This window comes from Pipistrellus hanaki (assembly GCF_964339955.1).
Source record: "Pipistrellus hanaki genome assembly, chromosome: 2".
Classification (NCBI taxonomy): domain Eukaryota; kingdom Metazoa; phylum Chordata; class Mammalia; order Chiroptera; family Vespertilionidae; genus Pipistrellus; species Pipistrellus hanaki.
Window position 1 is genome coordinate 9,638,472 of NC_140504.1, and position 144,179 is coordinate 9,782,650.

Consider the following 144,179-nt stretch of genomic DNA (forward strand, 5'->3'; position numbering starts at 1 on the left):
TGGCAAATGATTCAGAGAAAAACTGGCTGACGAACTTCCTGGTTCACAAGTGTTAAGTTGATTACAGTCAAGCTTGAGGAATAATTGTGGCCTGGAGTCTCCTGGAGTGTTGGTCTCCCCTGTGGAAATATTTCAGGATTTAACACACTTTAAATGGCTTCAATCAAGCCATCTGCCAAGGAAAGAGCTATCCAGTACAGGGCAGTGAACAAAGGAAGGGACTCAGATACTACTTCCCAGGAATACCACAGGAAAGCTCAGACCACAGAGAGAAAAGGACTGATTGACCATATGACCAGCTAGTCTAGACAGGCAAGACCACCTGCTTGGGCATTCTCAGACTGTGGGTGTATCTAGGGCCAAGTCCTGAGTTTGTGGTCTTTTCCATTTTTCTATCTTAAAGATTGCCTCCTCTTTAATACAAATTGTGCTAAGGGAATGACTTTGGTGTTCATAAGAAATGCTTAGAGGAGCCGAGACCGGTTTGGCTCAATGGATAGAGCATTGGCTTGGGGACTGAAGGGTCCCGGGTTTGATTCCAGTCAAGGGCCTGTACCTTGGTTGAGGGCATATCCCCAGTAGGGGGTGTGCAAGAGGCAGCTGATTGATGACTCTCTCTCTCATCGATGTTTCTAACTCTCTCTCTCCCTTCCTCTCTGTACAAAATCAATAAAATATATTTTTTTTTTTAAAAAAGAAATGCTTAGAGGAGAACTAGACCAACAATCTTTTTAAAAAAAACATTCCATATCTTCTCTTATAAAGCATTTCTTGATCCTGCCAGCATCCCTTCCTCTCATTTCCCTTTGCACTGCATGCTCACCGCCAATTGACACTATGATTAATCTGTGGTCCATGTTCTGTATGTGCCCTTCCTATGTGTGGGCTCATTATGGACAAGGTCCATTGTCGATTTCCTGTTTTATCCCCACACTGTGTGTGGCGCCTAACTGGCACTTCTCAGCTCTTGTTTCCTGGGGAGTTGGTTAGTGAGGTTTTCATTTGCTAGGGAGTGAATTCTTTCAGAGCTGCTATTAATATCTATGAACAGATCTTTTGGGAAGCCTGCCAAACAGGTACCATTCCAGAACCATCTCTGCCATAGAAAAAGTAGAGTGAAAAATTACATGTATCAGATATGTTATTCGTCTGATCTGAGACTTGTGATACAACTTGTGGGAACTGAACCCAAAATTAAGTACTTAGGGAAGGAAGTCATTATCATTAGGGAGATGAGAATTCCAGAATCTTAATCTCTTAAGGGGAAGAGTCAGCAGAGTTTCCTTGGACATGAGCTTGGCAAGAACTTGGTCAAAGGTCTTGAGTTCTCGCCAAACCTTAACCTGGGCCTGGTTAGAGGGGAAGGCAGTGCACAGACCATTGCAAGGCTAAGTGCATCCGTTTAGTCTAAAGGTATATTGCCAGGAGAAGCTGAAAGAGATCTCTTTTGGGAATTGCCAGTAGTAAAGGTTTGTGGGTTGGGCCCAGTGGTTTGAACTTATTTATTCCTTTGTGTATTTATTGAAGATTTATGGCATTTAGCGTTGTTGTTGAGTAACTAGTCAGGCGTCTGACTTCTGTTTGTGGCCTATTTGGCACAGAAATGGCATGTGGATGTGGTTTGGTCTCAGTGGCACCTTGGTCCAATAGTGTATCTTGGCCCAATGTGAGGTATTTTGGACAATTTGGTTAATCCCTTTAATATGTTGTTCCAGAGGCAAGAGTTCATGGTGTCTTAGCAGTACTAGAACCTAGTAACAGTTTGTCCTTCAAAATTTAGTCTTGATGGAGTTTTTGCTGGTTAGTCAGGGCAAGGTGAAAGCATATAAAAATCTACCTGGCCTTATTTTAATATTCCACATATAAACTATTGATTTGGGCCAATAGATAGGGATTGGAGATAATTCTAAAAAATTATTTATTTGGGAGGCAACATTAGTATACTAGTCAGTGTTGACTGCTTGTAGCCTCAGTTCTATGGCCCATACTTTATGAGGGCTCATCTTGGTAATTAGATAATAGTGGAATGGTGAATTTCAGTCTACAAGGAAATGGATAAAGCCTGTGGAGTCAATTCTTAGAGACTTCTTAGAGTCTACTACTGTATGCACATGTGAACTTGAATTTGAAATGTGGGAAGAGATACCAAAACCCTCACCACCTTTAGAGCTGCAGTTCTATCACAGACTGTAATAATGTGTGGATTGCCATGGTGACTCCATTATTCTCTTATCATTACTGGTGTCTGATGGTAGAGCAATGTGGGTGCTGCACTTGGGGCCTGGTAATTGTTTCCCAATAATTACATAGCCATGTTGCTGTGTGGGATGGAATAATGGTAGACCTGATAGCCCTGGCCACATGAATCACCTTGGCGCTGTAATTATACATTTTCATGGTAAAAACAGAGTATTGGCCCTATTTTATATAGTGGATAATTTTTAGGAGGAATCTGATCATAGGTAACTGATGTTTTCCTAGGATAATATTTCCCTGGGAGCCTGAATTCCAAGTGCTATTACATGACATGTATCCTTAGGCCTCAACCAATTACCTATCCTTTTCAAAATTCATATTCCTATTACATAATGAAATATATCCACTCCCAAAATATTTGAATCATAAGTTTTGGGTGCCCTCTTGAGACACCTCTTACTGAGCCACTGTATTCTGCTGCTGACAGTTTATAGCATCACCCTTCTCCAGAAGATAAGCATTGGAAAATGGGAACTGACTCACCCGAGCATAAATGGAAGGTAAACCTCCCATGGGATTGCTTCATAGAGAGTGACTAATGAAATGGGGTCTAAGATTTCACCCCCTTTGCCTCTAGCAGAAAATCCCCTGTGACATAATTTATACTTCAGAGTTTCCTGTGGATCAATCCAGACTTTTCCTGAGCAATATGCTTGCCTAGGTTCTCCTCTGGTCCATTCTAGTTCCCTCATTCTTTTAAAAATCCTTTCTGAGACCACTCTGTCAATAAGTCACTATCATAGGAATCCTAATTTCAGTTTTCTTTCTAAAGAAATATTATTAGATGACTTAGGAAAGTAGTATATATTGAAGGGAAATTAAGAGAAAAAGAAAAGGACAATTAAGTAGCAATGACAACAAAAACCTAAAAGGCTATTCATAGAGAAGGATGTTAACCACTGAAATATAAAGATTGAACACAAAAATCTCTAATTTTTTTCCCCTTTATAGCCAATGCCTGTAACAGCACTTGGCTTATAATAATTATTGAATGAATAAAGTAATAATTTAGTGAACCAGACATCCACCCTCTTTATTGAGAAACTAATTGCCTGAAAAAAATGAATCGAGAAACTGTATCACAAATGAGGAAACAAGTGAAAAAAAAAACAGATTAGAAGTTAGACGGCCCTGAGACAGAAATTAGAAAATAAAGACTTTATTTTGGAAGAAAATAATGCAATTATGGTCACCAAGGCTCAGCCAGCCAGCTCATGCTATTTATTTATTTATTTATTTATTTTTGCCTATTAGACATGTTCTCTGTAGACATAGACCTACAAGATCTATAATTAGCAAAAGTTGTATTTTTTAGCAAGTTTTACAGAACACAATTTAAAATGTTTAGTAAATTAGACCTCACCCATACAGTTACTAGAATTATTAATCAGATAATAGTAGTATTTATTGATATGCATTTGTTTGGCAAGTTAAAATTTATGGCAGAGTCAATCAATAAGAAAATAAAACTGTGTTGAGTAACAAATAATTTAAGTGTGAGTTAATCCTGCATCTGTTTCCATTTTATATGAACCTTGATATTTTATTTCTCTATAGTGTTTTGAGAAACTACGTACACACAGTTTTCGAGACAATATGAGACACACATCACCAGTTTTTAAAGTGCCTTACTTTGTAAATCTCAGGACACTCTAAACCAACTCAAATTCATGAAAAATTTCATAGTGACACATTTCTGATTCAAAGGTCTTATATTGGCCTGGTGTATCTATAACGAATGCTTGCAATCACTATCAAATTGTCACATTGAGAGGCTATGAGATTAATATGTGAAATTAAGCTGTGATCCAATTACCCACTGAATAGATGCTCGTGATTTTCTCTCTGATTATAAATATCAAAATAGTAGTTTTCCATATTATTTTATTTTAGCCCATATGCATTAGACTGATTTATTTTAAAAAATGGTGCAAAACGAAACCATCTTAAACAATAATAAATTTATTAGATATTTAGGTATATATAAAGGTGAAATCTGAAGCAAAATTCATAGATAGGTAAATTAAAGCCAATAGCACTTTTGATTGGGGGGCTTGAATCATTTAAAAATATATTTAATAAAATTAAATCAAACACTGATAGAAAATCAGAAGCAGTTTTGTTGAAACCTAGAGCTTTAAAGAACACAATTTGAAAATCATTATGTAGGGGAAAGAGTATAATCTGACCTTTAAATCTGCCCAGTGCTCTTTGCCGCCCCCCCCCCCCACACACACACACACACATTATATCTTTAGTTCATAGCTCTAACAAAAACTCATGAAGGTGATTGAGTGCATGTAATATTTAGAAACAGAGATGCAGAAACTAAGGGGCAGAGAGAAGTAGGTGTTGTGTAGCCCAGAAGCAATCATTTTAACTTGATAGAACTGTGTCTCAACTGCCCCCACCACACATCAACATCATTTATGGAACTTTCAAACACATAGCACCAGAAATCATCCCGTACCTACTAAGTCAGATTGTTTTTAATTGGAACCCAATCTACTAGCATATTGTTTTTTGTTGTTGTTTTTGTTTTGTTTTAACTGCATGGATGGTTAGAATGAGCAAGGATCGAGAAGCCATGGACAATTGGCTTAGTTTTCAAATAATGTTTACCTCTAACATATTTTAGTTTCAAAAGTAAAAATAAAAAAATATATGAACTTTGAATGATTTTAAAAAAATAAAAGAATGGATGACAATGTAACACTTAAAGCATTCATGAAGCTTAAGAAAGGTTAAATGGCTTTTCTGAGAACCAACCCAAAATTTGCACTTGAGAAGTCAACTCCTTAGCCTATGCTCTTTCACCAGAGGTTCTCTCGGTGGGTCTGTATGAACAGGGGATGGGTGATGCCTGTAATAACTGGATCTGAGGAGTGTGATCCAAAGAGATTTGGACAATAACTGAATCTACTTTCCGAAGGCTGGGTTCTCCAGCAGGATAGTCTTTCTCAGGCTGATACACCTAGCATTCTGTTCCCTACTCTCCATCAGGGGCATGAGATTACCCTGATGTTACAAAATCTCTGTTGTCCTCATGCAACAGGAAATATCAACCAGCAAGATCTGAGAGATGTATTTCGAAGTAAGTGAACTACCTAAGGGCTGAAGTCACCTAGAACCATGCAGCCCAGTAAGTTTGGGTCAGCACTGTGTCCCCTTCGTACCTTTGTTAAGCAGGAGTCTTTGATGGCCCTTTCCATATGTCCCATATAATCTTCTGTCAAAAAAGAGGAAGAGAAGAGGAAAGTAAATTTAAAATATTTACCTCTGAGGCCTTCTTGTAGGGTTGCCTGAAGCTCCTCTTCTTTAGGTGACATTCTATAGACTCTCTCCTTCCCAGACCATGGAAATTGATCCCACTTCTCTTCTTGCCACGCATGCCCAGCTCTTACCATGCCAATTACCCCAAGTTACCATGCCCTATCCCTTGATTCCTCCACCTTGCCTACTCATTTGCAAATAGTCTCTTTACTACAGCTTTCCTGCATCATCATCATCAAATGTGTTACTTCCTGCTGGCTGACTGATTCACGAACAATACCATGCTCACTTTCTATGGGCTCTTAAAAAGTAACTAAGGTTGATCCCTGAGCTCAGCTTCTAGGATTATATTTGTGCATTGTCACAGTTAAATGGGTTTGAGTTTGTTCATTAGAAATTAGAACATATTGCTGAGACCGGTTTGGCTCCATGGATAGAGCGTCGGCTTGGGGACTGAAAGGTCCTGGGTTCGATTCTGGTCAAGGGCATGTACCTTGGTTGCGGGCATATCCCCAGTAAGGGGTGTGCAAGAGGCAGCTGGTCGATGACTCTCTCTCTCTCATCGATGTTTCTAGCTCTCTATCTCTCTCCCTTTCTCTCTGTACAAAATCAATAAAATATTTTTTTAAAAAAAGAAAGAAATTAGAACATATGTAAAAGCTAAAATGGAGCTGTGACCACTGGATACCAATTAGTTTTAATCTTTTGAAGATGTAAGTCTCTATCTGTTTTGGGGGTAAAGACAAGTTAACTGGGGCTCATGAAGCACACAACACAATTCTTGGATCTCTCTGGTAGCAGTGTGGAGGCTGGATGGAGGCAGAGAGAGATGGATACAAAGAGTCCTGTTAAAAGAGACATAAGGTGATGGTTGAAGTGTGACCACAGTATGATGATGGTGGTAGAGGCACACTCAAGGAAACACACCTTGTACAAAAGTTAAATCGAATGATGATTATATTAATTAAGTTGAAAGAGAGAACACCATCAAAACTTAGAGTTGCCCTGACCAGTCTGGCTCTGTGAATAGAGCATCAGCCTGTGGACTCAAGGGTCCCAGGTTCAATTCTGGTCAGGGGTGTGTGTACCTTGGTGTCAGGCACAACCCCAGCAGGGAGTGTGCAGGAGGCAGTTGATTAATGTTACTCTCTCATTGATGTTTCTAACTCTATCCCTCTCTCTTCCTCTCTGTAAAAAATCAATTAAAAAATTTAAAGCAAGCACTAGTAACTTCAGACATCAAGATTTAACTTCAAGAATCCATTTCAAAATTTCATGTCTTTATATTTATGAAATACTTGAGACTCAGTATCAGCCCCTTTCTTCTCAGAATTTTTAATGTATGTGAAAAAAAATAAAAAGAATCCCAATGAATTATACTTGAGGATTAGCATTGTGTTTATTTCTGGAAAAAGTCTCTCTCGAGGAGTGGAAAAGAAGGCAAATTCCAAAATAAGTGGGTCTAGCAATTAGGAACACAATATAAAGAACTTGTTCCTGATTGATTTTTAACCGACTATTACATGTGTTACTTGTTAGTTGTTTGAATGGACCTAACTTTTTGCTGAAATAGGCAAAAGAGCGACATTCATTTCTATTAAGGGTAAATAGAAAAATGAAAAATACATTTTGCCAACCTTTCAATTTTCTGGCCCATCTGTGTTTCAAATTTGATTCAAAATGTTTTAGCTGAGTTAAAATACAAAAGGGGAAACATTTCTGGGTTGACCAAAGCACAGGTTGAACAATAGCAATCAGATACTGTGAATCTAAAATAATTATTAGAAACTATTTTTATGAGTTATATATAAGTAAATAAGAAACATATGGACTGCATTTCCCTGGAAATACCTTCGGATTTTAAAATTAAAAAGAAAAAATAACCATCTTGGCAAAAAGCTCACCAGAGTTTGCCAAACCCCAACAGTTGGAAAAATAGCTTTGAAACATTTGAGGAACCCAAACACGGATGGGTTTGCCCTAGTTAGAAGGCCTTTTACGGTCAGATGAATATGGGTAACAGTGGAGGAGGTAGAGTGGAAAAACAAATCATGAACAACACATGGTTGGTTTGGCATTATTCCAGTCAATTTAACGGAAACTCAGATTAAAATATTCCACAGAATGTGCTTTACTCAAATTTTCACACCAAACAAAATCAAGAATTCCCTGAGTAGTTGACCCAATTTGAAATTGTAAGTTTTAGTACCTTAGAATATCCATATTGCCTGGTATCTTATCCTTTCAAGCATTTATTCTAGATTTAATGACCAGAATTTCAAACAATTCAAAAAAAAGAGTATAAGAATGACCATATGAAAAGGAACTCTGGAAGGGAGGAAATGTTAAGAGAGCAGATGACATAAAAAAAAAAAGTGAAATTGTAAGTAATTAAAAATTAAGTTCATGGAGGAAAAAAAGCTGATGTGCTTAAGGCAATTTATAAATCTGAGCTAAATGCTTTTAGGTGCATGAATATTTGCCAAAAGGCAACATAAAAGAGATAAGCAGTGGTTTCTAGGGAAAGTTACAAATTGAAAAGTTGTTGAAGAAAGTGAGTGGGAAATGGAGGCTTTTGAGAAATGTTGAGAACAACAAAACTTGTTTATTTAACAACTATTTTTACTTTGAGTAAGATTCAAACAGATGACATAATAATCAATTTGTATAAGACTGGAAGCTGAGGTTCAAAGAGTAGAATGAACAACTCATCTAATATATTAGTTTTTTTTTCTCTATCAAAGACGATAAATTTCAAAGTTCAATAATTCATTTAGTTAAAATTGAAACCTGAATTAAGAGAAAAAAAAATAGGGAAGGACATTAACTTTTCAGTGTATTACAGTGTCTAGTTCTGATGAATTGTAGGGACTCAAATGAAATGTCAGAGGGTAAGCCAAGTCCCCATAAGTAATCTTTGATAATTCATGGCAAACAGGAAAACTAAAAGAGATAATATATATTATTTTTATTTTCAATGTGGTTGACAATAAAGATTTCAAAGTTGATTGAGTGGTAAAGGTATGTGGGGTACATGCAATATATTAAAATATTAATGTAAGATTAGTTCATATATTGAATAATTTGAGGACTTAACTTCAATTTGACTTATTGGAAGTTTTTTTTAAGAGAACCTGGAAAACTGTACATAGGTAGTTATCACTGGATAACTTCTCAGACTCATGATTCTCAGAGGGAGTTAAAAAAAAAAAAAAAGAACAAATGTGGAAAAGATGTTAAATATCAATGTATAGGGGGAATAAACTAAGATGGGATAATTCAAGTAAATAAATGTCTAATGAGCAAAAATAGAAGAATCCATTTCAAAAGTTGGTGTCTTTATATTTATAAAAAATTGAGACTCAGTATCAGCCCCTTCCTTCTCTTAATCATGCTTTTTTATATGGATGCTCAAGGCATCATAGCTGTAAATCAAGATTAGGAAAGGGAAAATGTTGCAGTGGTGCTGATCTAAGACTGGAAAATGGCATGCTTGGTCATAGAGGCTGAAATATGTTAATGATGACATTAGGTAAGAAACAAACCATACAATTTAAGGTTCACAGAGAGTCGAGTACTGCAGAAGGCTCATCAACTGAGACATCGTCATTTGTTTATTCAGCATAATTGAAATGAGAGTCCAGTGTGTGTTAGAACCTATCATAACTACTAGAGCACTATGAGTATCTGTTTTGTATATCAACTTGTCTAGGCTATAAACCCCAGTCATTTAACTCAATAGCGATGTAGATGACATTCCTGAAAAATAAATTCTGCCTGTGGACTAGTTTCAGATTGTACCTGAAAGTTCCAACCTGCACTTCCTGAAACCCTGCCTTATGGATTTTTAATTGGCAAAGCCAATCCCCACAATTGCATCAATTAGTTCCTTGTAATAAATGCCTTAAATATATGTATATTCTAATTATTCTGTTTCTCTGGTGAAAATTTAACCATTACAGATTTTGTTACCAGAAAGTGGGGTACTGCTGTAACAAATAAGTAAACACGTGGAAGTGACTTTGAAATTGGATAATGAGTAAAAGGTGGAAGAATTTTGAGTCACTTGAGAGGAAAAGTCTAAATTGTCTTAAACAAACTGCTGGTAGATATATAGATGTGAAAGGCAGTTCTGCTAAGTTCAGAAGGAAGTGAGACACATGTTATTGGAAACTAGAGAAAAGGCAATTTTTGTTATATCAATATAATGGCAGTACATTTAGATGAATTATGCCTATAGTTGTGTGGAAAGCGGAACTTATAAGCTATTAACTTGGAGTTTTAGCTGAGGAGATTTCCAGCAACGTGTTGAGATGCAACTTGTGTGGGGGTTTTTGTTTGTTTGTTTTGTTTTTGCCTTTATTTATAATAAAATCTGAGTTAATTGAGAAAAGAACTATTGAAAGAAAGAAAGAAAGAAAGAAAGAAAGAAAGAAAGAAAGAAAGAAAGAAAGAAAGAAAGAAAGAAAGAAAGAAAGAAACAAAGAAAGCAGTACTTGATAATGGAGACTTTCTCAGCCTATCCAGACGGGGGTGGGTGGGGGGGGGCGAGCTAAAATTTAGAGATTCACCATTAGAAAAGTATGTTCTGGAGAAAAAGGTCAAATGGACAATGTTTTGCTCGTGCTGAAGAGAACAGGCAGTGACTAGTAGGCCTCCTCGGCTATCTCAGCAGAAGGCAAGACTAGACATGGAATCACACAGGAAAGATCTTCTGAGGCCACCTTTGTCTAATGGAGTGAATCCCCATAACATACACTGGAGAGCTATGACATTTCTTAAAGAAAGTTCAGCCAGCTTGCATTGAATGTGAAAGAAGCAGGAGAAATGAAAGAAGGTTGTCAGAGTCCCAAAATTCTAGAAGCAAGAAAGAGATTGATAAAACTGCTCAGCTGCAATCACGTGCTACCATTCAAGGAAAACGAAGTGTAACTCCAAAAGCAGGGACTTTGTCCTGAAGGCCAGAGCCATGGGTGCAGTGACTAAGACAGTCAACACAGGGGCTGGCACCATAGGCTCAGAGGATGGAGCCACAAAGGCCAGAGCCTATAACCCCCAGAGGGTTATTCCCAGGCCCTGAAACCAGTGGAATTTGTCCAGAGGATTTTGAATTTGCAAGAGACCAGTGACCTCTGTCTCCCCTCCATATTCTCCTTTGGGGATAGGAATTGCTATAACTATCATACTATGTCTGCTCCATCATTATATTTTATGAAGAGGTAAATAGTTTTCTAGTTTCATTCGTCCACAGATGGAAAGGAATTTTTGCTTCAGGGTGGCTCACAGCTGGAGTCTCATTTCTTTTTTAGATAATTTAGGTGATGAGATCTGGAACTTTTAACCTAGTAATATTTAAATGATATTTTGGACTTGAGGCTATAATGTGTTGAGACTTTGGGAAATAATGGGATGGTGTGAGTGTATATTGTGTGTGGTGTGGACATGAAACTTTGAGGGCCAACATGGACTGTCCTGAATTAAATAGTGGTCCCCAAAGATATCATATCCTATCCTAAACCCTAGAAACTGTAAATGTTACCTTATTTAGGGGGGAAAAGTCTATGCAGATGTGATTAAATTAAAGATTATCCCATCATACTTACCCTTACAAGGGGGAGATGGAGAGAGATTTGACACAATCAGAAGAGAAGGCAAGGTAAGTAAGAAGGCAAGAGATGGGTGATGCAGCCACAAAACAAGAAATGCTGACAGCCACCAGGAGCTGGAGGAGACAATGACACATTACCTCTTCATGTCCCTGGGGCAAACACAGCCACACTGACACTTGGATTTTGGCCTAGTTATACTAATTTTGGACTTTCCTCCTTTAGAACTGGGAGGAAACAAGTTCATTTGTTTTAAGCTATCAAGTTTGTGATTATTTCTTAAAGAAACCACAGGAAACTAGTAAAATGAGGATTCGTCCAGAGAGTTTATCACAGTCTCAGGGGGCCAGAGACCTGTCAAGCATAATTATAAGCCTTTGCAACGACAGTTTATCTGAATAAGAGACGTCCAACCCTGTAGTTTATTTGAACGAAAATGATGACGTATGTCAGGGGACAAGATCTCAAATGCTCTGGATACTAACCATTTGCAGTTTCTTTTAGGCATTTAAAATGAAGGAGTCAATGTAAGAAAGTTTATGAGAAGGTAGAAAAAGGTAAGGCGGGGATTGGGTTACAGGATGGTTAAGATTATGTGCTCCCATGAGGGTGGTCACTCTTTCAAAGGAAACCTCTGAAAAGGGCATTTCAAAGGTGCGTTAACTTAGATGCACAAGGATAATGGGTAGGGCTGGCTTACAAACTATCCACTGTGGCCTGCCCAGTGAGGAATGTACGATTTATTAAAGCACCTTTTCATTGTCCGCAGTGGGTAGGTACACAATGGAAGAAAGGTCAGTTTCTCCTTGAGTTAAGGTACACATCACAAAGGGTTTGCTATAATTACAGGTTACATGTGTATTGTCCAACTAAATTAGAGAAAGGGGGTCGTTGAACTAGCAGGGATAAGAAATAAAGGGTGTTGGGGAACAGACAATAGTGTGGTGAAGGCCTGGGAGAGGCGGGTGCAGGGTGGAGGGGGTCAATGTGGAAATAAAAGGAGGGGCAGGGGAGGGACATTTGTAATGCTTTCAACAATAAAGATAAAATTATTAAAAAAAAGAATGGAAGGAAATTCCATCTGACCAGGCATCTGGAATGAATGAAAGAAAGGCTAGGAATGAAGGAGAAAGGAGTGATCTGGGACCTTGTTGTGTGGCTTAAAGATTATCGATTTATTCCTATAAGAAATGGGGAGCTCTCCGTACTTAATGCAGTAAATAATCAAGGGTTCATGGGACACGTATTTGTTTGTTTTTGTTTTTGTTTTTTTACTGTATATGTATGTATTTTCATCTGTCCACCCTAGAAGCTCTGGAGAAAACTAGGGTGGGGTGAGACAGAAAAGAGATCAGTGAAAAAAAACAATGGCAACACCCTGATGAGATAACATGACAGAAGTGAACAGGAAGGAGAAGGATTTAGAATTATTTTTTTAGGTCCCATTGCCAGGACTTGCTGACCAAATAAATGTCAGGAATGAGGAAGAATCCACATGGTTTTTTTCTCTGCAACAGATGCGTGAATGCCAATGCCATTAGCTGAAAACAAATGATAGGGGGGAGACTCGTGGGCTGTTGACACAATTCATTCATTCACCTAATAAATATTTACTTCTCCACCTACTTTGTCCAGGCTCTTGGCTAGTGACGTTCAGCTTGGGGCAATTCCAGGACCTTAAGAAGGTCAGGAAATACAAGGAGGGTGAGGAGGGAAGTCAGTCACACAGAGAGAGTTTAATTCTGTGTTTATTTTATTTTGTTTCATGTTTTTTTCGGGGGTTGGCAGAGTGGCAAAGGGAGATAGGCGAAGAGGTGTGGTTTGGGAGGGTGGGACGTGTGCAAGTGAGGAATGTGAAGAGTCATTAAAACCAGGAGTGAATCAGCTGTCAATAACACTGTTCTTTCTCCTTGGATACAAAGGAAAACTGGAAACTTTTCAATGATTGATTGACTTTGGCATGTCTTGGCTTTCCATATAAGTGATATGCCATATGCATCTCCCCCTCCTGCTATATATGCATTTTTTTTTAACTTTATCGATATCTAAAAATGTACAGTGGTTTATTGACATGTACATTTCATTATATTTACAGCTATAAGATAACCACTCAGTACTGCACTTCATTTAAGTGTCATGCTCAAACTTAACCTAAAAGTTAAAAAACACACGCACACACACACACACACACACACACACAAAAAAACACACACAAAAAAAAACCCTGCATTTTTAATTCAGTGATTCTTATACTGGACAAGCATTGCTATCTTTGTGTACTGTGAGATACTTATTACATTTATATGTCACCCAAACTCAATGTAAAAAAAAAAAATAAATAACGGCCAAGGAAATAAACCAGAATAGTCTTTTCATTCCTACCTATGCTGCAATTGTATGAAAGGGCAGGATACAATGAACAATGATTATTTTTCTTTTTTGTTTGAAAGCCAGCATCATTCTTAGTTCATAGGTATGGTGATTCCTTTATAGCCATTCTAGGCACACAGTGCATGAATTTGTGCACCTTAAAAGGAACTTTGGGCCTCGAGGCTGCAGTGGGCAAGGGGCGGGTCTCAGCCTATCCTCCATGCCCCCTCCGGGCCCCTACTGCCAGGGCTCCTGGTCCCCCTGTCTGCTGGCAGCCCTGCTCCCACTGCCACTGCTCCCACATGCTGATGCCAGCCCCATTCGCACCATCTGATGACACAGGAAGAGTGGAGAAGCCCTCAGTGGCGATTGGAGCCACAGCTTGAACCCGCTGCTAGCACCGAGCAATCGGGACCAATGCCAGGCACTGGAAGTGGGTGTGAGTGGCAGCTCCAGGGCCAGCTATGGGTAAAGTGGGGCTGGCACCCACAGCAGGTGCAAGCACCAGGCAGGACTGCAGTGCATGGGAGCAAAGAATTTTCAGTAACCACCAGAGGCTCGCCCCAATGACAGCGACCCATCTTGATCTGGTGCCCCCTGCTTACCTGCTCCACCATCCTGTGGCCGACACCCACCATGTTCCACGCTCTGCTACCTGCTGCCAATGCCCACCATGTTCCACAAACACACACACACCCTGGTGGTCAGTGCACATCATAGTGACCAGTTATTTGGTTGTTCCACTTTTGGTCTATTTGCATATTGAGGTTTTTATAATATATAGAAGATTAATGAACACCCAATGCTTAATAGGCCAATAAAGGTAATGACCACATGCGAACACCTTACAAACTTAATACCTTAGTTTAAAAGAAGATAAACCAAAACAATGGGAAACTTTCTGTAGCAAGAATTACATGGTATTTGGCCTCCTTCAGGCACGGGGGATGCTTCATTTCATGGGTGTAAGATGTTCCTATCCTTAACCTGAGCAAAGTTTAAACTTCACTATAACCTCTTGGAGAAGACTCTGCAGCATGGCCAATCTGTAATTCTGCAGCAAAGCTATTTCTAATAATTAAAACCTCCAAAGTACCTGGTACTCTATAAAAAAGATTTCTACTCCACCCCACATTGCCGAAACGGCAGTGTTATTGTAATAGATGTGGAAACTGGTCATTTTCTCACTTTAATAGATGAGGAAAATATTATTTGGGATATTTTATTGGATGAGGAAATTTACCTGGCAGAGTTGAGACTCAAACTACACACGTGATTCTTCAACCCAAAAGCTGTGCTATTTCTAGCACAGTCAGCTACCTCATAAAAACACTACTTAAGGTCCCTAAATATTCAAAATATTTATTTTGAGGAGGTGGATTTGAGCCAAATTTAGCTCTTTGGAGAAAACATAATTTTTCTATTCTAAGTCAGCTTTAGCATACATATGGGTACTGTTTTCAGTTGGCTAGGAGGAGGTAAGTAGAGAACATGCTTACTTTAACTAGAGATGCCCCCACATCTTTGGAATTTAACATATATTTATTTATTTTAAATCAAGGTATACAATTTTCCCTCATATTTACGCTAACTGAAAGCTCACTGCATAGTCATATGCATTTTTTAAATAATAGACTCTAGCCTCTTAAAAATTCATTCTCCTAATTGTCTAGATTGCTCTCTTATATTCTTCTCTCCTCTAACTTCCAACCTCGTCTTCTCTTTCTTTACTCTCAGCCAACAAACTTGCTTCCTATATATTGGGGAAATAAAACCTTCACAAGCTACTGATTTTATCTAAAATTTTTGTTTAATCCTATTGGGTACATATAGGGGGGGGAAATGGGTAAGAGGGCTATATAAAAGACCAACCTTTATCTATTGGGTGGTGATTAAAATTGGTAAGTAAAAAAGTAGCATTGTCCTGGCCAGGTTGCTCAGCTGATTAGAGTGTCGTCCCATACACCAAAAGGTTGTGGGTTCAATTCCTGATACCAGGATTTAATTCCCACATACCAGTCAGGGCACATACCTAGATTGCAGATTTGGTTGGGTGGGGTACAGGAGGCAACTGATCATTGTTTCTCCCTCACATCAATGTTTCTCTCTCTCTTTCTCTCTGTTTCTTCCTTGACCTCTATAAAATCAATAAACATATAATCAGGTAAGGATTGAAAATATAATAACATTAACATACAACCTAGCAATATGGAAGTAAATATCAAAAGCAACAGCTACACATTTTGAAAGAGTTGCTTCTGAGGACAATAACTAGTGGGTCTGAAATCATAGGCATACTATTTCTAACTCTAAGCCTTTTTGCATTTAAAAAAAATCTTTGATTAAAAAAAATAATTGATAAAATTATGAAATTAAAGACTGGAATAATATTCACAAAAATTATATTGACTGTTAAGATGGTTTTAGGGTGATAATTTCATAGTGTTTTTCTCAACATTTTTAAATGTTGCATAATTCAAATAATTTACCATTACATCTTTATGAAGAAGAATTTGTGGGTTTTTTTTTTTAATATGTTCTTATTGATTTTAGAGAGGAAGGAAGAGGAAGAGAGGGATAGAAACATCAATGATGAGAGTCATCAATCAGCTGCCTTCTGCATGCCCTATATTGGGGATCAAACCCTCAACCAAGACTTAGACTCTGACTGGGGGCCTAAGACATCAGTTGGACATCCCCCAAAAGCCCTTGGGCTGCCAGAGGGATGTTTGACTGCCAGCTTAGGCCCAATACTCCAGGAAGCAGGCCTAAACCGGTAGATGGACATCCTCTGAAGGTTGCTGGACTGTGAGAAGGTGCAGGCCAGGCTGAGGCGCCCTCGCCTCAAAGTGTACAAATTTTCATGCACCGTGCCTTTAGTATTTTATGAGTAAGAATGAGATACGAATCAAAAACCTTAAATTAGTGCCAGCTCTGCCACATACCAGTTCTTTGGCTTTGCCTAAGTTACACAGTATTTTCAAAACTTTAATGTATGTATAAGCAAACTACAACTTATATACAATTTATAATATCCTTGACATAAGATTGTTATTTTATTAAATACAGTCATCTATCCAAAGTGATTACTCTAGTGACTGTCATATAGTAAGTGCTCAGTAGATATTTGATTATTGGCACCAACTGGTACAAGATAAAAGAATATATGAAGAAGAGGGAATAATAAGGACTTAAGTATGTATTCTACATTATTATTTGTATTATTATTATTATTATTTTTAATTTTTGACAGGGAATATTTGAGACCAATAGCCAAAGAGAACCCCAGGCAGAGAGAGCTTTACAGGCTGCCAGAAAGCCATCTGAGGTCAAGGACCCAGGTGATAGGGTCCCAAGTATGCATGCATCTCCGAAAGTAGACAGGGCCAATGTGTGGCCTCCTGCCAGCACGCTGAGTAATTGGCAGAGCATTGAGCAAGTGAATCATTATAAGTCAAATTGCTGTAAGCGAGGAAACCACCTGTAGTTAAAACAAGTGCCCCATTGAATTTTTTTTTGAGCATAAGAAAACTCAGGGAAAGAGTAATGTCTTTGATACAAAATATGTAGGCCTCAACTCTTACTTGCAGTACTTTCTAGGAATTCCCTCTTGACACAACTATATCTGTCAAAGGATCTGAGGTCCCCATATCATATATATATATATATATATATATATATATATATATATATATATATATATATATATATATAGAAAGAGAGAGAGAGAGAGAGAGAGAGAGAGAGAGATTTTAAAAGGGAGTTATTTCCTTTCAGCATCATGTATGAACCTTTCTAGAAAGCCCCGTATTAGTTACTTTGAGTTCTGGTCCACATAAACACACACAAATTTTAATTCAGTTTCCTAAACCAAAAACATCATCACCATTCACAAAATCTGTTTATTTTCTCTTTCCCTCCAGCTTTGCCAGAGCAATTTTCCCTTTTTAACATTAAAGTTAAGTCCTACCTGGATATTGCCACACATTACCTAATTTTCTGTCTCTTCTCTCTTCACTATTAAAGCTTCAGAATCTCACTAGCCCTCTTCATCCCTCTAATTGGGCCTGAATCAACCTTCATTTTCTCTCATTCTTTTTCTATACTTACATTTCTGTTTCACTACTAGGCTTTCTGGGCTCCTTAGAACTCTCCTTTCTTTCCTCTCCTCTCTATGCTCTTATCAACGTTAGTCCCCCATTTTCCAAATGTGTTTTTCTAAATGTGGTTCACTGAGGATGTAGGTGTTTGGAAGGAAGACTGGAGATGAAAGATTTAACATCATTCTCATCACATCACATCAAGGGTTTCTGTTACCAACATTACTTATCATCGGCCTTGCTAACCTCAATCATCTGGCAGGGTAGTGTTTGTAGGATTTCTCCACTATTAGGGTATTTCCCCTTCTCTATTCATTGGATTCAAGTCACAAAGAGCAACCCATACTCAAGGGATACAGAGCTACACTTGATCTCCTCAAGGGAGAAAGTATTGACCCATTATGTGAAATTCTATGTGGAAATTTGCTCCATTGTATTTATTTATACAATAATATAATAATATTATTGTAGTTTATACTCTTAACATAATTATTATATGCTTTGGGTTATAATCCAATAATACTTTATTTATTTTGTTGCTCAAATTATTCCATCTTTGGCCACTGAGCACTCTTTCAGGTTGGCTTCTATATTAAAGTTATAGTCATCTGCCACATTTTGTTATTTTAGATAAATGCTTTAGCAAAAAGCATGCAAAATGTTATTTTTCATTTATGTTGAAATTCAAAAGATTGATCAATATATCATATCAGTCTTGCATTCATCGTTTTATCTTATATCCTATGCCTTTCCTCTGTGTTGACCTTCCATCTTGTTGATTTTCATCTTTTAACAGTTTTTATGTAAGGGCCTGTTGGTTGATGGTAAAATTTCTTAGCCTTGGAAATTTTGTTTAAATACCTATTTTGCCCTCATTCTTGGAAAATAATACAGCTGGGAATAAAATTCTAGCTTTACAATGATTTTTCCCTCAGTCCTTTAAAAATATTAATCCAATATTTTCTGTTAATTTTTTTTTTCCTGACAAAAAGTTTACTAAATCTGGGTTTGCCCTACTCTGGTTATCATTAAGATAAACTAATATCCTTCATGTTAGAAAGGTTCAGCCTGATTAGTCTAAATAGAAATTATTTAGAGTAAACTTTTGATCTGATGAAGTCTGAAAACATATCAAATAATTTATCTTCATAGAATTCTTTACCTTTTTTTCTATTCCCTAATCTGTTAGACCCTCCCTGACTAAAGCCCACAACTCTTACCAGCTCTTTTATTTTGTCTCTCTGTGATGCTGCTATGGTCTGCATGAATGTGTCCTCCCCAAATTCATATGTTGAAGTCCTAATGCCCTACATGATGATATTAGGAGATGGGGGTCTTTGGGAAGTGATTAGATCATGAGGATGGAGCCCTAATAAATGGGATGTGCTCTAGTAGAAGATACCCCACAGAGGACCCTAACCCCTTCCAGCATATGAGGACACAATAAAACGTCAGTGACTCAGAAGAGGGCCCTTATTCAGCCATGCTGGCACGCTGATCTTGGGTCAGCAGAACTGTGAGAAATAAGTATTTGGTGTTTATAAGCCACCCAATTTATGGTATCTATACTAATAAAAGTCTAGGTGGTCCTCAAGCCCTGGTGCAATCCCCTCTCATTATCACAAGATGGCTTCCACAAGATGGCAGGCAGAGGAGGAAAGTTGGGGGCAAACAGGCCAGCAGGAGAGGGCAGTTGAGGTCAACCAGGCCTGCAGGGAAGGGCAGTTGTGAGTGACCAGGCTGGCAGGGGAAGGCAGTTAGGGACAACCAGGCCTGAATGGAAGGGCAGTTGTGGTGATCAAGTCAGCAGTGAAGAGCAGTTGGGGGCAATCAGCTGGCAGGGGAGGGCAGTTGGGGGTGACCAGGCCGTCAGGGGAGCAGTTAGGAGTCAATCAGGCTGGCAGGGGAGCAGTTAGGGGGTGATCAGGCTCGCAGGCAGAAGCAGTTAGGAGCCAGAGGTCTCAGTTTGTGAGAGGGATGTCGAACATCACATGAGGAATCTCAGATTGGAGAGGGTACAGTCCAGGCTGAGGGACTCTCCCCCTCCCCCTCCCCCCATGCATGAATTTCATGCACTGGGCCTCTAGTTCTGTTATAATGGCCCAAATGAACTAAGACAGATGCTCTCTAGATAAATTCTTCAATGCTTTCTTCCAAATTACTATCTCCAACTATGTGCAGTTTATTGGATGTATTGCCTATACTTTACTGTATATTATGATGTTTTGACATCTTAAAAAAACCTTTCTGGTTGGGGAAAAACTGCTCCTTCCAGGACTAGCCAATTCTTAGAGCTATAAAGGGATTCAGCTGGGGAACATGCCTTTGACATGCAAACATGCAACCCAAAGCCATACCGCCTCTGTCGGGCCTGTGCACCACAGATGACAATATTCCTCTTCCTTTCTCATTCCAGGGCCACGTGTGAGGCAACCAGGAACCACATCTACATCCCTAAGTCCACCAAAATTATTCAAATTAGACAATCCTAAACTATTTACCCTCTCCCCACCTCCCCTTGCCCCCCTCCACTGCCTAGCCTCTTTCCTGTAAATAGCCCAATAAAAGCCAGGGCCTACACACTCCCTAGCTTGTGCCGCTGCTTCCTGACTGGAACCTAAGTTCATCCTGTGGACCGATGATGTCATTTCTAGGGGACCTGTGAGTGAATCAAACATTTTTGTTCAATGGCAGTGACCTTTTTGTGACATCACTTGATCCCCTTTTTAATTAAGACCACAGAACAATACAATTAATTAAAATAGTTATATATTTAAAAAATACAGCTTTATTTTTATGATTTCTAATTTTTCAGTAATATATTGCTTATACTAGCATGTAAAAGATTATTATTACCAAATAAATAAATATTTATATTTGAGTTCTATTTTCTATTAGGGTAGCTATCAATATTTATGGTCATATATTGAGGACCCCACATAAACCAGAGGTTTTTTTTTGCCATCCTTACAAATTTTTAAAGGGATAAATGGGCCGCAACATATTTGTCTAGAGGACGAAAGTTTATTTTTACTGTTGCAGCAGAAACATGAAGAAAAAGTATAAAGTGTTCTACCCTCTATAGATGTCAAGAAAACATTGACAACCCACATGTTTTAAAATATCATCCGAGCACAAAGTATTTGTGAACATTTTTTAAAGAAAAAATAAAGGAATTGGCCATGCCTCATATTCTTTTTAATGGAATGTCAATAAACATTAAAGGAGTTCTTATTCAAGTTCCTTAATGTTCGGAAATGACAGAACAGAAAAACAAGTGAGTCTTAATCCCAAAATGTGCTACATTGCCACAAAAGTGGATGAGTCAGTTTATCCTTGGCCTCCTTAAGCCCTCATGTTTGCTTACCCATCTCATGGATGAATGAATATTTTGGAAGGCATTTTCATTTATTGCGCATGTTATTTCCCCTCCAATGAACTTCATTTCTTCAAGAGAACTCTTCTGGAGCACTGAGCCAACTAACGTATTTGTTGACTTCCCTTGTGTCAAAAAATAACATGCTTCTGGATGTCCCAAACCAACATTTGCTCCAGGCATGCTCAGTCCATCTGCCTCTTCTTGGCTTCACCGCCTATGGCTTTGTAGAAATGTTTGCACTCTTGACTTTCTCGTCAACCTCATGTCCATGGGAATTCACAGTTGGTGCTTTTTGTGTGTAACGGCACATTTCATCATCTTGCAACGTTTCCAAATGTGTATCTCTTTGGTGAGCAAGCTCTGCATTGCATGAACCGCTTGGAGTCGCCATCCCTTTTACCTCCTTTTCTCATACCTCGGGGCAGCATAAGGAAAATGGTCCACATGGTAGATCTGAGCCATTACTGAGTTCCCTTTTGAAATATATCCAATTTCTTTTCTGCCTTAAAAAACACAAGTGTCATACACTTTCATGTCTACACCAACAAACTACTTACCTCCTCTGAAGAAATGTCCCTTTTAAAGAAGGAAAAAAAAGACTTTAGTTTTATGGGGTTTTATTTATGGCTCAAAACCACAGAAATTTATTCTCTCATATGTTGGAGTCCTTAAGCTCAAAAGCAACCTGTCACTAAGGTTGCATTCCCACCAAAGGCACCAGGGAAGAATCCTTTCTTGTCTCTTCCAGCGTCTGGTGCAGCCAGAAGTCCTTGGTCTTCCTTGGTTTATAGCTGCTGCATCGCTCAGATCTCCATCCTCACGTGCCCATCGTCTATGTGTGTATGCGTGTTTGCATGTGTGTGTGTGTGTGTGTGTGTGTGTATGTGTGTCTGTCTGTCTTGTAAGGACACCAGTTATTGAATTTAGGGCCCACCCTTATCCTGAATGACCTCATCTTAACTAAACACATCTGCAACAACCTTATTTCCAAATAAGGTCATAGTCTGTTGTTTGGGATTGTCTCTTTTACAGAAACAAAGAATTGTGATTTTAGGTTTTGCTTATTCTCTTTACCTTAGCTGTTTGTTATGTGACAATGGGTATTCAAAACAAAACAAAACAAACAAAACTAAGAACCAGAAGTTCCAGGTAACTGCACAGGGAGACACATTTCAAATTACACATTGCTGTGTCCTATGTATCTAAGTTCTTCGGGAGCCACCCAGCAACTGGAAATGGGAATTGGACCATATCCGCTAATCCTAAGGGTTGAATATCTTACATCACGAGGTTGGAAAGATAAGAGTTACTGAGTCTTCAAGTGCCAACAACCAATATCTTATCATCACCACCTGAATTCTCTTCTTGACATGGGCCCCTAGAATACAAAAGTTTCTACCAAGCAGTTACAGATAGTCATGATTACTGTCATAAGCCAGAATTCTTTATCAGTTTCTTCAATTCAGATCAAGATCATAAAATATAAACAGAAATTGAATAGTTTTTGTTTTGTCTCTCCTCACCCAAAACTTCTGAGATTAGGGGAAATTGATTTAATTGGAATTAATTAAGTAAAGTCTTGTTTCGAGGCAGTGCCCTCGGCAGTCCCAGATCTCTCTCCTGCTTCAACAGTGTTTGGACGGAAGAGACCCAGGAATGCCCTTCTCCCAGCCTCCAGCCACCCTCCTGAGTCTCATTCAGTCATCACCTTCAGAACCACCTTCAGAACCAGCCAACACACTGGATTCTTTTCTACATTAGCTCCTTATTACTGAACAACCGTGAGCTCCCAAATTTGTCAGAATTATTCCACAGAGGTGGAGGCTGTCCCCCTTGCCTCTGCAGGCCTCCCACACCTACCTCTCTTGAGGCTTTTATTGTGACCTTGATGATGTGGCTCTCCAGGGTGTGGGCCACTTCTTCCTTGAGTTGGCAGAGAAGAAGCAGAGGGCGCTGAGCATCTCTTAAAGTTGCAAAACCAGTGTGGTGGCTGCATTCCCTTCCAGGACATGCTGATGCCTCCCAGGTGAGTGGGCAAAACTCAGGGCCCATGGAAGCCCCCTGGCCTTGGAGGGGAATCAGACCCAGGCCCTCTTGGAGCTGAGGCCCAGGGTTCTACCCGTGCAGGACCTCAGCTCTGGGGCTTCCTGGAGAACCACTTCCCTGGGGTGAAGAGGTGAAAGTCATTAAGAAGATGGCTGACACCTGACTCACCTCCACAGGCTACTGGCCCTACACTGAGCTGGGCAAAGATCTCTTCCAAAGGCTCAGCCTCAACCATGACTAGGAGCCTTTGGAGCCCAGAGGCCTTTGAAGGGCCCCTCTCCATCCCCTGGTGTCTGGCTTTTACCTGAGCCTCTCCCCCAAACTACTAGCCATTCTTTTAACCACCCTGAAGCCCTCTCCCATGCATTGGGCCAAATGAAACAATAAGGTTTTTTGCAGGAAAAAGAAAATTATTGTTGTTGCAAAACCTAAGGTCTGATGTGCTAGATCTGGAGGCCTGTGCCGAAGCAGGTAGCAGTCCTCACACTCAGCCATAGCAGGAGGGAGGAAAAGATAAGCACATAGATGACTTTACTTCTACCCAGGAGTATAAGCACCAGAGGACATGACTGGGACAAATACAATGGTTTTTAACATTTCTCTTTACCATTCACATAGACGTCAGAGGTTATGACCATGAGAAGGTGCATCTCTCTAAACCCTTTTGAAGTTTCTACTTTGCATCAAGCCTTTCTCCAACTTTAGCATCTGGGATGTCTCAAATATCTTTATTCTTCACAGCCAAAGTAATTCTCTTTCTAAACCTCCTATCAGAACAAAATCCGAGATACACTTTTTAAGCCAAAATATAAATGGACATGAAAGAGTTAAAACAAAGTCCTCAGCTGCTAACATGGAATTATCAATCATCATCATCATCATTATCATGGACGTCATCATCATCATCATCGACGTCATCATCATCATCATCATTGTAATAACACATTTGTTATTTTTCTGCTAATTACCAAGCACTTCATACATATTTAAACTCTTAATCTTAATAAAAACCCTATTGGGTATGAGAGGCCAACCCTACTAACCTGACCAGTAAGGTAGGTGTTACAATTGTCATACTTTTGCAGATGAGGAAACAGGTAAACAGAGGTCTACATAACTTCCCCAGGATCACAGACAGTACTAGGTCGGTATATAAACTTGGGCATTTTGACTTGTTGCCATGACTGTTCTTGGATGGGTGTGCCCTACCATATAGGAAGTCAGCACAATGGACATCTTTTGCTCCTCCCATGCCTTCCTATTTGGTGGGGGGTTTTTGTTATGATGTTCAGCTCTGGCTGTCTGGTTTAGCTACTAAGAGCTATGTGATTAGTATCTTTGTGCCCCACTGGGCTAGGCACAGAGAGGAGGAAGGTGAGCCACTTTTCTCTTCAGAGCACCCTGGATATGAATACCCACATCCTGCATGGTTCAGGTTTTGGGATCTGGAGAAAGGTCCACATGCAAATGAAAGAGACAAGAAATAATAATTTGGAAACTGGGGAGCCAGGTGGGAGTCCATCCTAAGAGGAAGGACTCCACTTGAGCTCAGGCCTTGGCATCCTTTTATTCAATTTGGGATACACCTATAGCCCTTAGGCAGGCAATTTCCAATAACAGACAATCTTATCAGTAAGGATTTATATGACTGTCTGGTGAGGAAGTTGCTTCAGCTACCATTGTCTCCACTAAACAGTGGGTGCATATCTCTGACCTTTGCCAGAGCTCAAGGGTCACCAGCATTCTGGATTCCTTGGCCACACCTCTCTGCTAGTGAAGACAACAAGTGGTTTCCCACACCTGGAAATCTGTTATGTTGCAGAATTTCACATATTTGCAGTATTTAATAAGACTAAACAAACTCAGAATAACAGATACAATGGAAATCTCAGTTTTAACTAATCATATATATAAATATTCTGTAATTGGTATATCAACCCAGATAAAACGTGTTGGCAATTTTGATATAAACCAACATGAGATATACACAGGTGAGGCACACAGAACAAAATAACAGAATATGCAATAATATAATTTTTGGTGTGCATTTATTAATTACTTGAGAAGATAATTTTTAGGAACAATGTATGATATAAGCTTACTAGCTAATATCAGACCAACATATTAATAATGAGTATTTATTTTTATAATTTTTGATTTAAAAAAATTATTTATCCTGGTTAGGGTGGCTCAGTTGGTTGAGCATTGTCCCATGCCTCAGGAAGTTGCTGGTTCAATTCTGGGTCAGGACACACGCCCTGGTTGTGGGCTCTATCCCTAGTGGGGAGCGTGTAGGTGGCAGCCCACTCATGTGTAGGTGGCAGCCCTCTCCCTCAAATATGTTTCTCTCTGTGTCCGTTCCTCTTTCTGAAATAAAAAATATTTTTAAAAAATTATTTAGACTACCATATGCAAAGCATTGAGCTTGAGACTAGACATAATATGGCAAGCACAACAGGAATGTGCCCATCCAAACCCTATCCATTTTTGCTAACAAAACTCCTAATTAAACCAGCATAAACAAGAATCCTCATTGGTTTATTGGCATTGCTGACTCAAGGGTTTTAATGATGTTCTCTCTCTTTATTTGTTCTTTTTTTCTTTCCCCCCTATTTCTTACTTTCTCCCTCTTTTTCTCTTTCTCACCACTTCTTGGCTTTACTCATAGTCTTTATTCTACTTGGTGACATCACTAAGGTAAATAAATGGTAATTAGCAGAGATAATGAGGTGTTTTGTTTTTTTTTATCCCCCTTTCTTCTTGAGCTAACATCTGTTCTGTATTCCCCAGATGCCTACCTACACCTTGCATCTTGGTGGGGCCATTTAGCTGGTTTAGCCAATGGACTGCAAACAGAAATGAAGTATGCCACTTGTAAAATGAGGCAAGTAAGAGAAGGTGACTTGTCTACTTTCCCTTTCTAAGTCTGCCTTAGAGGAAACAGGTAGAGGATGGAGTAGGATCACAGAAGGAAACAAGCTTGAATTCCTGAATGATTGTATCGAGTGCTATCACCCCACAAAGAACTGTAATATGAACAAAGAATAAAATTTGATTATGTAAAACCACTGAGAATTTCATGGTGTTTATTTACAGCAATTAACAAAACTTCCAGGGTATGAGATCTTTGAGGATTTATGGGTGTTTATTATAGCAGTTAGGTTTCTGTTTTAATACATGGTCTTATATCTGCTGAAAGAGTACACGTGGCTATTGACTTGGGGAAATGTCTCAAGTGGGACTCCAGTGGGCAGAGCTTTTCCTGGAAACAACAGTCATGGCCAAATCTATGGGACCTTCAGGGTTGCCAGGTTTGGTATCAAGTACCCAGACTTATGGGAAGGGAACAGGAATAGAATCAGCTTTATTCAAGTCCATGGATTGGATTTCCCTGAAGATAAAGAGTGGTTAAGAGTGACAACTATCAACAAACTTTTAAAAAATTATTAACCTAAATGTTTTACCTTCTATAATATTTGCCAATTACTGAGCTGGAAACTGGAGCTACAATGGTGACAAAGACAAGCGTTGATGCTGATCTGGGGCATGCATTCTGGTGGGAAGAACAGATTTAAAAGAGAGAGGGAGGAAACTAAAAAAAAAAAAATATGGAAAGAAGGAAGAGAGGGAGGCCAAGGATAATTCTGAAATATTATTTTGAGCATGCAAAAAGTTTACCTGTGTAGGAGGAACCCAACCATTAGACGCGTCAATGACCAAAACAAAAACAAGGTTTATGATGAAGAGAGAAGAAAAAAACAAAACAAACTCCTCATAATCCCAAGACATTGCTTTGCATTTGGGGGATGGTAAATTGGTTGGCTGGAAGCTAGTAAAGAGTCCAGTTGGTATAGTCTTCCCTTTCATCCTTTCACTACCAATATTTTTTAAAAAGTTATTTTCGGATTCTCTGAAAGTTCTGTAGAGTTAGCTATGTGATCCCCTTCAGACTATCCCTGATAGTTTCCCTCTGTTAATGCCTCTAATCTTCTTTAGTGTCAATCTGCACCTCATTTGATTTTTCTAAAAGAAAGGCATCTCATCAGCAAATAGATGAACAAAATAATGACCTGTTTTGTTAACACTTTGGCAGAAATGAGTTGGGAACTGAGATGCTTAAAAACAGACTAAAGATGATATAGCTAATAATGGTTAATAATTCAAAACTAACTATTGGCAATTCATTCTAAAGTCAGGAGTTAAAAGAATTATTCCAAATCTCATTCAATATTCACCTAAAACATTTGGGCCCTAACTGACATGGGCCAGCAAGGGTCTGATTGTAGAGGGCTGCCTGAGAAGGCACATGGACATTCTTCAAATTGTCAGCTGAGCCGGAGGCACTGGCAGAGTACCTTTGTCCTGGTGTCAGCAGGGGCGGGTCTAAATATGTAAATCCAGTAATGCTAGGGCCTAGTTAAGTATGCAAATAAGCTCCTTTGACCCTATAAAATAAACCTGTTGCGTTGCTTGGGGCTTGCTGCCTCTCCATCAGAGAGATGGCATCCACCTAGCGCTCAGCTTGATGAATCTATTTCTGCCTCCTGGTCTCTTTCTTAATCCCCAGCTCCTCCACTCAGGAACTTGTCGTTTTCCATGATGGACATGGAAAACAGAGAAAGAGCCCCCCGCATCTGATCACCTCTGTGGGCAGATGCAGTGAGGGAGGACTTCTTCTGTGATAGAACTACATCCTCATGCTTTCCTACCCGCCTCTGTTCTTGAAAGAATGTGTAGCCCCCTAGCCCATGCCTGAAGGGCAAGGGGAAATCTTGTTTCATCACTAACATAGACTGGAAAGGGTGTCGCTGAGTTGGAAGAGTTTCCCAAAATGAGAAAGAGAGGTGCAACATTGACAGTCTGGCTTCGGGGCAGGATAGAGGAAACTGTGGACCAAGATTAGTTCCTTGAACTGTCCATCGGTCAAGTCCCACTTCCTACTGGCTTCCTGCTGCCTCATGCTCATCTTCCCCTATCTTCAGGGGTCAGAGGTGGCAAGCTTGTTGGGACGCTGGGGCACTTCAGCTAGTCGGGAAAGGGGCGTTCATGATGATTGCCTTGTAAGGGGTTCCTTTCTGGGACTTGGAATCAAATCTTCATTCATTCCATTTATAAAGGTGGCCTTGTCCCTTCCTGTTTCCCACATGATTCAGGGGTTGGGAAGAGGATTGTAAGAGTGACACCTCCTACATAAAAGAAAGAAACAGTGCAATGCCTTTCCCTGAACCTCCTCCTCATGTAGGAACATAGCCTGGATGACTGCTTTCCCACCTGCAGTACCTGATTAGGGAGGTGTGTATTAGAGAGATATAATAGTCACTGGGCAGTCTTGGAAAAAGAATACTGTGTGTCTTTTTCTTGAACCGTGTAAGCAACTTGCAGTGACCCCATGTCATGGGTGGGAGGTAACCTTATTGATTAGGTTGATACTGTTTTCATTTTCTCACCCTCAGGGGTAAATGAGGTAGTCCCCAATGAGGTTGCTTCACCGATCAGAATAAGGGAAATGCAGTTCATAGGGAAAGATTGGGTAGTTTCAAGGAAGACTATTATACTCTGGAGTTAAGAACCTAATTTTAGGGCTGCGAACCAAGAGTTCTTACCTGCTACAATTATAACTATGGCTACTACTCATTCAGTAATCTGAAATCTTTGCCTTCATGTAGGAAAAAATAAAAACCTCAAATGTTTCGAATTACTCTAGGCTGGAAATTCCTGATTTTCCATGTGTTTCCAGTAAGGTTTGATTTTGAGATGATTTCCGGAAAATAAAGGAAAAAAAGCAGAACTGGGGTAACTCATAAAAGCAAGTAATATGCACATAATTGCGTGAGAAAAGCTAAAACAACATTTCACAGCTGGTCAGCATAAAACTGACTAGTCGGTTTTGCTTTACCAAGAGCACCTGTATGTCTTAAATAATACACATGTACATTATTCATTCAAAGACTTTTAGACAGTATGAAATGCCTGTGTATAAGAAAAATGAAAATGTAGCTTTTCCAAAATTTTCTTTTCTTTTATTAGGTAAAACTGGTTCCGAAGCATATGTTATCCATCACCACAGATTGACTGCTCCTGAACAGACACCAGGTAAAATGTTCTGAGTTTTATCAGGAATGCAGGAATGGTCCCTGGAAAAATAAAATCTCCACACTACAGGTCCCAAGAAAGCGTTGTTTGCAAGGGGCAAGGTAGATTTGGTAAAATCCTTTTTCCTATTATCTCAGTTTTGATCAGAACTTTCTACCTATCAGTCAGTGCAGCCTCGAGGGCAAACTGAGTTTGGATGAGTGTGTGTGTGAGCACATCCATACTGACATGCCTGGTGTGTCTAATGTGTGGGAGATTGTGCACGTGTACCAGAGTGTCAAGATCAAGATGCATGTTAAGCCCAGCCAGTGTGGCTCAGTGGTTGAGCAATGATCTATGAATCAGGGGGTGATGGTTTGATTCCCAGTCAGGGAATATGCCCAGGTTGTGGGCTCAATCCCCAGTGTGGAGCATGCAGAAGGCAGCCAATTAATGATTCTCTCTCATCATTGATGTTTCTATCTCCTCCTCTCTCTCCCTTCCTCTCTGAAATATATATATCAATGACGCATGTTAGACCACTGAGGAACAAAAGAGGAGACACGGATGGAGGTAAAAGGCTGGAAAAGAGGAGAAGGGCTGTTCAGATATAGTTTCACTCTTTAAAACATCAGGATTCATATGAAAGCTAGCATAGTTCATCGATTTCCTTTTCTTATTCCCAAAGTGCTACGCTTGGTTTGGTTTGGTTTTATAGTAAGAACCAAACACAAAATCTACCCTTAGTAGTGTTTGAAGTGTAAAATATAGTGCTGTTAACTGCAGGCGCGATGTTGTACAGATCTCGACAACTTATTCTTCTGGCAAAACTCAAAATTTATACTCATTGAATAACAACTCCTCCCTTTCCCTGGCCGTAGCCACTGGCAACCATCATTCTGCTCTCTGCCTCTGTGAGTTTGATTATTTTGTGTGTGATGACATGGTGAACCTGCAAGATGTGATAAGTGAAAAATAAGCCAGTCACAGAACAAATACTGCTTGATTGCATTTCTATGAGGCCCCTAAAATAACCTGTGGTTTTGAGGAAAGTCTTATGTAAACTAGAATTTGCTAAGCTAAGTGACACTGGAGGAAACGGCTGGCCCAAGGTCTCTCGGGTGGCTTGCATGGATGGCCTCAAGTAGTGGTGGAGTGCTTGATTCCCAGATTCTACCATCCTCCCACTGAGGAAGATGATGTTAATGGAGCTGAAAATACTGCAAGGTCCAGGGTAGAGAGGAAAAAGCAAACAAAACACAAGGTAGGGATCTTGAGAGACTACAATTCTCCTACATGGGAGGTAAGGGGCAGGTGTTGTTCAGAGGGGAATGTTTTATTGTCTGTTACTTCCTCACTCTTTCCATTAAAATCACAGATGCCGGAGAGGAAGGAAGTGATACTTTGGCAAATGGAAATTTGAGAAAATACAACATACAAATCCTATGGCGTGAAGCTGTACTGGAAACACACGTCTTGGAGAACCTGCAGGAGCCATTTTCTTGCTTCCTTCCCTCTCTACGTGTAGCTTCCGGCTCATATTCCAAGTATCTCTTGGTATAATTAGCTCCATTTCTGGCACTGTGAGCTGCTGAGAACATGAATCATGGCTTATTCGTCTTTATACGCCTTCAGAGACCCTCACGGAGCACTTTGCAGCAGTCCCTCCATGGATATTTGTGGAACTGGGTAGATTTTAAGAGGTGTTGTAGACTGAGCACCAATCAAGGGAGTAAGGGACTTAGGTTTCGAAGGAGCTGGTCACTCATGGGCCTTATAACCACTTCGGTCTCTACGCTCAGTTTCTCAGTGGTATGTGGAGGGAGTTGCCTTACATAACCTCCAAGATAACTTCCCACTGAAACAGTCTGCAGTGGGAAGTCTCTCTCTTCCTTTCGGGAAATGTAAAATTATGGATCAGGCTTGATCAGACACTCTGTCAACCCAGTGGGACTTCCTCATTAATTATGCACAAGTAAAACTGCTGCCCCGAATAATGAAATAATAGCCTAGCAATTGGTCCACTTGAACATGATTGCTAATGTATTTTGTCATTCTACTGTAAAAAATAAATAAATAACTGCAAGCTACTTTCATTCTGTGCAAATTACTTCCTTGGACTGAGAGGAATGAATTCTTTCTGGAACAGAGCAGTTCATCCTAACCCACGAGGGTTATATTTTAAAAGTATCATCACCAAACGTACTTCGTAAAGTATCCAAATGAACAAAAAAATGAAGTTAAATCCAAGCAGAAGTTATCTGAATATGTAAGAATTTCTCATTATATTTCTAAACTGGAAGAATACCTTTCCTTATGGATATATAGTTCTATAAATATTTAGTTCTTGATGTTCACCTTTGGAGTTTTATCTGCTTCTATCATTTTCTTCGATGTATTTCTAAACAGTTAAATAATCTGCATGAGTACGAATGTCATTATTAAATTAAATGTAGAGCTAGGCATAAAATTCAGAGGCATGATTCATGTGAGAAATATAGTGTTTTGGAAACAACGGGAAAACGTCCACTAAGAAGAAAATTCAGTTAGGATTTCTTTACATGCTAAATAATCGCTTATCTGCGAATGCAAATGATTGTCATTAATATATGTCATCTAAACTGCCAATCAAAATGATCCTTTGAGCAACAATGCTGAAATTGTTACCATGACTGAAATTGTTTTAGAGATGGCGCTAGTGCCAGATATCGGACCGCTTTCCACTGGAATTGGCAGGCGAGACATGGCTTTCTCTAGGCAAACCCACAACACGTGAAGGCTATTGGCGCCACAGAGAAGCCTGCTGAAACCTGGGTTTTCCTTCCAATACTTATCCTGAATGTCTGATTCCTCAAAATATTCAACCGGCAGTATTGGCCATGGGCACGTCACTGAGGGAGGAGCCACCAAGGGGTGAGGGGACTAAAAGACAATGTCCTTCAGCAATAGCCACTTCCTCCCAGTTCTGGAAGTATTTCAGAATCCACTAGGGGTTGTTGGGTAAACCCCAACCCCAGCGATGACTTCCATTATAAACGTGAACTGTCTCAGGGCATGTTTCACTTCCCTGCCACCCAGATGCTCCAGAGGGTGCACCAGGCACAGGCCAGGAACCACAGCTGGGCACTTCCAGGATTCCATCCTGGGGCTCATTCCCCACTGAGGGCCTCCATCAGCCCAGGACCTCCTGGATCCTCTCTGTGAAAACTGATCAGATCGCTTACCAAGGATCCAGGAATACCACCAGCAGCTTGGGGTCCACAGAGGTCTCCACATCCTAGAGTGGACAACCAGAAGAGACCAAGAAGGGACAACCGAGGCACAGTGACAATACCATTGACCCGCATCACCCTACCGCCCATCCCAGGTCTTCTTTCTCTGCCGAAAGGAATTTCTGAGAAGGACAGCAAGTCAGGGCCTAGGGCGATCACTGGTTGCTGTAGGAGAGATAAATACAAACAGCAGTATGGATCACTTTATTATTATTACTCCTTAGGCTGCCAGAAGAGAAGTGTGGGTAGCACTATGTTAAAGATGAGCGCAATTCCCTTCAAGAGTTAACTCCTTCTGGCCAAAACCGGTTTGGCTCAGTGGATAGAGCATTGACCTGCAGACTGAAAGGTCCCAGGTTCAATTCCGGTCAAGGGCATGTATCTTGGTTGCGGGCACATCCCCAGTGGGGGGGTCGGGGGGGTGTGCAAGAGGCAGCTGCTCGATGTTTCTCTCTCATCGATGTTTCTAACTATCCCTCCCTCTCAATTCCTCTCTGTGTAAAATCAAATATATATATATATATATATATATATATATATATATATATATATATATATATTTAAGAGTTAACTCCTTCTGGCTCAGCCTTCTTAGGGCAAAGCAAAGCAAAAGACATCGGGGATTAGGTGGCAGATTGTGGGCACCGATGCAAAGCACGCTGGAGAAAGAGGGGAGCCCTCGGCTCACACAAAGGCCTGGAGTTCCCAGACCCAGGGCGGCCCAGCTGGGGGCACAGCAGAGCTCCGGGCGCAGCAGACGCGCCAGGAAGCGCCTGCGGCACCGGCTGCCCGGCCCCTCTGCTGGTGGCTGGGAGAAGTTAGTCACCCGGAGCCCTCACCCGGGGACTGGCCTGGGAATGGGGCTGGGGGGGTGGGAGCAGGGGGAGAAATTCGGGATCGGGACTGCTGGGAGGAGGCGAGTGGCAGCGCGGGACCAGGGGGCGCAGGGGAAGCCTTTTGCTGGTGGATTTGGAGTTGCACCGTTTAAGAGCCCGGCGTGCAAACGGGGGGAAAAACTTTCCGGCAGGAACTTCCCACCCAAGGCAAGAAAAGCTGCAGAGAAGGAGGCAGGGAGAGACTCGAAACGTCCCAGTAACTTTAAACACACACACACCCCAAACACCCCTTCAGGAGAGGAGGTAAGCCGAGGTTAGCCAACCCCAGCGCGTTGTGAAATAGCAGGCAAATCCGGAGCTGCTGTGGCTTTAAAGGAGGCCAAGGAGATCTTCTGTTTTCCTTACCCAAATACTTGCTCTCCCCCCCACCCCCCACCCCGTCCTCGCTCCCTCCTTCCACCTCGCCCCGTTCCTTCCTCCTTCCCGGTCTCCCTTTCCTCGATCACCCTCCCCCCGCTGCCCGCCCTCCCCCGTCTGATCGGGCGCGGGCCGGGGAGGGTGGGAGGGAGGGAGGGAGGGTGGGGGAAGCTCTCTCTCCCTTTAAGAGGCAGCTCGCAGTGACGAATTGTTGAAATTGCCATTGCAGGATGGCATGCCGCTATAAATGCATTGTTCCGCCGCCTCGCATCTTCACAGCGCGCGCCGCCCTCCGCGCCCGCAGCGGCCGACCGGGGATGACCGCGGCCCGGAGGACGCCGCGCCCGCCCGAGGGGACCCGGACGCGCTTCGCCGGCTCGCTGCAGGCGTTTTCCTTTTAATTTTTTTTCATGGCCTTTTCCTCTTGCTTTCCTCCTTTCCTCTCGGTGCCACTCGAGTCGAAGAGAGCCACCCAATAAGCAAGAAAAGTGGGCTCCGGAGCGTGGAGCCCCCGCTTGCCCGCGGGTCGGTCCGGGGCAGCTGCCCGGGGGGGCGGGCCGCCCGCCCGGTGCACCGCCTGACTTTTCCTGGGCTGCAATTTGGGGAGGATTGGGGTCTCCCCTCCGCCCCCCTTTTCTCATAGTTGCTGAATCTCCACCATCCGACTGCTTTTCTCCTTTTTTTTTTTAATTTTAATTTTTTATTATTATTATTTTTTCTCTCCCCTTCTTTCCGGAGCACGAATCCCAACATTTGCCAAAGCAACAAAGAAAAGTTCGCACGCTGGCAAGGCGGCAGCCCAGACGGACGGGCGGACGGGCTGGCGCTACTGGGTCCCCCTCCTCCCAGGACACTTGACTCAACTTGCAAGCGTGCAGGCGTGCAAGCGAGTGTGTGTGTGTGTGTGTGTGTGTGTGTGTGCAAGCCCCCACCTCCCGCCCCGGCACCTTGCAGAGCGAATAACAGACACCCGTCGGGTCCCGCGCGCAGCCCCTCCCCGCGGGCCGCGCACTATGCTGCTCGGGTGGGCGTCCCTGCTGCTGTGCGCGCTCCGCCTGCCCCCGCCCGCCGCCGGCGCCGCCGCCGCACCTGCCCGGGTGCCCGCCGCCCGACCCCGGCCCCGGGCAGCAGCAGCCGCCGCCGCCGCGATCGCCCAGCCCCGCCGGCCGCGGCCGCGGGGGGAGGAGGAGGCGCCGCAGCGGGCAGAGCCTCCGGGCCCCCCGGAACCCCCGCCGCCGCCGCCTGGCAGCAGCCGCGGGCTGGTGCACAACATCGACCAGATCTACTCGGGCGGCGGCAAGGTGGGCTACCTGGTGTACGCGGGCGGCCGCAGGTTCCTGCTGGACCTGGAGCGGGATGCATCGCTGGGCGCCCCTGGCTCGGCGCCCCCGGGAGGCGCCACCACCGCGCGACACCGGGGCCGCTGCTTGTACCGGGGCACGGTGGACGGCAGCCCCCGCTCCCTGGCCGTCTTCGACCTGTGCGGCGGCCTGGACGGCTTCTTCGCCGTCAAGCACGCGCGCTACACCCTGAAGCCGCTGTGGCGCGGGCCCCAGGCCGAGGAGGAGGAGGAAGAGGCCGGGCGCGCGTACGGAGATGGGTCCACGCGGGTCCCGCACGTCTACACCCGCGACGGCTTCAGCTTCGAGGCCCTGCGGCCGCGCGCGAGCTGCGAGACCCCCGCGGCCCCGGCGGGACCCCGCGAGCGCCCCTCGCGGCGCAGCGGCGGCAGCGCAGACGGACGCTGGACGCTGGCCCCGCGGCTCCTGGATGACAGGTCGGCCCCGCCGCCCCCGCCGCAGCCGCCGTCGGATGGGGACCAGGGACCGCAGACCTGGTGGCGGCGGCGGCGCCGCTCCATCTCGCGGGCCCGCCAGGTGGAGCTGCTGCTGGTGGCCGACGCGTCCATGGCGCGGCTGTACGGCCGGGGCCTGCAGCACTACCTGTTGACCTTGGCCTCCATCGCCAACCGGCTGTACAGCCACGCCAGCATCGAGAACCACGTCCGCCTGGCCGTGGTGAAGGTGGTGGTGCTGGGCGACCGGGACAAGAGCCTGGAGGTGAGCAAGAATGCGGCCACCACGCTCAAGAACTTTTGCAAGTGGCAGCACCAGCACAACCAGCTGGGAGACGACCACGAGGAGCACTACGATGCCGCCATCCTCTTCACGCGCCAGGTAGGTCCAGCCGGGTAGAGGATAGACGGAGCTGGGACAGCCATCCTATACTGGTTGCTGGCATCTTCCGAAAACCACAGGCCACTCTGGATATATTTACCTGCTTCTTGCAGGATACCCACTCTGCCTCTGTATTCAGGGTAACCCCACCAGCAACCCCCAGAGCTGCTTAGACAATCAATCAATCAATCAATCAATCAGGTAGGATGTCTCTAGTCCAAGATATAGTGTCATCGATGCATACATAGAGTAAGAAGGGACTAGAATGCTTGGGGAAATGAAGTTAGCTAAGTTGGAAAGAGGAGAAGCAAGTTTGCCTTGGAAATCAGGGAAAATAGAACGTTGTGCAACTTAATGGAAGGGGCTTGATGGCCCATCCATGGTAGTGCTTTTTATCCATCACCTTCCTTGGTGGTGTTCCTACATTCGTCCTTAAGCCTCTTCCATCTCCAGCGGAGGGAAGAGTTTCCGAAGGAAGGACACTGTATTCAGTCTGGTTTCCGGCGGAGCTTCTTGCATGTCCACCCCGTTAGAATCTCATTCCTGGGAAGGGAGGAATGCAGGAGGGTGAGGAGGATGCAGAAACCCAATCTTGTGAGGTTCCTTGGCAACGCCTTTGGCTTGGATGCAGCGCTGCCTGCTCAGTGAAAGTTCACGTCCAGCTTACATTTTTGGGTTTTGGGATGAATGTTTCTGAAGCCCCTAGTGTGGAAAGATCTGGGCCAAGAGTTAAGACACGGGGAAGAATGTTTTCTCAGGACTTCCTCTTTTAAGGAAAACGGTTACAGAATAGGAAAGACATTGATCTTTATAGGCCAGAGGTTCTGGGGAGAACACAATCTCTATCTGCACCATCATGAGACACCATGTGAGTGTGACATTCAGACACAAACGTCCGGGCTGGTTGTGGGGCTGGCTTGCTCATCTCCGAGCCTCAATTTTCACAACTCTTCTCCAACTGGTCGTTTTAAGTTGTGCCTCTCAGATGTCTGGTAAGAAGCAACTTTTAAAGCTCCTTTAAATGTTTGAGATCCACCTGGTGTCGATGAGGATTAGCAACTTTGAAAGAGTATTCAAAATCTTGGGTGGAAATGGAGCAGCCAGAGCTAGAATAGGAAATGCAATGGTGGCTTGCAGGAGGTTTTAGAATCATGGAGCTCCACTACCAAGCCTCCCCCCCCCCCTTTTTTTTTTTTTTTACTAAGGTGCCTCTGGCATGAAGAAAATGTGTTGATACATTTGGAGTGGAGGAACCCTTGTGGCTTATAGGGTAGACTTACATGTAAACCACAAGTAAACAAAGACGGCAGAGGGCAGCAGCTTAGGGAGAACGCGGCAGGACTCAGTGCTATGCCCCATGGAAAATCTGTCTCCTCATGAACTGATCTCCTGGACACATCCTTTCATTTCTCCACACAACATTCACCTTTGAAACGGAAGAACATTCGTTTTGCAGCCTTCCGTGTGAAGTTCTCCTGTAAAACTATTTCTTTCTTCTTTGGTTTCCAAGTTCTTTTTTTTTTTTTTTTTTTTAGCAACTTTCCATGTCTGGATTTCTTGCTTTGCTACATCACCAGAGGCTGCCAAGTAGGAGGCTCCAGAAAGTTTATGGAAGGAAGTTCTGTAAAGACAAAGGGAAAAATACTTGTGTAGGCAAACTGCTCCAAAGAGTAGGTCGTTTGAATGCTTCACTTTCCTTTGGAAATGCAAACGCACATTCCATAATTTTTAAAAATAAATAAAAATGAATAGGAGACCACTCCTTCCTACCTCCTGCCCTGCAGTTTTCCTAATTGCTTCCCTGGAAAAGGGAAAACTGGTCAGTGATTCTAAAGGATGTCTGCTGCTTTTTCTGGATTTGTTTTTGGTTTGGGTAGCTAGCATTTTCCTATTTTCCCAAGCTCTGAAACCTACCGGTGTATTTTAAATAAATGAACAGTCTATCTTATTGTGAATGAGTATCTTAATAACATTTCTTTCTTATTTGGTCCACGCATGGAAAGTATTTTGCATGGGCCCTCGCCGGCCTCCTCACCAAGCAGAATCACACTTTTAGTAAAGCAGTTGCCACTTACTTTGGCGCTGGCCTTCTGGTATATGCATCAAACTGGATGAGAACCAAGTATCTGTAAAGCATGTGTGTTATGCATACATGCACCTCATTTGAAAGAGTGCTCTTCATTAAAGAGCTGAGAAAAATACTCGGAGACCCTTATGCAGCATGCACTTGAGACTACTTCAGAAATGCAAAATTAATCTCCACCTAATACTTCAGAATGTGGAAAACACACTCTGGGCTAGAGGAGAAATGATCTGAGCTCTCCTCTATCCCGGGGAAATCAGATCTCTTCAGACCTAGCAAAAAAAGTGCTCGCAGCTCTTTCTTTTCAATGGGAACTACCCAGAGCTGGCACCAGGATCCTACTTTTACAACTCTGTTTTGATGTCATAAACCCGTTGCTTAGCAGCCAGACGCCAAGCCATGAAATCCATGTTTTGATGGGCTCAGAGCTCCGTTCAAATTTTGCGTCCAGCTGTCTTCTGCTAAATGACTTGTTTTTCAGGCATGAAGCAACTGTGTGAGGATGTGTTTTCCACCGCTGTTTACTAGCCGGGGCCACCTTGAGCGTTGTGTCCGGGAGTCAGCAGAATAGTGCTAGTCACTCATTTATCACACAGACACGCTTCGTTGTCAGGACTGTCCCCCAGCACTCAGTACTGTACTAATTAGAGAAACTTTAGCACCAGTCAGCTTTCTGGCACGGGTCCTTTTTCATTCTGGAATGGCACTTCTGCTGGAATTCACACCACTGGTGCCATCAGTCGAAACCCAATCTCCCCAGGATTTAATTGTACTTTCCAGAGTTCTTTCCTTCTTCTTAGCTTCTTCCTTTATTGTAGTTTATTTAAAGATAAGCTCTTAAGCCCATTTTGGAGACCATGCACACTTCTTGAGAAGCAAAACCCCTGCCCACTTGATAAGAAAATTGGCAGTGCTTAACCTCCCCTGACAGGGACAACACCAATGACAGCGTCACTCATCTGTGGATGGAAAGCATGGGATTGTAACCTAACCAGCTAGGAGGCTATGCAATAGAAAAGGTTCATCTGCTTTCACTATGACTTATCAGTGTGGCAGTTCATAGGCAATTGTCTCTCAGCTAACACCTCTCTGTATGTTGTGTTTTATAATGCTGAGGTAGGGACTCCACTGATAGCTTATCTTCTTTCCCATCTGGCTTCTTACAAGGAGACCAGATGCTCCGGGAGACAGAAGGATGTGCTTTTTCTTATGTGCTTGCTGACTGGACTGGCACAATCAATCTCATATTTGAGTTCAAGTCTCATTTAAAGCTGAAATGAACCCTTAGCAAGGATTTATAGCCTATAGGTGAACCCCAATTAATACAAGGCAAAATAACTCAAAAATGGGAAGACTGGAGCAGATTGAGCAGCTCTAGTTGACATTTGAAAAATGATTGATGAATTGAAAGTTGCCAAGAGAATAGATCTTAACATTTTCATCACAAGAAAGAAATAACTGTCATCATATGGAAATGGATGTTAAGTAGACTTACTGTGGTAAAAATTTCATGATATGTGCATATATCGAATCATTATGTTGTACACTTGAAACTAATATAATATTATAAAGCAATGGCACCAGAAAATAGAGAAACAGAGATCAAATCAAGAAATGTTAAAGTAAGGTGGATGTGAGTTAATTCATCCTTTTTGGCAGAAGGAATGTTGAGGCTAAGATTTGGGGCCAAAATTGATGAGATATTCAAGAAATACTGGACAAGATGGATAATGAAGGTGCAGTTGAGGCTGACAGGAAGCTTAAGTTGCATTGTGCATGGATGAATGGAGGCTAAGGTTGTATCTTTTAAATTTTGGAGGAATCTTATAAGATCCGGGGTCTATTGTATACATATACCACAAACTTTTTATACACTCATCTACTGATGGACACTTGGATTGGCTATTGTAAATAGTGCTGTAATAAACATAGGGGTTCATATATTCTTTTGAGTTAGTGTTTTGGAAATATCAGAGAACACTTTGTAAAGTACTTGATTGTCTAACCACTATAGTGTGTGTACATATGAAACTAGTACAAAAGAATATTGAATGTAAATTGTAATTGAAAAATAAAATACATTTTAAAAAAGATCTGGAGTCTAAGCATATAGGTAGGGAGGTTACAGGAGGCAATGGGACCAGCCTTGGATGATAGTCTAGTCAGGAAGGAATAATAGAATGAATGGAAAGAGAGGACAGTTACAGGAGACTTTCGGTTGATGGAGTCTGTGACTTACCTATCAGATACGGCAGGCGAGAGAGAGAGAGGCAAGTTGATGGTGTCACAGCTTTCTTATCCTGCACTTCTATATTCTTTCCTGGAACAACTTTGTGCACTTTGTATATTTAATGTGCCTCTAAATTATTGAGTTATACCAAACACAAGATAGAGATAAAGACTATGCTGTATTATCTATTGCAAAAAAAAAAAAAAAAAAAAGGAATTTGCTTGACCAAGCACAATTTATAAATGTAAAAAAAATAAGAGTTATGTCAAGAATAACATGTATGATGATCTAATAGTGCCATGGCAAAGTAGGTTCAGGAATTGGAGTCTTTAGACATAGGTTGAATGTCAGCTTCACTAGTTTCAACTTCCCACTTTGAACACTTATTACCCCTGAGCTTTAGTTTCTCCATCTATAAATTGAATGTTTTCATAGAATACCAACCATGTATTGCTGGAAAGACACAGAGATCGCCTGGTCCAAATCCCTTATGTTAATGATGAAGGAACTTTGTCTGAAAGCATATAAATGACTTTACATAATGACTCTTACTAATAGAGGTTAGAACTAAAAGCAGTTGACCTTCCATTTGTTATCTCTAATTAGCTTCTATTCTGTTCTCCAAAATGACTCCTCCAAGCATCTACTCCCCTCAATCCCCAACTTGCTCCATTCCTTCTTTCCCTTCTTCTGACTATACATTTATCAGAAAAAAATATCCTGTCTTGGAACTCTGGGTGGGCCTACACTATTTTTCCAGCTTCCCCAAGTCTCCTGAATCTAACAAATCCTGTCTATTCCATCCCCAACAAACTTCCTGCCATTTCCAAAACAGACCCTGCCATTCACCATCTCCTGATGGATTCACCAATCTTTCCTTGTTAGAGTACCCTTATTCTGAGACTGTCAGCCTTCTGTTTGGCCCTCCAGATCCAATTACTTCCTTCCAGACACCCTTATTGATTCCCACAAATCCTCTTCTTCACTCCCTCAACAATCTATTCATGACAGCATGTCACAATCTGTTACTCTCATAGCAATTTTGTTTTTCCACCAGATTCTCATGTTTCTTAAGGGTCAGGATCAGCTCTTATTTTATTGTGTACCACAGTGTCAGCACCTCACAGTATCTGGCTGATTGTGGGCACACCATAATTGTTTGAGGAATACATGCACTTGGGTCTCTTGGCCCCTAATCCATCTGGGGTGTGTGTGTGTGTGTGTGTGTGTGTGTGTGTGTGTGTGTGGTATTGCTTAGTTGTAGCAGAAGCATGGATAGAGATTGTATAAACGTGGGTTATTGTAATGGGTGGACCAATAGACATTATTAACGTAGTCTCTACTGAGTTCCAAATCAAGACCTTTATAATTGGGGTAGCCAGAGAGCCAAATGACAGATGAAGAATTGGATTCACAGGGATTAGGAATTGCGGTATGTAAATGTATGTTCGTGTAATACTACGACTAAAATATGTTCCGCATGAGACTAATCTTCTATCACTAATCCCTCTTCATAGGAATTGGGTAGACAGACAGACAGACAGACATCTGAGGCTAGTTGAACCTCCCCTTGAGTTCTACACCTGCCCTTCCCAGGTGGTGATGTACATAGAAACAGAAGCTTCTCTTCTACAAGGTATTCTTCCTTCATCTTGGCTGCTGTTGCTGCAGTTGTGATGATTTGTGCTCTTAGCGGCATGTGTTTCCTTTTCACTCCTTTTTTTAGCAGCCCAGAGAGACCTAGCTCCTGAGCAAGGCAAGAAATCCTACAACTCCTGTTCCTTGTTTCACTTTGCATGTTCACACACCTTCTTGGTTAATTTTTCTCATCAGTCCTGACTGCCAGGATTCCCCAGGCTGTACTGTCTTCTCGGCCTCAGCTTGTCAAGGTTGTATACTTCGTTGGCTCCCTGTCCCCAGCTCCACCTGCAGGAATAGGTCTGGGGAACCAGGAGCTCCTCTACATTCCACCAGTCACAGGTATTGCCATGTTCATTATGGCCAAACTATTGAACGGTCACCATGCCAATGACCTCCCTGCCAAGCCTTCATTAGTCTTGCTGACCATGTCAGCTCTATTTCTGGGTTAGATACAATGTCCCAGGCTTATCTCCTGGCCAATGCCACACCACAAGCCCACTGGTTAAATCTCTGCATACTCTTGCAACCCTCGTCTTTTAGTTTTTACTAAATCTCCCATTGCATTCCTGTCTGTCTACACCATGGTGAGAAAATATTGATCCTGTATGAAAAGAACTTCTTTAACATAACAGAGATCTAACTTACCTTCATATCCACACTAATGAATCAGAAAAACTCTTGTCAGCACTTTTAATCCATTTATCTCATGGGAATACTGTATGTGACTCACATTTCTTCATTATCCCCTCCCCCAAATCCAGATAGACGGGTAGATAAATACTTTTGCCCCAACAATATTCTTACTTTTACTATGAATAATAATACAGATTCTTATAAATTTCAAAGAAGATTCTCACTTATAAATATTGATATAAATCACCACAAAAAAAAAATAGCCGTGAGTGTAATGTGATGTGCTGTACTCTTACTGATCTGATGCACAAGTTGGGTTTTAATACATTGGAATGAACATTGGATCACAAAGAAACGCGTGCATTTGCTGTGAATTTTGAGGATGAAATCATAAAGAGGCTGCCAGTGTTTGAAACTGTGTGAATTAAGTGGAAAGGCTGCCAGTTTACATAATTCTAGTGACAGAAATATAGAGAGTGTGACTATGTCATCATGGGGTTTAATCAGTGTGTTTAAAAAAAAATAGCTGCTTCTGTTCATAAATTTGTCACATGCACGCATTTCCATGGCAAAGGGCCAAATGCATTTAACACAATTCAAGGAGGACAAGGAGGACTGACGGCCTCTAATGAGCAATTCATTACCAGCAAACATATAGAAATTAAAATCCAGGTTAAACTTTGTCCAGATAGGAAGACCATTTCTGTTTTGCTTCCAAGAAGAGGAAACAATATCAAATTTTAATATTCTACTTGAAGATAAGGAACCCCAAGTTGTGGAGATAAACACAAGGCTTGGTTTAAAAAAGTATATGTGTGCAGAAATAAACTTAGAGTGTCTAGCAATTCGCTTAAACCATGACCTGGATCTTTGGTCTTAAAGCTACTAAAAGGATTGGAGGAGCAGGGGGAAATGGATTTTAAAAATGTGTTGTACTATACTATTAAATATAAGACTTATTATTAGGCAACAGTGTGTTCCAATTTCAATTTTAAAAACTACTAATTTGTTCTCAACAGCTGTAATTTGAGATCCCACAGGATGGCATATAAGGATACACAGGAAACTTTGGTAGGCTACTGTTGGTTTGGTGATTTGATTCAGATTTCCACTGTCTGGAACTACTAGCATAATAAGATGGCAGCCACAGTGTAATTCATCACAGTTGGGATTTCATAATGCATGGAACATAGTAAGAACCTGAAAATGTACTAGAGAGATCATAGGATATATCATTTAATTTTTTTTTTTTTACTGTGGTTGGATTTTTATGCAGCAAAATAGAGAAGAGTTAGCAGAATATGTTGACAATGAGGAGGTGGCATTAGTTATGTAGTAATAACATCTTGTGCTGTCTCCCAGAAGTCCATTGAGGTCTTGCTAGCGTAGCTAGCATACAGCTTGTTAAAGGTGTGTAAGATTTACACTGTGTCTGACTATATGTCACAATTCACCTCAATTAAGCAAATGTTTGTTGAGCTCCTTTTATAAGTCAGACACTGTGGTAGTGGAGATACTAAGATGATAGCTGTGATAGAAACCGTGCATGTCATTTCAACTAGTACATTGTCATCTTTCATAGTAAATAATAATTTTTTAAAATATTTTCATATCTAGTTATCCTTACTAGGATACTATCTTGCTTTTTCAGATATAAATGTGCACACTGTCGATTAATTTTTATTGAAAACCATAGGCAAGCACAAGAAATTCTAATGTATATTAATACTCAAATAGCATTTAAGGAAAGTTTATCATGATATATCTATAATGCAAAAAAACATTGGCTTATATTTTCTCTTTACACGTCTCCATTTTAAATTGTCTGTTGATGTCTCTTTTATCTAAATCTATAACTTGTACCCATTAGTGGGGGCATAATCATGTTCCCCTTTATGATCTCTTAATATACAACTTCTCACCCAAAAAATGCATACACTCACTTATATAAACACAATATATAAAATGTATTTTCTGGTTGAGAAATATTTCATTAAATGCATACATTTCTGAAGACACGACCTGTGAAATTACAACTCCATTTGGAAATTAAGAGATGTTTAAGGAATTATGCTTTAGATTACAATTTAGCTTCCTATCCAAATTACTGATACATTGTAATTCTGCCACAAGTATGTGATTGCAGTTTGCCCCTGTGATGGAAAATAAATGATTAGGCCAAGCTTCTGATAAAGTTAGCATGCATTTAGGCCAGACTATTAAGGCTTCCCTAAGCATGACCATATGTGAAAGTGGTCCATGACATATGTGTCTGCATACATGGGCTACAGCTTGGAGAAGGCTCCAGCTGTTACCATAATGGACAAGCTCCAATCCTCCGATATCTTTTTTTAATGGAATTGAGTCCCCTCATCCTCCGGTGCCTCTGGAGTCCAGAGATGCTTAGATGAGTCGATGCCATTGGTCTGTCTTTGGAACATTTCCAGAGCCAGAACAGGTGACACCATAAACATCCCCCAGTGTTGCCTCTCGCAGCGAGCAAGTGGTTTTCCAAGGTGGACCCTTCTGGATGGTAATTGATTTTAATGATTTCTTTCTCTCTCCTGGGAAGGATTTATGTGGGCATCATTCATGCGACACCCTGGGAATGGCAGACGTTGGGACCATATGTTCTCCGGAGCGCAGCTGTGCTGTGATTGAAGACGACGGCCTCCACGCAGCTTTCACTGTGGCTCACGAAATTGGTATGCAGCGCCCTTTCTCTTCCCTCGCCAAATCAAACACTTGTAACAGCTGCAGCAGGAACTGAAATGCTTGGCAGGGAATTCCAGATTTCTCCCGGTTCACAGGCGGCCTTCGGGATTACATTTGTTTGTATTTGCACTTTCAGGGTTAACGAAGAAGGGAGACGGGAGGCAAAGTCAGGCACGCAGTAGATGCTTCCGGTCTGACACTTGTCACTTAAAAGCATAAGAGAAATCTGCTTTTGCCCCTGTCTTTTAAGCATCCTCAAATGACTCTTCGAGGAGATTTGTCACAGCTGGCGAGGAATGCAGAGATGTTCCTCTTAGGGGTTACTCAAGACTCTATTGACTCATCCAAGGGCTAAGCGGTTTGCACACAAATGTATCATGGTTTCTTTCACTGTGGCTGATAATGATAGTTTGGGCCTGTCAGGGGGAATCAATAGCTTATGGTAAACATGCCTGTCTTGTTTTTAATAGCAAAGCAAAGCTCCGTGGTCAACAGAGTTTGTTTTAAAATGTCACTTCCCTGGTGTACTTGTCATACGAAACGTATCTAAATCCTAACACTAGAAGATTAGGGCTGAGTTAGTTGTTGAAAAATATCCCAGCAGTTAGGATTATGTGTTTTCTAACATTGATATAGGCTACTCAGGGTAGGTGTATGAGAGGTTAGTTCAGTACTTAGGATTAGAAGTTAGAATTAGACACGTCTGGGCTCAATTCTTGCTAAAGTACCTTCTATCTCTGTCACATTGGTCTTACTATTTAAACTCTCTAAGCTTTAGTTTTTGTATATGAAATATAGGAACAGCATTGCCTATTTCATGGAGTGATTTTCGGGACCAAATTGGTTAAATCATAGGTATCAGCTGTTATTGTTACCCACATAATCATCCGTTTTGCTTTTAAGTTGAATAGTTCATTTCCATTTTTAAATGTATGTATCACTCTTCTTAGCATCTAAGCAAAAAAGGCAACAAAGTATTTGTTGCCTAAATAACCACTCAGAGGCACTGCTGATGATAATTCAATACAATATCTCACCCTTAGCTTCAGGAACCTGTGATCTGAGATGAAATCCCAGCTCTGTCTTAGGATTCTGTGTTTTAAGGCAGGTGAGTCATTTAGACACTCTCAGAATCCATGGCTCTCGTCTTGCTGGGCTAGAAGAGCTGGAAGTGTTTTTAAGATCCATATGCCATTTGAGCATCAGGGATGGGATTATGTCTCCACCTGTCTCTCACTCATGCATATTAAAGTAACTAATTAAAACTACAGCCTCATCTTGTCTGGGTGACTTGATTGGTTGGAGTATTGTCCTATGCACCCAAAGTTTGTGGGTTCAAGCCCCAGCAGGTCAGGTACATGAGGCAACCTACCTCTCTCTCTCTCTCTCTCTCTCTCTCTCTCCTTCTCTACCTTTATCCTTCTCTTTGCCTTCCTATCTTTCTAAAATCAATGAAAACATATCCTTGGGTGAGGATTAAAAAAAGAAAAACAAAAGCATAGCTTCATATAGATCCTAACTCAATATTTATTTCGTCTCTGTGTTCATGAGTGAGTAAGTGGCAGAAACATGAAAGCTGCCCAAGAATTGGCAACCTTCCAATTCTGCATCAAGAGAGATTAGTCCAAATACCCAAGAGGATTGTAATTAAATAGAAGATTTAAAAAGCAACACCAGTAATTAATCACCATTATTCAGAGTGAGAGAAGCCCCATGAGATTCTAAATCCCTGGAAGGCAGCGGGTGGTTCTTCTCTGTCTGGGCAGAGGGATGGTGAGGCATAAGGAACAGAGCTGAATTTTGGCATCACCCATCTATAAGATGATGAGCCAGATCCTGATTTTCCCAAGAAGAGATTGCAAATTCCTTGAAGGAAGGGCTAGTACTTCCTTCAATCCTATCCTGATCCCTTTTCACACTTGGACAGCATCTGGGAGACTTCCCTGGAAGAGTGCATCTTCCTTGGGGCTGCGTTGACGCTCAAGCCAAGTGGGCTGGAATGAAGAAGCTTCCAGCATCTCCTTTCCCAGCCCCCCCTGAATCCTAACCCAAGGGTCTTAAGTCACACAGACAGATACAACAGTCTGAAAGGGAAGAAGCCAGATACCAATGAGAACAAGTGTTTTATTAAAACTAAATGTGTGCAATACAGGCTTTTCCTGATAGGACAAGAATATTGAACATCGTCTTACAAGACAACAGTGTAGGAGAAATGTGGGTTTTTATGTGAAAAACCAAACCTGAATTGTTGACATATGACTATACCCTTCAGTCCCCTTTAAATTCTTTTTTTTTTTAAATATATTTTATTGATTTTTTTACAGAGAGGAAGAGAGAGGGATAGAGAGTTAGAAACATCGATGAGAGAGAGTCATCGATCAGTTGCCTCTTGCACACCCCCTACTGGAGATGTGCCCGCAACCAAGGTACATGCCCTTGACTGGAATCGAACCTGGGACCCTTCAGTCCACAGACCGACGCTCTACCACTGAGCCAAATCGGTTTCGGCCCCTTTAAATTCTTGGTTGACTCACCTCTTTGTACTTCTTTAAACCTCTCGATAATTTGTTCTCCAATCAAACTCTGCCTACTTCATTTCTCTTTTTTTGCATGACATATGGCCCACTCTGAGACATTTAAGATCCGGGCCTAGAGGAATATGGATTTAATTCCCACTTCATAAAGGGATCTGGCTTTCATTCATTTTTTTAATTGCTTTATGATTCTTTAATTTCACTTTTTGCCTTAAAAAATTGTAAACATGTGTTCTAAAGTCTGAGCCTTGCGAAACTTCGAGGAGATAACTTTACAAAATGTTTTCTGATCATCTGCGTGTGATTATGGCTTCCCCTCCGCAGCCAGCGTGTTCCGGAGTCTGTTTCCAGTGCTTTATTTTTAGGTTGTTGCATGAGGCCATGGAACGAGCCATTCATGCTCTAGATTCTAATTCTCCTCTATCCTTCTCATGTGATTCCCTCTCTTCCCTTTTGTTAGACACATACTACCCTCCAGATTTGGAGGTTAACGATACGGGCTCTGTCTGGTGATGCACATGACCTTGTGAGAACCCGGTTTTGCTCGAGTGTTTTGAATTTTCCTTGAGCTCATTTCAGAATGCGCCGTTTGCTTCGTGTACACAGACTGTAAATATGTTACTAGCTTAAAACATAAGCTGTGGAGAAACTGTTCAGGCTGCTTCCATTTTTTTTTTTTTAATTTCTTCTATAAGCTCTAAAGGATGTATTTGGTGAAGAATAACACTTTCACGAACCAACTTAAACTTTCTCATGGAATGCCCTCTTTTTATACGTAATAGTTTTAAACACGAAGCCATGGTACTTGAATGAACATTTTCTCTGTTCTTTTCCCTCCTCCATCTGAAAGTTCTTTGCATTGAGTATTAACAGGAAAGATAGAGAGTCTGCCTGAAGTGCCTTGGGCACCTGTTCAATCCGTGGTGTGAAAGTCAGAAAGAAGTGGGTTAGGTGAACAATTGGGAAAGCGACTCTTTGCCTGCCCTGCATGCTAACCCGGAATGCTTTTCTTTCCCTGCTAATTCTTTCTAAGAAAGAGCTAGATGTAGGAGGCACTACTCAACTGGTGCCCAGTCAGGCTTCTGGAAAGTAAAATTTGATGACCTTAGAATCTCCATAGGGAGCAAGTCTTTGCCTTCCTCCTTTCTGTGTTATGTGCGTGTAAACACTGACTGCATTTTGAGAACATTTATGAAAGTCGCTTTAAACCATCAAGGAACCAGTCCCCACCTCTGTTCCTTGAGTGGAGGCAAGAATGTGGGCACAGCCAAAACCGGTTTGGCTCAGTGGTAGAGCGTCGGTCTGTGGACTGAAAGGTCCCAGGTTCGATTCTGGTCAAGGGCATGTACCTTAGTTGTGGGCACATCCCTGGTGGGGGGTGTGCAGGAGGCAGCTGGTTTCTCTCTCGTTGATGTTTCTAGCTCTCTATTCCTCTCCCTTCCTCTCTGTAAAAAAAAATCAATCAAATATATATATTTTTTAAAAGAATGTGGGTACAGCCATTTTACAACCCAAATTGTTGAGAAAGTTTCGAGTCGATGGAAATTTATATTTTGAGCTAATATTTCTAACTTGTCAAAGTTTTTATTATCGGCTCATAATCATAAAGATTTCACCTGCTGCACACATGGTTGCTCAAAATAATAATTGTATTGATGTTGGGCCAGCTTCTAATACAGCAGGAGGGACAATCTGACTTTATTTAGGCTAATGAAACCCATGATTTGCAAACTTGCCGAAGCTCTGCTTCACGGAGGTTAATTATAAAATGTGCTAAGTGACTCTCTTCACCATGAAAGATTCCAAAATGCTTCCTCAGCTGAAAGCAGGCGACGGGGAAAGCTGAAGCCAAATGTTTGGCTGGAGACCTGGGAAGTGGGTGAGACACAACAGCATAGCTGCCCGCGTTTTGCTGTGGTTAGAGTGCGTTCTCTGGTTGTGCTGATCTCCGTGGGACTGTGCTCCCCTAGATGATTAGATTAAACAAGGCCGTGTTTTGAAAGTGGAAACACCATAGACCAAGGCCAAGTGCAAGAATCAGATGTCAGGGCTGGCTGTGAGATGTGAAAGGAAGGGAAGCTAGGATGAAATTTGGTATTTTCCCCCCAAACCATAGCTTTAATCAACACAAACTGAGCATTTTTTTTCCTCTCCAGTTTGGGCCAGTGCCACGCTGTGTCTTTCTTGGCCCCCAGATGAAAGGTGGGAATAGGTCTTTGTTGTATGTCTGGCAGCATTCAGTGTTTAGCATCATTTGATTATAAATCAAATCCCAATTAATATTTCTTTAAGGGAGGCCTATCTTAGTAGATTGTCTGCCATATGTAGAAACCCAACCAGTTGAAGGTGGCCTAAAAAGTAAATATATCACACACTTAATGCATAATTTTTTTTCTCCTTATGATAAGAAATGTCCCTTTCTCTCCCAAATCAAGAGTGTTTAGAAATGTCAAAATTTATCAAAGCAACTGAAGATTGAAATACTTATCAGTAAAAGTGTAAGTCCAGGATGTTAATGAGAACAACAAAGTACTAACAGTTACTGGGCAATAGATATTTTTCAGTCCTGTATTCTGAGTACTTTGCATCTTTTATATCCTTGAATCCTCACAAAACACCATGAAGTAAGCGCTTTCAATGGGTAACGCAAGAGACAGGAAACTGACATACAGAGAAATTTCTAAACTTGTCTAAGGTCAACAACTAGTATACTGGTAAAATTCTAACCCATTTCATCTGGCCGCAGTCCCCAAGATTTTGATACCATCTTCTAATGGCCTGTTGGTGCTCATTTTGAAGGAGATAACCTTGAATTTGATGCAGAAGGATATTGACACAGCTAGTTATAAAGTAAAAAAAGAAAAGAACTAAGTTTTGTTCCTTCCAATTGATGCAATATTTGCCATTTATGTTTACTGTTTTGAAACGGGAGTTCTAGAGTTTTATTATTTTTACATAAAACTGCATTTAAATGCACTGAACTCTCCTGCTATCAGAACTCCCGGATCCCTTCTTTAAATATTCTAGATTCTGATCCCTTGTGGGCCACTGACTCACTTTTCCACCCCTTGGCATGACCTTCTTGCACCTCAATAATCCCAGCTGGAAAATTAGATAAAATAAAAACATGATTTCATTAAGAGACAGATGCTTCATTTGACCAGTGCTTTCTTAAGTAAACACATTACAGAGTTTTGTGACACATTTTTAGGAGCTTGCTGTATCCCCTTGTCCATTGGTCACTCTGGGGTCAAGAGCCTGAAATTCTGTTTAACTTGCAGACCAAAGTTTAGAAAAACAACCCGTTTCCTTTCTGAGGTTAATGTTATAAGTCAGCCCTGGTTGTACAGTAATACCTGAGTTGAATAAGAAGCTGAACTAACATTTTCCTTTCAGTAACATGTCTTCATCCAGGTGAACATTAGCTCAGGTTTTCTAACAGCAGATTCACTTGTGAATTTAGGAAGGCAAGGTGATTTTAAAAATCTATATTTTGAATATTAGAGATTAAATCTATTTAATACAATCACACCCACTTGCCAATTTTAAAAAGACAGCTATCATACTAGAGAAAGTATCATGTAACTAGTTGTTTGCTATCTGAACTAACAATATAATTCAAACTCTTATCCCGTAGTCTTTGCTTTGACATAATCTACCATGAAATGCATTTCCTTAGCCTAATTGAAATAAATTTCTTCTTGATGGGTGATGGACACTTAATGGCATGACTTTTGTCTTTATGATGTGCTTTAGTGTCTGTTAAGAATAGATCAGTATTTCCCCCAAAAGCACTGACAAATTACACCTTGATTTTAAACAGCAAGATTCAGTTCTGGCGGCTGCCTCACTTGGGAAAATAACGATCAGACAGCTATATGATTCTCTAAATTTCAGTCTGACCTATCTTAAACCTTTTCTTCCTTATTTAGTGTATAAATGCAAATGCCATTAACCAGTGCACCCATTCTGCAACTGTATTTGGTCCTTAAGTGCCTCAGGATTTTAGGTGAGAAGTTTGCAATTACATGAATTGATAATTAGAGATTCACTAAGGAAAATAGTAATATAAACAAGATCACTTCACTTAGTTCAAGCACACAAGCTTCTTCAGTCTTTTGCAATCTACTAATTATACATGGTTGCAAATATAAATACTAATTTTCCCAAAAATCAAGACTCTAGGACCTCAACTCGAGACCCTGATAGTGACATGTTGCCTAAATCAATCCACTAGGAGTTTTCACTTCCTGTTTTACTGCAGGAACTTTGTTAAGCTTTCTCTAATATCTTCTCTTACCCTCCAAAATCGCTTTGAGACCTCTTTATCTTTCTTTTCCTATATTTTGACTTGGGAAAGATGTCTCTTTCTCTCTCTTTCCAAGGGAGACTTCCCGCAGGAGCTGGGCAGGAATGAAAATGGAAGAGCCAACAATGGCTCTTCTATGACTCTCTGGAATCCATCCCTCTGTCTCCTCCAAGATCTTACCCCTCAAATAAATTTGCTCTGTGTGTTCTAAAAACTCACCATAAAATACATATTTGATGAAAACAACAATGAATCGCTTTAAGAGTTGTAAACAATTTCTCCAGTATTTTCTTACATTGGCTGTCTTACTCTCTGGGGCACATGTATGAATAGCATCCATGCTAAGCCTGCTGGAGGCAGCTCGTCGGAGGAGAAATGCTTAATCTCCCATCCACATCTGTAATTTTAAAATTCTCTGTGAGTGATTTATGAGCAAACTCTCACTGGAAAGGGCAATGCCCTAGGTAGTCAATGACGTCATGATATATTCTCATTCCCCTTCACAACATATACTTGAAATATATTGTTTTCAGCTGAGACATTGCTTTTTAAATTTCCTAGATTCTGGATTTTTCTCTTTGAGTCAGTTTTTAGTATTCCTGTGTGTTGTCTTTATTCAGAATGTCTTTTTAAAATAGGTTATGCTGCCCTGGCAGGTTTGTTCAATGGTTAGAGCATCAGCCCAAGACTGAAGAGTCTCGGATTCAATTCTAGTAAAGGGCACGTACCTCAGTTGCAGTCTTAATCCTTGTAGGAATGTGTGTAGGAGGCAACCAATCAATGTGTCTCTCTCACATCAATATTTCTCTCTCTGTCTCTCTATCCCCCTCCCTTCTACTCTGTCTGAAAAAAAAAAAAAAATCTATGGCAAAAATACCCTCAGCTGAGGATATGCTTTTATGTGTACCTTGCCATTGCAGGGCTCAAAGATATTGCCGATATCATGCCTGGCATTGGACGACTTAGCGTAATGATTGGAGGATCCCATTTGCAAATCGCCACTTGTCCTGCTCCTGGTCTTTGCTATGTGTGTCACATCTTTCCTGAAGGGGATCCAACATCCCTCACATCGATCTTCCATTTTCATTCCTGTCCAGCTCCTGCGGGGAAGTCACATGGGTTGCTCTCACTGTGCCCTGGCTCCAGCTCTGTGGCATTGGCTGCTTGTTCCTCTGGGCGCTTAAAAGTTCTGCAGATTGCCCAGGACTCTCGCTGCCCTTGACAGAGCATGCCTGTCCCAGCCAGCTGACTGACACACTTTTTCATGGAGAAGGGACCATTCCTCTGCCCTCCGAGGAGCCCGGGTCTCTTCCAATGGAAGCTCAAGCAAGTCCGCTCCTGACCGACTCTCGGGGATCTTACAAAATTCACATCTCCTTTTAGCTCTTGCTGAAGCAGGACTCAGATTCATTCATGCTCAGAATGGCAATATTTCCTGAGGGCCAAATAAGAATTTCTTATCTGTATTTTCAGCAGAAGTGAAGTTGCTGTGCTGAATTAGTAAATGTAGGGAGCATACAAGTCACAGTAGTATGCCGAGTAGCATGCCAAAATCTTCATAAAATTATACCAAAATGATTTTAAAATAAACTGCTTTGCTTATGTAACCTAATTTTTTTAAATGATATGCCTTACCACTATAGGAAAGGAAAAAAGTTCAGGTACTCTCCCAGGCCCCTCGAAGTTCATTTGGTATCTGCCACATGGCCTGCATTTTAAATCAGAAACCTAAAACCTACCCTCCAAATGAAGTGACAATCACTTCATAAAAATGCATATGGCAAGTGCTATTATTTATATAGATTTGTGGGAGAAAATGGCTCTTAGTTCTTTAAATAAATATGATTATTTTATGAAATAGAATGCAAAAAGTACATGCTTTTTTAAATATAAAATAAATATCATATTGCAGAGGTCTCTTTAAGCCATTTCCCCTCTCGTTTATGACAAGGGGAACACTCAAGTGTGAAATTTCCCTACAAATCCCAGAGTTAGCTGATAAACATCACGCCTTGGAAAAACCCAAGCAGCACAGAATGTATTCTCAACCCATGTTTGATGTACTAAGTAACTTTAAGCCATGTTAAATAGGGCATGAATGAAAGAGCTGAGCTGTGGGTTCCCTGAAAAACTCAACATACCACCCCCAAACTGGAAGAACCCCTCCAATCTCCGGTTGCATGTTATTTGGGGTGGACTTTGCAGACTGGGATGCGCTTTCCTGTTACCAAATAAAACGTGACTGCTGGTGGGAAGTTTTCCCTGAGAAAGCTTGCTAGCCTCATAAATGCCATTGAAGTAAACAACCGCTTAAATAGCATGAAAATGTTGAGCCTCGGAAGGTCACCAAGTCCTAGCTACTCCATGTCAGCCACAACAGCAACCAGCTGCTCAGTGGACAGCTTTGTTATGAGGTGTTGGTGATTTAACAAGTTGGCCAAAAGCAGTTGGAATGCGTGAAAGACTTCATCTCTGCTGGGTTTTACTGGTACACACTGGACTTCTTGGGTGGAGTGATCCAAGTTCTTGCCTTTGGCATTCAGAAACCCACAGAAAATGCAGTCATCATTTTTCTATAGGATTTCCTAATTCCTGTGTAGTGGTTTGTGTATGATTCTATAAACTTTTGCAAAAATGCTACTAGGGGTATCTATTTCTTACTTTTCAGAGTTTCTTCACTGCTGCCCCAAATTTATCTTTGCAGAGCATTATAGATTTATTGAACAATGACCCTTTATCCTTAGACTATGTAAAAATTAATCTTATGTGATAAACAATCCCGTTGGACACAAGAACGTGTTTATGAACTCTGTGATAGGATACCTAACTTGTAGAATGGAGATGGCGGTGACTGGGAGCCGGGGAAACATGGCTGAGAGGGATAAGTACAAACATCACCTAGCTGAGTGGTTTTAGACAATCACTTACCTTCCCAGTATTTTCCTTTTCTCTTTAAGCTCTGACACTCCATGATGAGCATCTTGGTATTTAGGGCTTTTCTTAAATGTAAACGAAACTGTGCCATTTATTTGTGAGATTTACATTCATAACTCACTCAATAACAAAAAGAAATGAAAGGGTGAGACAAGCTTACATTTACAAGCAACCAGAAAGTTACTCATTTCACTTCTCTTTTTCCCCCAATCATCTCGTATAGCTACTTGGCTAAGGAACTAGCAGCCATCTACTAAGTGTTTACAACTTGCAGACATTGAGTTAAAAACAGAAAGTTCAACAGTCAATGGTGGGAAATGTTCTCTGATCTCATGGGGATTTTGATTGTCCAGAGAAGGTGGAAAATTAGACAAATAATCACAATAATATGCAGGGAGGGCTATGACATAATCCCACAGTTGTCTTGCAAATTCTTGATTCTAAATAAGGCCTCATTGCTACATATCATTGAGCATGTGTGCTCCAGATGCATTATGGGAACATCTACTCCTTAGTGTCCTTTTTAGATTTCCCCTAGATGTTTACCAAAAGTGACTGCTTCTAACTGTATTCAGCTTTAATGTCCCTGGGGGTTCGGTCTCCGCATGAGAAAGGCAGTTAAAATTAACTCATGTACCATTGTGGGGCGAGAATCAAGTGCTAGTGTAATTGTCACAGAAAAGTAGAATCACAAAATCACTCTGATTCGCACTTCCTGTCATCTCTCCTGTAGGACATCTCCTTGGCCTCTCGCATGACGATTCCAAATTCTGTGAAGAGAACTATGGCTCCACAGAAGATAAGCGCTTAATGTCTTCCATCCTAACCAGCATCGATGCCTCCAAGCCCTGGTCCAAATGTGCTTCAGCCACCATCACCGAGTTCCTGGACGACGGCCACGGTAGGTATTGTTTAAGAACAACGGAGGCTTGAAAACAAAACTTAGGATTATTATGAGTTTTCCTTCATTCTATCCTCATGACATTGACCTTGCCCTCTAAGACAATGGTGGTTTAGACAGTGTGAAAAAAAAAAAAAGCAGCAAGAGAGCTGACTGTTGGTCTACCATGCCAACATCCTTGGTGGCATTAGAGCAATGATATTTTTGCTTTTGAATTGAAAAGTTCAAAAGAGAAGCAATGTGGGAGACCACACAGAAGGCCTCGCTCGTGGCCTGAAAGCCTGGCTTTTATTCCTTCTTTCACCACTGGCTTCCTGTGAGAACGCTGGCAGACGTCTTATATCCCTGCTATTAATACAGCTCGCAGAAGTACTTGTGACATGCCTATTAGAGGGTGTGGTTCAGGTGTAGGTGACAGTTCTGTCAGATTCCCTTTATGGCCACAGAAAGCCAGGAAAGGAAGCACTTTAGATTTGCATTCACTTGACGGATTTGACTTCATCCTCATGGCAGGTTCTCATGAAAGGGGAGTAGAAACTGAAAAACAGAAATAGAAAATCAATCTGAATGGTGGGAAAATACTTCAAGAACTTCAAACGAAAATCTTTGGCTTTCTCATTCTCAGATCCAGTTCAATTTCATGCTTTATGAAATTCTGTAAACTGAGGATCAGTGGATTTTATTAAAACACTAAGGAAGTAACAGTTTTTAGAAATAAGTTCTGACCCATAAGTAATCTTTGAAACAAGGAATTGCAAATTTCCTAGCATTCCTTATTATTTTAAAATACTAGAAACACTGGAGAATAGGCTCATTAGAGTTGAAAGAGAACTTCGGAGACCACTTAGTTCAAGTTTCTCATATTACAGAAAAGAACATATTCTCGTTTCTTGTGGCTTTTTTTTCCCCCCTCTTAAAATTTGTCTCTTTGTAAAAGTCATGATTGAATTGAATATGACAGAAATTGTTAGCATAATGATTGTCCATAAATTTAACTTTATAATAATTGCCTCCAAGTTGGATAAAGAGAATCTGTAATAACTGTTTTTTCCTAGTTCCACAAAGTTAGGGTTTAATATTTTTATAATTTCTTAGTGAGCTCACCATCTTCAACTTTGACTCCATAATGTCAAAACAATTAAAATTTTAATTTTTTTCAGACAAAAATAAATTCTATTCCATAGTTCTTTGGTGGCTTGTAGGCAAAATCTGTTCATTAACTCATTTTTTTTGCTCTGTTAGTGGAAATGTTTTATCCACTCGGGAATTTTAAATTTTCTTATTTCTGAATATAATCCATGCTCAACTTGGCTTAAAATTTTCCTCAATACAAAATATATGTTTTTTGTTCATTGAAAGGACATCTCAATATCTCAAAGAGTTGAGATAATGAGAATCAATGAATTAGGCTTTTCCTTTAGACCACATGTGTCAAACACAAGGCACGCGGGCCAAATCCAGCCCGACAGGCCTTGCAATGTGGCCCACACCGCGCTGTCATCACTGCACTCCGCTGTCAGTGTATGACATTGTCAGTTTATGACTGTTCAGTAAACCATTCGGCCCGCGATTTAGGCTGGATTTTAGATTTTGGTCCCTTCTCTGATTGAGTTCGACACCCCTACTTTAGACTAATAATAAAGTGGTAATTTTCTGTTTAGCTCAGTTACAATGTTGATTAAATACTGATAAATTCCTGAAATTAATGTTTATTTAATTATCTGCAAGTGAATGTCTAGTATAGTCCCTCTGGGTAGAATCGTATTCTCTACCCCTCCCTCCCTCCCTGCCTCCCTCCCTCCCTCCCTCCCTCCCTCCCTTCCTTCCTTCTTTCCTTTCTCTCTCTCTTTCTTTCTTAAAGCAAATGCCTTTTTAAAAATATATTTTTTTCTTGATCTCAGAGAGAAAGAGAGAGATAGAAACATCAATGATGAAAGAGAGTCACTGATTGGCTGCCTCCTGCATGCCCCACACTGGGGTTAGAGCCTGTAACTCAGGCATGTGCCCTGACCGGGCAATAAACTGTGTGACCTCTTGGTCCATAGCTCGACACTCAACCTCTGAGCCATGCCAGCCGGGTCTGTATTCTCTACTCTTACTATTGCTTTTGCTTGGATTTTTTTCCTCAGGCTTTCTGAAAATGAAATCACATTAATATTTTATTTCACCATCACACGTTACACATTCCAACATGTTGAGTTAAACTTTGAATCACTAAATGGGTGGATTTAGTTGCTAAGGCAGCAAATACTTATGGCTAAAATGGGACCAAATTTTTTTCCCTGTGCAAGTATTAGGTCAGTTAATTACAATGCTGTGCAGAATTTTATTTCTTAATACCATAATTTTGGAATGATTCATTTATTTCACATTTGTGGAATCCATGATCTTACTTTCTGTGCAGTAAATATGCTTTTAGTACTTCATTTTCTAATATTACTTCTGTATTTAAAAGAGTCCATGCTCAGGTTTGTTAGGTTTTTGCAACTAATTTACATGTTTTATATATCTCTATGTCTATTCCAAAGGATCTCATGGTATATAACAACCAAGAATATATTTTTAGTGAAAACAGACCTAATTCTCTTGCAGTGATAAAGTCTTATCTGAATTTCTCATTTACATGATAAACAACCAAATCCAGTTCCCTAAATTGAATTTTGACAGCAAATTCTCTTAAGTGGCTTATTCATTTCATGAAACTTAGACTCTCACTTTTAAATATATTGGTTAGGCAGTCTTGCATTTTAATAACACAACAACAAAGCCTTTTTCTCAATAGCCTATAATGAATCAAGAAATTTCAGGATAAGGGAAAAAAAAAAAAAAAGAAAGGCCTTATGATAACAAAGCTTTCAATTATGTGCATTCCAAAATAGCATGCAGAGCAGTGTTCTCTGTAAATGTGAATTCAAATAATATAATTACTTTTAAATTGCAACCTGGAAAACTGACTTAAGTGGAAATGTGGCAGTCGGAACTAGTAAATGCAATTTCCGGATGATTGAGGTTCTGACATTTCCACTTCAGAGCTTAGGAGAGAACCAGGAAGAAAGTTGAAGTCCAAGACAATGGAAAAACAAACAGGTAAACACATCTTTGTCAGAAGGCTGAACTGATATAATAAAACCATATCATAAAATTATTTTACTTAAGCTTCCCACCAGAGCCCACTTATTCATATTTAGTAGAAATAATATATTTTTTCTTTTTCTTTTTTTAAAAAAAATATATCATTTTTATTGATTTCTGAGAGGAAGGGAGAAGGAGAGAGATAGAAACATCAATGATGAGAGGGAATCATTGATCACTTGCCTCCTACACACTCCCCATCAGGGATCAAGCCATAACCCAGCCATATGCCCTGACCAGGAATCAAACCACGACCACCTCATTCATAGATCGACACTCAACCACTGAGCCATGCCGGCCAGGCTACTATTTTTTGTTCTAATTTTCTTGGCCACCAACAATTTTAAGCAATAATATAATCATGGCGGGGGTGGACTGGACTTCAGACAGGTAAACTAAAAGCAAGAAATAATGCCATTTGACAATAAGGGAAAAACCAGAGAAGCTATAAGATGTGGTCCTAAAACATTTAAAGCTTAGAGATCTGGCACCATTTTTGCCAAAAGTAAAAACCCTATCCTACCAGCATGATTCGTGAAGGTACCTCTATATTTCAGCATGATTCAAAAACTGATACTCCTTTATTTTAGAAAACTTAAATTGTAACACCAATATAAGGGCAGCAAAGTAACTGCTGTTTTAAATAGATACTCTCACAACATTTATACAGTTTTTAGATGGACTTTATTATCTGGGAAAATTTATGGGTAAAAAAAAAAAAATAGCTTACCTGTCTCCCTCCCACCTCCAGCAATGCTGGACAAATGAGGTCTTAAAGTATGATTACATTCAGATCAATTGCTTTATTTTTAAAAGTATTAGCCATAAATAGTCAGACATTTATAGCACTCAGCCATTGCCAAATTATAATAAAATTCATTAATACTGAGTGTTTCCTGATTTCGTTCCAACAAGAGCTATGTAGCAATTAGGTTATGGTTGAAAAGTCAGTGTGCACACTTGAAAATAACTGTGCCTGCAGATTTGTGATTTGGAAAAGGAGAAGCCATATATCATGGGGATCCCCAGCTCCCCCCCCCCACTTCAACCTGGCTGAGATACTTGCAGAGATTCTGCCATGTTTATACAAGTTAGCTCCAGGCAAACTGGCTAAGAGTGTGATCCTCAAAAATAAAGGGAAGCGCTGGCAGAGAAATTGTGCAGTGAAAGCAGGTTATTGAATTTCCTTTCTTCAGTGCTCTGTAACCTTGAAGCCAGAAACAATATTCAGCCCCCGCTGTATCCCTAAGTCTCCAAGCCAGGTGATGAGAAAGGCTGCCACCTAAGTAGCCACAGCTCCGGTACGACACCCATGACACAGGCTGCCCAGGAAAACGAAGAGAGAACTTTGAAACATTAACATGGAGCATATGTGACGGTCTCATGTACAATCACTTACTGAACCACAGACCTCTGGAGATAAAATGGTCTTAGAGAATCAGCTGTAGAAATCACTTGTAACTACAGTCCATAAAGGTAGTAATATGATCTTAACGCTCAATTTCTTTTCATCTCGATTCTCAAATGTATTGGCATCAAGTTGTTTGTAACATCCTCATTATGTTTTCAGTATCTAGGGCATTTGTACTTACATCTTGTTACTTGTTTGTTTCTAAGTTCTTTTTTATGGTTTTATTGATTTTAGAGAGGCAGGGAGAGATACAAAAGGTGATAGAGAAATATCATCAATGGGCTGCCTCCCGCTTGCCTCCTACTGGAGACTGAGGAAAATCTGGGCATGTGCCCTGACCCCTGACCAGGATTGGAACCAGTGACTTATTGGTTCATGGGTCAGCATTAAACCACTGAGCTACACCAGCCAGGCTAGGCTCTTATTTTTTTTTTTTTAATTTAAATATAGTTGCTATACAATATTATGTTAGTTTCAGGTGTATAATACAATAATTCAACATTCATATACCTTACAATGTGATCACCCCTCTAAGTCTAATTAGAATTAACATTCAGTTTTTAAGGTAGACCTCATCAGTTCAAAGGCCGTTATGGTAGTATCTTGATTTGCACCATACATGTAGTCTTTACTAGAATCTGCAAATAAGACATCTATTTTAAGTCCATGGTGACTTATATGTTTAAAAAGCTAGGCTTTATCCTTTAACATGGATAATTTTTAATCTAATCTCCTTGGCATTGCCTCTGTTTAAAACAGTGTACCTCATGCTTCCAGAAGTTTCACAGACAGAGCCCTTGAGTTACTGTTGGTAGCAACCACTGTGCTTCCTCAATGCCCCTGTCAGTTTACCTATCATCGAGCCCATAAGGCATCATTTTCTCTGTTGATGTTAAACATTCAAATGAAGACTGAAAGGAGATTTTCAGGGCCACGGAGATGAGGATAAGAAGTGTAGAGGAGAGTGTGCAGTATTGTTAGGCTCCTTTGATTGAGTTTTATTAGGAATATTAATTAGTGTCTCCGAGGCCATAGATATTTGGGCCAATGCTTAATTTCCTATCTGCCTACCACAAAGGAAAATAAAATAACTACGCTGTTAGAAATAGGGAGGAAAACATGAAAATAATAAGGAGCCACTAACCTAAGTACAATAATTTTCATTAATCATTAATATGAAAGACAAATAGATATAACAAAACCAAAATTTTTTCTGTTCTATTTCTTTGAGGCATGGCACACTTCCCATAACCCCTTAGTGTGCCTTGTCACCATGGAGAGATGATTCTTCTATTTGGTCATCTCAAATCACTGCATTTTACTCTCTAATTTTTCACCTTACTTGTAGCATTTAACTTAACATGGAGAGTAAAAACAAATAAGAAATATAGTTGCTATATAATATCATGTTAGTTTCAAGTATACAAGATAATGATTCAGCATTCATATACCTTTTAGAAACCATCATTTATAGGCACCAAATGTTAAAACAAAACAAAACAAAAAAAACAAACAAACAAAAAAGGAAGAAAGGAGGGAGGGTGAAAGGAAAAAGCAACTTGGCAGTTAGTGGAACACAGCAAACAGACCAGTGTGGGCAGCCAAGCCCAGATAGGATTTCAGACAAAGGTAAATTAAAAAGCACATTATGTAAATGTAAAAAAGTGGCTGAGAATTAAAAAGAGCAAGAAAAGTCAACAGTAGATTGAAATGAATGATATGAAAAGTTTGACCAATTGCTCTTCCATCCCTCCCCCAAGATGCACACAATTTTTAAGACGGAAAAATCTATATCCAATCCACTGTTTCTGAGATTTTAAATATTTTATACTGTGAGATTCAGAATAAGGCTTTTTATTTTTTTAATTATTCTTTGGCACAGTCTGCCATTTGGTAGAGATGCTTGTACCTGTTTTATAGCTAAAGGTTGTAATTCAACAAATAGAGGAAATCGACAGATTATTTCAGAGTAAAAACAAAGGAAGGCAGCATCAAATCCTAATGTTGAGAACAGCAGGGTAATGCATTCATGGCAATTCTGAAGTAAATCACTTGAAGCAAGTCAAGGTCATCCCCAGGTGACCTCTACCTAAAAACCATCCAGCGGAGATAGCACATTTTTCATAGCAAAACAAGCGTGTTGTTCATTCTCAAAATTTATACTTTGGCATTAAGCGTTCTAAAGAGATGTCACCTCTTGAAATTGCCTTTTTTTGTAAGCTGATATCAAACTGTTTGCATTATACGTTTCTTTTCACTCATCATCTACTAGGGAGGTAGAAAAGAGGTCGCTGACTGCATGTCCACAGAGAGGTGGGGAGTTATTTTGGCTGGAGTCATACCAGGTAGACTGTTGCTACATGCACCCACACATGTAAAGACTTCCCAGCTAATATTTAGTTACCCAGTCCCATGGTCTGTGCTTTTTAGTAAAATTAAAATGTGTTGTGTGTTTTTTAAAGCAGTACTTTGGAAGATCTGGAAAGCATTCTTGCTGTCTCAGAGATCCGAGATCCGTGCATGGTCTCTTAATGTCAGCAATCTGTTGAGCTTTTCCTGGTTTACACAATGAGTTTTTTATGTGGCAGGGAAGATAGGCATTCCATGGGGTTCCAGCAAGCCCAGTCTTCCCCTGCCTCCTAAACAAAGCTTCGTGGGGTTTCACTATCATTCTTTCCTATTGACTGGATGGCGATGTTTTTCTTTTAACTCGCTGTTTTTCTCCCCAAGTTCTCTTTGGCCGGGTACTTATTTTTTAATGCTTTTTCTGGCTTGCCTTAAGAAGTTTTACCTCTTCAAACGTTTTGGCCCAGAAGTCAAATAGGAACTTTGCTTTTTATTCATTTTCATATAATGCCACCATCACAGATTGACACGTTCTAAGGTATTCGCTTTGAAGAGATGTGGATGTAGTAGTTGTGAAAACATGTGCGGTATATTTAACATGTGCTGGATATTTAATTTCTCAGTGGAAAGTGGGATTTAAATATCTTTCTTTTGTTGAATAAAAAGAATCACGCAAATATATCTAAATGGTTGTTATATATGTTGGGCATAATGGCAACTACCGTTTGTTTTGTAGTTTTCTGGTGGCCTCTTACATCTCTTTTAGCTAATTTTACCCTTGTGGTGTCACAGTGAAAAGAGAAACATTTCCCAGAGCTTGAAAAGAAATTAGGGAGAGGTTAACTAAGTTAGCCAAGAACACTCAACCCCTAGTGTTTTGCCAGAGTTAGATTTTAGACCCGGTGTTTCTACCAGGAGGCACCATACCCACTATTTAAAAGATCACGACCTGTGCTTGCCCTGCAGCAGTAAAATCAGAAAAATCTATCCACATGAAAAGCAGATGTGAGGTGGTAAAGGATGAGGAGGGCAGACTCTGAGCTTAAAACCCTAATAGTTCTGTGACCCTGGGTAAGTGGTCTGTCTCTATGTTCCTCAGCTTCCTTATCTGTAAAATAAAGGAAGCAATAGAGTCTGCTTGGCAGAATTCTCATGAGGAATAAGTAAACTAATATATTTAAGTAGTTGAGAATAGTGTAAATGTGTAAGAGATCTTTGTTTGTTATGTTTAGTGCTCTTACTAATCAGCAAGTAAATTCTAAAATCAAGTAAACAAAAAAAATATAGAAAATGGTGGGCAATGTGCCTGCACCCAAATCATGGGAAATAATGGATGATATCACACTCTGAGCAGGGAAATAATGGATGATATCACACTCTGAGCAGGGATTCTAAGGGAAGCTTCTGGCAGGTAGGTTTCGGCTTCTGAGATTGCATCATTCACATGGACTGCTGGCTTCTATTGGCCCCCAGCTCACTATAAACGCCCAATATTACTCTGTAATAAGGGCACCCACTTGTTGGGGGCAGACTCACACCAAACAACAAATACAGACTACATTAGGAAAAACTGACCCAAAGGGAAGAAAAGGAAGGAGAAGAGTAAAAGTTGGATCTCGGCCCAAACCATCAAAGATCATTTCTCGATTTCTCCCACTCCTCCTTTATTCTGTAACTCTTGAAAGCTCTTTATTCTTATCAGTCTAGGAGAAATACTTTATTTAGTCTATTTCTTTCACTTTATTGGGAGGCCTTGAGGGCTGGATCTGGGTTATTTTTCTATTAATATCTAGTATGTTTACTAGGACGTCATAGGTGCTAACCAAATACGTTGGGCATCATACCCATTATCATTGTTTTCAGTGAGTGCAAGAATGAAGGAGGTATCTGCTTGTTGTTTATTTATGGAGTTAATGAGAAGGGGACAAGGGCAGGAACATGAGGAAGAGATAAGTTGAAAGTGGACAATGGGGTATAAATAGAGTGCCAAGTGCACACTATTTCTTACTGTTATAAATGTGTATTGATTATTGTTCCTGTTATGTCTGTTATTTTATTTCCTCTACATCTATCCCACTTTCTTTTTTAAAATATGTATATAGTTTTATTGATTTCAGAGAGGAAGGAAGAGAGAGAGATAGAACCATCAATGATGAGAGAGAATCATTGATAGGCTGCCTCCTGCATCCCCCACACTGGGGATCCAGCCCACAACCCAGCCTCCTGGTTCATAGGTTGACATTCAACCACTGAGCCATGCCAGCCGGCAGAGCAATCCCAGTTTCTTTTAATCTCTTAGCACAATGGCTATTTTCACAACTAATTATTACAAACTGCGTTAATTCAGTCATGCCACTGCCATCATTATAGATACCCCAGAGTCAATACATTACATGGAGGCACCCTGCCTCACCCCCACGGGGTCCCTTCCTGAGGGAGGGCATCACACTGCAGATCTGTGGCTGCATCATATTTCAACATCAGCTGGAGCACTTCATCTTTTAAATATATTTTTACTTATTTCAGAGAGAAAGAGAGAGGGAAAGAGAGAAATATCAATGATGTGAGAGAATCTGCTGGCTCCTGCACTCCCCCTACTGGGAAATGAGCCCACAGCTAAGGCAAGTGCCCTTGACCGGATTCAAACCTAGGACCCCCCCAATCTGCAGGCCGATGTTCTATCCCCTGAGCCAAACCTGCTAAGGCTGGAGCTCTTCATCTTTAGATCCATGACTTGAGTGGTTTAAAACCTACACACTGAACAGTGGTCAATCTTGGTTATTCTTTCAGGTAACTGTTTGCTAGACCTGCCTCGCAAGCAGATCCTGGGCCCCGAGGAGCTCCCAGGACAGACCTATGATGCCACCCAGCAGTGCAACCTGACCTTCGGGCCCGAGTACTCGGTGTGCCCGGGCATGGACGTGTGTGCCCGCCTCTGGTGCGCGGTGGTGCGCCAGGGCCAGATGGTGTGTCTGACCAAGAAGCTGCCCGCCGTGGAGGGGACCCCGTGTGGGAAAGGGAGGATCTGCCTGCAGGGCAAGTGTGTGGATAAAACCAAGAAAAAGTATTATTCAGTAAGTGGTTTTCCTCCCAGGCAATGCCTGGAGCCCCAAGACCTGAGTCTGTTCCCCTGACATGTGTGGGCTGTCAGCAGGAGGCTTCGTGTTCTAATGAGACTAGGTTTTCTTGAGAGAGCTATGTCCTGCTTCCTCTTTAACCACAGGCGCCAGGTCCAGCCAGGGAAAAAGTGGAGGAAATGCAGGCACAGGCGCTCTTCCCAGGTTTTGTCCGGTGACAAATTAGGCTGCAGCCCAGATTCCACCAGTAGGGCCCATTGGGGGAAGTTTCCTTTCAGACTTCTCTTAGCGATGTTGTGAGACTGCAATTTTTAATTCATTAAGGAAATAGCAATAGCCCTCACACATGGTCCTCGAACATACTCGGGGAGAGCCAAAATCATCCTGCTTCCCCGCTTAGCAAGTTCATCTAACTGTAGCAGCTAAAGTAGCCTACACCTGCTCCATGGACATGCCCTCCCCCACCCCGCCTATCTTCCACCTTTATGCCAGCAACTGCCACCTTCATTTTTTTAAAGAGGAAACTCTCTTGCTGCCTTCCCTTTCATTTATTTACTGTTTCATATTGATTTCAGAGAGGAAGAGAGAAGGAGAGATAGACACAAACATCAATGATGAGAGAAAATCATTGATTAGCTGCCTCCTGCATGCCCCAGACTGGGGATTGAGCCTGCAACCCGAGCATGTGCCCTGACCGGGAATCGAACAGTGACCTCCTGGATCATAAGCCGACACTGAACCACTGAGCCACTCGGCTGGGCTGCCAATTTCATTTGTAAGGCCCAAAGTTTCTGTTGACACTCACCCTCACAATGTTCTAAGTTCCTGGAACAGCTATTTTCAACTTTTTTCATCTCCTGGCACATATACACTAATTAGTCAACTTCTGTGGCATAGCATATTTTTTCTCTATCTGACCAAAACAACAACAACAAAAAGTATAATTTTTTCCCTGTTCTTAAATTTTATTTTATTTATTTTTCACTAGTGGCCTGATGCACGAAGGAAGATTCGTGCAAGAATGGGCCTTCGTTCCCCTGGCTGCTGGCACTGCCTTTGCTCTGTCTGGAGCAGCCTTTCCGCTCCAGTCCGGAGCTGCCTTTCTGCCTTCCCATACTGCTCAGAGGCCCGGAGAGGCTGGTGTGGAACAGAATGCAAGCATCCTTCCCTGTCCCCAGCCCCTCTGTGCCTGTATATGCATATTAACCTGATATCTTTGTTGGGTTAATTTGCATGCTCACTCCTGATTGGCTGGTGGGATGTCATGAAGTTATGGTTAATTAGCATGTTTCTCTTTTATTAGGTAGATTGTTGACACTATTACAGATGTCCCTCATTCCCTGTACTTTGTCCACCTCCACTCAGCCCCTGCCCCCCTCATCTGGCCTTCACCACATTGTTGTCTGTGTCCATGGACTATGCATATATGTTCTTTGGTTAATCCCTTCACCTTCTTTCATCCAGTCCTTCCCAACACCCTCCCCTCTGTCAACTGTCAGCCTGTTCCTTGTATCCATGTCTCATACCAGACGGCAATTATTGTGTTGGCTGTTGCCATTGTTTATTTGACAATCTAAGGGAAAAGAGGTCACCCCTGACTAGTCAGGTGTTGATGTTTTAAAAATTCTTATAGCATACCAGTTGTGGATTGCTGCACTAGAAGAATGTTGCCATGTGCATGTTGCCTGTATCTTCAAAGGCTAACACCTTCTCAGATCCCCTGACACAGGCAGCCTGAGGGTGTTCTTCACAGGATCCCTCCACAAAGGAGTGGTAATATTCTTCCTTTAAAAGTGCAGCTTCCTTGCTGCAGTGTTTCCAGAGTAATAGGCCTGGAGTGTCTTGACAGGGCTCTTTGTTTCCCGTGGTGTGGGTGCACCTCAATAGCCACCACATTTCCTCTCTAAGCCCTGAGACTCTAATCTAGTTAGGAATTAAGCCACCCCCAGGTCAAGTACGTGGATGCATGTGGCAGAGGGTCTGTCACAGACAGGATGTGTGATGCCAGAGGCACTACAGAACTTCCGTGGGAAAGAGAGAGAACAGATACAAGCATAATGAACTCACACCCAGTGCCATGCAGAATCTTTAGCATCATACATTTGTTAAAGGTGCAAGATCAGAATGGATACAAAGTCAACCAGGCTTCAGTGGCGATGGACAGAAATGTGCACTGTCGGGATGCATCAGTTAAAATGGCCAGAGAAACCAGGAGGTCGGTCATTCTTGCAGTGCGCTAAGTGCTTAGGGTGCGGCATTAAGAACCTCTAGTGCCAGAGAGAGGGAAAGCAGAGAAGATGAATCGCTTAGAATCAGAAACACACTGTAATTCCAGAACATACACTGAAAATGTACCTCTAAAGGAAGTGTCCGTTGTCTCATATGCAAGCAATGTACATCTGAATGTGTTCTTCCCTTCTGAGCTAACATATCTTCTATTTTCTATTCCAGACATCAAGCCATGGCAACTGGGGGTCCTGGGGGTCCTGGGGCCAGTGTTCTCGCTCATGTGGGGGAGGAGTACAGTTTGCCTATCGCCACTGCAATAACCCAGCACCCAGGAACAGTGGCCGCTACTGCACCGGAAAGAGGGCCATCTACCGATCCTGCAGTGTTACACCCTGCCCCACCAATGGTAGGCTGCTCCCTGGTGTCAGCCACCGCCTGTGTTGTGTCTCCTGCAAATCCTACTCTAGCAGTAATGGGTAGGGCAAGCTGGTGAAATAGCCTATTCACCTTGTACTTCATGATACAATAGGTGAAATAGCCTATTTATCTTGTACTCATCATTCGACCATTGTGCAAATCAGTAACAACTACCTGAGTGTTTTTTTTTAAATTATTATTCTAAACATTTGAGTATTCAGGAAGTTGAAAGAAAATAATGGCTATTTTCAACTCCGTGAATAGATAAAAGTCTTTCGACACTCGTATGTAAAGAGGCTCGGAAAGAAGACAACTCTTTCTTAAAATTACTGAAATGCAGCCAAAACCTGTTTGGCTCAGTGGATAGAGCATTGGCCTGAGGACTGAAAGGTCCCAGGTTCGATTCCTGTCAAGGACATGTACCTTAGTTGCAGGCACATCCCCAGTGGGGGGTGTGCAAGAGGCAGCTGATCAATGATTCTCTCTCAATCGTGTTTCTGACTCTCTATCCCTCTCTCTTCCTTTCTGTAAAAAATCAATAAAGTATATCTTTAAAAAAAAAATTACTGAAATGCACAAGAATGTAGGTAAGTTGCAGAACAGTAGAGTCATAACGCGACGTGTTTGTTTTTTAGGTAAATCTTTTCGTCATGAGCAGTGCGAGGCCAAAAATGGATATCAGTCGGATACGAAAGGAGTCAAAACATTCGTGGAATGGGTTCCCAAGTACGCCGGCGTCCTGCCGGGGGACGTGTGCAAGCTGACCTGCAGGGCCAAGGGCACAGGCTACTATGTGGTGTTTTCTCCAAAGGCAAGTCACTGCCCAGACATAATGGGCATCGTCCGCAGAAATCATTTGGTAGAAGGCAGCCTACAGACACCAACTGCAAACAGTCATTATTTTGGGGTGGCCAGATTTAGAAGGATTTTTTTTTTTATCTCTACAATTTCTATTTTCAAACTTTATACAATGAATTAAAAATTTTTGTAAGCAGAACAAGTCAGTGTTTTAAGAGCTGTTTTTGAAAAGGGTAACTCATCAAGTCAGGTCAGATGTGACCTTACATTCAAAATAGCCCTGAAATCAGCTGGTATTTCCAAGGTACATTTGTAAAGGGGACTGTGTAGCAAGAAAGCTTTTCTATCCCGTTATTATTTACTTAAGAATTTTGTTAGAGATTCATAAAGATAGATCTCAAGATCATTGTCTGTGAACTAGACTTTTAAAAATATATATGTTTTATTGATTTTAGAGAGGAAAGAAGAGGGAGAGAGAGAGAGAAACATCAATAATGAGAGAGAATCATTGATGGTCTACCTCCTGCATGCCCCTACTGGGGATCGAGCCTGCAACCCAGGCATGTGCCCTTGGCCAGAATCAAACCTGGGACCCTTCAGTCCACAGGCAGATGCTCTATCCATTGAGCCAAAACAGCTAGGGCTGAACTAGATTTTTAGATGCCTTGCACTCAGTATGAATCAATGCCCCTCACTTGTACACATAATATATGAGTGTGAAATTATCCCTTATTTTTCACTGAAGAACATTTTCTAAATTACTGCAGCTTTACTTCTCACAATCAATATTATACAGCAATTTATCTAATACTGTTTATCTAATTTGCAAACAGATGCTACCTTCATTATTTTTTTATTTTTTTTCAATTACAGTTACGTTAATATTATTTTGTATTAGTTGCAGGTATGCATCATAGTGGTTAGACAATCACATACTTTACAAAGTGTTTCCCTGATATTTCCAGTACCCAGCTGGCATTATACATAGCTATTGACTATATTCCTTATGCCATATATTACATCCCCATGATTATTTTGAAACTATTAATCTGTACTTCTTCATCCCTTCACAGCAGGTGCTACATTTAAATCCGCCTCTGTACCTGACCTTCAAATAGTTCTGACACATTATTGAAAAATAAGTTCATGTCTAACTAATGTAATTTAAAACTATATTTTTTATTTCAAAATAATACATTTTCATTTTTTAAAAATAGTACAGGGAAATAAAAACAAAAATATCACCTGGAAATACAGCCATCTAGACAGTAGTTAACCTGTGAAATTTACCATACTTCAATATATACATGCTCACATATACTCACACGAAGATTTTTGTATATTCACAAAAATATATGTTATATATATATATGTGTGTGTGTGTGTATATATATGTATATATATATATATACATATATATATGTTATTTATCTACACTCACATGCACAAACCAGAAATAGTCCATGCACATCCTATTTTATAACTAGCTTTTTGAATATGCTAGAGGCCTGGTGCACAAATTTGTGCACAGGTGGGGTCCAGCTGGTCTGCTTCTATGCTTCTGTGAGGGCCCATCGGACTGGGCCAGCATGAGGGAAGGGCTACAAGTGATTGGCTGGCTGGCCCCTGCCCCCAATTGGGGTGTTGGGAGCCAATTGGGAGCCAGGCCAGGGGAGGGGGGGAGGAACTATAAGGACCTGGATCAGGCTGGTTGGCTCCTGCAGTGTGCATCATAACCACTGGTCATTCTAGTCATTCTGCCGTTCCAGTCTCTGGGCTTTTATATATATAGATAGATGTTAATTCATTTTCTTCTAGTAAGTAGTTCTCAGTGACTTCCCCAGACTTCTTTTCCTACACTAATTTGTCTCAATTTCAGCATCTGTCAGATTGACACAACAGGGACTGCTTTCCAACCATTACATAGTTTTGCAGGCCAGGTTTAGGTTTTCCAATTTGTTGCTATATTATTAATTATGTGACAAAGAAAGGTCTCCTGCTCATATTCTGCTCTTGAAGCAACTGACAGTCCCACAGACTAAGTGGAAAGATCACTTTGCTCAGGGTAATAAGGAGAGGCTGAACAATGCGATGTGGTATGCATAGAGAAATGGAGATGAATATTTTGGGTGTCTCAACACATTCATAATTAAGCTCAAGAGAGAAAATGTGTAACTGAGACTTATCTCAGATCTTCTGCCATCATGTAAATGATTTTTCAGTTAGATGCTCCTGAAAACTATAGTTTTTTGGTTCTTTGTTTTATTTCTCAACTTACTATCTATTCCAATCAAACACAAAACTCACAAATTACAATTTGGTCTTTTACCAAAGAAACCTAGTATGTGGGCACAAATACTGCCCACTGCTAATGTGTTTCTCACACGCAGGTGACCGATGGGACGGAATGTAGGCCATACAGTAACTCCGTCTGCGTCCGGGGGAGGTGTGTGCGGACTGGCTGTGATGGCATCATTGGCTCAAAGCTGCAGTATGACAAGTGTGGAGTGTGTGGAGGAGACAACTCCAGTTGCACAAAGATTATTGGAACCTTCAACAAAAAAAGGTAATGTGATGGAACAGTTGCCCGGGTGTGAATTGAATGAAGCTTTGGACTCTTGCAAAATTGATAAAGGAGGGCTCATGTTACATTATGAAATATCTGCGGCAGGAGGGCTGGCAGGACTCTAACACATTATGAATATGAGAAGGGAACAAGAGGAGATGAAAAAATTTCTCGCAAGTGGAAGCTCAAACCCTCCTACCTGATTCCTTTCCCTTTCCCTCTTTATCTCCTTTGCACTATGTTTGGTATCAGAATATAACCAGGACTTATTTTCATTTCATTGTTATAAAATATAAATGGCAGAGGGAAAGGTTATATGCATGGGAAGATGATGAAAGGAGCACAGATTCAGGGTCAGGAGGCCTGGATTGTAAATCCAGCACTACCATAAAATTAGTGCTGGAGTGAAATTGTTCAAATGCTATAATATAAGCGCACTTGCTATGCTTTTTACCTAAAACAAGATATCTCCAGCAGCCCTCCTAGCTTTGTTTGAAGCCACCATTGGTTTACATATCATCTCTTGATATTAGATACTTCCAAAAAAGTCCTATAATGAAGTATAATCCAAAGTAAATTACAGAGATAAAAATAATGGTTCAAGTTGAATGGACAAGCAAAGTCATCGGCATTGCATCTTCTGTCTTCAACACAGAAGCTCTGACATCTATTTGCCAGTCACTGTAGACCAGATGTCCAGGAGAGTAGAGCTTCCTGGGGGAGGATTCTCCTTTCCATTCAGAAAAAAATCACAGGGAAACACAGGTGGTGTCTTGGTGTGTGAATCAGTTGCCCCAACAATCTGAACTTGAGTAAGAATTTGAAAGTAAATAATTAAAGTTTACACACATTAGTCAAACAGCACAAGCAATTTACTTATTTCTAATCAAATAACTAGAAAAGTAAAACAAAGGGACACCTTGCCATGAAATTATAGAGGCAAAGATTTGAACAACACTCATGTGTTTAAGTGGCTCCTTCTCTCTGGGATAGCTCCTTGTTGCTTAATTAGCATTTCTTTCTTAGCCTCTGCCACTAGCTTATGGGGATTAGTGACATTTATGCATTTGCCCATTTCTCTGGACCGATAATGGATCTTTGGGGACCTATCTTTCTTGTCACCCACCATAAAGCTTCACTCACTCTATCAGGATGCTTCATGGACACCAAGCATTTGGGGAAATTTGCTCAGGCATTAAAGATTCTTTCTTTCTTTCTTTCTTTTTTTTTTTTTTTTTTTTTTTTTTTTTTTTTTTTTGATGGTACTGATAAGCAGTGGTCACCCACTTAATCCAGAGTTCTAGTAGAAATGGAAGCAGGGCCTCCACTCTGTCTCTAGTCTGTGAAGCTCATTCCCCAACTAAGCTGCACATTTGGAACAATGTGAGGAGCTCCAGGTTACTGCTGCCAAATTCCTGTCCTGAAGGGCAGAGATTTCACTGGTCTGAGGCCTGGGGATTGACATTTTTAAAAGATCCCCAAATGATTCTGATATGTAAACAAGTTAATTTAAAGATTTCTAGGAGGTGGAGGGCAGATTTTTGTTAGTGTTTATGTTTATCCCACGTTGTTCCAGAAGGGTATCCAGGAGCTTTGTAAAAATGATAGGATTTAATAAGGATGTGTTATGAAATAAAGTGAAGTGATTATACATTTTTAAGACAAAGGGAGGTTGCTAATATTATCCTAATTTTGAACATCATAATAAAAATGTATATAATATAATAGTCTAACTGCAATTCTATTTTTTTAAGAAAATTAAATTTTATTTATTTTTTGTTAATCTTCACCAGAGGATATTTTTTCCATTGATTTTTAAAGAAAGTGGAAGGGATGGGGAGAGAAAGAAACATTGATGTGAGAGAGACACATCTATTGGTTACCTCCTATTCCCAACCCAGCTAAGGCTGGGGATTGAACCTGCAAACCCAGGTACATGCCCTTGACCAGAATCAAACCCAAGGCACTTCATTGCATGGGCTGATGCTCTAACCACTGAGAAACACCAGCCAGGGCAACAAAAAATAATTTTTAAAATATATTTTATTGATTTTTTTTTTTCAGAGAGGAAGGGAGAGGGATAGAGAGTTAGAAACAACGATGACAGAGGAACATCGATCAGCTGCCTCCTGCACACCTCCTACTGGGGATGTGCCCACTACCAAGGTACATGCCCTTGACTGGGACCTTTCACTCTTCAGGCTGACGCTCTATCCACTGAGCCAACCCTGTTAGGGCCAAAAATAATTTTTGAAACCAATTTTAAAAGTCAACTCTTAAATACATTGAAACTTGGTGTTAGAGAATTTCTTCTGGTTTATTCATTTACTAAGTGTTTACTTCTTCTTCTCTCTCCCTCTCTCTTCCGGTCTCCCCTGTGGACATTCCTGCTTCCAGTAAGGGTTACACTGACGTTGTGAGGATCCCCGAAGGGGCCACGCACATAAAAGTCCGGCAGTTCAAAGCCAAAGACCAGACCCGGTTCACTGCCTACTTGGCCTTGAAGAAGAAGAACGGCGAGTACCTGATCAACGGCAAGTACATGATCTCCACCTCGGAAACCATCGTCCACCTCAACGGGACGGTCATGAACTACAGCGGCTGGAGCCACAGGGATGACTTCCTGCACGGGATGGGCTACGCTGCCACCAAGGAGATCCTCATTGTGCAGATCCTGGCCACGGACCCCACGAAAGCACTCGATGTCCGTTACAGCTTCTTTGTCCCCAGGAAGTCCACGCAGAGAGGGAACTCTGTGACGAGCCACGGCGGCAATAAGGTGGGATCGCACCCCTCGCAGCTGCAGTGGGTGACGGGCCCGTGGCTCGCCTGCTCTCGGTCCTGTGACACGGGCTGGCACACCCGGACTGTGCAGTGCCAGGATGGGAACCGAAAACTAGCAAAGGGATGTCTTCTCTCCCAGAGGCCTTCCGCCTTTAAGCAATGTTTGCTGAAGAAGTGCTAGCCTGTGGTCATACCCTGATGCAGAGCTAACCCAGCAATCCTCACTGGCCAGTCGCGGTGGGCGAGAGGTCCGCCGAAGGCCCGGAAGGTCTCGCTTCAGGGTCATGGTCAACAGGAGTCCAGTTATGGGCAGGATCCGCTCTCTGCGACAAACGCAGGTGTGCGCCCTTTCGTGTGACAGTGGTGACCCCGGAATTCAGGAAAAAAAAAAAAAAAACTGGGGAGTTGACAGCCATCCCCTGGGCCTACGAGAAGGAACAACCATGATGAGTGTAGAACCAGGCGACATTTGAAGAAGGCAGAACAAGAGTCACCTACCTCTTACAAAATGTCTTCAAAGGCATTGTAGTCCTGTTCACCCACAATACCAAGTAGCTTCTTTTTACTGTTTGTAAATACGCCCTCCCTTGGTATGTCACTTTATATCACTTGGTTCTATTAAAAAAATATATATGTACATATATATATTTCTTTAAAAAAAAAAAAAAAAAGTGCTTGACCAAAGTAGGTCTGCAGCTATTTCAACTCCTTCCAGTTTCTGGAAAGAGCTGTGGATGTTTTACTGGAAAATTCTAAGACCTTGCTGCTGTTTTAATAAGACTTAGTATAACTTTCAGACAACAGGAGATCTAATTTTAGTCAAACATTGTTTTGATGGCAAGCATCTTCTAGAAATTCCGAAAAGGAAAAGGATCTCAGTGTATCTAGTCATTTCAGTACATATGTGGGTCCATCTGCTTAAACATTTGATGGCCTGTATTTTTTCAGGCAGCCAGCCAAATTAATACAAAATTAGGTTGTAGCAATAGTGTTTGTGTGTGTGTATGTTATTGGTATTCACGAGTCTAAAAATTAGTTCCCTTCTGTTAGAATTTAAAAGGGGGCGGGGGGGGATCACACTTCACCATTGTTTCCATGCATATTTTCACAATTGCTTTCCCTTTCCTTGGCTCTCATCTGGTGTCTCACAATGTGTAATGTATACGAATACACACAGCAAAGAGTTTCCTAATCACATTCAACACTCTCACTACTGGTATGCCTCTTACCAGCAAGCCTTTAAAAATGTGTTTGTTTTTGTGTGTTTGTTTTGTTCAAAGGTTCTGGAAGATCTTCAAGATTTTCTACTTCTGGTTGACTTAGTTTAATAGGAATACTAAAGATCACTTTAACTGGTAGTTAGCCATATCTAGAAGTGATTACCATTTATGTGGCTAGTGCAAAAAGAAAAAGTGGTTATTAATAAGACTGTTTCCACACCATATAGGCAATAATTTCTTGCATGTTTTTAAAAATCCAAGTATAATGATATTGCACTTAAGATTTTTCACAATTGGAAAGCATTTGGTTGTATAAGTATGTGTTTAAGTGATGAAATATGGTGATTTTTGAGAAGTTTGTTGCTTTTTTTTTCATAGCCTATCTAGATAGGTTGTAAGTTTTAATAGTTAGACATGGAAATTTTTTGCAATCAGATGCCAGAAATCTCTTTTTAGACAGTAAACTGTGTCCCTCTACTCAATAGCTCAGAAAATCTAAAGTTTCATTTCATTGGGATTTTGCTTTTTGTGTGAAATATCACAAATTGTTTTTGTAAAATTGTATAATAATAATACCAAATGTGCCTATTGTGAAGATTTGCATCTAAGGATATAGGGGACCATTGTTTGAGTTCCCTTAAGCTCATAAGAGTTTATTTTTATTATAAGATATTTTAATATAAAATAATTATGCAATTCATATTGCTATATCACATTCATTTCCGTGGGTCTCATTGTTTTAAGTATTTTCTTAAGAAATTATTTGGTAGAACAAATAACTATTTTACAAAACTGATCACCATCATTTGGATTTTTATAAACTTGGCTTAAATGTGGTCATTTTTTTCTTAATAAATTATCAGTTGGGGAAATTCGGCTTACACAAGCCAGCTAACCTACATTCGATAGAAGTCAACCAATTATCAGGGACAGGGAACAAAACTATTTAGAATAGTCGGGGGGGGGGAATTAAAATCATATTGACCATTTAACTATGCAGAGAAAAATTATTAGAGAGACCATTATTTTTTCAAATTTCAACATAATTTTAATCAAGTAATTCAATTTTGACAAAGTTTGATTTTATCTTTTGTGGGTATATTGACAGCAACATTAAAAGATGTTTGAAGAGCAAACATGATTGTCTCCTACTCTGCTTCTCTATACTGGGATTCAGAGATTTTTAATATGATTTATCAATGATTCATTTTCCCCCAAATAATGAAGTTTTACACTTTTGATTTGAACAATCCTATTATAGCAAGCAAGCTTAGAATGAATAAACCACTATTCCATGCTGTTAAGGAAGTTTCTTTATTTTTTATTTTTTTGGTGTTTACTTTTTATTGTTGTTTTGCTTTTATATGAGTATCAATAGCTTGACTAAGGAATATATGTCTAAACTCCTGATATAAATGATATAGACTGGAAGCTGAAGTCAGATAAATTGAGTGTTTGACGAATATAAAGAATGATAAGCAAAGGGGAAATCCTCTATAACACAGCCTAGTTCAGTCCAGTTTGACTTAGGACTATTCCTTTCACTTACATAGTTGCATAATTGCATATTGAATAAAGAATCTGGGATTCAAGATGTTAGAGACTACTTCCTAAAAAAGTTTGTCTGAAAATGCTCAGGTTAGTAAGAATCTAACCTCATTCATAAAACTAAACAGTCCAGACTAAGTTTTATCAAATACAAAGGGAGCTCAGAAAAAAATAACACTTATTTCTTCTAGAACAATGAGGTCAAATTAAGCCCTGCCTTGTTTTTAGGGACTTAAGGCCATTGATTGAATTTATTCAATGAATTCAATTTACTTTGCCTTCCTGTGGAAACAGTTTTATCACATTAAACTAAGAATTAAGGGATTAATCACAAACAAACAAAGTTGCAGCACTGAAAAAAAAAAAAGTAATTTATTGTTTTTGCAACTGGTATGTGAATTTGTGTGATAAAATTATTTATTCTTATTTAACAAAAATATGTGCAAATTCTATATTTAAAATGTTTTGCTGTTGTCCTCTTTTTTAATTTATGCTTCATGTTTGTGTATAAAGTACACTTTGTGAGTTTACATAATATACAGCACTGTTTGCTTTTGTATTTCTTTTTACAGAGAGCTTTCTGTGTGAAACAAGTGTATATGTATATATTCCTCATGCATCTTTATTCTGATATTATACTTTTCCTTTCTAAGAACATTAATTTAATATTTCATGGCCAGTAGTGGTCATTAGTTGTAGTTATATTAACAAGTCTTTTGGGTTCCATAAGTACTGATTTTCCAAGTCACAAATAAAAACAAACACTTATTTAAGTAACTTTGGTCCAAGTTTTAAACTTGGGTACATAGATAACCTGGAAGCTTCCCACCAAAGCTGAGACACAGCTAAGAATCAGGTCTATTCATTTCACTGATAAACTTGGACAAAGAGTTGCTGATGGGTTATATGAAAGTTGTATACACATAACCTCCAAGTAATATCAATGATAATAAAACCAAATATTGCCTTTTGCTGCTTTAAAAATTAGTATCACTTAGTTTCTAGTATCTATAGAATTCTGTAGATGAGAGTAAACAAATTGGGTATAATTGATTCCAATGTTAGTAGTCATAACTGGTTCTACAAATATGGGGTCTAATTTGATAAAGGGTGACTTTTTACTACTACCAATGTCTCTCATGGAGTGATAATAGGGCTTGGGGTAGGCAGAGACCCCTCATGTCACATCAGCTTACCCCTGACTATGATTTCACAGGCTGGTTACAGCAATAAGGCAGAGCATCCTTGGACACACATTTGACCTAATGTTTTTCCTATTGACTCCTTTTCTTATTTAACAAAAATATGTGCAAATTCTATATTTAAAATGGCTCTAATGTTTTTCCTATTGACTCCTTCCATATTATCAGGGTCATTTGTCGTGGTTTAGGTGAGGATAGCAGCCAAATTTTAAAAAGCTCAGGACTTGTGCCATGACTTAAGAGTTCACTGTTTGTGAAATAAGATTGAATGTGACAATGACCAAATTTTGCTGATAGTTTGCAGCTGAGTGTGAAATCTCATTGGCAGGATTGGCAAATACTGCTATCCTATTTATAATTAAACTTGAGACCATAAGAATACCTTATATTTTTAACATTTCAAAGCTAAAAATAAATGAATAACCATGAATACAGAAATGAGGATCCAAAGCTGTAATAGAGGTCAGGGTCAAAGTGATCTATCATTTAAACATACAGAAAAGGAACTTGGATGTTTTCTTCATTATTTTTCTCATTCACCAACAGCCTGTAGCTTTAGATTGTCTATCAAATAGATCAACTTAACTCACTAGTCCACTGGAGAAAAGCAATCTCCCTAAGAGCTTCCTGCTAGCAGGAACGACAGAACTGACTTCTCAAGTTATATCATCATGAAACACAACAATCGATAACTCATAATTGAGTTCTGGTCAATTAGTGTATGGGAACATAATGAAATAAAACCCATGCAGTAGTGAAACAATACAAGGAAATAGACATGGTGTTCAGACCAGAAAAGCATTTCAGACCATGATACCATAACTCTCAATACAGATTTTGGGGGGAAAATAACATATTTTGTTAGAAGATGCTGATTTTAAAAGAGAATAAGATTGAAATGTATGTGTTAGCTAACGCGGTTAATTGTACCTTCCTAATATACTAGCACTTTAGCAATAAGTCTGCGGTTGGTGGCCCCAGTCCCATAGCTCCAACTGGTCCATGCAGACAATAATGGGTGGATGAAAACGCTAATAGTGGCCCATCGCCCTGAAAGGCACTGTCACATCAGAGTGGCCCAAGTCTAACACTGTGAGAAAACTGTGATGTAGAAATAAAACAGGGCATTCTTTTTTTTACCATTTTCCTTTGGCACATCCAATAAACAACTATAATTTTCTATCAAGGTGCTAACATCTTCAGTGATCAACTATCAAATGTGGTATTTCTGATTTGCTATTTTATTTTATGTGATGCTTTCAAGAAAGAACTAAGTTTTGATTTGGCTTTTCTGTTTTTGTCAAGGCTGGGCATCCCTTGGTGCTCAAAGTTAAGGGAGTTGCATCTAATGGTCATTCCAATCAGCAGAGTACAGTGACACAGGCTGTATGTGCATTGAGGATGTTTCGGGTGACATCAAAACTTGAAGAGTATCAGGCTAGAGTAGCAGACTTTTAGAAGAGTCATGTTTCATCATTCATTAAGACATGAGAATTCTTCTCAAACATTCCTTCTCAACACACTTATTTGGTTCTTAGACACAAACAAAACGTATATTTGACCTGACTCTGTTTAAGCTTTGCAATATTTTTTTTGTCTATAGTAAACACTTGGCTACTGTATCTCAGTCTTTGCTTTAATAATTCACAACATGTTAGAAACCCTTCACCCCATACTGAGAGCATATTGAGACTAGATCACACTCTGTGTACTTTGTGAGATTAGACTTTTGACTAAGAAACACATAGTCCTCTGGATGGTGTGTTCGCATTATACATGAAGCATGACATAATTGTCGAAGTTGACAAACACTGCTTACATTTTTGTATTACATATTTGTCAGAGAAAATCATGCACGTGCTTTGTAAATAGATTGCCGATAACTAAACAGGTTGTAGAAATATGTTCAATTTTATGTGAGCAGTGGCACAAATATTTGATTTCTGTATTAGAGTCTGTGAATAAATTCAGGTAATACATCTAAGTAGGTAGAACTGAGTATTTTTAAATCTTGAAAGGTGCTTGCAAGGTACAGTAAAACAATGAAGATTTACATATTGTATATAAGCAGTAAAATAAAAGCTGCTTATATGAGCCCTATTTTTCCAGAAGTGATGACATTTTCCTGTAAATATAATGCAGTTGGAAAAGCAAAAAACAAAACAAAACAAAACAAAAAAAAACCCAACTTTGAAATCTAAGATGGATCTCATTTAAAATGTCTCTTCAGTTTTGGCAAATTTCAAACCAGAATCGACTATTTAAAGCATTACTATGTCCTATAGTCTGCATTCCACAACAGCTCTGTTATTCTGGTAAAGAACTTGAACTGAGTCTTTTGGGACCTATACTGTAATATTTTTCATTGAGGAGCAATATCCTATTTTGTAAAGCATTTCCCTGTGTGTGACTTCAAACTGTAAAATTAAACATCGGCTTTGTGGTTTCAGTGAGCATAATAAATGTGAACTGTAAACTAGGGTAAAGTATGTACTGCATATAATCTGTTTTAGAGTTGGAAACTATTGTCCATTTATTTTAAATTTTCTTAGAACAGCAGTAGATCCAGCCAGGACATAAGGAAACTCTAGGCTGGCTATAATTTCTTCCAGCCCTCACCCACTTTGGCACAGCCAATTAGTACTTCCTGTGTCTTAAAAGATTCTGGAACTATTGCTTTAAGTCTTCTTACCAGGCTGCCATCCCCTAAGTCTGTCTAATATAAAAATGTTGTTATTCAATTAGAAAGAGCAAAACATAATCTACCTGATCACCTACTCTTTTAAAGATACACTTTTTCACCCTGACCAGTTTGGCTCAGTGGATAGAGCAGAGGCTTGCGGACTGAAGGGTCCCAGGTCAAGGGCATGTACCTTGCTTGCAGGCACATCCCTAGTGGGGAGTGTGCAGGAGGCAGTGATTGATATTTCTCTCTCATTGATGTTTCTAACTCTCTATCCCTCTCTCTTCCTCTCAATAAAATATATATTTTTAAGTGATACTTTTTTCTAGCTATGTATGCAATGGAAATTCAAAAAAAATTGACATTCACTAGCAAAACACTATTTATTACCACACATGCATGATATTAAGGTTCCTAAGGACATCAATTCCTTTTAAACCTGAAATCATAGGTGTTCAGGATGCATTGCAAACATTGCATTTCTCTCTCATATCAAATAATATTGCAGAATTGTGTATTTTTTCTTCGTAGTAACATGTTTCCTTTTTAAGAAATAATTTAAAACACCTATCCTTTTAAAGTTATCATACATAACGAGCCATCCTAAATGGCTAAGATTTGTCAGGCCCAGAGGTAAAAACCTCACCTACGTTCTTCCACATGTTTTTCTCCATGACCATTTTGACCTTAGTCTTAAGAGTCCAATATCATGGATGACTATCACACCATAATAACTGTTAATGGTCATCTAGCTGTTGCCAAGTGCCAGGCCCTGTTATAAGCACTTTAGACATTTATTTTCAATTATTTGCCTTTTAAGCACTGAGAGTCTTAAATCCTTATAGGCTGTGAGGCTGATGGAAGGGTTATAGGTCGGGTGGAGGACTGTGTTAGTGTAGAGAAATGAGGGGAAGTGTTTTGATGCCCTAATATGTGGGGGCCCCTGTGTAAAACCAAGAGGGGTCTTGAAGTTCCAATAAAAATGGCAAGGAAACTCTGGAGAATTGGGCAAAACAGTGAGACTAGAGGCAAGAGCTTAGCGTGTACAAAGGACTATTGTTTAGGGAGAGAGAATTTGATTTAGAAAATTAGTAAATTTCTTGGAAGGATTAAAACCAAAACCTATGGTATTTAGCCTTACAAACTCCTTCACAGCTAAGAATGAGCCAGTTCGGACAAGGTCAATGGCATAAAAATGGCCCTGGGGTTAGATTTTAGATTAGGAGTAGAATGAACAAAGAAGATAGTTAGAAAGGGAACTATAGATGTTTGGAAAGTTATAACTGTCACTAATTCCTAGATTGTGTAGGGTGTTCCCTGATATGCTATTGTTTAATCCAGGGGTCTTCAAACTACGGCCCGCGGGCCACATGCGGCCCGCAGAGGAGTCTGATCTGGCCCGCCAGGTTTTTTGGGCAGTGAGCACAGCCGAGGTGTTACAGTAGGAATTAGTAGTTCATATAGTCCGGCCCTCCAGCTCTCTGAGGGACCGTGATCTGGCCCCCACTTTAAAAAGTTTGAGGACCCCTGGAATCTGTTCAATTAAACTTAGGTTTTCCCACAGAATGAAATATTATGGGTGTTAATGTAGACACGAGCAGAGGGGTGTCGCTTTTTCTCAGTCCCCCTCCACGGCCTTCTTATAGGTTAATAGAATCAAATCCCAGAATGATTAACTCGTTGGGGGGCAGTTCCCAGGGAAGGAGGAAGATAAGAAACACTCAGAACCTCCCTGTAATATTTGCTGTAATATAGATTTCTCTCTCCACTTCTAGATGCCTACAGAATTTTGTCTCCCAATTCCAGCTTTCTTTGGCGTTTGTCTTGAACTGTAGCTACAGACCCTTTGCTGTTGTTACTTATTACTAAAAGCATCTAAATATTGGACAGCAGGAAATTATCTCTTTAAATTGCTTATAAGTAGATTCATCACAAAACAGTGGCTGAACTAGTTTTAGGTTAAAAAAAAAAATGTCTCTCCTGTTGGGAACCACTAACTTATTCATCCTCCAAATACAAGTAAGTCTGGTTCCTCCTAGACATTGTAAGGAATGTATCCACTTGTTTTCTTTACTCTCCAGATCCTCTGCTATCTTTGCCCATTAAAAATGTTTTGTCTTGCTCCTTGGATCTTAGTTGTATGATTGTGGGCAGTTTTCAGATATATCAGGCAGAATATTAGTGTACAGGAATAAGGAGTAGCGGTCCCTTCCATCAAGGTTATGCTGAACAGTCATTTCTTAGCTTCTGCACGGCTGCCACGGTAGTCCAAGCCACCAACCTTTCCACTGTGGACAACAGCAAATGCCTCTTAATAGGGCCTCCTGTTTTCTTCAGCAGACAGATACATTAGATCATTCAACTGTGTCAGATCATTTAACTCCTTTGCCAAAATTTCTCCCATGCCTTCTTGTCTTAGTCAAAATGAAAAAGTGTACATTCCATGACCTTAAGGCCCCCTGGGACCAGGGTCCTGCTTCCTCTCTCACTTCCTCTCCTACTTTTTTCCCCCCTGGCTCAGGGCTCCAGCTGCTTTATCTTCTTACTGTTTACTTGCTGTACTAAGCAGGAATCCTCTCCAGAACCCTTTGCCTAGAACATTCTTCCCCAGAGAGAGGCTTGCTTCTTCTCTCCCTTCACATCTATGCTTAAATGTCATCTCTCAGAGAGGCCATCTCTGACTAGAACCATTTGTCCTTCATTGTTCCTCATGACACTTATCAACACTTGAAATATCATTATATGCTCATTTTGTATATGTTTTATACCACATATATGGACACACACACACACATACACACACACACACATAGTTTTGAGGGCTCAGTCTCTGTTTTTGTTTTGTTTTCTATTTTTCACTGTCATATTACTAGCTCCTAAAAGGTGCCTGACATATATTAAGTACCTAGTAAGAACTTTTATAATGTATGAATGAGTGAATGAATCAATGAATGAATGGAAATCCAGGCAGAGATAATCATTATGAAGGGAGTTTAGAAAATCGTCAACGGTGTCTTTGCAAGTGGACAGAATGGAATAATGAAAATATTTTAAACGTGTGACACTGACATTTAAGACAAAAAGCAAACCGTGGTTAGGCCAGGAAACCAGAATAGATGGGTGGTAGCAAGAACTCAGCTCCTTGATTTTAAGATAAAATCTTCAGTTCTGAGATGGTATGTGGTGAAAGGCAGCATTCCAAAGTTTCCTCCATAGTTCTCTTCCCTTCATCATTCAATCAAACACTAATCCAGATGCTACTGTGAAAATATTTTGCAGTTGAATCAATGTCACTAAACCAATAAACCTCAAAATGGGAAGTTTCCAGGCTTAACTGGAGAGGGGTGAGGGCAATGTAAGAGAAAGGCAGAAGGAGAAATCAGAGGCATTCTAAAGCATGAGAAGCATTTTGTACTCCATTGCTGGCTCTGAAGTAAAGAAATGGAGCCATAAGCCAAGAAATGCAGGTGGTGTCTGGAAGCTGAGAACAAGCCCCAGCCAACAGCCGGCAAATCAATAGGTAGCTCAGTTCTACAAATGCAAGGAACTAGACTGCAACAACATGGAGGTGCTTGGCATCAGATTCACCCCCAGAGCCTTCAGAAAGGGAGGCAGCCCTGTTGATATTATGATTCCCACTTGGTAACACCCCGAGCAGAGACTCAGTTGAGCCATGCTGAGCCTAGACATCTGTAGAACTGTGAGAGAATAAATTGGTATCATTTAAAGCTGCTAAATGTGTAGCAACTTGTCATGAATACTTACAGAAAATGAAAACAAGGAAAGATCTCAACTTACAGTGGAGTATTAGAAAGGCTATCAAATTAGGTGCTTGAGGAGAATGAATAGGTTAAGACCCAGTTACTAGGACTGCATATAGTTCAGAGGGAGGGGGGTGCAAAAGAAAAACACAGAATCAGAGTTACTAGCGCTGGCACAATGTCTTGGAATAAGACCATCTAAGCTACCTTTGATAGGGAATCACTTGGGCTGCTATACATATACACATTCTCACTCAAGGATGGAATTAGCTAAGAGATTGGTCTAAAATCAGAATCTGGAGCCACAGTGCTACGAACAAGCAAAAACAAGGCTGAAAACGGGGGCAAAAGGAATGGAAGTTTATGAATGGGGGAATCTGTTGCCTGGATTAATGTTTTCCAAAATGCAACTAAGAAATCTTTCCTTGGCATTAAATAAGTGAATAAAGATTTTGATCAAATAAATTAAAATGTTAACAAAGGTGTTCTGATTATACATTGCTCTTTAAAAAAATCATCCAAAAATTTAGTAGCTGAAGATGACATTTTAATGATTTTGTGAGTCAAGGTTCAGCTGGACCGTAAGTCTGCCCTTCACATCGTCTAGGGTCATTTGATGAGATTCATCTGGGAGCTTGCCATGGCAGGTTCACTCACATGCCTGGTGCCTTGGCAGTGACTGTGAGGGGGTCAGGCTCAGCTATGCCTCTCTCTTTTCATATAGTCTCAGCCTTTTCCTGTGACCTCTTCAGCAAATTGTAGTCAGTCCTCTTACAAGATGGCCCAGGATTCCCAAAGCAGGTGTTTCCAGCCTGGCTGGCTTGGCTCAATGGTTGAGCATGGACTCATGAACCAGGAGGTCAAGATTTGATTCCCTTTGGTAAGGTGACCAGATGTTCTGCTTTTGGCGGGACAGTCCCGATTTTTAAAAATTTGTCCCACGTTGGTGGCATTTTAAAAAAAGTCCCAATTTCTTTCCAAAAATTGGGATTTTTTTTTTTTAAATGCTGCGGGACACGGGACAAATTGTTAAAAATCAGAACTGTCTCTCCAAAAGCAGGACGATCCAGTCACCTTACCTTTGGGGCCGCTTGCCCGGGTTACAGGCTTGAACTGCAGTGTGGGGCTTGCAGCAGGCAGCTGGTCATTGGTGTTCCTATCTCCTTTCCTTTCATCATTGGTGTTTCTATCTCCTTCCTCTCTGAAATCAATAAAAATTTATTTTAACAAAACAAGAGCAGGTGTTTGCAGAAGACCAAGTGGAACCTGAAATTCTTTTTTTAAAATATATTTTATTGATTTTTTTTTTTTTTTTTTACAGAGAGAAAGGGAGACGAATAGAGAGTTAGAAACATCAATGAGAGAGAAACATCAATCAGCTGCCTCCTGCACAGCCTCCACTGGAGATGTGCCAGCAACCAGTGTACATGCACTTGACCAGAATCGAACCTGGGACCCTTGAGTCCACAGGCCGATGCTCTATCCACTGAGACATACCAGTTTAGGCAGAACCTGAAATTCTATGGCAGAGACTTGGGACCCCGGGAGCATCCCATTTTAACACAACTAATGAAAAATTTACCAGTCTGGAAATCAGGAACACTCAAAGATCCTTCCTTGATGCTTCGGGAAGTTAAAAGATTATACAATATGCCAATTTTTTTGCACTTTGGTTATTAGCATTTTAAAGTTTATTTTTCTCTTCAAACATATTTCAACATTCAAATCAATGGAGGTATTCATTTTAAAAACAACAATGTTTAGAAATGTAAAAGCGTAGTAGTTAACAATCAAGTGGAAATCATTACCTTCCATATTCATTTGAGTACAAAACAAGCCACGGACAATAAGTCAGACAGTCCTAATTCACAGGGTGTACCAGCTCTAACTCTAGGGACTCATTTTCCTTGGGTGAGGAAGATGAATTGATTTTCATTGTTATTTTTCTTGTTGTTTTGTTTTCCAAGTCTGCATGCCTTTCCCTGAAAAATCATTTCAACATGCGTGGATCATGAGTGTCTGCTTTAAGGCAGCCTCCAATTTAGGACTGCAAAGAAAGCTTTCGGTATCAGTTGTCCATGTGGAATTGGACATCTTTATCTTTCAAAATGTATTAAGCTGAATGTATACAATAGCATAATAAATTGGTTAGTCACCTGCAGGTCATCTCAGATGAAACAAAAACCCCTCTAATTAGGAGGAGGAAGACTTAGGAAATGTGCTATAGAATAAATGCATCTACCTCCTTAATTTGGCCTTGGTCAAGTTCCTGTTCCTTTCAAGTGATAGACCTCACTCCTAAATCCTACCAGTTCCTCTATGTTGGTCCTACTGTGGGCCAGTCAAATATTTGCAGAATCTGTTTAAATCCTCTAACACAGAATTTAAAAGGCATTTGCTGAAATTGGATCTAGAACCCATAGGAAAGACAGTTATATGTTGCATCTTTATCTTATTGAAAAAATAAAGCCATTTTGCCGAAACCGGTTTGGCTCAGTGATAGAGCGTCAGTCTGCAGACTGGAAGGTCCCAGGTTCGATTCCGGTCAGGGGCATGTAGGTTGGTTACGGGCACATCCCCGGTATGGGGTGTGCAAGAGGCAGCTGGTCAATATTTCTCTCTCATCGACGTTTCTAGCTCTCTATCTCTCTCCCTATCTCTCTGTGAAAAATCAATCAATCAATAAATAAATAAATAAAAGAATAAAGCCATTTTAGTTTTGGTAGTGTTTTTGGAGCCTGTTATTTTTATACTCACAATCCAATAGAGATTAGACTCCTAAACCTTCTTTTTTATTATTATTATTATTTTGGCATTCACTAGTCTCCATTATGGAAGCTCAGTGACAGAATTTAATGTGAAATTAGGATTGTCACTGAACGTACTTTTTTTTAACTTTTAAAAATGGAAATCTCTTCAAATAGAGGCTTTTTCTGGCTGTCTGGATTTCCCAAACACTTTTCTTCTCTCAGAGTATTTTTCCTTTGATCTCCTATTTCTCCTTTTTTGAAAAATCTATATTGTATGAGAACTTAAAATTTCTTGAGCCAAATACCTCTTTAAAAACCTGACTAAAGCTGAGGTTCACTTCCTAAATGTACATGCACACAAATATGATAGATCTACAGTTCCTAGAGAATTCATGGACTTCCACAAGAAATTCCAGTGTAGCAGAAGGAAAAATAAATATGTTGTAAATAGAAATTTTCTATAAACAACTTCTTGCAAGTGAAAATTTTGCTCTTAAGGTGAGAACATATTTATATACATTGATAATTTAAAAATATTTTTAGTAATTACTTATGTATATAAGCTACAATAATATTAGGGTTGCAATAACAAATAATATAGGGTTCCAGTAATCAATGATCTAAAGATAGAGACAAATTGTATTACAATAGAATAGTTTCTACAATATAGTTAAATACAGGGCAGTCATGTAAAATAGTAAAAAGCAATTAGGCTTTTCAAGTGTATTGATGCAGTTACATATACACACTGTATATATACAGTGATTCTCTCCCTATTATACAGTGATAACATATGTTGCAGATGCTGCGAATGCTAACATCCTCTCTACCCTCCCTTTTTTGCTCTATATGAACAAGGGTAAGACAAATAATCAGCAAGAAACTGGGTCCTGGAACAATTGAACAAATGCTAACCATCAACCATCATTGAAATTCTTATTTTGTGAGAACATTTTTTAAAGTTTTAAATTTGTACTGAATTTTCTCTTTCTTGCAAACAAAAGCATTTATAATTGGTGCAAGTTCTCATTTCAATCCTGGGAATCATAATTTAAGAATAATATAAATAGGCTATCTCTATTAGGGGAAAGAAATGAGAAAGATGAAGGAAATTAAAACTACATCCTATATTATAGGATAAAAAGCTTTGAAACTGCCTTTAGAATGATATAATATACTAGAGGCCTGGTGCATGAAATTTGTGCACGAGGGGAGGGTGGTGGTGTCCTTCGGCCTAGCCTGCACCCTCTCCAATCTGGGACCCCTTGAGGGATGTCTGACTGCCCGTTTAGGGTATTGAGATTGGGCCTAAATGGGCAGTTGGACATCACTCTCACAATCCAGGACTGCTGGCTCCCAACTGCTCGCCGGCCTGCCTTCCTGATTGCCCCTAACCACTTCTGCCTTCCAGCTTGATCACCCCCTAACCACTCTCCTGCCAGCCTGTTTGCCCCTAACTGCCCTCCCCTGCAGGCCCGGTCCCCCCCAACTGCTCTCCCCTGCAGGCCCTTTCATCCCCAACTTCCCTCCTCTGCCAACCTGGTCACCCCTTACTGCCCTTCCCTGCAGGCTTACTTGCCCCCAACTGCCCTTCCTTGCAATCCTGGTCCCTCCCAATTGCCCTCTCCTGCTGGCCATCTTGTGGTGGCCATCTTGTGTCCACATGGGGCAGTCATCTTTGACCACATTGGGGCAACCATTTTGGGTGTTGGGGTGATGGTCAATCTGCATATTACTCTTTTATTAGATAGGAAAGAGGCCTGGTGCATGAGTGGGGGCCAGCTGGTTTTCATTGAAGGGTGTACTGGATCAGGGTGGGGGTTCCCTTGGGGCATGGGGTGGCCTTGGCAAGGAACCTGTGGTGGTTTGCAGGCCAGCCACACCCCCTGGTGACCCAAGCAGAGGCCCTGGTATCTGAGATTTATTTATCTTCTACAATTCAAACTTTGTAGCCTGGAGCAGAGCCAAGCCTTCTGATCACTCTGTGGCAGCAGCCATTTCTGGTGGAATTTATTTATCTTCTATAATTGAAATTTTGTAGGATGAGTGGAGGCCTCAGCTGGCCAGGGTGTGCAGAAAGCTTGGCTTCCTTCATTGCTGGGAAAACCCAAGCTTCCCTCCTGCTCTCTCTGTGGCCATAGCCATCTTGGTTGGGTTAATTTGCATACTCACTCCTGATTGGCTTGTGGGCATGGCTTGTTGGTGTAGTGGAGGTATGGTCAATTTGCACATCACTATTTTATTAGATAGGATGCTTTCAAAATAATTGATGAACTACCACAGGGAAGAAAAATTATACTTATTTTATATAAGAGAAGGGTAGGGTTAAAATCAGTGAGTTGGAAAAAATAAAAATAAAATAGGTGAGTTAATCAAAATAGTAACCAATGTAGAAAAATTTCCTACCATTCACTTTTCTTTCAAACACAGGTGCTTCAGAAATACTATTACTGTGGAGTTTTATTTTTACGACTCCCCTTTCCAGGGAAAAGTTTTCTAAAAGTGTTGATCTATGCTTTGTGTGCCTATACATTACTTTTAAAAATGTTTAATTAATACATGTCTTATTTCTTTCCATGCTGAAGACTGCTCTAGATGTCATGCATTGAGTATGCAATGCTGGCCAATTATGAAAGCTGTTTTACTTTTCCCCTAGTACAGTGCAGTTCTCATTCCAGAGAAATTGAGTCCCTCGAGGAGATATTTGGCAATGTCTGGGGAATATTTTTTATTGTCAAAATACATGGCCGGGGGTGTGGGATCTGGTGGGTAGAATCAAAGGATGCTGCATTGTACAGGACAGCCCCTATCACAAAGAATTATCCCATCCTACATGCCAACAGTGTTGAGAAGATTGAAGAACCCTGCCTTGTAGACCATGCCTGTCCTACACTGCCTGTGTAATGCACAATCCCAGGGGATGCCTTCTTAACTTCCAATTAGATGTGAGGCAACATGCCTGTGACTCTTTTCCCCTTGCTGCCATGGCAGTTGGAGCAGCAGGCACAGGGGGCCAGGACTTCATTCTTGAAACATTGGCACTTGGCACTTGGTGTGTGTTTCCTCACACAAGAACCAAATAACCTCAGAGAGGCTGGGCATTGTTGGGACAATTGATGGATTATGCAGGTGAGCAATGGCATAGACTGATGACAGGCAATTACTATAAATCACCGTTAGTCTTCCAGCCACGTGCAACTGATTGCAAGAAATATACGGAAACCAGTCCTAGCCCATCCACTTTAGAAAATTAGTATTGCGCCCAAAGCCAGGCTTGCACATTTTCTGAATGAGCTCAGTGGAATGTTTCCCATACAGCCAAATGAAGAAATGGAGAAGAATGAAAGTTTTGTTCCTTCAAGCGCATTTTTAAGCAACATTTTATTTTAGGTGCAAATAGCACTTGTTTTTAAACAGCAAGCACTGTTAGTGAGCAAAGTTTAGTTTCTAGAGAATTCTAGAAATACAAGAACTCTAAAAAATACAGAAATACAGCCATAAACAACCCCAGTCCAATTTTTTCATGAGTCACTAGCTATAGATATTGGGCTCTTGTTTTGCTTTCAAATCTTTTTCTTTAAAAATAAGAGTTAAATAAAGGCTTTCTGGAGCCAAAATATACATTCTTAAACTTGGCCATTTAGAACACCCCTAATCCTATTCTAATTAACAAAAGAGGGGGGCGGGGGGAATGGGGTTTTTCTTTTCTTTATTTCCAACCACAATATCCTAATGTAGTAAGAAAATCACCAATAACTCAATAGATGGAAATTTGGCTAAAACCAAATAGGAGACACAATACATAGTATCTTAGAATTTAAGTAGAACAAGAGAGAGAGAGAGAGAGAGAGAGAGAGAGAGAGAGAGAGAGAGAGAGAGAGAGAGAGAGAGAGAGGGAAGTGTTATGGTTAAGGTCAGGTAAGATCAGGGGAGGACACACAACAAAATTTTGCTTACATTTTTATGAAGTTATTTTTTCATTTTAGATACATACAGTGTACTTGCCACTGGATTCCATCAGGCCAAACCAGAAGGGTTCCTGAGGTTCTCGTTTATTGCTGCTGTCCACAGCCATTACCTTCCACCTCGTCCCAGACTCAACACCACAGCTTTCAAGTCAAGGCCAAAAACGCTACATCTCCAGAAGCAAGTGTACAATTTGAAAAATGATTGCTCTTTGATGTGCTTTGTTTTTCTCTCACAGCAATTCTTTTCCATCCAAAGAGTCAATCTTGGTTTCATTCAAAAACCTGTTACACAGCGAGTGGTATCACTCATGAGCCTCCCGACCTGAGGCCAACCGCTAAAAATGTGTTACCTTTGTTCTGATTCACTGTGCACGTGACATAGATGGGGAGTGAATAGTGGCTTTTGTCAGTTCAAAGCTAACCTCTGGAGGCAGCGTGTTTCCCTCGATGTTTAACTAAACCTTCTTGGCAAAGTTTACCAGGTCAGAGCTACCAAGTTCACAAACACTGTTGCATTTGGAAACACAGTGGGTTCTCATTGGTGGGAACTCCGAACTTTAAGGGTGTTTACAGCTTTGTTCCTCACCCCAGAGGACCAGACTCTGGAATCCAGCTGATGATGGGTACTCATAACATTCAAATTCCTACCAACTTTTCCAGCCACAAGTCTGACTATTGTACCTAATCATGCACACTTACGATTCTGCCACAAAAGCCGTCTCCTTTCCTGAATTTTTTTCTGTACCTCCAAGTTTCTGAGCCTTTGTCACTTCATTCCTTCAGTTTGTCTTTCCATCATCTCTCCTAACAAAACCCTACAAAGTTAAAAAGTCACATTTTTTTATGAAGACTGCCCAAATCTACCTCATAGGGTGTGTGCATACACACACACACACACACACACACACACACACATACACACACACACACACACACATTCCCTGTCAAAAACCCTTTCTTCTAAATACCCATATTATGGCTACTTGTATTATTATTATACTCTTCTATTTTGCCTTGTCTTAAAATTAAATATATGTGTTAGCTTATTCCCCTACCTCACAGACTTCACCATCCCACATTAGATTATAAAGGCATTCAAGTCAAAGACTATATTTTCAACATCCTTGTATTTGCAATCACTCCAGGTTTATTGTATGAATGGTTGATAAACAAGCATTTGAATATTAACCCAATCAAACACTATAAACATTAATTTACATTAAGCACATCTAAATTTTAAATTGTAGCCTATTTTTATTTGGTTATTGATATTTTGCTCATCTTGGATATTTTGTGTTAATTTTAATTTTTTTGAGATGTGACACTAGATTTTTTTTTTTTTAATTACTGAATCTTTAGGCACCTCCCCCTCCTTACAGTTGGTGCTTCATGCAAGTTCTTCACTCACCTCATTGTAAATCTGATGCTGGAACATCCATGACATCTAAAGTAACTGCTGAAAGGTAAGGAGAATATACTTTCTGTTTTATTTGTTGTCCTCAATGCTAATCAAATTCTAACACTGAAAAACAATATGATAATGTATAGATTGGACTTAAGGAAGCTTTAAATCATATCACCTGTCCTCTTCATAGATAAAACACCTAAGGGCCAATGAGTTCAAAAGAAAATAGTCCAGAAAAGCACTTTTATTTCTTTTTTGGTTGGTGATGCTAGATCTCCAGGTCACTCTTTAGGTTTCGTGGCCATGAACAGAGCCCAGCCAGCTTCCTGTGAAATAGTCCCAGTCCGAGGTCCTTGTCTTTATTAGAACTGCTCTCTGTTAATCTGAACTCAACAATCCTAATATATAAAAAGCCAGGGCTGTCATGACCGAAACGACTGGACAGATGACTGAACAGCAGGCTGTGTGGGGTGACTAGGCCAGCAGAGGGGTTAGTGAGGGATGACCAAACGACTGAACAGAAGGCTGTGTGGGGCAACCAGACTGACAGGGGCATTAGTAAGGAATAACCAAATAAATCACTCCAGGTTTATTGTATGAATGGTTGACAAACAAGCATTTGAATATTATCACTTCATTCCCTCAGTTTGTCTTTCCATCATCTGAACAACAGGCTGCGTGGAGCAAACAGGCTGGCAGAGGGGGGAGTCATTGGGGGCGACCAGGCCAGCAGGGGGTTAGTAGGAGGTGACCAGGCCAGCAGGCAGAGGCAGGTAGGGGTGATCAGGTAGGTAGGCAGGTGAGCAGTTAGGAACCAGCAGTCCCAGATTGTGAGAGGCAGTCAGACATCCTGCAAGGGGTCCTGGATTAGAGAGGGTGCAGGTTGGGCTGAGGGGATCCACCTATGCACAAACTGTGCACCAGGTCTCTAGTGCTTCTATAATTCCTGGCTTTTAGCACCCTGAACTTGTAACTTCTCAGTGAATGTTAAGAGAGAAATGGACGCATATACACAGAAGAAAGAAAGGAAATAACTGGGCTCTGAATTTAAGGAGTTTGGATCTGAGTACACTTACCATTCAGAAGTCAGTGCCTATGGGTCCAGAACAATATCCCCTTCAATCTAATAGTCAACCACCTGTAATGGAGAGGTAAACATGTTTGCCTAATGGCTTGGCTGGCTTTTCTCTTGTCCAAGTTCAGAGGTTGGAACCCAGATCATATCTCTAAAGACTATGCTTTTCAAATCTACCACACCAGAGATATAGTTAAAAAAAAAATTCTGGTCTTGATCTCTTCTTGTGTTTAATTTATAATGCTGCAGCCACTCTATCTGTGTGTCATTATGATATTTTAATGGGAAGTTAAGATGAGGTATTTTATTAAGTATGGCTAGTATGCTAACCCAAAAATCCTATTAACTTCAATAATGAGAAAAAAGAAAATAACAAACTATTGTAGTATTCTGGTGTTTGCCCTATGTTCTCTAACATCATAGTTCATAAGGTCTTCCTAGATGCAGCCTAGGGGTCTCAATTTAGTGTCCCTGCCCCCAATCTCTATGCCTTCTGCCAGATCTCTGGTTTTAAAGTATCTCTTGCAACTTGTCATTATTGAAGGTTAGGCTTTCATTCAACAAACTGGAATTTGAATGCTAAATTTATAGATCTTAGCCATTTTCAACATTTCTGAACTCAGGTTTCCCTATCTGCATAGTGGGGAATTTGACATGCCTATATAATGTAGAGCACAAGAAATAGTTCCATTGGCATTTAGTCTTTCTTCATTTGTTTTCTAGCTTACCCACTGCCTCTTCATGGAGCTTAAAACTGCCAATGTCTACCATTGGCCAATTATTCAAATAGAACTCCTAGTCTTGGCATTCTGGGGTGAGGCACATGACTAATTTCCTAACTTTCCTCTTCTTTGGCTTTTGTCTTACACTATCAAGTCACTCTCACTCATCAAAAATGACTTAATCCACATCTACATTCTAGCCTTCAATGATCCCATCCCCTTGGTATGGGAGGACTCTGCCCCATCCTTTTGTTATTGAAATCATACCCTTTCTCTAAGAGCCAATTTAGTTTGCCACTCCCTCACGGAAGTTAGAAGGACCTCACTCCAAGGACATGTTTCCAAATTTAGGGACTGAAATTCATCCCTTGCTTTTTAAAATCAAAAGTCAAATAAACCAAGAACTTAACTTGAATTCACATTGGAGTCAACAAATGGAAGAGGAAAAAAAAAAAATGTACCGGAAAAAAAAAAGAAAAAGAAAACATGCAAAAATATGTTTTTAATTAAAAACCTGATTCTCCATTCATACACTTTAGGTATCTAATTGTTAAAAGTTAGATAAGCTATAGTAAATGCTCTTTGTTTCAGTTCAGCTTAGTCATTTCTCACTCTAAAAGAAGGGCATGTGTTTATATTAATTTTCTATGTAAATGAAACTCTTAGATCATTGAAGGGGTCTGGTATACATCCTGTTTGCAAACTAAGATTTCTTTATGAATGAAGAATAAAACGCACAAATGCAAGACTGAATCAGAAACTTGCTCTGGGGCACTGCTATTAGTTCCAATCTTTATAATCGGCATCTCTGAAACGTTCCACTTTTCAAAGTACAAAGACTGTTTTCACAGTTCTCCTCTCGTGTTTTCCTAATGCACTCTAGTTTGATGCCAGGAAGTTTCTGTTGTGTTTATTATATTTTGTCTTCTCTCCACCCAGGCCCCCGCCCTCAAACCCCACATTGTGAGCAAGCCTTTGAGTAACCAAAAGCTTATTAGCAAATTTTCCAGCAAATAGAATTTTTTTGGAATTTTTTCCACCTTTGGTTGATGGACTCCCTCTGAAATAAACCAGTCATGTTTGTGCTAACCTTCTAAAGGAACTTCACTTCCAGTCATTTTAGTGAATGAATGGCAAACGGAATATACCAACAAAATCAAGTCATGAGTAAAAATAGAGACAGAAAGACATTGAGTAAAACAGAAAGAATGTGAAAGGGGAAAGTTGAGAAAGAGAATGAATGTTTACTCCTCTGACTTCTGTAACAAAAACTTAAAAACTATAATTTTTCCTAAATTGAATATGAATATATAAATATCTGAGAGAATTACTTTAAGAAATCATAACCTTATTTTATTTTCATGTAGATCTTTTCCATAACTATTGATCCTGTCAAATGGAATCTTAACATTGATAAGTGTATATTGTAAATATGAGTGTTAAAATCATAAAATGAACATGAGATTACAGTTAACTGAATTCAAATATTAAGTAGTCATACCCAGGTGAGTTGAGAAGTGCTAATGACAAAGCTAATGAAAAATATCAATATAGATTTCCTTACTTTTAAAAAGTCCTAAAGCCTCAAGTATATTCACTCCTTGAGTTTTTGGTCGTATTATATATCCTTTCACTTATTTTTTTTTTCATTTAATCTCTCTCTGTATCTTTCTTATTAGCTTTTTAAAGGTATCAAAGTATTAGCTCTGAAATAAGGTGAACTTAATAGTAAGAGGAAAATGAGAAGAAAAAACCCAGAGAAATAACATCTTCAAAGTAGAAGAACCTTGCAAATGGTCCCCTTTCCACCCTCTAAATCAATCTCACATCTTGGCTCAACTGATAACTATTTATTATTAATTTCACTGAATGTAGTCTCAAAGATCTGAGAAAAATTGAGATGATCAACATGTACATCCTGGTCCTAGATAATGCTAACAGCCTAACATGTTCTAAATACCTCGAGAAAATTCTAAACCTCAAGTTTCTAGATAAATAATACTAAATTTCTTACACATAAAATAGTACTGTGTTGTTTTTTTGGGTTTTTTTTGTTTGTTTGTTTTTGTTTTTGTTTGCAAATGCTTTCAACTATGGCATCATATTCTGTTTTACTGATGTAACCACACAGAAACTTCATTTGTTTAATATGGCTTTTTCTCCTTTCTTTTCTTTTTTTTTTTAAATTAAATTATTATCTGTGTACATATCTTACCATCTTTCTTTCCTTTTGATTCTGGCCCCATTCAGCAACCTGCCTCACCATCCTTCTCTCTTGCTTGTTCACTTCCTTAGTCATGAAGCTGTCAGAACAATGATGTTCTTTCTGGTCAGTATCAAATAATCTTGGGGAAAATGCCTCCAGTCTGTTGACCAGAGAGACAGAGTTTCAATCTAAAGTCAATGTCTAGGCCTCAGTTATGTTTCAGCTCCAGACCCAGAAATGCAGAATGTTCCCAGGGACAACACCCTTGGCAAAATCAGACAGAGTGATATCATGGCTGACCTCAGGACCAGTTAACAATAACCAACTACCCCCTACCCTAGTACTGACCAATCACTAGAGACCAGGACCATAACCATGACCCTAATTACCTTAGTCCCCTATCTAACCCATCCCCTAGAAGCCATCTGGGAGCCAGGTCTCTGAGCAGGAGCTCACCTGTGACTCTGGGCATGATGCCACTTCCTTAAAAACAAACCTTTACTTTCTTGGCGGCAAACTCCTGTTTGCCTTTGATTGGGTTCTGATGAGCCGCAGGCAAACAGACCCCTTTAGTCCAGGACAACATTGATCCAAGATAGCTAGATTGAGTGCTGACTCAATGGTTGCTTAATTGGATGAACATATGCTGAAATCATGTGAGAAACACTCATGAGTATTATGGACCTGAGAAAAAAGAAGTCAAACTAAATATTAGAGTGGAGACAGTGCTTGGTTTGTATGGAGCCAAATCAGAACCAAGGTCCAAGCTTGTTGGAAGAGTTGACACAGAACAGCTAGCGTTAGTTTATTTACCTACGGAAGAAAACACATACACAGAGAGGTAACCAGACACTGATGATGCCAAAACCAATTAGAAAATGTGTGGTCACCTGTCCTGTTGCATTTTTATGGGTAGAGATCAATAATTCATGACTTGAAGTCAAATTACCTGCCAGTGCTGTTAACAGCAGTCTTTCATCTATTGACTCAAAGGAACTAAGTCCGCATTCATGTCTTCACAACACTTCATATTTCCGTAAACTTCACTATGCTCTTCATGGCAAGCGTGGTACCATGCCCACCTCTCTCATTGCTTTCCCTCCCACCAGAGGCATCGACCAAAACCAACACCTCTTTGAGATTCAAGGACCCAGCAGTACACAGGACCTCTAGTCCTCACTAGGAGATCTGGAATCATACCACCTGGAAAGCCCTGTGCTGCCTTTGTGGTGTGCCAGTCTGACTTAGGGCAAGAGTAGATAGATGGGACACGAAGCGTGAAAGTCGATAAAGGAATCAAAGTGAGACTCTGACCAGAGTTAGAAACATTGGTTATACGTGTCTTTGAATGGAAATGGGGGCTTTTTAAAGCACTATTTGGGGACAGAACTATTTAGTTTCTGAAAACACACACACACACACACACACACACACACAAAACACACACAAAAAAACAGTGAAACTCTTTATTTATTACTAGAGGCCTGGTGCATGAAATTCATGCATGGGGATGGGGGGGTCCCTCAGCTCAGTCTGCACCCTCTCCTATCTGGGAACCCTTGAGGGATGTCCGACTGCCCATTTAGGTCCACTGGATTGGGTCTAAATAGGCAGTCGGATATCCCTCTCACAATCCAGGACTGATGGCTCCTAACTGCTTGACATCCTGCTTTCCTGATTGCCCTAACTGCTTCTGTCTGCCAGTCTGATCAGCCCCTAACCATTCCCCTGCCAGCCTGATTGATGCCTAACTGCTCCCCTGCCAGCCTGTTTGCCCCTAACTGCCCTCTTCTGCAGGCCTGGTCAGCCCTAACTGCCCTCCCCTGCAGGTCTGGTCCCCCCCAACTGCTCTCCCCAGTAGGCCTGGGTCCCTCTCAATTGCCCTTCCCTGCAGGCCTGGTTGCCCCAACTTCCCTTTTCTGTCAGCTTGATTGTCCCCAACTGCCCTCCCTTGCAGGCCTGGTCCCTCCCAACTGCCCTCCCCTGCTGGCCATCTTGTGGCAGCCATCTTGTGTCCACATAGTGGCAGCCATATTTGACCACATGGGGGCAGCCATCTTGTGTATTGGAGTGAAGGTCAATCTGCATATTACTCTTTTATTAGATAGAATAGAGGCCTGGTGGCATGGGAGGTGGCTGGCTGGTTTGCCCTGAAGGGTGTCCCGGATCAGAGTGGGGGTTTCCTTGGAGCATGGGGAGGCCTGGGCAAGATGCCTATGGTGTTTTGCAGGCTGGCCATGCCCCCTGGCGACCCAAGCAGAGGCCCTGGTATCTGGGGTTTATTTATCTTATACAATTGAAACTTTATAGCCTGAAGCAGAGTCAAGCCTTCTGCTTGCTCTGTGGCTGGCAGCCATTTCTGTTGGGGGTTATGTATTTTCTATAATTGAAACTTTGTAGCCTTAAGCGGAGGCTTGGGCTGGCCAGGGTGTGTAGAAAGGTTGGCTTCCTCCATTGCTGGGGTCAACTCTAGCCTCCTGCTCTTTCCAGATCCATGGGAGTGTTAAAAAAAAAAAAAAAAAAGAAAAGGCAAATAAAAATAATTTAAAAAAAAGAATGCTCAAAAGTTCTCCAAATTATGTTTAAAAATGGCTTTATAGAGATATGATTGACCAACAAAAAGAAGCATATATTTAATGTATTATAACCTGAGTTTGAAGATAAGCATACAACTTTGAAACCATCACCAAACTTATGCCGTCAACATATATATAACACCTTCAAAAATTTCTCCCACGTGCTTTATCTATTATTATTGGGTGATAAAACCACAGCATAAGATTTAATCTCTCAGCAAATTCTTCAGTATATATATGCTAAAACCAGTTTGGCTCAGTGGATAGAGCATTGGCCTGAGGACTGAAAGGTCCCAGGTTTGATTCCGGTCAAGGGCATGTACCTTGGCTGTGAGCACATCCCCGGTAGGGGGTGTGCAGGAGGCATCTGGTTGATGTCTCTCTCTCTCATTGATGTTTCCAGCTCTCTATCTCTCTCCCTTCCTCTCTGTAAAAAATCAATAAAATATATTTTTAAAAAAATCTTCAGTATATAATCTATAATAATAAAAGCATAATATGCTAATTAGACCAGACGTCCTTCCAGATGACCTTCTGGACAAAGCCAGGGTTGTTAGGGAAGCCAGGGTGCCTGCCAGTTCCCAGAGAAAATCCTGGGTCCTGGGTGTCACAGGGAAGCCAGTGCCTGCAGCCAGGGCAAGGAAGGCCTACTCTTGCACGAATTCATGCACTGGGCCTCTAGTACAGTATAATTGACTGCAAGCACTGTGCAGTACAGCAGGGCTCTAACAGTCATTCATGTTGCAGAACTGAAACTTTTTGTACCCTTTGGATAATACCTCTATAAATCCACAGATCTAAAAATCTAAACCGACAGGATAAAGACAAAGAAAACCACAAGAAAGCATAGCTTAATCACACTTGAAAATCAGTGGCAGGGAAAAAGCATCCAGCAGAAAATGTCCTTGTTCAAACACCTTCACTGGCTAATTCTATTAAACATTAAAGGGAGAAAAAAAATAATTTTCCATAAGCCCAGAAGTCAGAGGAGGAAGGGACAATTCCAAACTTATGAGCAACATTAATATATTAATAAGATGTTTTATATTCAGTTTTTTTTTTTCCATTTAAAGGAATTAACCTTAAATTAAATTTAAAATTATGTTTCTCTGTCTCACTACATTTCAGGAGCTCAGCAGTCACCCCTGGTTAACAGCTACTATACTGGACAGGGTAGTGCTAGAACCAAAGAATAATGACAATGTGTGACCTTCAGGAAAACACTCCGATTTAGTGAATGCCTATATTTAATGCTCACAGTCAATGAAATTCTTACTCCTCTTTGAGAAGGGCAAAATTTTAAAAAATCTAATTGTTGAAAGCTTCTTAATAGCAGACATTGCTGCAGAAGCCAAAACAATCATCACTTGCTGAAGAGCATTCTGAGTTAAGCTGTTTTTATTTAGAATTTTGGTCTTTCTGGAATGTTCCATGACTTCTACCTGACCTTGCCACTCAGTTTCCAGATGGGCTGCCATATATTAATGATGTCCTCAGTGTGGCATGAATAGACAATGAACCCATGAAGAGAATTCAGAGAATTCTAAATAGTTTTGGTACAAGTGTCAGAATGAAAAATCTGCTATAAACTTCTCAAATTCCAAATAAGTGCCCATGGTATTAACCCACCCAAATAAAGTCACAGCAACAAAAGAAATGTAAATTCTCAAAATAAGGCAAGATTTTGAAACTTTCTTATGGTGACATTACAATTTCTTCTCCCATTCCACCCCTAAAAAAACCACAAAAAATAAACAAACATTCAAAGTCAACTTTCATACTGGAATAAAGCCAGATTTGACAACATTTTTGTAGTTGGGAATTTATTCCTCTGTTATTAGATCAAGGACACTTATTATCCATGACAAATTATCAGGAAATACAATCATGAATGCATGTAATTTCATAAGCATTTCTCAGGGGATAAAATTTTTTATTTTGGTAGGTAGCCCAAAATGGTTTCTGTTCCAGTAATCCCTGACTTAATACCCCAATGCATAGAGACCCATACAAGTTTGTTATCAATAGTAGGCTGAATTAATTTAGTTTGAGGACTTTCTACAAGCTATCAGGCAAGATTCAGCATGCTCAATAAATAACATCCTAAAAGAAAAAGTGATGACTAAAAATAAAAATAAAATTATTATAAAAATCTGCCCAAGTTGAATTACCAACTCGTTATCACCAACCTGCCCTTCTATATTCCATATTAGAAATTATAATGATTGCCATTTATGAGACAATATATCACCACTCACCTTAGTCATACCCTCCTCCCAGACTGAAGTAAGAGCTTATAAAAAAAAATAGGAATCTATCTTGAATTCTATTCCACCTCCATCTACCAATTCATCTCATCTGTCCTACAGAAAGAAATCTATGCTAGACCACGGAGCTAGTGTAGAGAGGCTCAACCATGACATACCTGTTCCCTGTAAAAGGGGTTGGGAGAGCAGCAGCATTATCATCAACGAAAGTTTTCCTCTTAGAATAGCTTAGTAGGATTGAGACCCTTAAATTAATCTTCATTAGGGCTGTCAGTTTTATTAGTTATACATTTTTACATACATTAAATCCATACACGTTTCCACATACACAGATGTCTATTATATATTCTCTCTCTCTCTCTCTCTCTCTCTCTCTCTCTCTCTCTCTCTCTCTCTCACACACACACACACACACACACACACACACACACCCCACACACACACACACACACACACACACAAATTCATAGCTTTCTCTAGAACAGTCAAATGAAAGAGCAACTGGTATAGTCTAGATTTTTTCTGCATGAATAACATACATAGTTATTATAGCTCTGCACAAGGCCACTTGTTTGCGACTTATGGATGGTGGGTGATTCTATAGTTGAGAGCTAGCATTTAAATCTGAGCAGTCTGGCTTGACCATAATAGTAACATAAATAGTTTATTTTTGAAAAAAATTGAAAAGGTTGTCTAATACAACTTATAAACTTATGTTTAATGTCTTCATTAATCCTTGGCAATGTATGAATTCTCCTAGCCATAAGAATGGAGAAACATTTCTAAAGCAGAAAGAATATGTCAGGCCTTTTTTCTGTGTGACAAATTAAAATAGTTTAAAGTTAATCCTTAGCTCAGACATCCCATTTCTAAATTTTGAAGCCTACCTCTTCCCATCTGATGTTCCATAATCATCTTTTCTACATAAAGAAAGAAAAAAAAAAATCACACCCATGAGATTTAAAAATAACTGTAAATAAATGAATTGTAAGTCATTATTTATTATCTAGGACATCTCTATAGTTTGGGAAAAGAAAAACAAATTTTTCAGAGTAATTTATAACCTCAACTCCATAGATTTGTTAAGCCAGTACATAATATGTCTAAGACAGTAACAAAACCACATTTCTCACAGAAAATGCTAATTAGGTTTTTAATAAAGTACTTTTCACCCATCATATCTAATGTCTCATCTGGATTCTATCCTACTAAAAGATGCAGGCTTGCCAAAATTGATTTGGCTCAGTGGATAGAGCATTGGCCTGAAGACTCAAGGGTCCCAGGTTTGATTCTGGTCAAGGGCAAGTATCTTGGTTGCAGGCACATCCCCAGTGGGGAGTGTGAGGAGGCAGCTGATCAATGTTTCTCTCTCATTGATGTTTCTAACTTTCTATCCCTCTCCCTTCCTCTCTGTAAAAAAATCAATAAAATATATTTTAAAAATAAGTGCAGGCTTTCTCAAGGTTGAGCTCATCTACGTTTACAGTAAAAAGAGAAATTGCTGTTTATTTTTTCAAAAATGTATTAGAAATGAAAGAAAATAGGAACATCATCAAAATGGAGGCTTCAAAGAAAACACAATGTAAAATCCTTTTTTTTTTTTTTTTTTTTAAATCAAGCATAAAAGCAGTCCCTTTATTTTCTCATAAAGGGTGGGGAAAGGACTCTTCAGAGATCTCTAAGCGAACTTCAAACAGGCCTGCAGTCCTGTTTCCCACATTTACATAAACATCCTTCCTGGTGATTTGACTCTGGAGCACTGGGACTGTCTGCATACCAAACAAAGCCATAGTTGGCACAGGTATCTCCCTAGTTCTGGAGGGAGATTAGAGATGGAAGAAATATCAACATCTACCAAGACCAGTGGAAGTAAATTTAAACTCTCATCTACCACCAAACAAACAACCACAACCACATCTTAGAAGCCACCACTGGGATGACTGAGTCGGGCCCCAGGGCCCTGAAGTGGCTTTTTGCATATCTTAGTCCTGTAATTAGTATCGGGTGTATCCTCCCAACACTCAAGAGAGAGATTTGGTTTAAATGTTGTTCTAAAGTTTATCCAAATAAGGCTGGATTTTTTTTTCTCTGTGTGTGTGTGTGTTCCTCCTTTTTCTCACGTTTTCTTTCCCACCCCACCCCCAGCCTATTCAATTTCTCCTGTAAAATCTATAAATTTCCTTCCAAGCCTAGGACTTCTTATGGTGTCTCAGTTTAGTGTTTGTGTTCTGTTTCTCAAATGTCCATTTTGCTCTCTAGATGCTAATAGATTAGAGTTGTCAAAGAGACTAGCTACACTGAAAATCCAAGTTCCTTTTAGCTAGAAAATAAAATTCTCATGCCTATACTTCATAAATCTTCATCTTTATTTCTAAGACTCTTTCCTAAACAGCATACAACAGAAGTTATAATCAGCTTGGAGTGGACATTTGTAATATTTGGCTGACTAGCTTTCTTTTTTCTTTTTTTTCCCGAAAAACACCATGATTTTTAAATGTTTGAGGAATTACCCCCTTCCCTTCTTCTGGGACTATAATTAGGGGTCCAACCCTCCACTAGCGAGGCAGTGGAGATGTTACTCAAGATGAGCAATAATTCAGAGCTCTCTGGAACTTGACTCTTGAGCACAGGAAAAGAACGGAAAGTTGTGGTTTGTCCATTTCTGCAGTGGCTTCCTGACTAGCTCCCTCCTGCGATAGGACACTTCCTGTGGTTCCGCTTGTTCTCTGTACCTGCTGGCCTCACCGCCTGTTTCTCCAGACGTTATGTCATGCCTGAGAACTCCCAATAACACACCACAGTTCGCTTTGGTTTATGTTAGTCAAAGTCGGTTTCTGTTGTATACAATCAAAGAATCCCAATTGGTACTCAATTAAAACAGGAATTGCTTACAATTCCATGAAGATAACATCCTGTTTTGCATGATCAGTACTGTATTCAGTGCTGAAAAAATGTATAAGAGAAAAAGGGAGATATTGACTTATTCCCAGAGGGTTGACTGTAGACTCAAGACTAATCTACAAGCAACAGTTGCTGTTCCCGGGCATACAAAGAGCTCGGAAGGAATGCATTCACCATCCACCATCCAAGCAAAGACTTTTCTTGTCACCCGCCTCGTCTCCCAAGCCTGAAACTGCAATTTACCCTTGACCTCTCTCTTCCTCACCCCACACATCTGATTAGTTACAAATCATTCATTGATAAAACATGTATTAGCAAACCATGCACTGGTGCTTATTTTAGAGCTCTTACTTCCTTCCAACACCAAAGCCTCTCCTTGAATTCGGCCCCTCCTGGTGCATTTATCAACCAACTAACTGTAGCAACTTAGTAACTGTCACCTCTGACTTTGCCTTTGTCCCTTACCTTCTATTCTCTAAAAAGACAGAATTTTCTTCCTACAGTGCAAATCGATGGCATTGCTTTCCCCACAAGGCTCACCATAGTCTTCGAAGAAATCCAAATAGCTTCGGGTGGTATTCACAGCCCTTTAAGGCACGTGAGAATGCTTCTGGAACAAAGTGAGCTGTAACTAAACAAACAAATGAAATGCAAGGTCTATCTTGTTCTGGCTCACATTTGTCTCTTGAGCTCCATCTCTTACCATCCTGTGCTACCAGCATACTGAACTACTTATGGGTCCTTGCAGCACCATTTTCTTAACTGCTGCCCTGGGCACCTGCTGCTCCTTTGCCTGGAATGCCTTTTACCTGAAGAGTTCCTACTTTTCTACCTCCTTGGCCCAGGAAAGCAGCTTCTTCTTCCAACTGCCACAGTAGTCACTCTGGGCATACCTTTATGCATACATCTCTTTGTATTATAGTGCATACACGTTCACTCTATATGTTAATTTTCTGTTCCTTTGTATGCTTTCCTTTGCAGAAGGCAAGTTCTGTTCTTTGAGTTTGGAAAGTCTGTCTGATTCATTTTTGTATTCTCCATGCTTAATAGAACACCCGGCACATGAAAACATTCAATAAATGGTTATTGAACTGAATGAATACGTATAAAATAATGCATATGGTGTCTTTTTTTTAATGACCTATTTACACAGAGGATCTGGATAGAATACATTTTAAACATTCTGCTTGTAAACACAGGAAACATCTTAATACCTAGACATTGTACAGATTCAGGACTCTCTAAAGATGCCAACTCTAAATTTAACAAATTCATTACAACAAACAAGTAAATTTTCTAGATTTATGTAAAGTTTCTATTGACTCAATTGATCTGTAAACTTGCATAGATACATTGACAAAATTATAGATGTCCATAAGGCCCTGGATTGTATGGACATTTTATATATTAATGCATCAAACATAATTGAACTAGAAGCCAATCCAATGGAATTGGTTTTATAGAAAAATAGGACAAATTAAACTAGTCTGTTATAGTCAAAGAAATATGTAACATTTTGGACAATATTTTCTGAACAAATGAATTCAGATAAAAATAATGGAAAGCTGTACAAGGAGCCAGAGAATGACTGGGCTATTATACCAGATACTCTCCTAGGATGAAGTCAAATGGGATAAAAGTTTACATGGTTTCATAGATATTTATAACAAAATGAAGCAAAATACACATTCGCCTGGTCGCTGTGGCTCAATGGTTGAGTGTTCACCCATGAACCAGGAGGTCAGGTTTTGGGTCTTGCTGGGCTCCATCTCTAGCACAGGATGAGCAGGAGGCAGATAATCAATGATTCTCTCTCATCCTTGATGTTTCTATCTTTCCCTTTCCCTTCCTATCTCTGAAATCAATAAACACATATTTTTGTAAAAGATTCTATGATAATAGGTATTATATAAGATGAATCCCCCCTGCAACCTAGCACTCTATTATCAGGGAGTGTGTAAGGCTCTTTCATAGAGGACCAAAACCTCTTCATTAGGAAGGCCATTTGTATATGGGGAGACTATGCAGTACTTTTTTACTGCTGGCCTTTCCTTCTTTCTGGAGGGTATTCCATTGCTACCCTCTGTTATAATAATGTAACCCCTCTAATGTATGAAATAATTATTGTGTGAAATGTTTCCTGTATGGAAACCCCCAATACTCTGTAACTTACAAAATTAATGAACACCCCAATATCTTGATGTAAAAGTTCTGCAGCCTTAAAGTGCAAACACCCTGCTCCCAGCATAAGGCACACCATCTGGCCCACACTGATAAGGACAGGAGTTGTTTACGGCGGTCTATATAACCTGTAGACCATCTTCAGTTGTGGTCTCCTGCCCGATAAGAAGAGGACTCCACGTCGCTCCGAGAGACAAGCCCCTGATTGCTCTGCTGTGTGACCCTGAACCAGCTGCGGCTGCCTGCCTGTCTCTGTTTTCGTCTGTCCTTCAGTGTGCATCGCCAGGTGGCCTTTGCTGGAGCCTAGGACCCCCTAGGAACACGTAGATAAACCCTGTGTGAGTGCATACTCATTCTGTCTGGTGTGTCATGTGTTCCGGTTCGGCTCAGCTGTCTAGAGATTGAAGTACCAGGGGATAGGCCGTTATTACTGACTCCTCGTCACCTGCGTTTGTCCCACTAAGTCTAGACAGGTAATCAATTAATTGGGGCATAATTGGGACACACTCCCAGCTTCTCTCACCCCCTCACTCATCCCCACACAGCTTATCTAACTGGTGAGGTGGAAGGAGGACCTGAGCAAGTTAGAGCCAGCATCTTCTTCTCTACAGAAACAGCTTTGCTCTCTGTGGGCCTGTGTTTGCTGGGAGAGCCTGCCCAGACCAGCGCTGCTGTGACAACGTGAGCAAGGCTGTCTGAGTCTGGGAATCGGTTGTTAGAAGCTCTCATGCTCACAGATGCAAAACAGTTTCTCCAATTTGAGTTTTAACTGTAATAAGGATTATTTTTTTTTGTTCTCCATATGTTGATTTATTTAATGTTATTTCTTAATTGATAAAGGATCTGAGTGGAAAATGGATTATAATTTATTGCATCTCCCAAATAACTGCTAGAGATAATATATTTATTATTTATTTAACCATGTTTGTCATCAGCATTTATAATGAGCTTTTTTCTACTTTTATTAGAATACAGTTATTGGGTATTTGGTAATGCTAATATATTTTTGGTGAGTCATTAGAATGTTCAATTACCAAATTGCTAGCAAATTTTTCACAGAAAATTTTGCTAGCAATTTGAAAGAAATGTGTTAAAGTACATTGGTTATTTACATAGAAGCAAAAAAAAAAAGCAAAAAGTAATATCAGTTTTAACATCCTATTTTCTACTAGCATTTTCTATAGTCCATAGACATGTGGTAACATATACATTATGTTAATGTATATGTTACCAGGTAAGATCATTTGTCTATTCAAAGCGTATGGTAGAAACATGAAAAAAAGAAAAGCAAAGGAGCCTACAAATGACAATGTCTCTTGATCACAAAAAATGGGGACCACTTATATTAAAAGCTAAGAGATATTACATTAAACATGCATAGCCATAAGACAAATCCATTTCAAAAGCTTAAGGCTGGACTGAAATAGAAGTCATACTTCAGCACCACTATTGCTTAATATTTACAAGCTGGCGAGGGGAAGGCATATGCATTTAAATCTAAAAGAAGACTGAAGTTTGCTACCATCTCTCTTTTTTTTTCTTGAAGGTCACATAATGACTATCTGTTTCTTAGTGCCACCTTTTGGGTGGTCTTGTTACTACATAACATCAACATTTAAAAACAAAATGCAATGTGAACTGAAGTCTAACATATCAAGTTTAACCCTTAGTTTTTCATGTGAATTATACAGCTTATTAAACAAGAACTCTGTTCAGGTATGTACTGTAGTAAAGTAGGCAGGGTAAATTTTCTTTCTTTTTTTTTTAAAATATATTTTATTAAATTTTTACAGAGAGGAAGAGAGAGGGACAGAGAGTTAGAAACATCGATGAGAGAGAATCACAGATCAGCTGCCTCTTGCACACCCCCTGCTGGGGATGTGCCCGCAACCAAGGTACATGCCCTTGACCGGAATCGAACCTGGGGCCTTTCAGTCCGCAAGCCGACGCTCTATCCCACTGAGCCAAACCGGTTTTGGTGTAGTTTCTTTATTAGAGTTTTTTAATCATGAAGTTCATCCCATCTACTATACCCTTATACGCCAACACAAACCCCAGCACTCACATTCACATCAAAGTTGATTTAATGATGTCTTCTCTTTCCCTTTTAGAAAACTTACAAGTCAGTGGCCAACTGTGGCTTCTTAAAGGAGCTGTCATTGGGACAGCCCAAGGCAGATGGTTTTCTGATGCCTCCACATTTGTGAGTATGGAGTACAAATCCAGGTCTCATAATACAAATTCCATGAATGACATAATGCACTGCAAAGAACATATTGGCTGGAACAAATGTCCTCTGCCACTCATCCTATCTGATAAAAGAGAAACATGCAATTTGACCATACCTCCACTACTCCCACCAGCCAATCAGAGTGAGTTTGCAAATTAATACAGCCAAGATGGCAGCAGCCATGGAGCTGGAGCAAGCAGGAGGCTTGGATTTCCCCTGGTCAGCCCTGGCCTCTGCTCAAGGCTACAAAGTTTCAATTATAAAAGATAAATAAATCCCAGATACCTGCTTCCAGCTGGCCTTGGCTTCAGCTCAAAGAGGTGCTGAAAAGAAAAAGAAAAAGAAAAAGAAAAAGAAAAAGAAAAAGAAAAAGAAAAAGAAAAAGAAAAAGAAAAAGAAAAAGAAAAAGAAAAAGAAAAAGAAAGAAAGAAAAGGAAAGGAAAGGAAAGGAAAGAAAAGAAAAGAAAGGAGGGGCTGGGAGCTTGGGTTGCTGCAAAGAGCCATCAGCCATCAGCCCTTCACCCAGGCTGGCCAGGCACCCCAGCAGGACCCCAACCTTGATCCAGGACACCCTTCAGGGAAAACAAGCCAGCCCCCACTCATACACCAGGCCTCTATTTATACTAATAAAAGGGTAATATGCTAATTAGACTGGGTGACCTTCCAGGAGATCTTCTGGATATTCTTCTGGACAAAGCCATGGTGGCAGGGCTGAGGTAGAGGCAGTTAGAGGCCAAGATGAGAGGGAAGTTGTGGGTGATCAGGCTAGTGGGGGGCAGGGCTGTTGTGGGTAAGCAGACCCGCAGGGGAGGCAGTTGGGGGCAAGCACACTGGCACAGGGGCAGTTGGAGGTGATCTGGCTGGCAGGGGAGCATTTGGGGGCAAGCAGGCTGGCAGGCAGAGTGGTTGGGCAATCAGGCAGACAGGTGAGCAGTTAGGAGCTAGCAGTCCTGGATTACGAGAGGGATGTCCAACTGCTGGTTTAGGCCTGATCCCTGTAAACTGGCAGTAGGACATCCTTCGAGAGGTCCCAGATTGGAGAGGGTGTAAGCCGGGCTGAGGAACATCCCCCCACACCATGCATGAATATTGTGCACAGGCCACTAGTGTGTGTGTGTGTGTGTGTGTGTGTGTGTGTGTGTGTATGCCTAAGTGACCATTACAACTTAATGACCCAAACGACAAGAATGATCAGCCAACCAGTCAACCAGTCACTATGACATGCACCAACCACCAAGTGGCAGATGCTCAACATAGGAGCTTCCCCGTGGTGGTCAGTGTGCTCCCACAGCCAACTTCCCACAGCCAGCCAACTGCCCATAGTCCCTCCCCTGGCTGGCTGGCTGCCATAGGCCCCTGGTGCTAAACCATTCATAGATGACCTGCTTCTGGGTTGGTGTTTCATACAGAGCAGCTTCCTTGCTGCAACCTATTGAAAGTCAGCTCTTGACACAAGGGTTTGTCTTGCTTCCATCCTCTCCAGGCGAGGGAACGGTGAGTGAGGCAGGAACCGTGTGGTGGCAGGGAGCTGATGGCGACATCAACATCCATTATCCATTCCTTCCATGCCTGGCTTCCTCTCCTGACTCCACCAGGGCCTATGGCCCTGGGCTGGGACAGGGAACCAAGGGTGGGTGGTGGCAGATGTGGCCCCTTTCTCAGGGGGCCAGGGGCTGGCTCCCCGCCGCTGGGCTGGAGACCTCCACACTCCCCTCCTTCAGGGCAGCAAGTTCCAATTGGCCCAGCCCTGATCAGCCCAGTCCGCCTGGCCTAGAGACCCCACCCACTCATGAATTTGTGCACCAGGCCTCTCGTATCTTGATAAAGTAGTTTGAATTCCAGGTGAAATAAGAAATCTGCTCTCAAAATTTCACAACAGATGAAATTGCCCACTCACATCTGATAAGCTAAAAAATAAGCTTCTAAATTTGACCAGTAATGGTCTCTCTGCCTTAGGCTAGAAATGGAAAATATCATTGAATATTACCCAGTACCTGCCATCAACTCAGATATGTCGTTCATTAAAGAGACAATTTGGCATATTACCCACCCATTTATATTTTTTATTTATTTACTTATTTATTTATTTATTTATTTATTTATTTTTAACTTTCCATTGTCCATTGATTTTTAGAGACAGTGGAAGGGAGAGATAAAGACATAGAGAAACATTATGTGAGAGAAACACATTGATTGGTTGTCTCCTGCATGAGCCCCAACCAGGGCCCGGCCAGGGAGGAACCTGCAACCCAGGTATGTCCCCTTGCCTGGAATTGAACTTAGGACATTTTGGTCCACAGGCTGACTCTCTATCCACTGAGCCAAACCAGCTAGGGCCCCAACCATTTATCTTGATTCCCAAAGTCCTATTCCTATACCAACTTAGATTATGAAAAACCATAACCCCCCAAAAAGTTAACTTAACTCACAGAAAAATTTCACAAACTTATAATATAACTAGAGGCCGGTGCATGAAATTCATGCACTGGTGGAGGTTCCCTAAGCCCAGCCTGCACCTTTTTTAACTGGGGACCCCTTGCGGGATGTCAGATATTCCTTTCATAATCAGAGACCAATGGCTCCTAACTGCTTACCTGTCTGCCTGCCTGGTCACCCTCACTGCCCCCCCTGACAGCCTGATTGCCGACAACTGCCCCCCCCCCCCCCCCGCAGCCTGGTTGCACATAACTGCTCCCCCCACCAACCTGGTTTCTCCTTACTGCCCCCCTGACAGCCTAGTCACTCCAGGCAGCCTGCTGCTCAGTCTCTTGGCCGCCCCTCACTAATCCCCTGGCTGGCCTTGTCCCACTCGGCCTGTTTGGTCATCTGTTCGGTTGTTTCGGTTGTGATGGCCCCTGGCTCTTATATATATATATATATATATATATATATATATATATATATATATATATATATATCTATAGATATATAGATATATATATGGACTTTAAGACTTGGCTGTAGTTATTGATAATCACTGTCAGTGGAGAGGCAAAGCAGAAGAAAATGACAATAAGTGCAAGATAAGTAGAGGAAATATATGCTTATCAAAAGAAGGTTGCCAGGAAGCTTTATAAAACTTCAAAAAAACTAAAAATATATTTTATTTTAGTAACTTTGGAACCTCTAGTGTAAATATTATTTTCAGTTTGCTGTAATTGTTATTAATTTACATTTAGTTTATTATATAAGCATAAAGTTATATGCATGAAAATGCCATAATAATAAACTCATACATGCTTTGAAAAAAGTGGAATTTATTTTGCATATATTTATTATAATGTTATTTGCATGTTATAGAAAGACATTTCCATAACTGCAAACTATATGAGCCATCAAAAAACACTACTTATCTACTTAAATGAGGATGACACTCTGATCTTAAAAAGTGGAGAAAAAGAAATAGTTCACCCATAAAAGTCTTGGGTATATCTGAGGAATTGTGGAATATGGTAGAGTGTTACCTTATTAAAGATTTTTTTTGAAATTGAATTTGAAACCATTATATGTGATTTTTCTAAATGATATTAAGGAGGATATAGCATACAGGAGGTAAGAGGGCTCCAACTCATTATTCTCAGGAGTAGTCAATTCCACAGCTTTGTACTAAACAAGATTTGCAAGCCAAAAGATAAGGAAAACTCAAAGAAGACCAGAGGAATAAAGAAAATATGTCCAAATGATTAGAGAACATTATCTCTAAGACTTGGAATTATTTTCTCTAAAGAAAAAAAGCTGCAATCAATCTTCAATTTTAAACTTGGCTATTACCCAGAAGATGTAATCACTAGACCTACTAAATGTAAAACAGATGGAATTAATTGCAACAGTGGAAAGATGAATGTGAAACAAAGTCTTCCTGATTATGGGAGCTACTTAGCTGTTGAAAATGCAATAGTGTTTTTATTTTTAGCAAATAAGAAAAATATTGTGCATGTTTATCATGTCTTTGATTTTCTTTAGATTATCTCCACAGATGCTAGCATCCTTTAATAATATGTCCACTTCTAGATGTTTCCAAACTTCACATAAATAGCATGATACTACATATATCCTTCAATCTATTTTTTGTTTGCACAAAATTATATATTTAATCTATGTTAGGATTGGTTTCTGTTTGTTTGTTTTGTTTTGTTTCAGAACTACCTTGTTTTCTGGTACCACAAGATATTCTAAGCATCTACACTAATAAAAGAGAAATATGCAAATTGACCATACCTCTGCAATGTCCATCAGCCAATCAGGAGTGAGTATGCCAATTAATCCAACAAAGATGGTGGGTTAATTTGCATATGCAGACATGGCAAGGCAGGGCAGAATACCTGCTATGAGGAGGAGGGGGAGAAGTGGAGGGAGCTACAGAAGCGGCACTCTGGCCAGAAGCGAGGACTTGTAGGCTCCCTGGCGGCCTGAAGTGAAGCCAAGGGAAGGAAGGCCTATTCTTGCACAAATCTTTGTGCAACGGACCTCTAGTATTTAATATTTTCCCTGCTGAATAAACCGCTTCACCAAGAAGCCCTGGTTCCTTTTATTTCAGAATAGTATTTAGAAAAATATCTGGGCTACTAATGTGCTTATTGCTACTGGAGTGTCATTGCTTTCATGATGACAACATAGTCAGGATCAGACCCTTTTCAAGTGTAATGTCCCAGGATCACTAGTGTGCTAATGTTTGTCTAGTATATCATTACTAGCAGGGGGGAGAGAAATACTTTTGGGGGAGCTTGCAGCCCAGAATATGCGAGGGAAGAGTGTAACCAAGTTTGCCCAGGGCCTAAAACACCAAATAGTGACAATATCATCCATGCCAAACCAAGAAAATGGTTCATTCTTTCCTGATTTTGGGTTCTTAAAGCAGAAGACTGCTCATCAGAAAACCAGAAAATTCATAAAGTCCAGCAGAAGTAAATTGGGGGCAATTCCCCAAGTTAAAGACAGAATAGGGGCACAGAGTATCATTGCCTTTAAATCCTCTCAGCATATAGAGTGCAAAAATATGTGAATATATATACTGACCCATGCCTACATACACATTTTATTTATTTCTGTATCCATTTATCTGTGTGTATATATCAAAAAATAAATAAACATATGGCAAGAAATGAGAACTAAGTTTGTGTGTGTGTATGTGTGTGAATACATATATTACAAGTTCATACAAATATCTCCAATATAACACAACAGAGTCCACTTACCTATCCCCTTTATTCATTTGTAAGGTTTTTCTCAGACAATGAGAAAAAAACTTGGATTTCTTCTTTTTATAAAATATTTTTATAAAAATATCTGTACTTTTTTCCCAATTATAACACATATCATAAAGTAGTCTTAGAAATATTAACCCATACCTCTATAAGAAACACATTTACTGACTACCATGCATTATTTTCATATTGCTCTTTTTGTATTTGGTTAGTTTTGTGGTGTACAATTCTATGGGTTTGAAAAATGCATAGAATCATGCAACCACCATTATAGTTGTGATACAAAACAGTGCCATCTACCCCCAAATTCTCTCATGCTGTCCCTTTGGTGTCAACATTTCACCCCACCCCCTTCCTTACTCCTAGGAACTATAGATCCATTTTCTATCCCTACCACTTTTCTTTTTGCATAATAGCATACAAGTAAATCAAGTAGTCTTTTGAATGTGGCTTCTTCTATTTAGAAAAATGTATTTAACATGTATCTAGGTATAAATCAATAGTGCTATCCCTTATATTGCTAATACGTTACAATTTACCAGTTAAAGAACATATGAATTGTTCCTAGGTTTGAACAGTTATGAATAAAGTTGCTATAAGCATTCATGAAAATGTTTGTGTTAATATAGATTTTTAGTTATCTTGTGAAAGCACTGAGAAATAGTATTGTTGGGTCATATGGTAAATATATGTTTAACTGTATAAGAATAGAAGAGGGAAGAAATAGGCTCACATATAAATGCTCATTTAAGCCCAGCAGGTGTGACTCATTGGACCTAAGAACCAGGAGGACACTGTCAGATTCCCGGTCAGGCACATGTCTGGGTTGTAGGCTCGATCGCCAGTGGGGCATGCAGGAGGCAGCCGATCTTCCTCTCATTTCCTTTCTGAAATTAATTTAAAAATATAGTTTTAAATGCTCAAGTTATGATAACTATGCTAATGTAATTCAGTGGAGGAAAAAGCACTCTTTTCAATATGATGCTGTGGTAGATTAAAGATGGCCACAAATTTGTGGATCCTCCTTCCATGGAGATGTGGAAACTCCTCAAATCTGAGCTTTCCTGTGGCTGCTTTCTCCAGCAAAGTGTGCAGGAAAGGACATTCTATCAGTTCTGCACCATAGTGGGTTATCCACTTCTACCTGTTCTCTTAAAACACAAGGTGCTATGTACAAAGTCCAATCATTCAATGAAAATCCTGAGGCACACTGATAAACCCTCATTGGGGATGAGATACAAGGCAGAGGTAAAGACACAGTGACAGAGAGAGAGGTCAAAGAGCCTGAGCACCAGACCTGAGAGTGAAGAAGCCATCTTGGAAATAGATGCTCTAGCCCCAGGTGCTCAGGCAGGTAACATCCATCATCAGTGAGCCACCTTGCCAAGCCCCTCCATAACTGATGACCCAAGTCACCATCATGGGGAAAACTGTAAGATCTGGCCCCTCCTCTTTATAAATCCAAATATTAATTTGAAATGAATTATGGCTCTAAATCTAAAAGGCAAAATTAGAAAAAAATCTAGGAAAAATAATGGAGAAAACCCAATGACCTTGGATTATGTAAAATTTCTTCAGCAAGACTCAGAAAACTTTAATCCTAAAAGGAAAAGTTGATAACTTGTATGTCAAAATCAAAAACTTCTGTGGGTTTTTTTTTCCCCCCTGAAACAACTCATATAGATACTGTATATATTAATAGCATAGTAAATGTTAGGGGGAAATGGCTATATTCTTAAGGGATGCTTATCTGTGATTTGACATACAAGTTGGTGGGCAAAAAAAAAAAAAAACCTGCTTTTTTTTTTTTTATTTGATTCTCAAAGTATGATTTTCCATTGTCCCTGAAATCAACAAATTTATTCCTAAACCTCAAGTAAAAATTGCTTTTTTTTTTTTTTTTTTTTTTTTTTTGGTACCTGGGCCTCAATTTTCTATCCTGACACCCTTTCGTTAGAAATGGCATCTGGCTTGGAAGACTAATGTGTTCAAAAGCTTTTCTCTTAAAAAATATATTATTTTGCTTTATACTTTTGGCTTAGTCCATGTAATGCCACTACTTTATTTTTGTTTTAATTGCCAATTTTGCAAAAATAGAAAAAGATGCTTCCCCTGAGCCTCTCCCTCACTATGGTATTTCTCATCATGACGCTGCATGTGCTCTCCTGCTTCCGTTGCTGCACATCTGTGCTTCTGTCGATCTGGTGTAATGTTCCTCCCACTTTCATCTGCTTCCTTGTATTTGAGCTCTAATTTCTAATGCGAGGTATATATAGCTCCTGCAGTTGCCTTGAGTTTGGGTGAATGTCAGCTGCACAGGCGAATTTGAGCAAATGGCACATTCTTCCAGATAGAAAAGTTTATTGATTCTTAAAGTTTACCATATGTGTATCCCTTCTTAGTTGAAACTTTGTCTTATACATTTAGGAATGGCTCTTTGGCAAAGCTCTGTAATATATGTGAAATACATAGGTCAGGGTCTGTCCATAAGTACACGATACATGCTAGCAATAAGAAGAGTGATGTTGATGACTTTTAGAAAACATTGCATTTATCTACTCAGAATCCAGTATATTTAATTAAATAATAGTTAAAGTCAATAATATTGTTATAACTCTGTAGAGTACCATATGAGTACTGGAGTTATTAGGAAGGATCACTTCATAAATTATATAATTAACCACTATGCTGTATAATTGAAACTAACATAAAATAATACTCAATGTGAGCTATCATTGAAAAAATGAAATTTAAAAAGTTAAAAAGTCCTAACACCCACCCACATCATCATTTTCTGTTCCTTGCCACAGTGATACAATATAAAAATTTGGAACCCATTTATTCTATCAAATATATATGCTTATACATTTATGTAACACATGTACATATATAAGATCTTTTATAGCAGCTCCAAAATGTGGTACTGAATCCTTTTGGAAACTAAACCCCTTTCCACCAACATCTTCTCCAGTTGTTTAAGAGGATGAGTTATATAAAGCAGAAGAGTCCCATTTGATATTTACTTCATTGTGTCCTGACACTGGTGACAATAATACCATTAGCCAGAGTGGCTTTCTAGAAACAGAACATGGCGTGTCTGATTTTTAGATATGAACAATGTTCTAGATGAGGAGAAGTTTCATTAAGGAATAATGAACGTGTCCAGGATGCAGCATATAAAAAACTAACTGATTATGCAACAGAGCTAGACCATTAAAACAAAGACATGGACAGTCATTCAAAGAACTGTTATTCATAGTTATAGAATAAGCAAGCTGTTAACCTATAGAATAGTCAAGCTGAAGCTGCCCAACTCACTCATTTTACAGACTGAGAACCAAGTTCCAAAGAGTCTGTGATGCAGAGCACTGAGTAGGGGGCTGCACGTCTGAGATAATTTCTGACTCTAAACCCAGTCCTGCTTTTTCTATACTCCTACCACCCTGAAAAGTTTTAAATATGTCTATACATATTGTGCTTTGATTACACAAAAGGTTAAAAGAACAGATTACCTGGTTCCATGAATTATCAGTTATGTGGGCTTGGCCAAATTTCTTAACTTCTCTGTGCCTCAATTACCTTATCTGTGAAACAGAGATATTAACAGCAATAAATCTACATGTGAGGAATAATTAGCACATATATACAGGGTGCCCCAAATATATATACGCACTTCAGCAGCTGATAGCTCAACTGATGCTATTTCTTTCTTTTCAGATTTAACCCATTGGAATTTATAATGTATAAGTGTGTATACATTTTTGGGCACCCTGAATGTAATATATACATCTACACACATACATATATACACACATATACATACACATACACACACATACACATATACATATACATATACACACACATATATATACATATACATATATACTAGAGGCCCAGTGCACAAAATTCATGCAGGAGGGGTGGTGTCCCTCAGCTCAGGCTGCACCCTCTCCAATCTGGGACATCCATCTCACAATCCAGGACTGCTGGCTCCCAACCACTTGCCTGCCTGATTGCTAGATTGCCCCTAACGACTTCTGCCTGCCAACCTGATCACCCCTTAACCACTCTCCTGCCAGACTGATTGATGCTTAACTGCTTCCCTGCTGGCCCAATTGCCCTTCCCTTCCAGCCTGGTTGCCCCTAACTGTTCTCCCTTGCTGGCCTGGTCACCCCAACTGTCCTTCCCTATGGGCCTGGTCACCCCCAACTGCCCTCCCCTGCTGGCCCAATAACCCCTACCTACTCCCCCTAGCCAGCCTGGTCACCCCTAACTGCCCTTCCCTACTGGCCATCTTGTGGTGGCCATCTTGTGTCCACATGGTAGTGGCCATCTTTGACCACATGGGAGTGACCCTAATTGGGGCTTGTTTCTCTCAGAAACCTCTTGTGTGTTAGAGCGATGGTCAATTTGCCTATTACCTTTTTATTATATAGGATTATATATATATATATATATGCTTATAATAAAATGTGAATGGCATTTTAAGCACTCAATAAATACCAGGTATTGTCATGGTAAAACACTAGAAAAATATTAATTCAGACATATCATTCAATACTGGCTCCCTTCTCCTGCCTCGTTCCCTTGAGTGGACAAGAGTTCCTAATTTACTGGTGGCATGAAAGGGAAGGTACAGCCTGGCAGGGGACAGCTGGGACCCACTGCCTGGAAAACAAAGAATTGGAAATACAGAGTATGTGTTACGCCCCTACACAACGTACCTACAGTATTTTCCCGGCCCAATCTCCCTTGGTCGTCAGGTGGACAAACAGGAAGATTCCTGGAATCCTTTCTCCTCGCCTGGAAATCTCAGCGAGACACCCAACTGATAATAATGGTGAATATGCAACCATCAGCAGGTCCTATATGGTAGGGCACGTGGAACTATTCTAATTTGCCTATCATATCCAGACCACCAGAATTCCCTACTGGCTAACTGCACATACTCCACGTCATATCATGAACTTACACAGCATGCACTTCTGCATTTTTCCAATGGAGTTTTTGTTAATTATGGAAAAAACTTCACAACACCATAATAAACTTTTATACTGTCATAAGTCTGTCTTATGCACATGTAATGTGATCCTATTACTCTAATTAATGCAATGTACTAGCTAATATTGCTTCCTGCTTAAATTTTAGAAAAGACTTGAGAACCACCATTTGTATGGCCAGTGTTTTTCTAGAAAATTTCTCCAGGAAATCTTGAACTTTGCCTAAGAGGTTAGGAATGAAAGGGATGGGCAGATGCTGAGGAGAAGCACTTATCATGGCTAAGAACTGTATAATCTCTTAGCCACAGAGGCTGCTGTGCTGCAGCAAGGGGCTGATACCTGCCTCTGAGGACCTGAGGGTCAGGAGAGTGTGGGGAAGGGTCAGGATGCTCAGGCTCAGCCACCCAGTGTCTGCATCTCCTGTCTCAGGGTCCCACACTCCTTCCATTTGGACTGTAAGATCATGCATTTCCAGATTTTAGCATGGTCTACTCTCAGGCCTTAGGGAATAAAGGTGACTTTCATGGTAGACCTTGAAATTAAGAGTTTAAGAAAATATAACCTTTCTTTTTAAAAGTTTTCAAGGCTTCTGCCACATGAGTCAACAATTACTTTCCTAAAAGGCCAGGTGGTGCATGTTTTGGACGTGTGAACCTTGCATCTTTTGTAATCGCTCAGCTCTGCCTTGTAGTACAACAGCAGTTAGAAACAACACATCAACAAATGACGTGGCTTTGTTCCTCTCATGCGTTATTTACAAAAAAAAAAAAAGGTGGATGGCCCATCCCGCAGGCCTCATATTGCAACCTGTGTTCCGAAGCAGCTATCAAAAGCTATTTAATGGCCCACTCTTTTTGTTGTTCTGTTTAAGTGCCACTGCTATGGTATACACCTCGTCCTGCATTGTCAGCTCACCCACAGTGACAATCTTCGCAAATGTCACACCACCGCCTGCCTCAGACTTCTCCACTCATTTACCACCCGTAAAGGGACACTCATCCCTGTCTGATCTGCCAGTGGTCCCACTACAGGACCTCTGATACTCATTGCTTTAGACTCACTTGAGCCCAGAAAGCAGAACCTGAGAATCGGACTGGTGCGGAGGCAGCCTCGTGTGTGTGTGTGTGTGTGTGTGGGGGGGGGGGGGGGGGGGTGGGAAGAAGAAGGGCAAGAATATGGAAACAAGTTTAGGAAACAGGAGAGGGGGCCTGACAAGACTAAGACAGAAAAGGGGTAAGCCAAGGCAATGGTGTATTATCAAGCTGGTCACTGCTAGGGACAATTGGGGCTTGATTCTCTCAGGACCCTCTGAAGAGGCATCTATAAAGGGCCTCTATTCTGTCTCCCAAGGTCACACTATGAGCTACCAGTAGATGTGGGAAATTGTGAGAACAAAAAAAAAGAGAAAGAGTGGTCATTGAGATCGCTGAGGCTGCTGGGAGGAAGCACAGCCTAGCCCTTAGAGATATTCAAATGCCATTGATCCCCAGCTACTCATCCTGATCTCCCTTGTGGATTGCCAGTGAACTCGTTGGTTATCAATAAGATACAAAGGAGCCTTGTCAAGACATATCCTTGTAGGAAGGGAGCTTGGAAGTCATCAGCTATTGCTCTTTATCATTGGCAATAATCACTTCCCAAAAACCTAGACAACTGGCCTCCAGCCTCTGCTCAAGCAGCTGTATTGGGGCGAGGGGAGGGCAACTTCCATCTCAATCAGATAATTGACAAATTGCAAGCTAGGTGGAGAGGAAATCTTCATTTAAATGGTCTTATTCTTCAGTCTCATGCGCCCTCTGCTGACTAAAACTATCTGCTTCCACACTTCCAATTCCAGAACTTATTAAGCTAGGGAATCCTGTGCTAATACTGATGCATTTTAAGGAATAAAACTTCACCAGAATATGATTTTCAATTCACTGGACATTTGGAAGTCACTTGCATTTAGAGAAGTCAAACACGTGTATGAATTAACTTGCCCTTATGAGCAATTTTAAATTTATCTTTTGTCACCACCTGGTGGTAGAATGTTCTCTCACTTTTTTCCCCATTTTAAGTTCTTTTTTTGTCTCTTGCTATGGGAAATCTCTAAACCAAGAAAACGAGTCAACTTTAGCAAGTATAAAACCTTTAGCACTGATAATCAAGCATTAATGCATACTCAGCATGCAGTAGGCACTTAAATATCTGTTCAATAAATGGTTTTAATTTTATTTCATGGATTGCAATGCCTATGATCTTTTTACTTGAATTGCATAAAGCTCTCAAGTGTGGCATATGCAAGAGAACCACAGTATTATCAGAGTTATTTTTCCTTTTTTAAGATATATATATATTGGTTTAAGCTAAAAGAACTACATGATTAATAAGTAGCTAGCGAAGGCATTTTATTATTTTAAGAATGCAAATGCACTTAAAGTTATCATGTTTAAAATGTGTTTTCTATGATACCAAAAGGTCAATTTGACAATTTGATAAAACTGTATTAAATGAGAAAAGGTGTGATCCACATTGTAACTTCAGGACCTGTGACATTAAGAGAAACTGAGTTGTACATCATTTGCTGTAGACCATCGCCACCTTGTGGGCCAAAGGAGGTACTAAAAGCTGTGAATCTTTTAAGGTGGAATTGTTATTGCCAGAAAGTTCCTAGTTAGAATTTATATGAAATGTAATCATTGGAAACAACAGCAGTAATGAGTCTGACAACATTCATAACCTACCACACAATTAGATAGTTAAAATGCCAAAAAGGCATTTGATTAAGCATTAAGAGTCACAGTCATTTCTAAGACCCCGACTTGGTTTATCTTGAAGGCAGACCCCTAAGGCATAATTCAATATCCTGAAACAAGGAAAGTGGTTGCACAAATTGCACTTTTCTCAGTTATAGCAAATGCATGATTTGCAGGTCATAGCCATTTGTAGTCCAAATACAATTTACATGCATTTTTCTGTTTTCAACATGATTATATTTCTGAGTATACGACATGCTTACAGTAAATGTTCGGTATCTATTTTCTCATTTATGAACAAATGAAATGTCCATTTTGTTCAATCTTACTTTAGACCATCTGTTCCCAGAAGGATTACCAAACAGCTTTCCCGTTTCTAATTGGTAAACCCTCTGGTATAAAAATATGGATTCACAGCATCACATGTTTAAAAGAAATATGTACATTAATCATTTCTGTAGACAATATTTTCACTAAAACAATGCTTTTACTGCATGTACTTCATTTTGTGGTTACTTGTTGAATACTTAATTTGATATAAACTTCTTAGGAATTACGAGTAGAGTATTATGTCTTACTATATGAAACACATGCAAACACAAAAGATGTAGGTGAGCATTAATACTTGTTTTTTTTACTTGAAAATGCTCAAGACATTCCCATGTCTCTCTCAATAGAAGACAAGAATGCTTGTAAAAGTTCGAACTGTTCTTTGTAAAAATATTTTTATCAAGTATTTTAACTTTGGTTAGCTCCTTTCTACAAATAATAAAAACTAGTCAAGGTCTGTAAAGGAAAACATACCTAAGTTTATGTTTGTATAACTGCATATCTATAATAATAATAATAATAATAGTGTAATATGCTAATTAGACTGGACAGCCTAACGACCTTCCGGGTGTCCTTCCGGAAGTCCTTCCAGATGACCTTCCGGACAAAGCCAGGGCTGCAAGGGCCAAGCCCCTTGCACGAATTTCATGCACCGGGCCTCTAGTGTATTCTATGAATAGAAAGCCAGAAACATGGTAGGTCTTAGAACTATGTGTGATCTTTTTGGTGCTCGTTCAAATCAAGGAGCAAACATTTTATAAGGGGGAGAGTGCGAAACTTACAAAGACTCAATGTTACCTGTCATGTTTACTAGTGTCGTGAACACATTTTACTTCTGCCGGTCTTGTTTCCACAGAAAAATATTGTTTTCACATCACAATTTTGTTAAAAATATACATGTGTTATATGTATATATATATTTACGTAATACCACGTACGCCCAAAGAGTGCTAGTCTTTTTTTTAAAAAGGAAGTAGATTAAATGTTCTTCTGCATATGGATGGAGTTTTTCAAGCTCAGTAATTGGCAATTCCTACATCCATGCCTCTGTTGAAGCGATTAAAAAAGAACCATTTCCCAGAACTACAGGTGCAAGACAGATTGGAGTCATTATGCAAAAGAACAGAAATCTGGAGAGAAACCTAGGGAATAAAAAAGCCATGTTCCTGGCCATCCGTTTGCCTCTAACTGTCTGTTTTGTTTTGTTTCTCAGCTCTATCTGAATATATAACATGAAATATGCAAACATTAGAATAGATTTGAAATAAACCATCCAGGATTAGAAATCCATGCCTTGAATTAAACAAACTTCCAGTAAGAATGCACTGAGGGTGGACATGAACTAAAGGCCAAGCTTGCATCTGTATATTTGAAAAGCTAAAGTTTAAGTAAGGGAGGTGACAGTTTGGAATACATTTCATGGGTTGCTAGTCTTCTGAATTCCCCATCATGTCCCCATTCAAGGAACTCACATTTTACCTTTAGTCCTCTGTTAAGTATCTCAGCTCCTGGACCACCTCAAGCATTTGAAATCCCCACCACTAAGCCACGCTGAGGTCCCAACTGCTCATCACCTTACATAGTTTTCAGCGCCCTGCTCTAAAGCAAGAGGTTTGAAAATGTACCCATGGCTTTGCCATCTTGCTTTCATCACCCCGGTCAGTATCTTGCAAGTGTAAAGTGACTTTTCCTGAAATGCTCTCCTGCGTATCTAACATTTCTTTTAGCTAGAAAGAACATGTGAAATGAAATCATTTGTTTAAAAAAATGGGATGTTAAAAACCTATAACGGAGCCGAAGGGGTGGCATGTAAAACTGGGAAACTAACCTGACCAGTGGGGATGTTTGGGAAAGGACAATTGAGAAGCAGGGAGGAGTCCATCTCGCCTCAAAGATGGACAGAAACAGTCAGGCTTAGACAATGTGGAGATGAATGGGCTGCTCGTGGCTGTGTGTCTGTCACCATCAGATTGGAAGGACACATGGAAGGGGGTGAGAGAAGAGGGCAGGGAAGGAGAGACTGGGTGGAAGGAGGTAGGTGGAAACAGTGGCCAAATGTCCGATGGTGTGAAAAAGGAAGAGCCACGGAAAGAAAGGGTGGTGACTGAGTGGCCTCGAGCTTCTGCTAACACACATGCCATTCCTGCGCTGATCATTCAGCGGGTAATTATGACAGCAACTTCAGAAAGAAAGAAAAGTACATGGAAGAACCCAGGCATGCATTCCTAAACGTGTGGGGACCAGGGAATGCTGGTACACTTCTCCCAGAGTGAAGCGGGTTTGCCTCTTGGCGCCACTCATTCTCAAGTGAACTCTGCTGAAGGGTAGAGAGAGCAACCAAGTAGGCAACCTAGAACCCTCCCAGGAAATAGGCGACTTTGGGAAGGATGGTGAAAGCAAAAGGTGGAAGAGGGATGCGTTGGAGGAGTGCAGGGGATGCCTCGAGCTGGGACAGAATGAAGTTGGCAACATCTGCGAGGAGTGAGGCCAGGGCCCAGGAGAAACTGGGTGGACACTGAGAGGTGGGGGCGGAAGGGGTGGTGGGACCGGACACCCCGCGAGCCCAGGAAGCGGGGCGCGCGCCTTGGAGGGACCGGGGTCCGCCTGGGTCTCGGCGGCCACTGTCCCCATTGTCCCCGCGGCTTTCCGCCGGGGGAAGGAGCATTATGAAGCATTTCCTTCCTCTGTGTCTCGGGGCCCCTCCCTCCTTTGGGATGGAAGCACCGCTCAGCTCTTTCTTGGACACCTAACGGTGGAAACGCTCATCTGATCCCGCTCTGAACACGGATGCAACCTTTCCCCACTCCTGATGGGAAGAGGGAGGGGCCCGGAAGGAAGTCGATTTCCTAAAGTCCTCACCGCACGCTCGCTAAGCCCCAGCGATCCCGCAGGTCCCTGCTTGGAAAAGCGGGGTTCCCTGAGGTCCCCGCCCGCCTGGCCTGCGCCTGGCCGCCGCCGCGGGGGAAGATAGCGGGCGGACTGGGCAGGAAGGAGCCCATCGCTTCTCGGATGGGGAAGGAAAAGAAAGAGCAGTTCCCTCCCCAGGCTCTAGGGAGCAGTCCCCACAACCTCTTCCGGAAGTGGGACCCTGGATCCCCTCACCCAGGGCCGAAGGGGGAGGCGATGCTGCAAGGAGCAGGGGCGAAGGTCAATGCGCACGCACGTTACCCTCCAGAGCCTGAGGAGGGTCTCCCGGCCCCCTCACCCCGCATGCTTTCTAGGGGAGGCGCTGGGCCAGCCAAGCTTTCCCCTAGAAAAACTGGGGCGAAGAGAGAGAGAGCGCAAACCAGCCCTTGGCAGGCTCGGGAGATGGCCAGGAGCGCTGGGGTACCTTTCTAGAAAAGGCTGGGGGAGGAGGGGGAGGACCTCGGGGGAGGGGTGGTCAGAGAGGGAGGCCAGGGAGACCTTGAAGTTCCTGGGCAGGGAGTTCTTGGAGAAGGAGAGGATCCAGCTTTCCACCCCCATCCTCCCCTCGGGGAACGGGAGCCTCAGGAGCGGACTGCGGCGGGGAGGGCGGGGGTCCCGGAAGCCTGCCGGGGCGGGCGAGGCGCGGTGGTGGGAGTGAGCAGGTCTCCCCAGAGCAGCCCCGGGCGGAGGCAGGACCGGCCACAGGGCCCCTCGGGCGTCTCCCGCCCCCGGATGGACGAGTCCCGGGCGCGGAGCCAGCGCGGAGATCGTCCCCTCCCCCGCCGGCCCGCCGCGCGCCGAGCACGGACTTCAGGGGGCGGTGTCTCCGGGCGGAGAGGCGGCCAAGAGGGAGGAGGAAGGGGGGGAGGGGGTGGCGGGGCGTCCTACAAGCTATAAAAGAGCGGTCCCGGGTGCCCGGCTCTTGCACTCGCAGGAAAAGCCGCTCCGAGCCAGGTCGCGCGGTCCGGCCGAGAGAGGACAGTGCCCGCGGCGCGGAGCGAGCGGCTCCCGGGTCCGGGCGGAAGGAAGCCGAAAGCGGGGCTCCAGGCTCTGATCTCCGCGTGGTCCGGTGCCCCCCGCCCCGGAGGCGTCCCAGGGCGCGTGGGGTCCCCGCCAGCGCCGGCTACGCGGTGCATTTTAGAAGGAAAACTTCGCGTTCGCGGGCTGAGCTGCAGCGCCTGCGACCCGGTGACTCCGGGAGCCCCCCCGAGCGCGGCCGATCGACTCTCCGTGAACTTACAAAGAATCACAGTCACTTCACTTGAAGCATCCGGAGCGAGGCCGGCGAGGCTCTCGGCACTCTCCCGACCCCAACAATAGCCTCCCGGTTGGGAGCGCCGCGGCGCGCCGTGCCTCCGGGGGTCCCGGCGCAGCTAGCGGTCCCCGCGGGGTCCCGAAGGCGCATCCCCGCAGGCGGCGACATGGGGAAGGCGGAGCTGGCCCGGTGGCCCCGGGGTCCGCAGTCCGCGTCTGTGCAACTTCTGCTGCTCCTTGCAGCGGCCGCGGCTCTGCTGCTCGCCCCGGGCGCGCACGGGCGCCCGGCCGCCGAGGAGGACGAGGAGCTGGTGCTGCCGACGCTGGAGCACGGCGCCCCGGGCGGCGGGGACACCCACCTCCTCCTCCGCCTGGACGCCTTCGGCCGGCGGCTGAGCCTGGAGCTGCAGCCGGACCGCGGCTTCCTGGCGCCTGGCTTCACGCTCCAGACCGTGGGGCACAGGCGGGGCGCCGACGCCCCGAGCCCCGAGCCCCCCGAGGGCGACCTGGCGCGCTGCTTCTACTCCGGCACCGTGGACGGCGACCCCGGCTCGGCCGCGGCGATCAGCCTGTGCGAGGGCGTGCGCGGCGCCTTCTACCTGCGGGGCGAGGAGTTCTTCATCCAGCCCGCGCCCGCCGCCACCGAGCGCCTCGCCCCCGCCGCAGCCGCCGGGGAGGAGCCGCCCCGGTTCCATCTCCTGCGGCGGAGGCGGCGGGGCGGCGGCGGCGCCAAGTGCGGGGTCACCGACGACGAGGCTCCGATCGCGAGGGGCGCTGGGCCCGAGGGCGAGGACGACTCCGGGGTCACCAGGGACCCCGCGCCGCGGAGCTCGGGGCGGCCAACAGGTACCCGTCCCGGCGGGATGATGACCCTCCCTCGCGTCTCCCTCCATTCATCCCCCTCTCCCCGCTCCCTCCGCGGGACTCCGGTTTGTAGGCTGGACGGAGACCTGGCGGGGGGAGCGATGGGGCTGGAGGTCCTGCCAGAACTCTTAGTTCCGTTTGCCTGAATGATGCATGAACGAGACAGGGACAGCCAGCCCAGGGGCTTTTCTGCTGAAGAAGGCGGAGCGTGGAGACCAGAGAGGAAGAGTTTTGGGAATGCAGCTCTTCCCACCTCAGTGGGGTGAGAGCGTGTGTGCAGCTGCTTCCCATTCGGTTCGTGTCGCTCGCTTTACGGCCGCGCCTGGGCTCCCGGGTCGGTGCAACTTTGCACCAGTTTTGCAACCGCTGCCTGGGCGCAGAGGAGGGCGGGGATGGTCGGCGCGGGGCCGCTGGTGACCTCCAAACGGGCAGCCCTGGAGCCTGCGCGGCTGCGCTGTGACCTCTGTGGGGCCGCCCTCTGTCCCCCTCCCCATGGAAGGGGCTGATGACCCCAACGGCCAGCGGCGGCCGGGGCTCTGCAGAGCCTGCTTGGGAGGTCTGCGCCCTGCCGGCCCCGCCTCCCACCGGCACCCACCCCGGTGTGCGCTCCCCCTCGCGGCCATCACGCTGCTCCCTGCTGGATGTTAGTCACCGCCTGGCTTCTCCTTCCTTCCTTCCCCTGCCTCTGCTGTGTGGAGTGCAGCAGCCGATCAGTTCTTTTCATTCTCTCCCTTTGGTGCCTTTGCTCTTCTTTTTGACTTCCTCGCATGTCTGGTTTTTAGAGTTCTCCACTCTCCCCAGCACATCTGCTCCGTGGTGCAGTGATGTGGTCACCCAGCCCAGGTCCCTGGATGGGGGCTGCCTTTCAGGAGTTTTTAACCCTCCCCTGACTGAATCCGAGGCAGGAACTTCTTTCCCTGGGGCAGCTGCCGTGGGGCAAGAGGCGGCCGGGCGGAGTGGGTGGTCTTTCGGCCTGGATCTGGCAGGAGCAGCGCCCCCCAGGGACCCCTGGAATGGGATTGCAGAGCAGTTGCAGGCTGAGAGATTCCTGGAGGCCGGCCCCTTGGCAGAGGCCCCGGCCCTTCCCTGGGCCTTCCACGTGGAGCCCAATGATCTCATTCAGGATCGGAGCCCTGGCCTGTGAAAGAGTGACTCAGGGCCTCTGCCTGCTGCCCTGCTCCAAGTTCTTACTACAGCTGGGGAGGAAGGCGGACAGACTGCCTTCCCGGTTCTGATGGGAGGGTTTCCAGGCGGACAACAGAAATCCTGCTCACCAAAAAAAAAAAAAAAAAAAAAAAAAAAAATATATATATATATATATATATATATATATATATAATATTATATCATTTAAAATATATATAATAACAAATACGTTTTTAAAATATATTTTATTGATTTTTAATATATAATTATATAATAACAAATACGTTTTTTAAATATATTTTGTTGATTTTTAATATATAATAATATATATAATAACAAATACATTTTTAAAATATATTTTATTGATTTTTAATATATATATAATTATATATATAATAACAAATGCGTTTTTTAAATATATTTTATTGATTTTTTTACAGAGAGGAAGAGAGAGGGATAGAGAATTAGAAACATCAATGAGAGAGAGAATCATCGATCAGCTGCCTCTTGCACAACCCCCACTGGGGATGTGCCCTCAACCAAGGTGCATGCCCTTGACCGGAATCGAACCTGGGACCTTTCAGTTAGCAGGCCGACAGTCTATCCACTGAGCCAAACCGGTTTTGGCTAAACACTTAAAAAAAAAAAAAGCCTGACCCCTCAGAGGAGCACATGGCCATTTTATTTGAAGGAGGTTATTTTAAAAATAACATTTTCGATGAACGGAGATGCAAATATTTTTGTTTGTTGTTACCTTAGGGGTATTTTTGTCATATTTGCTTTGCCTGGTTAGACTTTCCTTATATGCTAGTACTGTGGGGAGGAAATGATTCCCGGCTAGACGGCCCCTGAGCAAACGCTTTCTTTGATCCCTTTCCAGGAAGCGGAAGCGTCAGGAAGAAGCGGTTCGTGTCCAGCCCCCGCTACGTGGAGACCATGCTGGTGGCGGACCAGTCCATGGCCGAGTTCCACGGCAGCGGCCTGAAGAACTACCTGCTCACGTTGTTCTCGGTGGCCGCCCGGCTGTACAAGCACCCCAGCATCCGGAACTCCGTGAGCCTGGTGGTCGTGAAGATCCTGGTCATCTACGAGGAGCAGAAGGGACCCGAGGTGACCTCCAACGCGGCCCTCACGCTGCGCAACTTCTGCAACTGGCAGAAGCAGCACAACCCGCCCAGCGACCGGGACGCCGAGCACTATGACACGGCGATTCTTTTCACCAGGCAGGTGAGAGGAAGACAGGGCCACGTGTGGCCGGGTCCCCTGGGGAGTCCCCTTGGCGACCAGAGTCGCTAAAGCATGTCACCAATGCTTGGCACTTGCATTTTTTTTTTAATTGGCTGGCGCGGTCCGTCAGTCTCCTCGTTTCTTCCACACTTTTTTTAAATTTTATTTTATTGATTTTTTTACAGAGCAGAAGAGAAGAGGGATAGAGAGTTAGAAACATCAATGAGAGAGAAGAGAATCATCTATCAGCTGCCTCTTGTACACCCCCTACTGGGGATGTGCCCGCAACCAAGGTACATGGCCCTTGACTGGAATCGAACCCGGGACCTTTCAGTCCGCAGGCTGACGCTCTATCCACTGAGCCAAACCGGTTTCGGCAGCACTTGCATTTTTTTTTTTTTTAAATTGGCTAGCGCGGTCCGTCAGTCTCCTCGTTTCTTCCACAATTTTAATATCTCAAGTTGCACAGGCCTGTGTGAGTAGCGTTAGGATGAACTATCGATGGAGGTCACAGAGCACTCCTAGAAGGACAGCTCAGTAACAATGACGGTAGATGCTCCGAGACATATATGTGACGCTGCACCTTGCCCCGAAAGATCCCCATGTTGTGGGATGTCCCTCGGAATCAGGATACACCTTTGTCCTTGTAGGACCTGTGTGGCACGCAGACATGTGACACCCTCGGGATGGCTGATGTGGGAACCGTCTGTGATCCCAGCAGGAGCTGCTCTGTCATAGAAGATGACGGCCTACAAGCTGCCTTCACCACCGCCCACGAATTAGGTGAGTCTGTTTGGAGTCAAGAGCTAAGCTCAGTCTGAGAATTCAGACTGAAAATTTATCAACTTGAGAGAGAGTCTGTAGGTTATATTGCTATGTTAGGTGCCAGGGCTTCTTAGAAATCGCAGAACATATCTTTTAATTGTTCAAACCATGATCACCTTTATCAGAATATCAATAAGGTCATTGGAGCTATGGACATTTGGAGATTGTACATGTTTGTTTACACTCCGTACAATGTAGACATTTTATAGACATTGTCTCCAAAATAGGTGTTCTTTTTCTTTTCTTTTCTTTTTTTCTCTAGAAATATCCCCATTTGCGGTAAAATGCTGCCCATTTGCCTATGTTTTAATGTGAGTTTCGGATTGCTTCTCAGGCCACGTGTTTAACATGCCCCACGATGACGCGAAGCAATGTGCCAGCCTTAATGTCAACCGGGATTCCCACATGATGGCGTCAATGCTTTCCAACTTGGACCGCAGCCAGCCCTGGTCTCCCTGCAGCGCCTACATGATTACCTCATTCCTGGATAACGGTCATGGTAAGACGCTCCAACTGCTCTTTCTACATGGCATCCAGCCTCCTATCTGTAAAGTTCTAATTAAACAGGCTCGTTTTTCTTTCTTTTTTTTTTCTTTCTTTCTTTTTTGTTGTTGTTGTTGTTTTTGTTTTGTTTTTTGTTTTTTTTAAATATATTTTATTGATTTTGTACAGAGAGGAAGGGAGAGATAGAGAGTTAGAAACATCGATGAGAGAGAGTCATCGATCAGCTGCCTCTTGTACACCCCCTACTTGGGATATGCCCGCAACCAAGGTACATGCCCTTGACCGGAATCGAACCCGGGACCCCTCAGTCCCCAAGCTGCCGCTCTATCCATTGAGCCAAACCGGTCCCGGCTGTTGTTGTTCTTGATATTTTCCTTTCAGATTACTTTTGCTGCCAAGTGCATGCATTTTTAGATCTGCATTCCAATAAAAGATAGCGCTCCTGGCCAAGTCATTCCCAACGTACGTGAATTTGAATTTTTAGCAGAACAGTCACTTCCTGTCATGGTTAATGCAGAAATGCTCCATGGAGGATAATATCTTCATTTAAGTGTATCTTCGTTTACATTTCTCTGGCATCTTCTCCAAACGTTTTGACAGCTGTCAAATAGCTTTGCTGCTATATGTTATCTCTTTATGACAAACATTTGCTGGAATCGACCTATCCGCTGCCTGCTTTCATTTAGTAGCTATTCACAGAGGTTAACGGTTGGGGTGTTTGTTCATTTTGTGTCTGCAGGGGAATGTTTGATGGACAAGCCCCACAGCCCCATGCAACTCCCCTCTGACCTCCCCGGGACCTTGTACGATGCCAACCGGCAGTGCCAGTTTACCTTCGGGGAAGACTCCAAACACTGCCCGGACGCATCCAGCACGTGCACGACCCTCTGGTGCACGGGCACCTCCGGTGGGCTGCTGGTGTGCCAAACCAAACACTTCCCCTGGGCGGACGGCACCAGCTGTGGCGAAGGGAAGTGGTGTGTCAACGGCAAGTGTGTGAACAAGACCGACAAGAAGCATTTTGATGTGAGTTTCCTGCTCAGGCACACACACCTTTCCAATTCTGAACCCAACACAGGGAGGCCAACACGTCTAATGGCACCTTAACACCCCAACTCGGTGTTAGGGAAGATAGAGTCATGGATTCCTCGTCTCGTGTATTTTTCTCTTTTATTCCCTAAGAAGGTCTCTGTAGGGAATTCTAATCGGATGGCTTGTGTCCCCCCCCATAGACGCCTGTTCATGGAAGCTGGGGGCCGTGGGGACCCTGGGGAGACTGCTCGAGGACCTGCGGCGGCGGCGTTCAGTACACAATGAGGGAATGTGACAACCCCGTCCCCAAGAACGGGGGCAAGTACTGCGAAGGCAAGCGTGTGCGCTACCGATCCTGCAACATCGAGGACTGTCCGGACAGCCACGGTGAGTGAAAACGGGCCGGGAAGCTGTGCCCGCCCAGAGGCAGCGAAGGGATGGAAACTGATGGCGCCGTTCCGTCCTTCTCTTTCCAGGAAAAACCTTCAGGGAGGAGCAGTGTGAGGCGCACAACGAGTTCTCCAAGGCGTCCTTCGGCAGTGGGCCCGCAGTGGAGTGGACCCCCAAGTACGCTGGGGTCTCCCCCAAGGACAGGTGCAAGCTCATCTGTCAGGCCAAAGGCATCGGCTACTTCTTCGTTCTGCAGCCCAAGGTACTAACTTTTCCACTTGCTTCTTGCCTAAGACCCAAGGTCTTGGCTTGCTACCTTTTCATGCAACCTGTAGGCACGAGTTTCGTTTGCATATTTCTATGTCCAATGTCAACTTAGGGTTCATTTTTTTTCAGGAGGGATACCTCAGCCAGATTTGTTTGGTGTTGTGTGGAGTTATGAATGAAGTTGAATTCAGCACTTAGGATTCTTGCAATTTCTTTTTTTAAAAATATATTTTATTGATTTTGTTTTTTACAGAGAGGAAGGAGAGGGATAGAGAGCTAGAAACATCGATGAGAGAGAAACATCGACCAGCTGCCTCCTGCACAACCCACCAGGGATGTGCCCGCAACCAATGTATATGCCCTTGACCGGAATCGAACCTGGGACCTTTCAGTCCGCAGGCCGACGCTCTATCCACTGAGCCAAACCAGTTTCGGCTCTTGCGATTTCTTATTATTATTCTTATAAACAAGAGCCCTTTACTAGCCTGGATAAATTATGTAGTAGCATGGCAGCCAACCAGTAGTTTTGGAAAATAGTCCAGGCACGGTCCAAGTACTTGTTACTGGGTGACTGGCAGGAGCATGTGCAAACAGACTTATGAAAATGGAAGTCTGAGCTTTGATGCCTTTTGTGTTTAAGAATACATATATGGAACCAGCAAAAGCATCCTTTTACTGTTTGCCTGAGGAGATAGACTGGTTGAGGTAGAACATGGTATTGAGTTTGGTTTAAAACTCACGTGTCATTATCACTGTAGGCCATAAAAATATTCCCCACTTGCAAATTCAATATTTAGTAAGTGATTTATTCAGCACCTACTTATTCGGGCATTATTCTGAGGAGACAGCCATAAAAAATTAACAAACATTTCTGCTTTTCTTCATCTTAGGTAGAAGTGAGATAGGTCAATAAACAAATACTTAAAAAATGTGTAATTTTTTTTCAGATGTCAATATGTACTATGGGGAAAAAAGCAGAGAAGGTGGCATACGGCATGTATAGAGTGCTGTTTTATGGCGAGGGTCAGGAAGTCAGATGTAATGTTAATGAGGGACATTTCTGTCATTATAGCTCCATGCCTCCCCTGGTTAGTGTGTGACACCAGACACCTGTCCTTCCTTTCTTAGGTGGTAGACGGTACGCCATGCAGCCCCGACTCCACCTCAGTCTGCGTGCAAGGACAGTGCGTGAAAGCTGGTTGCGATCGCATCATAGACTCCAAGAAAAAATTTGACAAATGTGGCATTTGTGGAGGAAACGGATCCACATGCAAGAAGATATCAGGATCGGCGACAAGTTCCAAGTAAGTTTGAGAACACCGTACCCCGGAAGGTCCTGCCCCGTAGATGCCACTTTTGACAGGTCTGGTTAAAAATTGTGTTCTAGAGGATTAGCTAAGTGGTATAGTAGCCAGTGAATGAGCGATCTCTCTATCTGCCCTTCTTGCCTGCAGTCCTGGCTACCATGATATCGTCACCATCCCGGCGGGAGCCACCAACATCGAAGTGAAGCAGCGGAACCAGAGGGGATCCAGAAACACGGGCAGCTTCCTGGCCATCAAAGCAGCCGATGGCACCTACATCCTGAACGGCGACTTCACCCTGTCCACCTTAGAGCAAGACATCACACACAAGGGCACCGCCCTGAGGTACAGCGGCTCCTCTGCCTCGCTGGAGAGAATCCGCAGCTTCAGCCCCCTCCAGGAGCCCTTGACCATCCAGGTCCTCACGGTGGGCAATGCCCTCCGGCCCAAGATTAAATACACCTACTTCGTGAAGAAGAAGAAGGAGCCTTTCAACGCCATCCCGACCTTCTCAGAGTGGGTCATCGGGGAGTGGGGCGAATGCTCCAAGTCCTGCGGGCAGGGGGTGCAGAGGAGACTGGTGGAGTGCCGAGACCTCAATGGGCAGCCTGCTTCCGAGTGTGCCAAGGAAGTGAAGCCTGCCAGCGCCCAGCCCTGCGCGGACCTGCCCTGCCCCCACTGGCAGCTGGGGGACTGGTCCCCCTGTTCCAAGACTTGTGGGAAGGGCTACAAAAAGAGGACCTTGCAGTGTCTGTCCCACGATGGGGGGGTGCTGGCCCACGAGAGCTGCGATCCTTTAAAGAAACCCAAACATTACATAGACTTTTGTACCACGGCCGAGTGCAGCTAAGCGGGCTGAGGGTGGAGGGGAGGAGGAGGGAGGAAGGGCTGAGGCACTGAAATCAAGAAGGCTGGAGGGATCCAGTAGACCTTGCTGGTGATGTTACCATCCCTTTCCCTGGTACTCATTCACATCTTGGTGTCCTGGGGTGTCGGGAAAAGCAAAGCAGGAGAACCATGAGATCTTAGCAGAAAGCGCGGTTTATTTTATGTCTCTCCATGGAGGGAAAAGGAAGGAAGTCCAAAGAGAAGCTTTGGCCAACACTGTTTATGATCGCGGTGGATTCAGAGAATGTCAATGTCATCTTTTCTGCCGAGAGTTCAGAACTGAAGAACGTCCACCATGGAGAAAAACGCTGAGCACGTCCAGTGACTCCATCAATTACCGTTTTTGCGCCGTTCTCCTGTCTTTGTGCATTTATTTGGATGAAGAAACAAGTCCTGTGTTTGTAAAAAAAACGCACTGAGTCTCCAAGGGGAGAACAGCGATGCGTTGGGTGCTGGTACATCCAGAGCAGGCACCCCCCCAGCTGGGTACCTCCACCTTCCTTCCTTCCTGTGTAAGCCTATCTTAGGAATGTGCATGTGAAGAACCAGCTTGAGTCTCAAGAAAGATAGCGGGATCACACACAAAAGGAAGTGATGCCAGAACAAGAAAGGGGTGTGAGCACCGCGGGGGTCCCCAGTGTTAGGGGACAGGGGGGTCATTTGTCTTGTGATGGGGAGGCCACTGAGGGGTAGCAGGTCCATCCCCAGCAGCTGGTCCAGCAGTCATATCCTGGTGAATGTCTGTGCAGCTCTTCTACTATGAAAGGGGATGACTTTTTCCATGTGTATATAGTAAAATACGTTACTATAAATTCTACGTACTTTATAAGTATTGGTTTGTGTGTTCCTTCTGAGAAGGACTATAGTATGTAATAAATGCCTATAATAACATATTTATTTTTATACATTTCTTTTTAATGATAAATCTCTTAAGTTATACCGTGATTGTAAAAGGGCATATAAAAATAGAGTATTTATACAATATATGTTACTAGAAATAATAAAAGAACACTTTTCGAATGTGTGTGTATTTTTTTTTTTTTTAAAGTGGGAATTTATTTCTAGGAGGGAAATCCGAGACATAAATACTGAATTTGAAGAACAGATATTCTCTTAAATTCTTTGGAAGTGAGATTTCATTCTAACGAAATGTATTTTATATATCCTGGATTGTGTGATTGTTGCAAAGAAAGGAAGCTATGGTATCTTTGGTGACAGATAGGTTTGTTACTAATGTGTAATATATACAAATGATTGGCCGACTTTTTCTGTAAAGAGCCAGATCATAAATACTTTTGGCTTTGTGGCCCATACCATCTCTGTCCCAACTACTTAAATGTGCTGTTGTAGCATGAAGACAGCCATGGGCAATACGTGAATGGGTATGGCAGTGTTTTAATAAAATGTTATTTACAAAAACGGGCAGTGGGCCAAATGTGTTCTTTGGGTGTAGTTTGCTGACCTCTGATGTACACCATAAATTAAATGGGATTCTGGAAGTGTTTGGCATTCGTATGTCTTCCTCAACTATATCACATAATGTTATATGAAAGCACTTAACTACTGAGTAGAAAATGCCTTGAATTACATGAATAGGCATGCCTGGTAAGTGGAACCCCTAATTGTCCCACTTTCTCATCAGAAATACCTGAGAGACACCCTGGAACACCAGTGACACTCTATAGACTTTTGGGAATGACTGTATTCTAAGTACGAAATGGTATATCAATTATTTCAAAAGTACTGGCTTCTTCCAAAGTACCTACCTTTTTCCCAGGAAATAGGTGATGTACTAGAAGGCTTGAGTTAGATGGTTAGCCACATACTATTCCAACTTCACACTTTCATCTTTCTCTTCACCATCCTTCAAATATTCTCAAATAGTTCTATGGAACATGCTAATTTCAGACTCAGATGATAATTCCCTCTTCAGAATTACGGAAGATTCTTTAGAGTCAGGTGTATGAGTCAGTTAGCAGGGCAGGGGAAGGGCGAGTCAGGTTAGTATCTGGTTTCGTATTTTACTACTTCCTGGATCTCTGAACCAAAAAATAAAAGTCGAGTGTTTTCACCCTGGTGACTAGTGGTCGCATAGAATTCTGTTAACCATTGGATTTGGCCATGTGCTGAATCACCAGTGGCCTAAGGTGATGTCTATCACAAGTAAGTTTTTGCTGCACGTTATTATGGTACTCAGTAAGCAATGGGCCCTCACCCTCAATCATTAGACAAGCTATTTGATAAAATGAGATAAATGTACCTAAAATGATAACCCACAGTATAAAGAAGTCACCTTCAGATGTGGCCCAATTCACTGATGAGTTAATGTTTCTTTGAAAAGGCTCACATTGATTTGACATAGTCAGCAAGGAGAGTGGTCTATGCGACCACTAGTTACACAAGGACACAAAGAGAGGAAAACAGTCAAAAGGTTTTCCATTGTTCTCTGTATATTCAATGCCAGACAACTTTCTAAGTCATCATCTTATGTTTTTAGCCCTCTGCTGAGGAGGTTTTCCTTTTATCAATAAACTAAGCAGTTTAAAATTTTGATAGCAATCTTGACAGCAAAGAGGGTTTAGTTCAAAACACATCTGGTTTTGTGAGATTGGTCAGGCACCTGCTTCAAAAGATGAACAATTTTGTGCTCACTCATAGTACAGCTATAAATGATGAGCTGGCATACTGTTGAATATTAATTAAAATACCTAATTTGGGAAGCACTCAATAAGCACTTTCTCTAGCATTCCAACTACACTGTGCAAGTGAAATTTTTGAACCAGAGTTTTTATGCAAAAATGGACAAAAATTGTTCCCAATTTTTGCTCTTTGTTTAATCTGCCTTTAGAAAAGAGCACTACAGGTCTTTATGTGACTTAGGAATAATAAACAACACCCACAATTTTCTAATCCCATTGGCTTTTTTAAAATGAAATAAAAGCAAAAATTATTAATGCCAAGGATGGGAGTGCTAGATCTATCAAGAAAATTGACCAAAATATCCCAGTATAAAGCATAGGCTTTTCCTGCCATACACAGACTTTTGTGACATGAATGAGCTCAAATGGTATTGGCAGAAATGCAAACAGTAAAACATGGAAGATGCATTGTCAACAAAATCATAACTGATGAATAAAAATTTCTTATATTTGGAGTTATCAAAGGACATCATTTCATTTATTATTTGGTAATTAGGTAATATAAATGAGTGATGCTTCTTAAAAGCAAATACCCAAGCATATCTCTTCATAGAGAGAGAATGTGTGTAATATTTGATCCACAAAGAAAATAATGGAAAGCAAAAAATATGGTGACTGAACTATAACCACATTAACATGACAATACATTGTTTAAACTTTCCTATTCAAAGACAAATACCTTCAGGATGTGCTTAAAAATAAAATCCAATAACATGATAAATGAAAGGGAACTACTTAAATCAAAATGACATTTCTTCAAAGAAGTCCAAAGATTTATCAGGCAAAGAGTAGAAACAAAGTTGGAATAAAATTATATCAGCCAAAATTATACTGAAGATGGAAAAGCACTAAGCAAAATAAAGAATGACATCTCTAGTGAATTAAGAATAAAATCCACAATAAAATGTCTGTCCAAGATAGTAGAACATCTATGTACCAATTTAAAATTGTTAAAAATGCAAAGGAAAATCAACAGGTAAGGACAATTCTATTTGTCTTTAATACCTCTCTCTCTAGGTAAGGGCAAGCCAAGTATGTAAAAAAAAAAAAAAAAAGGTGCAAAACTTTATAAAGACATAAAAGAAGACTCGACTAAAGCAAGAGGCATACAAATTTTTTATTTTGTCCTAAAATGAGTAGATATAATGATTCCAATCATTAGCCATTCATAATTTTTTTTGGAACTTGATAGTACGGTTCTAAAGTTCATCTGAAGAAATCAATTTGGTGAAGATAAGAGAAACACAACTATGAACAAAGTGAAATGTAAGATGTCATAAGTGTTGAATATATCAATTTTTTAAGAAGCTTGATTTAAATATTATCATAGGCTATTAAAAAATTCACAGTTTCATATTCTAGGCTTCTAGAACTTTCATTTTGCATCAAAAAGAAAATTAAGTAGAGAGAATGTAAATAGGACTGTCATGTTTTGCTTGCCTGTATCCACAATTCAATCGTTTTTTTGTTTTTGTTTTTTTAATCCTCACCAGAGGATATGTTTATTGATTTTAGAGAGGAAGGGAGGAAAGAAAGAGCTATGATCAGAACCTGCAACCTAGATATGTGCCTTGACAGGAATTGAACTTGCAACCTTTTGGTGTACAGGATGATGCTCCAACTACTCAACCATCTGGTCAGGTCAATAATTCAATTTTAATGATTAAAAATAAAACAAAACAAAAAACCTCTTAAGGTTACATGAAGAATATACCAAAGAATGATAGCTAGATAGCTAGATAGGTAGATAGCTAGATAGGTAGATAGACATTTTATATATATATATATATATATATATATATATATATATATATATATATAAAATGTATATATATATATATATATATATATATATATAAATCTGAGTGAAGATGAAGAGACAGAATTAATATGAAGGCACTTAGAGGGATTCTTAGTTTCCAAAGCTGAGGGAGTCAGGCCCATTCCTGAAGCAGGAATGCAGTGGTAGGCCCAGAGAGAGGCCACATTTGACAACCTTGAAGTTGAAGATGAGGGAGCTCAGTGAAAGCTGAAATGAATGGGCCAGGATCAAAGATCTCTGACTTCTAACCAAAGCTCTTCGCCAGATGGGTTAGATTAGCTGTGTTCAGAGTGTTTCTCCTCTTTTCCTCTATACAGTGGGCTAAGAGCTTAGCGTAGGGGTGTCGAACTCAATCAGAGAAGGGGCCAAAATCTAAAATCCAGCCTAAATCGCGGGCCGAATGGTTTACTGAACAGTCATAAACTGACAATGTCATAAACTGACAGCGGAGTGCAGTGATGACAGCGCGGTGCGGGCCACATTGCAAGGCCTGGCGGGCTGGATTTGGCCTGTGGGCCTTGTGTTTGACATATGTGGCTTAGCGGGTCTCTGCAGCGTGTTCCATAAAAGCAGAGAAGTGCCCCAAATAAAGGACGCAGCAGCTGAGCAATGCCTGCAGGGAGAGATGTGACAATATCTTTCTGACTTCTCACTCATTTCAATTGGTTTACTCAGTTCTGAAGCTTCCAGAATCTTTCACCTTCAACATTTCCATCCAAGATGTGAACGAGACTAGGAGTAACAGACTTGGCTTTCATCTCAGAGTGGTCTCAGAGCATGCCAGAGGTATTGATAAAACAGGACTTGAGAGGAAAGGGAAGAGCAGAGCATACACCACACCAACTTGATACACAAATTCTGAATAAATGGCAGTTGGCAGGAGGCCTTCATTTCAAGCAATGAAGACCCATAATCACAAATGCTAGATCTCCAAATCTTTGGGCAGGGTCCTCTGCTCCTAAAGATCCATAGAGATATTATCTACTTATCAAAGTACAAGATATTCTGGAATGTTCTTTATACCATTAGGATAATTTCTTGTAGAAGTGGGATATTGGTTAAAGCCTGTATTTTTCTAACTAAAACGCTTTTGTACTCATATCAGTACTCTTAATACTCTGCATCGTTAGTACTCTGTGATAGAATTTTCTCATATGGACCTACACCCGACTGTCAATTGGAGCTCAAAATTTAAAACATAGCTATCCCAGATTGCTGAAGAAATCAGAATATCCTTTTGGTCTCTGGCCTTGGCTTTCCCATTTTCCTTTCCTAAAACAAAGGCCATTTACCAAAAGCTATAACAGCTAGAATTGCATTTTTTTTTCTTTGACAATCATGTACCTGTGAAACATTTGAAAGATTAAGATGTAAACAAAGCTGAATGCCTGAAAAGCTTTTTATCCCATACAATCAGAAACATAGCCAAACCTCACTTTGGACTACCCAGAGTCACAGGCACAGTTGAAACACCGTAATATTCAATTCTCGGCACAACTGGGAGAAGGCAAAAGTATAATTTCACAGAAAAAAATTAAAAAGCATTATGGACAGACCAGAATTAGAGAACTCAATATTTGTGTTTCTGAGAAATTTTGCCATCCACCAATTGTGGGACTTCAGGGAGAAAAAATACCATGCCATTAATTCTAACATATCATGACTTAAATGATCGGTAACCACAAAAAAAAGATACAATCTAAAATGTGAGGTTTTGTTAATTACAGAGCATCAATAACAATGAAGTTGTTTGTCTTCAGATTTCTGGATATTACACTTATTTATATTCAGAACCCAAAGGGGAGAGGAAACTAATACTGTGAGAGCAAATGCTTACTTTTAAGTAATACACTGACAGAGACTGCTGAAGAATCAAATTGTCAACCACAAAGGTTTTCTGGTCGACAAGAAAACTCCTTTATATTTTAACAACATATCTTTAAGTAAAACATCACTAGTTAAGAAAATAGAACCTATTCTTGGTCATATATTTTTACCTTAATCACTTTGAACAAATAATAAAAATGTTTAATTTAGTCTCTCTTTCCCTGAAATATAATTACACATCTTTCAGAAGTATATGCTCAAGACACCCAACGCAGTATTTACTTAAGAAAATTATGGTAGAGAAGAGAAATTGCAGGGCAGACAATTAGATCATCTTTCTGCTGATATTACAAATATGGGTAAGAATCAAGTAAGTACAAAGCCCTATTTTGTACAAAGCCCTGTCCAAGCGACTCTGAAGAAGCCCACAAGAAAGGCAATAAAGAAAAATAAATAGGTAAAAGGATGGAAGAGAGGGAGACAGAGAGAGAGGGAGGAAAGAATAGACAATCTTGCCTTCAGTCTTACAATGTAGCAGGAGAAACGAAAGATATGCACATGAAAAGTTAATTAACAATACAAGGAAGCGAGTCCAATGAGCTGCATGCATGCAGAATGTAAGGTCAGAATTACAGAAGGGAGAGATCACTGCAGGTCAAAGGGTCAAGGAATTTCAGAGGAGTGGACACAGTAGGCCTGACACCAGGTTAAATAGAATTAAAATAGGCCATTAGTTTGGATTGTTGCTGCAAAGTACTAGAGACTGGGTAATTTATTTTATTTTTTATTTTTTAAAATATATTTTATTGATTTTTTTTTATTTTTACAGAGAGGAAGGGAGAGGGATAGGTTGCTAGAAACATGCATACCCCCTACTGGGGATGTGCCCGCAACCAACCAAGGCACATGCCCTTGACTGGAATTGAACCTAGGAACCTCCCACTGAGCCAAACTGGTCAGGGCAAGACTGGGTAACTTATAAACAACAGAAATTTATTTCTCATAGTTCTGGAGGCTGGAAATCCGAGTTCAGAATGCTAGCATGGTCGTCAGGTTTAGGTGCGAGCTCTCTTCTGGGCTGCATACCACCAGATTGTTAGTATATATTCACGTGGTAGAAAGAAGGCAAGAGAGATGCCCAGTGTCCCTTTCAGCAGGCCGCCAATCCCACTGATGGGGGCTCCACCCTCATATCCTCATCACCCATCAAAGGCCCCATCTCTTAAGACCATCACACTGGGAGTTAGGATTTCAACGTATAAATTTGGGAGGAACACAAACATTCTGCTTATTACATGTATGTTCCAGATACTGGGGAAGGAATAGGAATAGTCCAGGTGTCTGATCCATGTGATCTACTCTTCTCAATGCCTCAAAATGGCAACTAAATGCGTAAATGCCGCCACCTAGTTGGACTGGTGGCAGCATCCATCCAGTGAGGACTGGAGAGCCCTTCCACCATGGAGCAAAGAATAAAGAGTATGTATAAGAGACCCAGAAAGACGCTTCCTGCCTTGGTCACTTCCTGCCAGCTCCCTCAACCAGATGGGGTTGACTTAGTTTTGTAAAAAGTGATCTGAAGCCACTATAGAATCTTTGGATATTACAAATAAAACCAAGTTACCAAGGCAAGTGATGTCACCTTTGAGTTAAATGCACCCAAACTCACAGGTTTCGACGGATACCTCTCTTCCCCAAGTTTAATTACTTTGGGCTGTGAGTCAGGAGCCCAGAGCAGCTACTTCTCCAAGGACCAAGCTCTTCCTTGGAACTGTCTTCGGAGCCAATTGAGAGAAGCAACCTGTCTCATTGACTCCCAACTACGTTTCATTTTTGACCAAAAATGGCAACACCCAGCTTGGAGACCCTCCTTAGTCATCCTACTTGGCTGCGGAGGACTTTGGTTGTATCCCAAATTAAAACCTCCTTCAAAGAGAGATTTGCTACCACAGGCAACATTCAAAGAATGAGCTGCAGGCTCCAAAAGGTGATTCCAGTGGAACCAATCCAGAACTACCGAAGCCAGGGCAGCCTTCCTAGAAAAGGTGTGTGTGTTTCCCAAATAACAACCTTAAAAGGGCCCCAGTGCTTTCGAATGTGGACTTGGGTTTGTTGAAAAAAAAAAAAAAAGTCAGTTCTATTGAGAAGTTGCTTGACATGGTGGCTAAAGATGCAAAATTTTGAATCAGGCTGCTTTGGGTTGGAACCCCAGCCTTACCTCAACTTCCCATCTATAAAATGGGAGCAATGATAATAGTAACTTACTCTATGCTGTTGGTGTAGGATCCAATTCTGTAATACCTGTAAAGTGTTCAACCCAGTCCCTGGTACATAGTAAACAATCCAATCTGCCTGTGGTGGCTGGTGTTAAGGTAGCAGTTACAGCATGGGACAGCATCAACGAGGAAAGATTAGTGGGGAGGCTGTAGATGCTCTGTCCCCTTAACAAAGACCTTTGATACCAAGCCTGTTCCTAGTTACATTCAACTCTTTCTGCCCTCATTGACTGTGTGCTTCTCAAGGGCCCATCTGCATTTCCGGACGATGCTTTCCATGCTGGACTGGTGTCTTTCAAGTCGACATCCAAATCTATGCCATAAAATGTGTCTTTGGTCCTCCCAGAGAAGAGTATAAATATATAGGCAGAGAGAGAGTATACTTAGCAAATATAAATGCATATCACTGTATACGCATTAGAAGAAAAATGGAGT

General features: G+C 41.3%; 2 protein-coding genes across 2 annotated transcripts; both read left to right on the forward strand.

Moving 5' to 3' along the window:
- The first annotated feature begins 33,347 nt into the window (after positions 1-33,347).
- On the forward strand, positions 33,348-76,727 carry ADAMTS5 (ADAM metallopeptidase with thrombospondin type 1 motif 5). Its single transcript, XM_084872984.1, has 9 exons — positions 33,348-33,513; positions 33,857-35,804; positions 44,964-45,096; positions 55,617-55,784; positions 65,464-65,747; positions 68,202-68,385; positions 69,032-69,207; positions 71,585-71,760; positions 74,158-76,727. Exons 2-9 carry the CDS (start codon positions 34,641-34,643, stop codon positions 74,723-74,725), a joined length of 2,853 nt encoding a protein of 950 aa, XP_084729110.1. The 5' UTR covers positions 33,348-33,513; positions 33,857-34,640; the 3' UTR covers positions 74,726-76,727.
- A 49,601-nt stretch (positions 76,728-126,328) lies between these two features.
- Positions 126,329-136,140, forward strand: ADAMTS1 (ADAM metallopeptidase with thrombospondin type 1 motif 1). The gene is made up of 9 exons (XM_084871392.1): positions 126,329-127,519; positions 129,564-129,910; positions 130,561-130,693; positions 131,070-131,234; positions 131,979-132,265; positions 132,472-132,658; positions 132,748-132,923; positions 134,057-134,232; positions 134,383-136,140. The coding sequence occupies exons 1-9, from the start codon at positions 126,841-126,843 to the stop codon at positions 135,080-135,082; spliced, it is 2,850 nt and encodes a 949-aa protein (XP_084727518.1). The 5' UTR covers positions 126,329-126,840; the 3' UTR covers positions 135,083-136,140.
- Positions 136,141-144,179: the final 8,039 nt, after the last annotated feature.

Bases quoted from the DNA above. Each gene is read 5' to 3' on its own strand.
- ADAMTS5 (XM_084872984.1), top strand. From the start codon at position 34,641: ATGCTGCTCGGGTGGGCGTCCCTGCTGCTGTGCGCGCTCCGCCTGCCC. The intron at 45,097-55,616 runs GTATGCAGCGCC...TCTCTCCTGTAG, and splicing joins CACTGTGGCTCACGAAATTG to GACATCTCCTTGGCCTCTCG. The intron at 71,761-74,157 runs GTAATGTGATGG...TCCTGCTTCCAG, and splicing joins GGAACCTTCAACAAAAAAAG to TAAGGGTTACACTGACGTTG.
- ADAMTS1 (XM_084871392.1), top strand. From the start codon at position 126,841: ATGGGGAAGGCGGAGCTGGCCCGGTGGCCCCGGGGTCCGCAGTCCGCG. The intron at 127,520-129,563 runs GTACCCGTCCCG...ATCCCTTTCCAG, and splicing joins GAGCTCGGGGCGGCCAACAG to GAAGCGGAAGCGTCAGGAAG. The intron at 131,235-131,978 runs GTAAGACGCTCC...TTGTGTCTGCAG, and splicing joins ATTCCTGGATAACGGTCATG to GGGAATGTTTGATGGACAAG.